Genomic DNA, 122,842 nt, shown 5'->3' on the forward strand with positions numbered 1-122,842 from the left:
CAAAGTGGTGGGGGATGATTGATGTTAACCAATGGGAAGGTCGCGATTCATAGTTTACGAGCATCTAAGCACTCAATATTCTGTTACCGAATCTCCTTTGCCTGCTCAGAGCATTGCTAGGATTGAGTGGTTATGCGTGTGGCTGTGTGTGTCCGAGCGGTGGTGCAACGGTTAGCGCTACGCTGCGCTACAATCCCAGCAAGCCGAGTTCGATGTCCGCTCACGGCCAACGCCGGTGACGATTATCTGAATTGGTCCTGGGCCTCCCCTAGATCGACTCAGCCTCAAATGAGTACCTGGTGCGGTGTGTAAACATCGCTTACTGGGGAGACAGAGGCGGTCGGGCGTGGTTCTGGCCACCCACACCCTCGTGTGCTGTGCCGTCCTTCATAAGTGCCCGCTAACAGCACTTGCCCCAACAGTCTGTTACGGGCTATACGGGCGATCTTTGTCTTTGTGTCCCGTGCCAGCCTTCATAACATAGGTGCTGCTCGCTAACGGAGCGGGGTGGATCTTTGTCTTTGCTGAGCTCACAACAAGTCAAGCGAACCACAGCCGATCCAAGGCACCGATCATCAATCTGTGTGCAAGGTAAGGTAACGATTGCGACTGCCGCTGAGCTGAGTTGGATTCCCCCGTTGGGGGCAGCTAACGTGTTTTGTTCACACCTTCGATTAACACGGTGGGCTACGTACGGCGCGATAGAAGTTCAACGTGCGGACATGTCACCATTGGCGAGAGGATGCCATCATTGACCAGTGCTGAGCCTCCTCTTCCTGCTCGTCCCTTCTTGACCAACGCGGTGAAGTATGGTCAACCATCTCCAAGCGTGGTTTCGTGTTGTCGGGTTGTAGCGGGTCGAATGCTGTTTCGCGTATTGCAGCAGCAGCAGCGATGTTAATACTGGTAGAAACCTCCTGGTTACACTAGCCCGTGGGGATTATTGTGTCCGTCGTGCAGGGAAGGGGCTGGGTGGGGAGGGTGGGGAGGGACTGGGTGGGGAGGGTGGGGCTGGGTGGGGAGGGGAGGGTGGGAGGGGCTGGTTGGGGAGGGGCTGGGTGGGGAGGGGAGGGTGGGAGGGGCTGGGTGGGGAGGGGCTGGGTGGGGAGGGTGGGGCTGGGTGGGGGGTGGGAGGGGTGGGGCTGGGTGGGGAGGGGCTGGGTGGGGAGGGGAGAGTGGGGAGGGGCTGGGTGGGGAGGGTGGAGCTGGGTGGGGGGTGGGAGGGGTGGGGCTGGGTGGGGAGGTGCTGGTCACCCCGTGGTGCCCTTATAAAACTCAACGTTTAACCTACTCACGCCGGCTTGTCCTCGCCCTCACAGTCGGGCATATTTGCGGAATACACTACGCCGCCGTTGACCCTGGCCATTGACCGAGCAACCCAACGTTCCTACCAGCTCCCTCTGCAGGAATGTGTTAATTCAAGGAGCTCAATGCCAACAACGTGGAGGTCTCAAGCTTGCTGCTGGCCACAACGGGAGGGCTTCAGCAGAGAGAGAGAAAGTCCGTGTCGTGTCGCTCTTCATCCGTTGGAGGAGCGAACAGACCCACTGTGGGTTGACCACGTGGCCCATTTGTGTGGTATTCACGTGCACAGTCGCACTCCTTCCGTGGCTTGCGTCTTCAATGTCACCATCTCTCGGTCTCCGTGTCTCTACGGATCTCTACGCTAAATTTCGATTTAAATTTCGATTTAAAGCTTTCGTGACTGCAGGGATTCATCTTCTTGGTTCTTTCGGTAAAGTCAAGTAGAAGGGAAATAATACAACTAATAAAACATAATAAAATAATATAATAATGTTTTATTTTTTTATTTCCCTTCTACGTGACTTTACCGAAAGAACCAAAAAGATGAATCTCTACGCATCGTAGAGTTTTGCGACTCCTCCTCCTCGTCGTCCTCCTCCGCTGAAGGAGCGCAGACCCACAGTGGGTTGCACGTACGTGTGTGTGTGTTGAACTTCTTTCACACCGTGCACAGCCGACCGTGTTAAACGGAGATGCGGGCCATGTGTAGTGTAATAGCGCCGGCTGGTGGCTATCGGCGGCAACAGCTGTGTTGGACAGACAGCAGAGGTCGCAACCGGGTACCCAATACCCGTACCCTACCCGATGCCCGGCTACCCTGGTGCGGCCGGGTACGGGTAGGCCGTGAGTCACTGGTGAATCACCGTTTGTCACTCATTTCCCAACGTCTTGTCTCTTCTCACAATTCAAGTTCCTAGAATCAACCCACCCGTGCCTGCAACATGGCTTCATCCCAGAGGTCGCAACCGGGTACCTGATACCCGTACCCTACCCGATACCCGGCCGGGTACGGGTAGCCGGGTATCGGATAGGGTACGGGTACCCGTTTTCGACCCTGGTGTGGCCGGGTACGGGTAAGGAATCAAAACCCGTTTGCGACCTCTGACAGACAGCACGCACGCCGGTGGGGGCGTGTTGGCAGGGCGGAGGAACTGGGGCAAGGGTCACTGAGGGCCCCGTCTGGAGGCCCCTGGAACCTTCTGGCGGGTTCGAGAGGTCAATGTGTCCCCCCCCCCAATATAATATTATGATTACGGCCTTGTATAGAGTCGAGTTTCGATGTTCGGATGCTGTTGATGCTGCCGCGGTTTGGCGATATTACGACGAGACGAGCAAAATATCCTCAAGTCCACGATGACCGTCGGTCAGCAGCGAGAGGCTCCTTGCTGCTGCTGCTGCTGTTACTGCTGCTGCTGCTGTTACTGCTGCTGCTGCTTCTGCAGCTACTGCTGCTGCTGCTGGTGCTTCTGCAGCTACTGCTGCTGCTGCTTCTGCTGCTGCTGCTGCTGCTACTGCTGCTGCTGCTTCTGCTGCTACTGCTGCTGCTGCTTCTGCTGCTGCTGCTGCTGTTTCTGCTGCTGCTTCTGCTGCTACTGCTACTACTGCTGCTGCTGCTGCTGCTACTGCTGCTGCTGGCTGCTGCTGCTGGTGCTTCTGCTGCTGCTTCTGCTGCTACTGCTGCTGCTGCTGGTGCTGCTGCTGCTGCTGCTACTGCTGCTGCTGGTGCTGCTGCTTCTGCTGCTACTGCTGCTGCTGCTGGTGCTGCTGCTGCTGCTACTGCTGCTGCTGGTGCTGCTGCTTCTGCTGCTGCTGCTGCTGCTGGCTGCTGCTACTGCTGCTGCTACTGCTGGTGCTGCTGCTTCTGCTGCTGCTGCTGTTGGCTGCTGCTGCTGCTGGTGCTTCTGCTGCTGCTGCTGCTGATGGTGCTGCTGCTGCTGCTGCTACTGCTGCTGATGGTGCTGCTGGTGCTACTGCTACTGCTGCTGCTGCTTCTGCTGCTGCTGCTACTGCTGCTTCTACTGCTGCTGCTGCTACTGCTGCTGCTACTGCTGCTACTACTGCTGCTGCTGCTGCTACTGCTGCTACTGCTGCTACTGCTGCTACTACTGCTGCTGCTGCTACTGCTGCTGCTACTGCTGCTACTGCTGCTGCTACTGCTGCTACTGCTGCTACTACTGCTGCTGTTGCTACTGCTGCTACTGCTGCTACTGCTTTCGTTGTCGTTCCGCCGTGCTGGGTCATTTTCCGTGCGTTGTGCAGGAGGGGGGTGGAGCTGCCACGGCGTGGCGGAGAGGGAGGGGCGGAAGGGGGATCGGACGCATAGGGGATGATGGAGGAGGGGAGGGAGCTTTATGTGTGAGGTCATAATCGACTTCGAATATCGACCGCCCATTGGAATTGGCGGCGTGACTCGACAGAGGCGTGCACGTGACGGACGTTCGCAGTCGTTACGATTGGGAGCGACACCTTAATGGCTGCGTTTGCGTATCACGTCCATCACCTCCTCCCCCATTCATTCTTTTCGTCTCCCATCCACCCCCTCGTACCCACCCACCCCTCGTACCCCCCCCCCTCGTACCCACCCCTCGTACCCACCCACCCACCCCCTCATCTTCCATCCCATCCATTCATTCCCCAGACGTCTTCTCATCTCACTCCCTCCTCGCCGCCCCCCCCCCTCATTTCCCCCCCCCAATCGCCCTGCCCCTCCCCCCCACCAGAGCCCCCCACGGCTATGACGATGGGCAGCCCCCGCGCGCGCCTCTGCGTGCTGGAGAAGAGCCCAGAGGGGTTCGGCTTTCACGTGGACGTGGACGAGGCGCGCGAGGCCCACGTGGTGTGGCACGTGGAGCGGGGCTCCCCGGCGCACAGCGGGGGGCTGCGCGCGGGGGACGCCATCCTCGCCGTGGACGGCCGCGACGCACGAACCCTGTCGCACGCGAAAGTGGTGGACGCGATACAGGTCACGGGTCCACCACGCCTCCACCACCGCGTCACCCACTGACCCCCCTCTCCCCCAACCACCCGCCTCCCCCCCCACTGATCCCCCTCCCCCCACCGCCACCCCCCACCCACTGATCCCCCCTCCCCCCACCGCCCCCCCCACTGACCCCCTCCCCCCACCGCCTCCCCCCACTGAACCCCCTCCCCCCACCGCCTCCCCCCCCACTGACCCCACTCCCCCCACCGCCCCCCCCACTGACCCCCTCCCCCCACCGCCTTCCTCCCCCCCACTCACTGACCCCCCTCCCCCCACCACCTTCCCCTCTTCTTCACAGACATCCGGTTTGCGGGTCAGAGAGTTACAGCAGCAAACAAAAACAAAAAAGAGTGAAACACACTCCATTGGGTACGCATTTAAGGCTGAGTAGACCTAGGGGAGGCCCCGGGACCTGCTTCAGACATTCGTCACATGGTGCGTTGGCCCTGAGTGGGAATCGAACCGCTGTAGTCGCGCGAGTGCCCTAACCACTGCGCCACCGCTCGGCTCATAAATGAACACAGTGTGGTGCCTTTGATCACCATAACGATGACGACGATGACGACGATGACGATGATGATTTGTACGATTTTTGGGGGGTGGGTTCTTCTTCTTGCAGGAGAGTGGATGGAGGATGAAGCTTCTGGTCTGCGAGTTCCAGACCGAATCCACGCTGAACCTGGCTGGTCTCGGGTTATCTGGCGACGTGTTGGAACTGGTCAGTCAACGTGTTCGAGGAGGGGGACGCGTGTCAAACGTGTGGCACCCAAAACGCTGTGGCTTATACCGTCATAGGATGCACATGGCAAGATGTTAACTACCTCGTCCGGTGTACAGGCGGTCGTGGGTTCGATCCCGACCCTGACGCCTGCTGTATAATTGGAGTTTGCATGTGGTGAGATGTTAACTACCTAGCCTGGTATACAGGAGGTCGTGGGTTCGATCCAGACCCTGACGCCTGCTGTATAATTGGAGTTTGCATGTGGTGAGATGTTAACTACCTAGCCTGGTATACAGGAGGTCGTGGGGTTGATCCCGACCCTGATGCCTGCTGTATATTTGGAGTTTGCATGTGGCGAGATGTTAACTACCTCGCCTGGTATAAATGAGGTCGTGGGTTCGACCCTGACGCCTGCTGTACACTGGTAGGAACCTCCTGGTTACACCAGCCCACAGGGGATTATTGTGTCCGTCGTGCAGGGAGGGGCTGGGCTGGGTGGGGAGGGTGGGGAGGGGAGGGTGGGGCTGGGTGGGGAGGGTGGGGAGGAGCTGGGTGGGGAGAGTGGGGAGTGGCTGGGTAGGGAGGGTGGAGCTGGGTGGGGGGTGGGAGGGGTGGGGCTGGGTGGGGAGGGGCTGGTCACCCCGTGGTGCCCTTATAAAACTCAACGTTTAACCTACTCACGCCGGCTTGTGCCCGCCCTCACAGTCGGCCATATTTGCGGAATACACCACGCTGCCGTTGACCCTGGCTATTGACCGAGCAACCCAACGTTCCTACCAGCTCCCTCCGCAGGAATGTGTTGTATCCTCACGTTCCGTGTTCGCTCCGCTCGCGCGTCGCTCCATCTCCCCGGAAGACGGATTGAGCTGAGCGCGTGGAGTTGTGCCGCAGGCTTTGTCCCTGGAGTCCGATCCTCTGCAGACGAAGCGTCGCCTCTCCATGGACCTCATCGCCTCCCCGCTCTGCTCCCACAGTCCACACTTCAATCAGGTCACATGCACTCTCGCGCTCTCTGTCTCTCTCTCTTACTTCGTCTTATATTTAGACTTTTAAACAACTTTTTATTTCCGCCAGCAGCAACAGCACTGGAGGCGATTCCGATATGAAACGCACAAAGTCACCAGCAAACAAATGAAAATTAACGCTACGAATCCACGCGCTGTGGCGCTAAAAGCACCGCGCACAACACGAAAGAAAAGCCACGTGGTGGTGGTGGTGGTCATCGCGCACGCCACGGTGACGAGCGAACGCTTCAGAAGGTGAACACCACGAGGGTGCCGTGCACGCTGGTACAGAGAGGGGCTTGTCCGGCTCCCCAGCGTTCGAAGAAGACGTGCACATCACCGACACGTGTGTGGTACATGGCGTGCTCCAGCCGGAGCCGCGCCTTGAGCAGGCCCTGGAACACTGGAAGCACAGAGCAGCCGTCTTTTATTTAGAGAGCGCCTTTGCTTAACGTTGTTTTTAAACAAGGCGGTGCTGTAGAATACAATCGTTATTTAGGTGGCAAGGGGTGCGCGCGTGGGGCTGAGGAATTCAGTGACCGTGATAGGGAGGATACGGAAGGGTTTTGAGTCTATGGGCAGTGTTAACTCTATGGGCAGTGTTGAGTCTATAGTGCAGTGTTTAGTCTATGGTGCAGTGTTGAGTCTATGGTGCAGTGTTAAGTCTATGGGCAGTGTTGAGTCTATGGGTAGTGCTGAGTCTATGGGTAGTGTTGAGTCTATGGGCAGTTTTGAGTCTATGGGTAGTGTTGAGTCTATGGTGCAGTGTTAAGTCTATGGGCAGTGTTGAGTCTATGGGCAGTGTTGAGTCTATGGGTAGTGTTGAGTCTATGGGCAGTGTTGAGTCTCTGGGTAGTATTGAGTCTATGGGCAGTGTTGAGTCTATGGGTAGTGTTGAGTCTATGGGCAGTGTTGAGTCTATGGGCAGTGTTGAGTCTATGGGCAGTGTTGAGTCTACGGGTAGTATTGAGTCTATGGGCAGTGTTGAGTCTATGGTGCAGTGTTGAGTCTACGGTGCAGTGTTGAGTCTATGGGCAGTGTTGAGTCTATGGTGCAGTGTTGAGTCCATGGGCAGTGTTGAGTCTATGGGCAGTGTTGAGTCTATGGTGCAGTGTTGAGTCTATGGTGCAGTGTTGAGTCTATGGTGCAGTGTTGAGTCTATGGGCAGTGTTGAGTCTATGGGCAGTGTTGAGTCTATGGTGCAGTGTTGAGTCTATGGTGCAGTGTTGAGTCTATGGTGCAGTGTTGAGTCTATGGTGCAGTGTTGAGTCTACGGTGCAGTGTTGAGTCTATCGGCAGTGTTGAGTCTATGGGCAGTGTTGAGTCTATGGTGCAGTGTTGAGTCTATGGTGCAGTGTTGAGTCTATGGTGCAGTGTTGAGTCTATGGTGCAGTGTTGAGTCTACGGTGCAGTGTTGAGTCCATGGGCAGTGTCGAGTCTATGGGCAGTGTTGAGTCTATGGTGCAGTGTTGAGTCTATGGTGCAGTGTTGAGTCTATGGTGCAGTGTTGAGTCTATGGTGCAGTGTTGAGTCTACGGTGCAGTGTTTAGTCCATGGGCAGAGTCTAAAAAAAGAACAATAGGTCACGGAGTGGACAGCACAGTTACGTTAACAACTCTGCCACCGCTCCCCACTGAACACGTGTTATACCGTGTCAACACACGCGTGTTATACTACAGGCCCTACACCTATGCCCACCACTCCCCTACCTACACGTGTTGCATGTTATTCATTCTGGCGAATTGCCCAATGATGCTGGATGTAATAACCAGCGAAACGTCGTACTCAAAAACTGTGAATGTTGTGGATTCACTCTTCAACACACCGGTGGGCTAAAGCAGTGAACTATTTGTCTTTTGTCAACGTGACACTTGTTTTGCTGATTGGCCGTGTCGGGTGGTGGAGGGTTACGACACATTTATAAATAATGCGATCTAACCCAAAAACGTTTATTATGAATAATATTGGTCGCGAAAGCCTACGTGTTAAACACACGCGTGTTATACTACAGGCCCTACACCTGTGCCCTCCACTCCCTTACCTACACGTGTTATACCGTGTCAACACACACGCGTTATACTACAGGCCCTACACCTGTGCCCACCACTCCCTTACCTACACGTGTTATACCGTGTCAACACACACGCGTGTTATACTACAGGCCCTACACCTGTGCCCACCAATCCCCTCCCCACACGTGTTATACCGTATTAACAAGCGCGTGTTATACTACAGGGCCTGGAGCCAGAGACGTTACTTGGCAGGCGCAGATGCTCCCTGGACGTTCTCACGTCTCCGCTGGCTGCGAACAACCCGATGGCGATGCCTGCCGCTCGACGCTTCAGCCAGGAGCGTGGATTAATAGTAATTTACGTAATCTCCATTTCTATAAAAGGCAAAGTTGTGATTATGTGTGTCTATTCAAAATGTTTAGCGTACTTGCCGACATGCAACAAACTTGAAATTTGCCATGTGGGTACTTTCCAGACTGTACACCATGCACAAATTATAAAAATACACTTTTGGTTTTTTTTGGAGGGGGGGTGGAGCTCAATAATGCATTTTTTTTTCACGGCAAGTCAGCTGTGACGTCACATCAGTGTTTTCAACCCACCACCGCCACACTCCGTCTTTCCGCATCTACCACTTTTCTCCTCCCATTCAAATGAACTCGTTCCACGCTGCATGCGCCCAATGATCGTTAAACACGTCCCGGGTGACGCTGTAAGCAGTTGACGTTGTCTGCATCACGTGGAACACGCGCAACCACATAGGCACGCAAGCACGCGTGGACTACATGTACACAGATGGAACACGCGTACACACATACAGAACATGCGTACACACACAGAACACGCGTACACACACACGGAACACGCGTATACACACACGGACCACGTGTACACACACACGGACCACGTGTACAGGAACACGTGTACAAGCGCACTGATATCTCAATCTTCACATGAATCGGCTCTGTTCGTGCAAACAGCAGTCATTGCTGACGTCAGAATGAGGAAGGTCACCTGACCGTGTGGGCGGTGCTAGCGATTGAGCGGGCGTGTCTATGTAAAAGTAGGTGGGGGCTACCAGCTGACCCGTGTAACTCAACCTCCTCCTCGTCCGATTCCTCTGTTCACCTCCTCCCACTCCGATCTTCTTCATCGAAGTCTCCAGCAGCAAGATCGCTGTCGTCGCCTTCTTCGCTGTCGCGCTCCGCACGCGTGTCACCCATCTGCGGCGTCCCCCCCCCGCCCCCCCTTTGCGTCCTTCTCTAAGCAGCACTCCGTCCCTCCGCTGCTGAGCCTGATGCTGCCAATGGCGCCGTTGAAGGAGAGCAAGTCTTCGTGTGCCCTCGGCGCGCAGGGCGCATCCCAGGGGCACGGCGAGCGCGACGCGTCTCTTCACCGGCCTGGGGAAGGCAGAGTGGGACGCATGAAGAAGTCGTCGAGTGTCGGCAGCTGCCTGCAGCTTCTCTCCCACCAGCCTTGCGGTGGCAGAAAAGGTGTGCACGTGGCAAGCCAAGGGGGGTGACGAATTTGCATTCAGAGGGACACTTTCATTGACTCGGATCGCTTAGGTCTGAGAGGGTGTGGATCTACTCTGCACTCCCAGGCGAAGAAGACTCTGTGGCTGGGTAGGGCCCCCTCCTTGGGGTCGTCCATAAATGACGTCACGCACCTAGGGAGGGGGGGGTCAGACATTTGTGACCATGTGTGACGAAGGGGGGGGGGGGTGAGAAATGTGACGTCACATCAAAATGAATATAGACAACACGTTCTACTTATCTTCTTGGTTCTTTCGGTAAAGTCACGTAGAAGGGAAATAATAAAATAATAATAATAAAACTACGTGGCTTTACCGAAAGAACCAAGAAGATGAATCGCTGCAGTCACGAAAGCTTTAAATCGAAACGTTCAACTTAATTAAATATACTTTTTAATAATTGTTTTCTCCTACAACATCAGAGTGCAGCGCCACATTAAATACGCACTACAATAGTTTACAGCGATTTGAAGCATGTTTTATTTTGTTTTGGGGGGGGGGGCAGCTTTGTGACATCATATTTGAGGGGGGGTCCTGACTTTTTGTGACGCCGTGTGACGAGGGGTGGGTGGGGGTAAAAAATTGTCCAAAATCGCGTGACGTCATTTATGGACGGCCCCTTTCGGCTTTGGGACGCTTCGCCAAACAGACATCGTGGGATTCGGCTTTAATTGAGATGTTTAAGTCTCGACTTAAAACACTCTCATTTAGGAACTCTTCACCTGATTTTATGTTCAGGCTCTTGCCCTCCTTTCATTATTATTATAAATGTCAATTGATACGTTATTATGCTTATTGTGTTTTTTTATGCCTATTGCGTACAGCACTCAATATCATCTCCGGACGAACATCGCCAATTTAATATTATTTATTATGAAGTGCCTGAAGTCACGTCTCAATTTAACAATATTCAAATGCTCTGACGTAGCCTCGCCTAGGGCACCCCCGTCGGTAGCTGCCAGTGTGCGGCTCCAGCTGAGAAAATCAACGGCCTGAAAATGAGAAATAGTTTGCCAGTAGATGGAAATGTTGCCACATTTTGTTTTGCCCCTCGGTTAAGTCATTGGCGACTAATTTAGCACTAACCCAGCGGCAGCCATGGAGGTGTGTAGTAATTAGAACAATGGGGTGTAGTAATTAGAGCATTGGGGGTGTAGTAATTAGAACAATGGAGGTGTAGTAACTAGAACAATGGGGGTGTAGTAATTAGAACAATGGGGGTGTAGTAATTAGAACAATGTAGGTGTAGTAACTAGAACAATGGGGGTGTAGTAATTAGAACAATGGGGGTGTAGTAATTAGAACAATAGAGGTGTAGTAACTAGAACAATGGGGGTGTAGTAATTAGAACAATGGGGGTGTAGTAACTAGAACAATGGGGGTGTAGTAATTAGAACAATGGGGGTGTAGTAATTAGAGCATTGGGGGTGTAGTAATTAGAACAATGGGGGTGTAGTAATTAGAACAATGGAGGTGTAGTAACTAGAACAATGGGGGTGTAGTAATTAGAACAATGGGGGTGTAGTAATTAGAACAATGGGGGTGTAGTAATTAGAACAATGGGGGTGTAGTAATTAGAACAATGGAGGTGTAGTAACTAGAACAATGGGGGTGTAGTAATTAGAGCATTGGGGGTGTAGTAATTAGAACAATGGGGGTGTAGTAATTAGAACAATGGGGGTGTAGTAATTAGAACAATGGAGGTGTAGTAACTAGAACAATGGGGGTGTAGTAATTAGAACAATGGGGGTGTAGTAATTAGAACAATGGGGGTGTAGTAATTAGAGCATTGGGGGTGTAGTAATTAGAACAATGGGGGTGTAGTAATTAGAACAATGGAGGTGTAGTAACTAGAACAATGGGGGTGTAGTAATTAGAACAATGGGGGTGTAGTAATTAGAGCATTGGGGGTGTAGTAATTAGAACAATGGGGGTGTAGTAATTAGAACAATGGAGGTGTAGTAATTAGAACAATGGAGGTGTAGTAACAATAACAATGGGGGTGTAGTCCTAGAACAATGGGGGTGTAGTAACTACAACAATGGGGGTGTAGTAATTAGAACAATGGGGGTGTAATAATTAGAACAATGGGGTGTAGTAATTAGAACAATGGAGATGTAGTAATTAAAACAATGGAAGTGTAGTAACTAGAACAATGGGGGTGTAGTAACTATAACAATGGTGGTGTAGTAACTACAACAATGGGGGTGTAGTAACTATAACAATGTAGTCGGCCTCGGCAAGGTAAGGTAAAAGGTAAAAACAACGAGCCTACCTTTACCCTACCTTTTACCTTACCACAATACAATCAATCTACTCTTACCTTTTACCTTTAGCAAGGTAAGGTAAAAGGTCAAAAGCAACGAGCCTACCTTTTGCCCTACCTTTTACCCTTACCCCATACAAATTACCCGATTACAGGGAAATTACTGGGATACTACACATGAAAAGTTGTATAACGGTAAATACTAAGTAGAGCGCTTTTCCATATAGAATACTCTCGATGATTCCAATTTTAAATGGAGGCCACGGACTGCGCTACGGAGCTTTTAGCGAGTGGTAAACATGGTATTTACCGGGTAATATTTTGCGCTACCTTTACCCTACCGGGTAATTTTCTGTGCTACCTTTACCCTACCCTTTACCTTACCCCTTGGCATGTCGACACCTTTACCCTTTACCCTTTTACCTGGTAAAAAGGGTAAATTACCTTACCTTGCCGAGGCCTAGCGTGTAGTAACTATAACGTCTGCACCAGTCTGGGGTCTTTCCCTTGATCAAAACTGCGGAGATCGCCATGAAGTGCAGTTACACAACCCGCTTTGACCGACACAGCGCAGAGAGGGCTTCATCCAAACCAGCAGCGCTTCGCCAAAGAGTTGTAAGATATTAGTGTTCCGTAGAGTGTCCGTCTTTTATCGATTTTTTTTCTTTCCCCGTACAGGATTATGCCAAAACGAGGAGACGTCTATTGCAGAGGTAAGCGATATGAAACGTACACAAGTGACATTTAACAACGGCGTCGTAGAAAATACAGCTGCTTACAAATGGTGGCGTTGGACTCGTGTCGTTAACATTGCCGAATACTAAAATACTGTACAGGCTGCCGGTAAAATAAACAGCTATCATCTAAAATTTAAGCAGTGGGGTGTCCGAATGGCTCAGGGGTCAGAGCGCTGAGCTGGCAACACTGACATCCTGAGTTTGAATCCAGGTCCCAGCCTTCTGTGATTCAGAATCTTTATAGAGTTTGGAAGAATCCGAAGAGCTATGAAGCTCTTTTTTCTCAAGTGCAAGCGAGTTGATGGGCTCAGCAAGGATCACTGGTGACATGGCACGATAGACGGCAACACAATACGGATGAGGGAGTGAGAAAAATACCGATAGAAAATGAGAAACAAAAAACGTAATTATAATGAAATTGCAGTCTCATCTGTGCGGTTGCAATGTTTAACACATTCCTGCGGAGGGAGCTGGTAGGAACGTTGGATTGCTCGGTCAATGGCCAGGGTCAACGGCGGCGTGGTGTATTCCGCAAATTTGCCCGACTGTGAGGGCGGGCACAAGCCGGCGTGAGTAGGTTAAACGTTGAGTTTTATAAGGGCACCACGGGGTGACCAGCCCCTCCCCACCCAGCCGCACCCCTCCCACCCTCCACCCAGCCCCATCCTCCCCACCCAGCCCCTCTTCATCCTCCCCACCCAGCCCCTCCCCACCCTCCCCACCCAGCCCCTCCCAACCCTCCCCTCCCCACCCAGCCCCACCCTCCCCACCCAGCCCCTCCCTGCACGACGGACACAATAATCCCCTGTGGGTTGGTGTAACCAGGAGGTTCCTACCAGTAAAACATCTACTAAGCATGTGCCTTATATCAGTGTGTTTGTCATTGCAAGGCCCGCGGGCCACTTCGTCCCCTAGTGGCCTTTAGTGCGGCCCCTGACGTGCGGTCCCCGACAATACACAAAGAGTAAAAACACCCCCCATCATCATCATCATCGTGCTGTCACAAACTCAACAGTGGTTCCCAATGTGTGGCGGCCCTCGCACTGATGATGTCTTATTGGCGAAATAAGACATCATGAAGAACACTGATTTAGTGATGCATCAATGATTGATTTCCATCGCTCTGATACTTCAGTGTGGACATGGATTGATACTTGCTACTCACAAACTGGGAATTTACTCAGCCTGCACTGGATATCCGCTCACGGCCAACACCAGTTACGATTACTTGAACCGGTCCTGGACCTCCTCTCCTAGGTCGGCTCAGCCTCAAATGAGTACCTAGTTCGGTGTGTCAACATCGCCACGGAGGAGAAAAAGGCGGCCGGGCGTGGTGCTGGCCACCCACCCCCTCGTGTGCCATGCCGGCCTTCATAGGCGCTCGCTAAACAGCACTTGCCCCAACAGTATGTTAAGGCTATACGGGGAATCTTTGTCTTTTGAGATTTAATCAACATAGCCCTAACTGATAATGTATGTGCGAACTTGAATTGACAGTCCGGAGGATCCGAACAGATGCTTCCCGTGCCTAAAGATGCCTCAGCCAAAGCTGACACGTCCGCCTCCAAGCGACCTGGTGTTGCTCGATCCGGCACAAACGGCGCACCAGACTGGGAGCAGCATACCGAAGACGAGGCTCCATCATCATCATCATTGGCGTCATCTCAGAGCTGTGAGAATGGCGTCACTAAAAGCAACAGCATCATCAGCGGCGGTGTCAGCGGTGGCAGCGTTGGCGGTGGCAGTGTTGGCGGCGGTGGTGGCAGCGGTGGCGGTGGCAGTGTTGGCAGCGGTGGTGGCAGCGGTGGCAGCGTTGGCGGTGGCGGTGGCGGTGGCAGTGTTGGCGGCGGTGGTGGCAGCGGTGGCAGCATTGGCGGCGGTGGTGGTGGTGGTGGCAGCATTGGCAGCGGTGGTGGCAGTGGTGGCAGTGTTGGCGGCGGTGGTGGCAGCGGTAGTGGCAGTGGTGGCAGCATTGGCGGTGGCGGTGGCAGCATTGGCAGCGGTGGCGGTGGCAGTGGTAGCAGTGTTGGCAGCGGTGGTGGCAGCGGTGGCATCATTGGCAGCGGTGGTGGCAGTGGTGGCAGCGGTGGCGGTGGCAGTGGTGGCAGTGTTGGCAGCGGTGGTGGCAGTGGTGGCAGCGTTGGCGGTGGCAGTGGTGGCAGCATTGGCAGCGGCGGTGGCAGCGGCAGCAGTGACGGTAGTGGTAGCAGCGGTGGCAGTGGCAGAAGCGGTGGCAGTGGTGGCAGCGAAGGCGACGCCCCCGCGTGTGATGTGGGCGCAGGAAGAAAGTCAGAGGGAAGCGTGGACCAGCAGCCAACTCCGCGTCCCATTGGTGACCTTCGAGCGGCCATGAAGGCCGATCGGCGGGCTTCGGGTGAACGGGAAACACCACCGGCAGGTGGGGTCAGCCAGACGACGAACCGAGAGCCAAAGGAAAAGAGTGGCTCGAAGCAGCCGACGTTGTGCAGCACCCTGTGTAGTTTTTGTTAAATGCGAGCACCGTGACGGAGTTGATACTGGAATGGTTTTGTGCTGATGCTTTGACGTCGAATGACAAATGGCCGTATCGGCGGTACACGGGTGCGGCATAACGCCCCGGGTCGTCATAACGCAGTGTGGTGAAATAAAAAAGATAATGTAATCAGCAAATCTGTTTGTCGGTGCTTAATTGACCCTGTCGCCAAGTTTGACGCGTTTCGAAGGTTTATTCAGTCTGCGCTTCCTTGCAGCAGCGCATCTGATGGGCTGATATCTGTCTGCTTATATGTCTGTCTATAGTTTTCTGGTTAGATTTTTGATGCTATTTCATTTGTACCTGATGATGATTGCTTGTGTTGCAATCGAAACGTCGTATGCTATTATTTAATTTATTATTTTATCTTTATACGTGACTTTACCGAAAGAACCAAAGAGTAATTCCTGCAGTCACGAAAGCTCCAAATTAAGATTCTTTAGAGCAGCGCATCTGATGCCCTTCTTCCCTGCATCGTATCTACCAAAATCCTTCGCCTTGAAGAAGGTTCATCGGCCGAAGCGTCGTCCATTCATTTATGTTTCCTTTTAACAGAGGTGGGACAAAGTCATTGTTATGCAAGTCCAAGTCGAGTCGCAAGTCATCAAATTCATGACTCGAGTCTGACTCGAGTCCAAGTCACATGACTCGAGTCCACATCTCATAGGTGGGACAAAGTCATTGTTATGCAAGTCCAAGTCGAGTCGCAAGTCATCAAATTCATGACTCGAGTCTGACTCGAGTCCAAGTCACATGACTCGAGTCCACATCTCATAGGTGGGACAAAGTCATTGTTATGCAAGTCCAAGTCGAGTCGCAAGTCATCAAATTCATGACTCGAGTCTGACTCGAGTCCAAGTCACATGACTCGAGTCCACATCTCATAGGTGGGACAAAGTCATTGTTATGCAAGTCCAAGTCGAGTCGCAAGTCATCAAATTCATGACTCGAGTCTGACTCGAGTCCAAGTCACATGACTCGAGTCCACATCTCATAGGTGGGACAAAGTCATTGTTATGCAAGTCCAAGTCGAGTCGCAAGTCATCAAATTCATGACTCGAGTCTGACTCGAGTCCAAGTCACATGACTCGAGTCCACACCTCTGCCTTTTAATGTCACAGTGTTGTTGATGAACGTGTTGTGTTGTTGTTATTTGTGATTGTGCAACCAGCACTGCCTTGCTAACTAACGTATTAGCTGTCAACCACAACTGGACTGTATCCATGGTAAGCCACTTCGTTGAGCTATCAGTCGTGGCCAGGTCGCTTCTAAAGAAGCTAATAAGTTCAGTGGGCCTTACCTAGTAAAATTAAAAATATATTTTCGTGATTTTATAACCTTTCCTATACTTTGTACTCTGTTTTTGTTGTTGTTTTGTTTGTTGTTGTTACGTTGTGACCCGCCCCTTACTGGACATGTGTGCATAAAGAGCTTCATAGCTCATCGGATTTCTCCATCATAAATAAAGATTGTGACAAAATAAATACATTCTGGTGGCCCCCTGAGTAAGATGGCGACTAAAGAAACGCGCCTGGACACCGGCAACCCCCTGAGTAAGATGGCGGTTGCTTCCTTACGGAAGTTGCGTCACAGTGGAGGGTGGGGTGGTCGGGGGGTTGGGTGGGGATCGGGGGGGCGGTGCTTCCAGAACGTTCGCGGCCCGTTCTCCCTCGTCACGTGACGCCTAAGCGCCCGCCTCCGTCCCATATGCCCCGCCCCTTTACCCCTGACCACGCCCCTCCCCAGTTGCCCCTCTCCCCCTATGTTCCCGCCGCTTCACCCATGGACCCTACCCCTCCCAGTTTAGCCACGCCCCCCTCCCATCTTGCCCCGCCCCTCCCAGTTTAGCCACGCCCCCTCCCCTCTTGCCCCGCCCACTTTATCTCTGACCACGCCCCTCCCCAGTTGCCCCCCCTTCCCCTACGTTCCCGCCGCTTCACCCATGGACCCTACCCCTCCCAGCTTAGCCACGCCCACCTCCCCTCTTGCCCCGCCCCCTGTACCCGCTGACCACGCCCCTCCCAGCCTCTCGTCTCCTCGTGCCGCGCGTCTCCTGCCGCCATGGTGAGTTTGTGCCTCGGCTCCCCCACCTCTCCCGGCATGGCCTCCAAGCGCCCGCGAGGCATTCGCGAATCGCGCGGGGCCCTAACACGGCCCCCGCCACACAGGGAGGCGGCGTTGACGCGCGTGGGTTCTAGACGAGGGAGGCCTCGCGGCGTTGGAGGTGCGGTGAAGCCCGAGGCCTGTGCTCGGATAGAGCCCGGTTGGTTGTGTGGATTATAACGGGCGCGCTTTGCTCGTTGTGTGTTTGTGAGGGTTCGCGTTGTGTGTTCGCTACGTCGCTCACGCCGTCCTCGGGCTCTCGCATTACGTCGAGAGGGGAGAGAGACGCGGCGAGTTTTTTGTATTTAATTCGAGACATTCTGAGGCGAACTGCGCAATGAATGGGAGGTTTGACGGTTGACGCGGATCGATTCTTCCCCCGTAAATCGATTCGCCCCTCGTCGCGATTCCAGCTTGGGCGTATTTTTATTCTAGTTTTTTTCGCAGCTGGTTTTTAATTATTCTCGTCAGGTTCCGTCTTTTACCCCCCCCTCCCTTTTCAAAGTTTTGTTCACGCCGCGAGCATGAGAGCGATTGCGGCGTTTTAAAATACGCGAGAGTTGTGTTAGTAATCGATTTGTGATCGCGCACGTTCCGATCCAGTTAATCGATTCATCAATGTCTCGCTCGTGCCGTTTCATCTGCGTTACCATCTTTGGCACAATTATCTTTTATCTTACATTTACGTAGCGCTTTTACCCAAATTCGCCTCATAAGGTAACGTTGGCGAATAGTCATTAACTTATTTATACAGTAATAGGCGCGGCTCTGCAATTGCTCTCTCACGCCACTGCTGGAGGAAGCTTCTAGAAGGTAGAATAGCTCGCTATTACATTGTGAATACAATCAAAGAGATAAATTGTGAATACAATCAATGGATATAAATAGTGAATACAATATAGATATAAATCATTAATATAATCGAGATATATAAATCATGATTACAATCTATGGATATAAATCGTGAATGCAATCATTAGATATTAATCGTGAATACAATAAATGGATATAAAGCGTGAATGCAATCAATGTCCGATCGCAGTCCAGTACAGCCTCGTTCGGTAGAATTCGTTCTGTACATTAATTCGCCCAAAGCGATATATATAATTGATTGTGACATGATTACTTTAGCATATTGGGAATTTAAATCATTTGATTACCATACCTGTCAACCCCCTATTAGTGCCTAACTTATTAGACCAATTCAGACCTTATTGGTCACCCCGTGCCCTTATAAAACTCAACGTTCATTCTACAATATCACATCACAAGGGAGAAACACAATACAAATAGACCACATGTTTTTTTGGCCGTATTGAAACGGCTATACGCCGTATGGACCTGAAAACTAAATTTCCCTCTACAAGAATACGGGTAAACCATATGGATTGACACCTATGAAGGCCGTCACGACACACGAAGGGGTGGGTGGCCAGCACCACACCCGATCGCCTTTGTCTCCCCAGTAGCAATGGTTTTACACTGTACCAGGTACTAATTTGAGGCTGAATCGACCTAGGGGAGGCCCAGGACCGGTTCAGATAATCGTCACTGGTGTTGGCCGTGAGCGGGAATCGAACTCGGGTCGCCGGGTTCATAGCGCAGTGCGCTAACCACTGCACTACCGCTCCCCCAAAACCTACCCAGCGTTACACACACAGCGTACAGAGTGCCAGTCGGTAGGCACAGATAACCAAAACTAGATGGATAATACTGGAGGAGGAATCCGATGAGCTATATCAAGCTCTTTTTTCCACAGATGTCTTTATCATGCATTCATAATGAATGCGTCCATGGCCTTAGTGGTTCGCAAGCAATCGGGACCCCCTCGACCTCATGTCGCGAGGAGTGGGTGCTTTCTCGAAGCGCATTCATTCTAGCGCAGTGAAAGGGTTAAATGTTTTGTTGGCGCTTACGAAAAGGTGTGGTTATCGTCACGGTGAGCAATCCAGAGGTCGCCGATTCAATCTCCCGGCGCGGAAATTGTAACAGTGGGAACGTTTCTTGCATGCCGCCAAGCCTCTATCCACTCGGCAGTAGACATGGGTGCACCGCATATTGTCAATCGGCAGGTCGCGTGTGGTGGGGTGAAGTGTGGGTACTCCCACCTTTTCCAAGACGTTTGATCAGAGTGAAAGAGTAGGCCAAATACTCCCTTTACGGCCTCTCTAGAGCTTCGTCTCGTGGATGGCTTGCGTGTAAAGGCCTACCCAGGGCTGATAATCGACTAACAACCTTATTTGCCACCCATCAGACTCCATGATGACCGTGTGTGTGTGTGAACGATGCCAGAACACGCCAATCATTCTGCTGAAGGAGGGCACGGATACGTCCCAGGGGATTCCGCAGCTGCTGAGTAACATCACGGCGTGCCTGGTGGTCGCCGATGCGGTTCGCACCACGCTCGGCCCGCGGGGCATGGACAAGCTGATCATTGATGATCGCGGTACGCAGGGGCACGTGCGGGGGACGTTGGTGTGGCTCCAGCAGGGGACGTGGAGGCAATGCATTGCAACTCTATCCTTCGTCCACCCCCCACCCCCCAAAATCTCCCTCATCTTCCCAAATCCCTCATCTCCGAACTCTGTAGACGATTCAGAATGCTTCCAGACTTCTTCCTTGCACTTGTACACGAGCAGGCACCACGGTGGCGAGATGTTAACTACCTTACCTGGTATAGAGGGAGGTTGTCAGTTCAACTCCAACCCTGACACCTGTATATTTGGAGTTTGCGTGTCTCTCTCCCCGTGGTCGCGTGGATTTTTCTCCGTGTCCGGGTTTTTCCCTCATTTAGAATAGATGTGCCTTTAGAGCATTTGCCTGCTTTAAATTTCCACAAGTCGATAAGCCGCTTCGTTGAGCTATAATTTGTCGCCAGGTCGCTTCTGAAAAAGGATTTGCTGAATCAATGCCAGGGGAGTGGTAAAACTTATTGTAATGCTTATAACATCAGCGTCTCTTGTGTGTTGTGCAGGAAAATCCACCATCTCCAATGATGGAGCCACAATCCTGAAGCTTCTGGAGGTTGTCCACCCCGCTGGCAAGACTCTGGTGGACATTGCTCGCTCTCAGGATGCAGAGGTGATGCGTGTGGTGTTGTGTGTGTGTGTGCGCTGCGGCGTGCACACAACTACTTGGCCAATCTGGCTGACTGGAGGCTTAGTAAATTCATAGTTTATGAGTACCATGCATTAATCTGTGTTCACACTGAATCATCGGAGCGATGGGAATCAATTATTGTTGCATCACTAACTCAGTGTTCATTAATTTTCAAGAGGGGGGTGGCCACTTTCGCCGATAAGACATCATCAGTGTGAGGGCCGCCACACATTTGAAACCATTGTTGGGTTTGTGACAGCACGACGATGATGGGGGGTATTTTCACTTTTTGTGTATTGTCGGGGGGCCGCACTAAAGGCCACCAGGGGCCCGCCAGTGGCCCGCGGCCCTCGCACTGAAGACCACTGCTCTAACCTGTACCACGTGGTCACCGACTTGACCATACACATTTAGAGCATTGCTCCAAGTGTGTTGCAATCTCCGGTGTCTCAAGCTGATGGACGTGTGCGTGGCTTTCCCGCTCAGGTGGGCGACGGCACCACGTCGGTGACTCTGCTCGCCGCCGAGCTGCTGAAGCAAGTGCGGCAGTACGTGGAGGAGGGGATGCACCCGCAGATCATCACGCGCGCCTTCCGCAAGGCCACCGGCCTGGTGCGTTTTGGAGCGTCGAACAACGTTACATTGCCAACCTATGAGCACAGCTCTTCGGAGTAGTCTGTTCCCCTATAACGCAGTGGTGGTTGCGTTCCTAAAGAACACCACGTTGTGGAAAAATGGCGTTAAAATAAATTACGTAGGTTAAAGCGCAGTCCGCGATAACACGTGAGATGTCGATTAGAGGGGAAGATGTTGTTGCTCGCTTTCTCTAAAAGTCGTTTAGTAATTAGTCATTGAAATCTAAACGCGTCTGTGAACTTACCATGCATCTAATTTCCCCCCGGAAAACACCACTCTCACTCACGTGAGTGATCGTCATGAATGTCCTGCCTACGTTGCGTGTGTGTGTGTGGTTCTTAACTCGTCATTTGCACCTTTCAGGCCATCGAAAAGATCAAAGAAATATCTGTGCCCGTCAAGAAGGAAGATAAGGGGTTCGTAGTTTGATTTTTATTTACACTTTAAGAAAATTTAATTATTTTATCACCGGACCATATAAAGCAGGGTTGCCACAATATAGTTTTGCACGGTACGATACAGAATTAAATGTCAATATAATGATTTTCGCGATGTCAGTTTGTATGCATGTATATTCAACTTCTTTCGGACTCTACATAGCCATCCGTGCCAATCAGATATGCGATTAACACCTCTAATTTAGTGCGATTAGCACCTCCTTACGTTTTCAATGATGGTCCGCTTTCGGATGCGCGTCTGCGGCCGTCTGGAACGCGCTTCCGATATTACGAAGCCACTGGAGCTGTGCACTTTTAGATTGAAAACTAATTTCTTTAAAACTTGCAATTTGTGTTTAGTTTGCCCACCCGCACCTCCTACGATTAGCACGGTTGGCTACGTACGGTGCGAAAGAAGTTCAACGCACATATTCATGCATGACGATAACGATGATGACGACGAGGATCTCCTGTGTGTCTTGCGTCGCAGAGAGCTCGGTGCTCTGCTCGTGAAGTACGCCATCACGACGCTCAAGAATTAGCACCTTCACACATTTGCGACGATGGTCCGCTTTTGGATGCGCTTCTGCAGCCATTTGGAACGCCCTTGCCTCCAAAATTAAGAAACTACTTTCTTTAAAACTTGTTTTTTGTGTTTAGTTTGTGCTCCCAGCACCTCCGATGGGCACAGTTGGCTACGTACGGTGCGAAAGAAGCTCAACACACACATTCATACATAGATGACGACGATGATGATAAAGATGATGACGATCTCGTGTGTGTCTTTCGTCGCAGAGAGCTCCGTGCTCTGCTCGTGAAGTGCGCCGCCACTGCGCTCAGCTCCAAGCTGGTCTCGCAGCAGAAGGACTTCTTCGCAGCGATGGTCGTGGACGCCGTGTCGATGCTGGATGAGCTCATGCCCCTCAACATGATCGGCATGAAGAAGGTGCAGGGAGGCGGTCTCGAGGTACTGCTGCTACCGCACGCATGCGTGCAAACGTACACACACGTTCGCACACGTACACACGCACACGTACGCACACGCGCGCTTTGCGGTGTTCGCTTTTAAACGCTTTCCCGACGAAGGTTCCCCCAAGCCTTGATGCATTAAGAGACACAAGCAGTGATGATGATGACGACAATCATCAATCCCCCGCCGCTTTGACCGCGCGTTCTGCAACATTTGTTTCACCCAAATAACCGACGCACAAAAAATGGTACTCGTGCTCATTCCGAATGCGATTAAAATCTGAACTACAACGGATATTTTCAGCGATTTTCTTTTTGCTTCCCCCGCTCCCCCCCCCCCCTTCGGATGGTCAAAGTTGTTGCTGCAGCGATCGTAGTCGTAGTAGTGCTCGTCGTGAACATCGACCGTTTCGTCGCGCCTTTCAGGACTCCCACCTGGTGGCCGGCGTCGCGTTCAAGAAGACGTTCTCCTACGCCGGCTTCGAGATGCAGCCCAAGACGTACGCACAGCCCAAGATCGCGCTGCTCAACGTCGAGCTCGAGCTCAAGGCCGAGCGCGAGAATGCCGAAGTGCGCGTCACCAACGTCCAGGTACAGGCGGTCCCCCCCCCCCCCCCCCCCGGCTTACGGAAGGGTTAGGGTTCCGTAGATCTGTTACCCGTACGTCGGAAACTGAACAATTTCCCCCCAAAATCAAGATAACATCAAGAGAAAATCTCATACCCGGAAATAGTTGTGCCTCCCCTAGCCAATTACCAGTTTGTTTTCTCTCCGTACTATATCGCGCTGTCGTCTTACACAGATGCATAGACTCACACAGAAGACCCATAGTTTGTTGTCCTTCCCCCCCCCCCCGCACCTCCGATTAGCACAGTTGGCGACGTACGGTGCGAAATAAGTTTAACATACGTACATACTCGGATGATTCTAGGGCGGCATATACTCTAGTTTGTTATTTTTTATGCTTGTTTACATCAGGAAAGCCTCACTGAGTGTCGGTTGACCACATACCGCATGAAATAAGTTCAACACACGTTCACACGTACACGCATTGCCGTGCGTGCGCGCGTCTGTCCGTCCGCCCGCCAGGACTACCAGGCGATCGTGGACGCCGAGTGGGGCATCCTGTACGACAAGCTGGCGAAGATCGAGGCGTCGGGGGCTCGCGTCGTCCTCTCCAAGCTGCCCATCGGCGACGTCGCCACGCAGTACTTCGCCGACAGGGACATGTTCTGCGCCGGCCGCGTGGTCGAGGAGGACCTGAAGCGCACCATGATGGTATGGGCGCCCCCGTCGACGCGCGAGCGCTCGCCTTGACAAGCCACACGAACCACAGCGTTGTCGCTGGCGGGGGGGTTGGCGGTGACACAAGCGATTCGGTGCAAGTGATTTGGCGCGCGCCGCGCCACGAACCCCAGGTTTTCGATTCACCGCTCGCGGACGGCCACAGTGTGCGTTTGTCTGAACCGGTTCTGGGCCTAGACAGAATCGGAATATTGTTACCGGAGGAGGAATCCGATTAGCGATATATAAAGCACTTTTTCACAGATGTTCAGTCAGAGCAACGGGGTAAGAACGTTGTCAACAACAAACAGTACAAAAACACGACAGGAGTGGAAAGTACAAGTAAGGTAAACAAATCACCCAGTCGCATACAAATAAGACTAAACCATCCCCATCCTACTAGACACAGACCTAGGTCGACTCAGCCTCAAATGAGTACCTGGTGCGATGTGTAAACAGCATCGTCACTGGGGAGACAAAGGCGGACGGGTGTGATGCTGATCAATCCCATCCCGATTGCGAGCTGTGCTGGCCTTCATAGGTGCTGCTCACTAACAGCACTTGCCCCAGTAGTCTGTTAAGGCTGATCGGGGGATCTGATAATTCATGATGATGCACCAGAGGTCGCAATCGGGTACCCGATACCTGTACCCTACCCGTTACCCGGCTACCCGTACCCGGCCTGGTACGGGTACCCGTTTGCTACCCTGGTGCGGTCGGGTACGGGTAAGCCGTGAGCCACTGGTGAGTAACCGTTTGTCACTCATTTCTCAACGTCTTGTCTCTTCTCAAAATTCAAGTTCCTAGAATCAACCCACCCGCGCCTGCAACATGGCTTCATCCCAGAGGTCGCAATCAGGTACCCGATACCCGTACCCTACCCGATACCCGGCTACTCGTACCCGGCCGGGTATCGGGTAGGGTACGGGTTACGTACCCTGCCGGGTACGGGTATCCGTTTGCGACCCTGGTGCGGCCGGGTACGGTTACGGGATTGTAAACAATGCGTTTTACCTAATGTGTATATCAATGACCTCTCAATTTGCACAAAGATTAATGTTATCATTTTATTAACATTGTTTTGTTTTTTATAAACCAAGCTTTTTAAAACTTTTTTTTAGTGTTTTATTGCACCGTGGACACTGGAAACTTAAAAAGTTTTGATGTCCATAACATGATTTGGTACCGGGAACTTGTTTACATATGAATGTGTTGTGAATGAGTACCTCAATCATTTTTCTGTAATACCTTGTTATTGTAGATGTAATTATTATAATCCATTCTTTTGAAATATGTGGTCTTAATGTAGCTTCGATGTGGATAGTTTTCACCAATTGTCATTTTGCATCTCTGAATGAAAATCTGGTAAAATTTGGTCACATTGTGTTTGAGAATGTGAACATGTTTGTAATATTAATGGCACAAAGTTAAACTAAAGCCATCGCATTTTTTTTTTTAAATACTCAGCTCTGGCGCATCCTGCGAGTCACCACCATGTGCTTTTTAAATCCTTTATATTAAGTTCGCTTGCTTGCTTAGGACCGTGCAAATCTTTCGGTCGTTTTTTAACCCACTTCCCGTGATCCAATCGAGCTGACATTTTCCACACAGACTCGTTGTGCGTGACAATTAATGGTCGTGACAATTTTTTTCCAAAATTTTACACTTTTTAGGACAAAAATATAATATTTAATTACCAATTGCTTAATGGTGCAATGCAATCATCTGACCCATAGGTGGCAGCCATCTCAAGCCAGAGGACGAGAGGTCTCTAGCCGCCACGCATATAAAGGATTTATAGTGAAAAACTTTGTTTTTACGGGTTATACTTGTTTGGTTCCTTTGCTTAGGCTTGTGGCGGCTCAATCCAGACCAGCGTCAGTTCCATGACCGATGATGTTCTGGGACGATGTGAGCTCTTCGAAGAGATGCAGATCGGCGGGGACAGGTGAGGAAGCGTGGAACGGGCGGCACAGTGGCGCGGTGTTCGACCGCGTACGGACACGGCGGAACGTGCTGTGTAACTCGCGTCATTTCGTCGCGTTCCGGGGGAAGCGCATCGTGGTGATGTCGTACAGCGGCGGGCTGCATCGTGTCGCGCGCGGCAAGCGAGTACGGGAACGGCCCTCTTGGTCAGTCCGCCGCTGGGGAAAGGCACCCATGCGCGACGTGTGGGTTATCAGGATATAAAAATAGGGTAAAACCTATTATATTTTGATACTGACCACCAATTAGCAAAGGGCCCGCAGCCACTCTTTGACAACTCTGGCAATCTTGTGGTGGTTATTCATCCTGGCACGAATCCAGACTCCACCGTGCTTAGTCGCGAAGGTTTGGTGAGATATGGGATGCTTCCTGGGTTATTTGGAAGAGCTGGGAGTACGAACACTTACCCCCACCACGTTTATACCGCTGGGTTTGCAGAGGGTGCGGGGATGGGTTTTTACGAAACTGGCCTATTTTTTTTCAACTTTAATCCGCTAATTTATGTGCAATGAAGAAGGGCCATTGCTTGAAACGTTGCCTTTGATATTTTTTTGTTTGGACTAGAAGAGCAATCCGATGACCTATGAAGCTCTTTCACACGTAGGCTTTCGCGACCAATATCATCCATAATATAGTTTTGTTATGGGTTAAATCGCGTAAATATGGATGTGTCGTTAAACAGAACATGCCAATTTGTTAACAATACAGCGAAACCGGTGTGTTGGAGAGCAAATCCACAGTGTTGTGGATTTGCACACCGGTGTACTGTATTAGTAACTATGGCCACGTTCTGTTTACCTGTCGGGTGGTGGCGGGTTTAACGACACATTCATATTTACGCGATTTAACCCAAAAAAACCTGTATCGTCTTCGAAGCTCTTTTTCACAGATGTCCAGTATAGGGCAGGTCAGAAAAGTTACAACAACAGACAATGCACAAAAACACGGAGTGCAAAATAGCGAAAATGGTAAGCACGTCACTAAATATAAATAAATTCTATAAGTCCGGTTTATTGAGATTGGCACGGGCAGCAAAAATGTAAACAGAACGGTCCCAGACCACACCAGGATAACAACACACGGTAGTAGTAGTAGTAATCCCTCAATAAAGTTGGACATTAACACTGAACTATCGACACACTGCAGCAACCCTTCACCACGAGTACGTGGGCATGCTTATTTCCATGTGCAGTCCGTTCTCCTGTAAAGCCGCGTGTTGTTTTCCTGACGTGAATTTGCTAAAACACAATGATGAATGTGTTGGGGAACACGTTTTTTTTTATAACGCTGATGCGTAATGGATACAACGCGATCGAGTGAATGTAACTACGTCGCGCGAGTAAGAATAAGCGGTCGTAACGGCCGCATCGACGTAGCGTCGCACAAGGCATTGGGATGCTGCTGGATACTTCTCGACACTACCCATGCCCACGTACGCATCTCCACGTATGTTGTCACCGACTAATTTACCCCTCTTATAAATTATAACGTGATCTTTCCGTAACGCGGTGTTCTTCAGGAATGCAACTACTGCGTTACTGGAGAATAGACTATATATGTCTTCTTGGTTCTTTCGGTAAAGTCACGTAGAAGGGAAATAATAAAAATAAAACATAATAAAATAATTTTCACGACGTTTCGGCCACAACGCAAGCAGCCGTCCTCAGGTGAAGAACAGGTCTGTCGGAAAGACAGTTTCAGACACTGTCTTCCCGACAGACCTGTTCTTCACCTGAGGACGGCTGCTTGCATTGCGGCCGAAACGTCGTGAGAATTATTTTATTATGTTTTAGGTGAAGAACAGGTCTGTCGAGAAGACAGAGTCTGAATCTGTTATCCTAGTGTAGACTCTGTCTTCCCGACAGACCTGTTCTTCACCTGAGGACGGCTGCTTGCATTGTGGCCGAAACGTCGCGAGAATTATTTTATTATGTTTTATTTTTATTATTTAATTATTTCCCTTCTACGTGACTTTACCGAAAGAACCAAGAAGATGAATCCCTGCAGTCGCAAGAGCTTTAAATCGAAAAAGACTATATATGTGCGCGTGTTTTCACTCGTGCGTGCAGGTACAACTTCTTCAAGGGCTGCCCGCAGGCTAAAACCTGCACTATAATCCTGCGCGGAGGAGCTGAGCAGTTCATGGACGAGACGGAGCGGTCTCTGCATGATGCCATCATGATCGTGCGGAGAGCCATCAAGGTACGTTCCTCGCCTCGCATAGCCAGACAATCGTCGTCGTCGTCGTCATTTTAATATTCATACCACGCCTCGGTATCATGCAGTGCATCTCAAGGTGCCGGAGCAAAGGGTTGTATGAGATACAGAGATTCCTCTTAATTACAAATGAGTTCGGTTCCAGGGGTCTGTTCGTAAGTCCCAACTGTACTCCCGTCGATTCCAAACGCGCTGTACGGCGTGTACACTGAAAATGGGGAACGGCTTTGAAAGTTGTATAATCTCCAGTAGATGTAGATGCCACCACCATCTATTGCGCGGCGGTTGAACTTAAGACTCCGAGTCTGAACAGGCAAGTGGACATACGCACCAGGTTTTGTCCGTATCTCTGAAAGTGCAGTCCCTGCACTAAATCTATATTTGAGTACCAGTGCTAAAAATTATGAAAAATGAGAATTGGTTTGACCCTTTCTGGCAATCAAAACAGGAGGTGTTTTAAGATGTTCACACACGAGATTGAAAACTCATTTCTTTAGATCAGCTTTTTTTGTGTTTAGTTTTTTTGACCTTCCCCGCGCACCTCCGATTAGCGCGGGTGACTACGTACGCTGTGAAAGAAGTTCCAACGTACGTACGTGGAAGCGATTGCAGTACCTCGCGCCCCAACGTGTATCCCCTTTCGCAAACCAAACAACTGTCGGTGGGCAACGTTTTGCTTTCTGAAGGGGCCGAGCCGCCCTTTCAAATTTCTTTGGCACGTTAGTACTGGCTCGGCGCAGGCCTCGGCATAGCCCGGTTGTCCTGGGGGGGGGGAGGGGGGGGGTGTCGGGAAATATGTTCATCGAATTACTGCTATAACAACAACAACAACAAAAAACCTTATCGTGCCTGCCTGCCTACGCGTAGAACGACTCCGTGGTGGGCGGCGGTGGCGCGGTGGAGATGGAGGTCTCGCGCTACCTGCGGGACGTGTCCCGCACCATACCCGGCAAGGAGCAGCTGCTGCTCGGCGCGTACGCCCGCGCCCTCGAAGTGATTCCGCGCCAGCTGTGCGACAACGCCGGCTTCGACGCTACTAACGTTCTCAACAAACTGCGGGCCAAGCACGCACAGGTACGTGCGTGTGTGCGCCCCACCCCCCTCCCCCCCCCCCCCTCTTTTGGTGTTACTCGCAGTCCTCACCGTTTGGTTTGCTCGGCCGTGTCTTGAGTGTGTGTGTCGTCTGCGTCTCCCAACTCTGTTACTCTTATCTCAGTGTCTCTCCGGCTGTTGTCCCTGTGTCTGTGTGCGTGTCTATGGGGAGCGGTTAGCGCGCCGCGCTATGAACCAGAGGTCGCAAACGGGTTTTGATTCCTTACGCGTACCCGGCCGCACCAGGGTCGCAAACGGGTACCCGTACCCTACCCGATACCCGGCCGGGTACGGGTAGCCGGGTATCGGGTAGGGTACGGGTATCGGGTACCTGATTGCGACCTCTGGGATGAAGCCATGTTGCAGGCGCGGGTGGGTTGATTCTAGGAACTTGAATTGTGAGAAGAGACAAGACGTTGGGAAATGAGTGACAAACGGTGACTCACCAGTGACTCACGGTCTACCCGTACCCGGCCGCACCAGGGTCGCAAACGGCTACCCGTACCCGGCCGGGTACGGGTTGCCGGGTATCGGGTAGGGTACGGGTATCGGGTACCCGGTTGCGACCTCTGGTGTACACGCCGTACAGCGTGTTTGGAATCGACGGTAGTAAAGTTGGACAAATCGATTTCCAAACAAACCTCTGGAACCTAGCTCATTCGTAAGTACAGCTCAGCAGGCCTCACCTGTTCAATAAAAATAGAATAATAAATAACCACGCGTCTCTCCGCGCGACCCCCAGGGCGGGCTGTGGTTCGGAGTGGACGTGACGACGGAGGACGTCGCCGACAACATGGTGGCGTGCGTGTGGGAGCCGGCCGTCGTCAAGATCAACGCCCTGACGGCCGCGTCGGAGGCTGCGTGCCTCGTGCTGTCGGTGGACGAGACGATCCGGAACCCGCGCTCCTCGCAAGAGGGCGGCGGAGGCGGAGGCGCCGGCCGTGGCCGCCCGCACGCGCACTGAGTTCACCGTGGCGGTGGTGGTCGATCGCCGGGCCCAGGTCGATGTGCTGAAGTAAGGGGTGGGCAGCTCGACGTTTTGGGCGCACAGCAAAGGCACGCGCATGCCCAGTATACCCACGTAGAAGTTCTAGCACACACACACACACACACCCGCGTCGTCCAATGGCTGTCCCACGCTTTCTCCGCGTAACCTGCTTAACGAGCGTCAAGAACTGTCAAGTCCTCGTGAAATCAATAAAGAAGTACTGTTTGTTTGAATCGTTGTCGAGCGTTGTTTCGTTCTTTGTGTATGCTTCTTTACGTGGTCTTGCCCGAAGTTAAAAGTCAGCCAGAATGCACCAAATATTGTTTGTTAGTCCGCTTGTCCTGGTGAGGGTTGCGGCGGCAGCGTGTTGAGTAGTGGTGGTCCACACCTCCCTGGCGACAGACTCTAGCACTACTACACTATATACTACTACACTATACACTACTACACTATATACCAGAGGTGTGGACTCGAGTCATGTGACTTGGACTCGAGTCAGACTCGAGTCATGAATTTGATGACTTGCGACTCGACTTGGACTTGCATAATAATGACTTTGTCCCACCTCTGCTATATACTACTATACATTACTATTCACGACTACACTATACACTACTATACATTACTATACACTACACTATACACTACTACCCTATACACTACTATACATTACTATTCACGACTACACTATACATTACTATATACTACTACACACATACACTATACACTACTATACATTAATATACACTACTATACATTAATATACAACACTATACACTACTACACTATACACCACTATACATTAATATACACTATACACTACTATACATTAATATACACTACTATACATTAATATACACTTCACTATACACTACTACCCTATACATTACTATTCACAACTACACTATACATGACTGTATACTACTACACACATACACTACAAGACTCTAGATCTTGGGGAATTCCCAGGCCAGCCGAGCGACGTGGTCCCAACCAACGCGTCCTGGGCCGGCCCCAGGGGTCTTCGCCCTGTGTGGGATGTTCAACAGGGCAGGGAACAGCTCCTGCTCGCATCGGTGACCACAGGCTGTGTGTGGGACAGGACAACGGAATCCAATCCACTTCTACGCTCTGCCCATTCGCCAAACCCATTTTATGTCGGGGGATGCGTTCCTGAAAGGTTGCGACGTATATCGAAACGGTGTTAAATCGAAGCGATGTTTGGGGGGGTGAGGGGGGGGTAGCAGTCGTGGTTGAGTGGTGGTGGTGAAGGCTGAGAGATGGGGGAGGGGAGGCGGTTCAAATCGGGTGGCGATATCGGTAATAAGTATAACCCATAAAAACAAAGTTTTTCACTAAATCCTTTATATGCGTGGCGGCTAGAGTCCTCTCGTCCTCTGGCTTGAGATGGCTGCCACTTATGGGTCAGATGATTGCATTGCACCATTAAGCAATTGGTAATTAAATATATTTTTGTCCTAAAAAGTGTAACATTTTGGAAAAAAATTTAGACGAACATTAATTGTCACGCACAACGAGTCTGTGTGGAAAATGTCAGCTCGATTGGATCACGGGAAGTGGGTTAAAAAACGACCGAAAGATTTGCACGTCCTAAGCAAGCAAGCAAGCGAACTTAATATGAAGGATTTAATAAAAGCGGCGGCGTGTTTGCGAAACGACGAGCAATAGGGAGGGGGGAAGGCGGGAATCTGGGTGTAGAGTAAAGGGCCGTACCTAAATGACGTCACGCGATTTTGGACGATTTGTGACCCCCCCCCCCACCTTCGTAACACGACGTCACAAAAAGTCAGACCCCCCCCCTCAAATATGACGTCACAAAGCTCTGCCCCTAACCACCCCCAAATAAAAGATGCTTCAAATTGCTTTAAACTATTGTCATTGTAGTGCGTATTTAATGTGGCGCTGCACTCTGATGTTGTAGGAGAAAACATTTATTAAAAAGTATATTTAATTAAGTAGAACGTGTTGTCTATATTTATTTAAAGTTGCGCATTTTGATGTGACGTCACATTCCTCACCCCCCCCCCTCGTCACACATCGTCACAAATGTCTGACCCCCCCCTCCCCCTAGGTGCGTGACGTCATTTATGGACGGCCCCTTTGTCTCTGTGTGGCTTTGAGGCCTTGGCCAGTGGTCTCAGTGGCACCACTCCTACTGCCTGGAAGGAGAATTCTCCACTCCGCCCACTCGTGGCTCCTCCCCCTCGCTCATTGTGGCTCCTCCTACTTGAGGCTCCTCCTCCACGTGGCTCCTCCTACTTGAGGCTCCTCCTCCACGTGGCTCCTCCTACTTGTGGCTCCTCCTCCACGTGGCTCCTCCTACTTGTGGCTCCTCCTCCTCCACGTGGCTCCTCCTCCTCGCTCTTCGTGGCTCCTCCTCTTCGCTCCTGCTCGTGGCTCCTCCCTCCTTGTGGCTCTTCGTTCCTCATCGGTGGATCCTCTTCTCTGCTCGTGGCTCCTCCTCTTCGTAGCTCATCCTTGTGGCTCCTCCCCCTCGCTCCTCCTCCTGCTCGTGGCTCCTCCTCCTGCTCGTGGCTCCTCCTCCTCGTGGCTCCTCCCTCCTCCACGTGGCTCCTCCTCTACGTAGCTCCTCCTCCCTCCCTCCTCGTGGTTCCGACTCGTTCGATCGCGTGGGGACCCGGCCTCTCCACATCCCAGGGTCTCTCCCCTCGACATCCCTGGGCAACCCAGCCCCCCAGCCCCCCACCACCGCCCCCCAGCCCCCCACCACCACCTACCCCCCATGCTGCGTCAGCTGGGGTCTCTGGTCCCGCGGCTGCTGCGGGGCCGCGGGTTCCTCGTGGCGAACACTGCGAGCTGCGGGGCTCTGATGGCCACGGGAGACGCGGTGCAGCAGTGGAGGGAGAAGCGAGCAGGGAGCCGCGAGCGCAGGGACTGGGTGCGAACCGGTGAGACGCGCGGGGCGTTTGGGGGGTGTTTGTGGGGGGTACGCGGTGGGGACACGGTGAGACATAGGGGGGACACGTGGGGGGCCACGGTGAGACACAGTGGGACACGTGGGGGGACACGTGGGGGGACACGTGGAGACACAGTGGGACATAGGGGGGGACACATGGAGAAACGTGGGGACACGGTGAGACATGGGGACACGTGGGGGGACACGGTGAGACACAGTGGGACATAGGGGGGGACACGGTGGGACACAGTGGGACACAGTGGGACATAGGGGGGGATACGTGGGGACACGGTGAGACACAGTGGGACATAGGGGGGGACACGTGGGAGCACGGTGGGGACACACAGAGAGGACACGGGGGGACACGGTGGGGATACATGGGAACACGGTGAGACATAGGGGGACACGTGGAGACACGTGGGGACATAGGGGGACACGTGGGACACAGAGACAGGGGGTGACGCAGAGGTTCACTGGGGACACGTGCACTTAGAATCTACCAGTAAGACACGGGGCGGGGGGACACGGGGACATTGTGTGACACAGCGTGACACATTGTTGAGACACATTGTTGAGACACATTGTGAGACACACAGGGGCATTGTGAGACAGTGAGACGCACAGTGTGACACATGGTGAGACACATTGTGTGAGACGGACATTGTGTGACACACAGGGTGACACAAGGGGACATTGTGTGACACAGTGAGACACAGTGTGAGACACAGTGTGACACATTGTTCAGACACATCGTGTGACACATTGTGAGACACAGTGAGACACACACTATGTGACACATTGTGAGACAGTGAGACACACACTGTGTGACACATTGTGAGACACACACTGTGTGACACATTGTGAGACACACACAGTGAAACACATTGTGAGACACATTGTGAGACACACACTGTGTGACACATTGTGTGACACATTGTGAGACACAGTGAGACACACACTGTGTGACACATTGTGAGACACACACTGTGTGACACATTGTGTGACACATTGTGAAACACAGTGAGACACACGGGGACATTGTGAGACACGTGGGGACACGGACAGCCACCACGTGGTTGTTAGCGACCTCTGACTAAAGGGTTACATCACAACTCCGGGGTTTAATGTTTGGAGGGCGGAGCTGATGCACATTCGCAAGTTTAACACGCAGCAGCAGCAGTAGGCTCTCGACACCAATATCATCCATAAGAGAGGTTTTTTGGGGTTAGATCGTGTAAGTATATAAATGTGTCGTCAAAACCCGCCACCACCCGACACAGCTAACTAGTAAGGGTTGTCACGTAAACAGAACGTGGCCAATTCGTCACTAGTACAGCACTAGTGTGTAGTGTAGTGTATAGTGTAGTGTATAGCAGAGGTGTGGACTCGAGTCATGTGACTTGGACTCGAGTCAGACTCGAGTCATGAATTTGATGACTTGCGACTCGACTTGGACTTGCATAACAATGACTTTGTCCCACCTCTGGTGTATAGTGTAGTGCAGTGTATAGTGTAGTTTATAGTGTAGTGTGTAGTTTATAGTGTAGTTTATAGTGTAGTGTGTAGTGTAGTGTATAGTGTAGTGTATAGTAGTGTAGTGTATAGTAGTGTAGTGTATAGTGCAGTGTATAGTATAGTGTATAATGTAGTGCAGTGTATAGTGTAGTTTATAGTGTAGTGTGTAGTTTATTATGTAGTTTATAGTGTAGTGTGTAGTTTATAGTGTAGTTTATAGTGCAGTGTATAGTATAGTGTAGTGCAGTGTATAGTGTAGTTTATAGTGTACTTTATAGTGTAGTGTGTAGTTTATAGTGTAGTTTATAGTGTAGTGTGTAGTTTATAGTGCAGTGTATAGTGTAGTGTATAGTGTAGTGTATAGTGCAGTATACTAGTACAGCACTAACCGGTGTACTCCGATGATAAATGTTATTTTGCTGTGCCTTTTTACACCTGATGAAGGAAGCTTGTGTTGCCTCCGAAACGTGATTTAATTGATTTATTTTCATTTATTTTTTTATTTTTACCTACGTGACTTTACCTGAAAAAACCTAAGAGTATAGCTTTATTGACGCTTTTCGTGTGTGGTCAAGTTTAGCGCCAGCGTGGCTGTGACAATTTTACCCGCTGTCGCTCCGAGACAACTTGACGCAGCGTCCATCACACGTACGTCCCCCCACAACCTCGTCCGGGACGGTGGCGCCTGTTCCCCCGCGTCACAACGCGTTTGCCTCGGTAAAGAAAAACAAAAAAGTGGCTTGGCTCCGGAAATATATGGAGTCCACTCCGCAATCTGCACAATGACCTAGCACCCCCCCGCTCCCGCCCCGCGCCCACCAGAACGTCGCTCCGTTTGTCGCTGTCGGCATCGAGCAAAAGTTTGTCGTCGTCGGTGGTGATGGTGGTGGGCCGATCGGGAAGCCCGGAGGTAGCCGCTTAAAATCCATCCGCAAAAAAATCTCCTCCGCGGCTGCCCGACGCCGCAGACGCCCCCTTCTTCTCTCTCACGCCACTTCGTCCGCCCCTGCCCTGTGCGCGTGTCCGTGCGTGTGCGCCTTGTGCCCCTCCTCCGCCCCCCCCACCGGCGCAGCGCGCATGTTCTCCGTGGGCATCGTGATGGGACCCATCCTCCACCTGTGGTACGTCTACCTCGACAAGTTCCTGCCGGAGAGGACGAGGAAAGTGGTCGCCAAGAAGATCCTCGCCGACCAGCTCATCGCCTCGCCGCCCTTAGCGGCTCTCTTCTTCTTCGGTGGGTTTGACGCGCCGCGGGAATGCCGACGGGCGCTGGCCGGCGATCGTTGATCTGTAAACAAAACGCCTCTGAGGCCGGTTGCTGGTCGCGAGGGCGGTCTTGCCAGTGGCCCAGCCTGTGCAAAAAGACCCCCCCTGGATCTGATCTTCCACGGAGGTCATGGTCCCACCCGAATGCGCATCCGCTGAACAAACCGTGGGAGTAGAGCCAGATACCTGATGCACAAATATGGGGGAAAAAGTCCGATCGTGGTGCGACTGTGGTAAACCCACAACATTTACAATTCGAGTACCATGATCTTTCGCCAGTAATTGCAACAAGCCTCGTCAGGCGACAGCCAGAGCTGCAGAGATATTCTCCTCTTCTTGGTTCTTTCGGTAAAGTCACGTAGAAGGGAAATAATAAAATAATAAAAATAAAACATAATAAAATTATTCTCACGACTTTTCGACCAGGTCTGTCGGGGAGACAGCGTCTGACGCTGTCTCCCCGACAGACCTGGTCTTTACCTGAGGACGGCTGCTTGCGTTGTGGCCGAAACGTCGTGAGAATAATTTTATTATGTTTTATTTTTATTATTTCCCTTCTACGTGATGACTTTACCGAAAGAGCCAAGAAGATGAATCCCTGCAGTCACGAAAGCTTTAAATCGAAAAATAAAAGATATTCTCCTGTTTTGGCAAGATGTTAACTACCTCGCCCAGTGTGCAGGAGGTCGTGGGTTTGATCCCGACCCTGTGACGCCTGCTGTGCATTTGGAGTTTGCGGTGTCTCCTTCTCTCCCCATGGTCGCGTGGATTTTTCTCCGGGTCCTCCGGTATTTCCCTCCACATTTCGAACCAACAGCAAACGCTTCGGAGCATTTGGCTGCTATAACTTTCCACGCGATGCCAAGCCACTTTGGTTGAGCCGTCATTTGCGATGACCAGGTCGCTTCTGAATAAGTAGTATTTAAAAAAAAAATAAACACGCTTTAATAAAATGTACCGTACTAGTAATGGAAGAACTCCACGACTCCAGGGAGTGGCCCCGAAGCTTGCCATAACGTAAGGGGCCGTGGTGATTTACAGCAAACGTCAGTTGAGCGTGGACACTTAGACCCAAGCCGAAACATAACGTATAAAAAATAATGTTTAAAAATATATATATATATTTTTTAATGATAGAATGTAGTATTGTCATCAGTATGACGTAAGTATACCAAGTTTGCAGTCGATATCACATTGGGAAGTGGGTTAAAATTGAATTACAAGATTTTAGGATACGACAACAACGACAACAACAACATACAGAGTGAGTTAAATAAAAGTGTGTAAAAAGAGCTTTTACAGCTCCGTGTGGCTCCTCACCTGATAAAATAAAAAGGAGAGTCATTTTTATCGTTCTCGCGTTTGCCCCCAAAGCACCGTCATCGCCACCAAATCACGAGTTTGATTTCTACCTACGTGACTTTACCCAAAGAACCAAAGAGTATGGATTCAGACTCTGTCTTCTCGACAGACCTGTTCTCCACCTGAGGACGGCTGCTTGCGTTGAGGCCGAAACGTCGTGAGAATTATTTTATTATGTTTTATTTTTATTATTTTATTATTTCCATTCTACGTGACTTTACCGAAAAAACCAAGAAGATGAATCCCTGCAGTCACGAAAGCTTTAAATCGAAATTGAGCCTTCTCGTTGTACAAATTCTATCCCTCCGCCGTCCCCGCGTGCAGGAATGGGAGCTCTGGAGGGCCAGAGCGTTAAACATTCCGCCCACGAGTTCGCAGACAAGTTTTGGGAGATGTATATGGTGAGTTTTGGGTTCGTAAATCAGAGCCCCACCGCCCCCACACGCCGCGCTTTCTACGTGAATGTGTTCCACTAAAGGCAACGGCAATAGGCGGTGAGATGTTAACTACCTCGCCTGGTGTACAGGAGGTCGTGGGTTCGATCCTGTCCCTGACGCCTGCTGTGTATGTGGAGTTTGCGGTGTCTCTCTCTCATCATCATCAAGGTGGCTAGGAGATGTTAACTACCTCGCCTGGTATACAGGAGGTCGTGGGTTCGATCCTGACCCTGGAGTTTGCGGTGTCTCTCTCTCCCCGTGGTCGCGTGGATTTTTTCTCCGAATCCTCCCATAGACTCACACAGAGACCCATATAACTCACGCAGAGACCCCCATAGACTCGTACAGAGAGACCCATAGACTCACACAAAGACCCATAGACTCACACAGAGACCCATAGACTCACACAGAGACCCATAGAACTCATGCAAAGACCCATAGACTCACACAGAGACCCATAGACTCACACAGAGACCCATAAACTCACACAGAGACACATAGGCTCGCACAGAGACCCATAGACTCACACAGAGACCCATAGAACTCATGCAAAGACCAATAGACTCACACAGAGACCCATAGACTCACACAGAGACCCATAGAACTCATGCAAAGACCCATAGACTCACACAGAGACCCATAGACTCACACAGAGACCCATAAACTCACACAGAGACACATAGGCTCGCACAGAGACCCATAGACTCACACAGAGACCCATAGACTCACACAGAGACCAATAGACTCACAGAGATCCATAGACTCACACAGAGACCAATAGACTCACACAGAGACCCATAGACTCACACAGAGACCCATAGAACTCATCGTGAGTCCATGGGTCTCCGTGTCAGTCTGTGTATGTACGATGTTGAACTTCTTTCGCACCGTACGTAGCCAACCGCGCTAATCGGAGTTTGCCGGGGGAGAAGGACAAACAAACGAACTAAACACACAAACAGCAGCAGCTCTAAATAAATTAGCTGCATCCGGAATCCAACGCAGCTCAGCGAGCACTCGACGGACACGGTCGGATCTCGCAGGGCCCCGTCCAGACGCGTGCCGGTAGAGACTTTTGCGCCCGCGGTTTGGGGGGGGTGAAGGGGGGGATGAAAGGGGGAAAGGGGGGGAATGAGAGGGGGAGAGGGATGAAAAGGGGGGGGGGGGTGAGAAGGGGGGATGAGAGAGGGGGGGATGAAAGGGGGGGGATGCGAGGGGGGGACGAGAGGGGGAGAGGGATGAAAAGGGGGGGGGTGAGAAGGGGGGGGGTGAGAAGGGGGGGGGTGAGAAGGGGGGATGAGAGAGGGGGGGATGAAAGGGGGGGATGAGAGGGGGGGACGAGAGGGAGAGAGGGATGAAAAGGGGGGGGGGTGAGAAGGGGGGATGAGAGAGGGGGGGATGAGAGGGGGGGGTGATCTCGCCGGGTTGGTAAAGGTGCAGCCCTGCAAGTGCCGTGCTCACTCCACTGCTGGTGGAGGGAGTCCGAGAGCCAGGGCCGTATTATACAATAGGCACTCGCAAACTAGAGGCCCGATCAATAAACAAAAATGTGACCTTTTCTGTTTGTTTGAATAACAAGAAGAAACAACCAAGATATCTTCTTAAATAAATATATTTATACTGGTAGGAACGAAGTGAACCAGCCTACAATAGATTATATCGTCCGTCCGTCCGATGTCCAATTAGGTGTAGCAACATCGCTCCCTACTGCAAACACTTGGTAGGACCCAACAAAAACCTTTAGACTCAGTGAGGCTTTCCTGGCTAAACAAGTGTAACATTCCCTTATAATTCCCTGAGATAGTTTTTAATTAAAACATTTCAATTAAAAATTAACTCACAGCGGCCTAAAGCCTACAGCTAGGCCTAAAGCCTAGAACTAGGCCTCAAACTCTCCCTTCGTATCGTACCCCCCCGTGTGTGAAAGGGAGTTAATCTTTAACAATGTTACATTCCCTGATGCTTTTAAATAGAAACATTTAAATTTAAAGCTTTTACATAAATAATAAAAACATTTAATTTTAAAATTAACTCACAGCGGCCTAAAGCCTACAGCTAGGCCTAAAGCCTAGAACTAGGCCTGAAACTCTCCCTTCGTATCGTACCCCCGCCATTTCATTTTATTATAGCCATTCATTTGTTCGTTCCTACCAGCCCACCCCGCAGGGACCTGTTTCTATTTTTGTTGTTTTTTTTTTTGCCAGATGGATTGGACCATCTGGCCCGCAGCGCAAGCGGTCAACTTCTTTTACGTCCCGTCGTCCTATCGGGTCATCTACGTGAACGTGATCACCCTGGGATGGGACACATTCCTTTCCTATCTCAAGCACCGGGTGAGGGTTGCTGCTGCTGATGGTGGTGGCGGTGTCACAGTTGGCACAGCTGGGTGCATCTGCCAGTCATCTCAGTCGTTCAACCCCCATGGCACCAGCTGGGGGTCTGTCCCGTAGACCTTCAATCGGCGCTGAACCTTCAACACTGTCACGTGATAGCATGCCTGTCAAACCCTTATCAGTGCCCTACCTTCTTACAGACCAATTCACATGCCTGTCAACCTCTTATCAGTGCCCTCTATTTTATTAAAGACCTATTCACATACCTGTCAACCCCTTATCAGTGCCCTACCTTTCGATTTAAAGCGTTCGTGACTGCAGGGATTCATCTTCTTGGTTCTTTCGGTAAAGTCACGTAGAAGGGAAATAATAAAGTAATAAAATAAGAAAAATTAGATTTTATTTATATTATTGCTATATTATTATTTTTATGATTATTTTATTATGTTTTATTTTTATTATTTTATTATTGTATTACTTCCCTTCTACGTGACTTTACCGAAAGAACCAAGAAGATGAATCCCTGCAGTCACGAAAGCTTTAAATCGAAAGGTAGGGCACTGATAAGGGATTGACAGGTATGTGAATAGGTATTTAATTCAGACCTTATTGGTCACCCCGTGCACCCTTATAAATCTCAACGTTCATCCGACAAAGTTCCATCACAAGGGAGAAACACAAACAAATAGACACAAATAAATCCCGTGTTGAAACGGCGATGTACGCCGTATGGACCTGAAAACTAAATTTCCCTGAAAAAGCATACGGGTAAGCCGTGTGGGTTGACAGGTACGTGATGGCCTCAAAAGTGCACCTGGCCTGGCACGGGCGCCGTGGTGACGTCACCGTCACCTAGTGGAGCCAGTGGGGGGGGTGGGGTGGCACTTGCCCCCCCCAATGATCCGATCGAAATCCGTAATTTCGATCAGATCATTGGGGTTTATTAGTAATAAATCGGCATTTTGCGACCCCCACTGGCATTGTGTAGCATATTATTACGTGGCAATAAGTAATGGCAAAGCAGTTATAAGTGACTCACATAATTGTGCGCAGTTGCGTACACAGCACACGTCTTCCCTGAAGGCATCAACAGCTTCAGCGAGCGCGATGCCGATCACAACGCGGTTCGAATTTGACCCTCGATCGATGGCTGCGCCATCGCTGCACACGCGTCGAATAAAAAGCAAGGGACAAGTCCTTCCTTACTAACAACTCCTCTATCATTTTTCATTGCTGGAGCGGTTGCCCCCCTCTACCTGAAATCCTGGCTCCGCCATGGGGTATTGGCAACAGTCAGAGGCGTAGAACTCTGTTTATCTTGGGCTTGTCAGGCTAAATGGTACCATATATATAGATCCGAAAAACATAACAAGACATGGATTTTAATTTTAGAACTTTCGTGACTGCAGGAATTATTATTTGGTTCTTTCGGTTAAGTCACGTCTAAAGATAAAATAATAAATTAAATAATAGAATACGACGTTTCGATTGTGTTGCAATCGAAACGTCGTATTCTATTATTTAATTTATTATTTTATCTTTAGACGTGACTTAACCGAAAGAACCAAATAATAAGACATGGATTCTTGAGTGTTTCAACATTTCTTGTGCTAATGTCAGTTTTTTGTTATATTTTAATACTGTACAGTATAGAATTGCAATTTAAATATACATTGTCTGTTTAAATACACATGAATGGTAAGTTACGAATGCTGGGAACGCATCCTGGCGGCACCAACGTTACAAGCCACTCGATGTGCGACGTTTCGATCTGTACCTCCGTATCGAGGTATCTTCTTTCGTACAGCAATATAACCCGTAAAAACAAAGTTTTTCACTATAAATCCTTTATATGCGTGGCGGCTAGAGTCCTCTCGTCCTCTGGCTTGAGATGGCTGCCACCTATGGGTCAGATGATTGCATTGCACCATTAAGCAATTGGTAATTAAATATAATATTTTTGTCCTAAAAAGTGTAACATTTTGGAAAACATTTTTCACGAAAATTAATTGTCACGCACAACGAGTCTGTGTGGAAAATGTCAGCTCGATTGGATCACGGGAAGTGGGTTAAAAAACGACGGAAAGATTTGCACGGTCGTAAGCAAGCAGGCGAACTTAATATAAAGGATTTAAAAAAGAAAAACCGAGAGGAGAGCGCGAAAGCGACGTCCACACTACGACGTCCACAGGAGACCGAGCAAGGCGGGGGTGGGGCGGGCGGGGGAGGGGGACCACGTTGGCAAGGCGCCACCGAGGAGAGCGTGGGGCTCGCGCTGACCCCTTTGACCTGTTGACCTCTGCAGGACGACAAGACGGACGCGGTCGGAGCAACGGCCGAGCGAGACGTCGGCGAGCGGAGGGAGGCCGCCTCTGCCGCGTGCGCAGCGACCGAGCTGTGCGTGGAGAGGCCGCCCCTTGCCGAGGCGGCCGTGCCGAGCTTGAAGCGGGAGGTTTAGTAGTCGCCGGTTGGGCGGCGGGGGTGCAAAATCGCCCATCGGCCCGTATATGGAAGGGAAGTGGGCGTGCAGTTGCCCGTAGGGGCGTTTCTCTGCCCGTTTCGTGGCCTTGCGGATCGTGAATCGGGGCGTCCGTTGTATCGATTCCGCTCGCGGTCAATCCGACAGCCGCCCCCCCTCCCTGTTGGCGTTTCGATCCGTTGGAGGGTCAATCGCCGCGTCGAATAATTCTCAAGCGAGCCACGGATGCAGTGATCCCATTGGTTGGTGCAGCGTCGTGCGGAGTGCTCCACTCTTTTTGTCGATTGGCCAAATATCTCTCTGCATTCCGTTTTTTTTATCGCACACGACGGCGTGCTTCGGAAGAGAGGCGCTCCAACGAAAACCAGCATCTTCCCCGGATCGTTCGCCATAATGTCGCATTCGTGCCAAAATAACGATTATTTGACGTGGCTTTTAATTTTTTTTATCTTTTCTTCATTCGAGAGCGAAACTTGAGATGAGAAAAATATATTTGGGGATTTGATTTTTTTTGTATTTGCACGCCACTCTTCAGGAATGTAAATATATATTAATTTATGTGTACCGAACGGAGACGGCAAAGGATAACAATACGATTTATTATATTTTAAAGACACGAAAAGAGAACTATCAACGAGAGGTTTCAAAATAAACTACCACTGGAACCATCCGTCACGCCCGAGTCAATTCTAGAACGTACAGTGCCAACGCTACAGTGTTTACCGTACAGAACATTTCTACAGTGCACCATGTTGCGGGCGGGATGTGAACTCCCTCGCCTGGTATGCACGAGATCGTGAGTTCGAGCCCCGACCCTCACGATGCCTGCGTATTTGGAGTTTGAAACGTTCTTACCGTGTTCTTGGTTTTTTCGGTAAAGTCACGTAGAAGGGAAGTAATAAAATAATAAAAATAAAACATAAGAGAATTGTTTAATTTTATTATGTTTTATTTTTATTATTTTATTACTTCCCTTCTACGCGACTTTACCGAAAAAACCAAGAAGATGAATCCCTGCAGTCACGAAAGCTTTAAATCGAAAGTTCTTACCGTGATCGTGTGGATTTTTCTCGGGAGCCCCCTCCGTTTTTTTTTTAATTATATACCCTCCGCATTCAGAATCGGACGCGCATTTCGAGTATTTTGCCTGCTGCTGTGAGTTCCCGCGCGATAAGCCCACTTCGTTGAGCTATCATTTGTGGCCAGGTCGCATCTGAAACACGAGCTACAAAGCTCACGTGGGAAAATCGTAAGTCGCCGTGCGGGGGGTGGTGGCTATGCCCACGAGGCTGCCCCTCTGATCTTTTCGAGGCAGCAGCCAGGATTGGTGGATCGCACGCAGAGAATGTTGCGAAACTCCCTGACTGCGCAGACGTCGGGGGAGACTGCGGGGGCAAGGTCAATCGTTGACTTCACCGTGTGACGGTGTTTTCTCGTCTTAGCGTCGTTCCTGGGGGGGCTCTCTTCCCAGGTGCTCCGGTTTCTTGTCAACGCACGAACACTCAAAGTAAATACTTAATTTGGAGCTTTCGTGACTGCAGGAATTACTCTTTGGTTCTTTTGGTAAAGTCACGTAGAAAGAGAAAATAATCAATTAAATACTAGCGTACGACGTTTCGATTGCAACACAAGCAATCATCATCAGGTATAAATGAAATAGAAACACAAATCTAGTATACTTATTCTAGATTTGAAGCTTTCGTGACTGCAAGGATTCATATTCTTAGGTTTTTTCGGTAAAGTCACGTAGGTAAAAAATTTAAATTAATAAAAGTAAAATAAAAATCACAACGTTTCGGATGCAACACAAGCTTCCATCTTTTGTTATGTAGAAGTGATGTGGCTAGTATACTTAGAAATGGAATGTAACACAACAGAGAGTCGGATAACATAGCAGTCAACACACTACCTGGTTGATTACGTTCTTCCTGAGAATGCTAAATTTGAGAGAGAGATTAAACACAGAACCAGAGACATATAGACAGACATATAAGCAGAGACAGACATCACAGAGATACATCGGCACACAGAGAAACCAAGCCTCTGTGTCGAGCCCTTAAATAGAGAGAGGGGGCGGGGGCGGAGAGAGAGGGAGGGGTTAGAGAAATTAGCATGTCAATGAGTGGCACGCTCAAAGTAAAGGTGAAGGGGGGGGGGTTGTGTGTTGGGGTGAGATCGTGTGAATATAAACGTGCCGTTAACCCACCACCGCCCCAGACACAGCCAATTGGTGAGTTTCGTCACCGCAAACGACACTTTTACATCATGTGACCTCCGTTGCCAGTATCGAATATAAGAATAGGCTTTTACCCTATCTGGAAATAAAACAGTTGTGTTAAGATGTTAAAATACAAAACGGTGCATGATTCCTTGCAAAATGTTTCTGCCTGGTGTTTTAACTTTTTAACACAACTGTTTTATTTCCATAAAGGGTAAAACCTTTTCTTAGACACTTTTTTTTAATTTCCCTTTCGGACCGAGAGTTGTAATTTCAATCGCCGCACAATAGATGGCGGTGGTGACATCTATATCTGCAGAACGTGAAGAACGTGTTACATCTGCAGAACGTGAAGAACCGATGACATCTACATCTGCAGAACGTGAAGAACCGGTTACATCTGCAGAACGCGAAGAACCGATGACATCTAAATCAGAACGTGAAGAACCAGTGGCGTTTACATCTGCAGAACGTGAAGAACCAGTGGCATCTATATCTGCAGAACGTGAAGAACCGGTGGCATCTATATCTACAGAACGTGAAGAACCGGTGACATCTAAATCAGCAGAACGTGAAGAACCAGTGGCGTTTACATCTGCAGAACGTGAAGAACCAGTGGCATCTATATCTGCAGAACGTGAAGAACCGGTGGCATCTATATCTGCAGAACGTGAAGAACCGGTGGCATCTATATCTACAGAACGTGAAGAACCGGTGACATCTAAATCAGCAGAACGTGAAGAACCAGTGACATCTCCAGGAGATTATACAACATTTAAAGCCATTCCCTGTGTTTAGTTCACACGCCGTACAAAGTTTGTAATCGACAGGAGTAAAGTTGAACTTGCGAACAATTCGACTTACGAACAGTACCTCTGAAGTCTAACTCGTTCGTAAGTAGAATGTTTATCTGTTTCAAAACGGCTTCTCGATGTCGTTGAACGCACAGTGGTGGTGGCCACAGTTGTAATGCCGCTGTTACCACAGAGGGAACGTATCTATCATTGTTAGAATTCATTCATGAGAATTCATTCATGAGAATTCATTTGGTCGAGTGTCATCTGTGACACGAGGCAACGCCACGCCGTAGCCCCTCAATAAACTTCGCTCCAAAGACAAAGATCCCCCCTATAGCCTTGAATAGATTTGGGGCAAGTGCTGCCAGCACCACCCCCGGCCGCCTTTGTCTCCCCAGTGGCGATGTTTGTACGCATTCGTTTGAGGCTGAGTCGACCCAGGGGAGGGCCAGGAACGGTTCAGATAATCGTCACCGCTGTTGGTGGTGGCCGTGAGCGGGAATCGAACTCAGGTGGCCGGGTTCGTAGCGCGTTAACCACTACGCTAACACAAAGACACACACAGACACACACACAGACACACACACATATGCGCAATGACAATCAGCTAACGCCACCTCTGTCACCAAGTGGCATCAATGGGTAACAAAGACAAAGATCCCCCGTGTAGCCTTAACAGACTGTAGGGGCAAGTGCTGTTAGCGAGCACCTATGAAGGTCGGAACGGTACACGAGGGGGTGGGTGGGCCAGCACCACGCCCGACCGCCTTTGTCTCTCCAGTGGCGATGTTTACTACACACCGCACCAGGTACTCATTTGAGGTCGAGTCGACCTAGGGGAGGCCCAGGACCGCTTCAGATAATCGTCACTGGTGTTGGCCGTGAGCGGGAATCGAACCCGTGTCGCCGGGTTCACAGCGCAGCGCGCTAACCGCTGCACCACCGCTCCCCGCAATGGGTAACGTCACCACCACCGCAGGTACTCATCAAGTCGCTTGTGGTGGGGTGAAGTGTGGGTAACTCCGAGTTGTGTGGGTAACTCCTAGTTGTGTGGCCCACGTGGAAGAGTAGGCCAAGGACATCGTGGTGACGGCAGCGTGCCACGCGCCGGGACACTATACACTACACTACTATACACTACACTATACACTACACTACTATACACTACACTACTATATACTACACTACTATACACTACACGACTATACACTACACTACTATACACTACACTACTATATACTACACTACTATACACTACACTATACACTACACTATACACTACACTACTATATACTACACTACTATACACTACACTACTATACACTACACTACTATACACTACACTATACACTACTATACACTACACTACTATACACTACACTACTATACACTACTATACACTACACTACTATACACTACACTACTATACACTACACGACTATACACTACACTACTATACACTACACTATACACTACTATACACTACACTACTATACACTACACTACTATACACTACACTATACACTACACCAATGGTCGTTAACCCGGGTTGCGAGATACGGCAAGATTGTTTATTTAGGGGGCAAATAATCGAAAACACAAATTAAGCACGTGACCAATATCATCCATCATAGATTTTCTTGGGGGGGGGGGGGGTTAGAGTCGCGTAAACACAAATGTTGTGTCGTTAAACCCGCCACCACCCGACGCAGCCAACAACGGTAGTGTGACATTTCGATTTAAAGCTTTCGTTACTGCAGGGATTCAAATTCTTGGTTCTTTCGGTAAAGTCACGTAGTAATGGAAGTAATACAATAATAAAAATAAAACAATAAAATAATAAAAATAAAACATAATAAAATAATAAAAAGAAAACGTAATAAAATAATAGAAATAAAACATAATAAAATTTGGATGTAAAGCTTTCGTGACTGCAGGGATTCATCTTCTTGGTTCTTTCGGTAAAGTCACGTAGAATGGAAATAATAAAATAATAAAAATAAAACATAATAAAATAATGCTCACGACGTTCCGGCCACAACGCAAGCAGCCGTCTTCAGGTGGAGAACAGGTCTGTCCAGACTCTGCCTTCTCGACAGACCTGTTCTTCACCTGAGGACGGCTGCTTGCGTTGTGGCCGAAACGTCGTGAGAATTATTTTATTATGTTTTATTTTATTATTTCCATTCTACGTGACTTTACCGAAAAAACCAAGAAAACCGTAGTGTGGTCAGTGTCGCGTGTACATAACGTGGCCCCGAATCGCACGACGTTTCGCCGGCCGTCATTTACAACCGGCATCATCAGGCGGGACGCAAGTCGGTTTTGTTCGTGACGCGGTGAGTGGCACCCACGTGGCCCCCCTCCCTCCCACGTGCCCCCCCCCCCTCCCACGTGCCCCCCCCCTCCCACGTGCCCCCCCCTCCCTCCCACGTGGCCCCCCCCTCCCTCCCACGTGCCCCCCCCCTCCCTCCCACGTGGCCCCCCCCCTCCCTCCCACGTGGCCCCCCCCCTCCCTCCCACGTGCCCCCCCCTCCCTCCCACGTGGCCCCCCCCTCCCTCCCACGTGCCCCCCCCCTCCCACGTGCCCCCCCCCTCCCTCCCACGTGGCCCCCCCCTCCCTCCCACGTGGCCCCCCCCCTCCCTCCCACGTGGCCCCCCCCTCCCACGTGCCCCCCCTCCCTCCCACGTGGCCCCCCCTCCCTCCCACGTGGCCCCCCCCCTCCCTCCCACGTGGCCCCCCCCCTCCCTCCCACGTGGCCCCCCCCTCCCTCCCACGTGCCCCCCCCCCCCTCCCACGTGCCCCCCCTCCCTCCCACGTGGCCCCCCCTCCCTCCCACGTGGCCCCCCCCCTCCCTCCCACGTGGCCCCCCCCCTCCCTCCCACGTGGCCCCTGCGAGCTGAGCGCCGCTTTGCCGCGGTCCCTAAGTGCGGAATCGGCCGCTGCGAACTCCACGACGCGCGAGCCCTGAGAGGTGAGAGCCACGTGTTTGTCTCACTGCGTGTACTGTCTACACAGTGTGTGTACTGTCTACACTGTGTGTGTACTGTCTATACTACTGTGTGTGTACTGTCTACACAGTGTGTATACTGTCTGTACAGTGTGTGTACTGTCTATAATACTGTGTGTGTACTGTCTATAATACTGTGTGTACTGTCTGTACAGTGTGTGTACCGTATACACAGTGTGTACCGTCTATGCAGTGTGTACCGTCTATACAGTGTGTGTACTGTCTATAATACTGTGTGTGTACTGTCTATAATACTGTGTGTGTACTGGCTGTATTGTGTGTGTACTGTCTATGCAGTGTGTGTACTGCCTATACAGTGTGTACCGTCTATACAGTGTATACTGTCTATAATACTGTGTGTGTACTGTCTACACTGTGTACTGTCTGTACAGTGGGTGTACTGTATGTACACTGTGCACCGTCTATACAGTGTGTACTGTCTATAATACTGTCAGCGTGTACTGTCTGCACTGTCTGTACACGCTGAGTCCTGGGTCTCCCCTAGGTCGACTCGGCCTCAAATGAGTGCCTGGTGCGGTGTAAAAAACATCGCCACTGGGGAGACAAAGGCGGCCGGGCGTGGTGCTGGCCACCCACCCCCTCGTGTGTCACAGTGCCCGTAGCCTTCATAGGTGCTGCTGCTACTCGCTAACAGCACTTGCCCCAACAGTCTGTTGAGGCTACACGGGATTGATCATTGTGTTTGGTGTGTGTGGTGTGTTGTGTGTGTGTGGTGTGTTGTGTGTGTGTGGTGTGTTGTTTGGTGTGTGTGGTGTGTTGTGTGTGTGTGGTGTGTTGTTTGGTGTGTGTGGTGTGTTGTGGTGTGTTGTGTGTGTGTGTGGTGTGTTGTGTGGTGTGTTTGTGTGTGTGTGGTGTGTTGTTTGGTGTGTGTGGTGTGTTGTTTGGTGTGTGTGGTGTGTTGTGTGGTGTGTTGTGTGTGTGTGGTGTGTTGTTTGGTGTGTGTGGTGTGTTGTGGTGTGTTGTGTGTGTGGGGTGTTGTTTGGTGTGTGTGGTGTGTTGTGTGTGTCTGGTGTGTTGTTTGGTGTGTGTGGTGTGTTGTGTGGTGTGTTGTGTGTGTGTGGTGTGTTGTTTGGTGTGTGTGGTGTGTTGTGTGTGTGTGTGGTGTGTTGTTTGGTGTGTGTGTTTTGTGTGTGTGATGTGTTTGGTGTGTGTGTTTTGTGTGTGTTTTGTGCGTGTGTTTGGTGGGTGTGTTGTGTTTGGTGTGTGTGGTGTGTTTTGTTTGGTGTGTGTGTGTTTGTTGTGTGTGGTGTTTTTGGTGTGTGTGTTGTGTTTGGTGTGTGTGTTGATTTTGGTGTGTTTGTTGTGTGTGTTGTGTTTGGTGTGTGTGTGTTGTGTGTGTTTTGTGTTGTGTGTGCGTTTGGTGTGTGTGTGTTTGTGTGTGTTGTGTTTGGTGTGTGTTGTGTTTGGTGTGTGTGTGGTGTGTGTGGTTTGGTGTGTGTGTTGTGTTTGGTGTGTTGTGTGTGTGTGTACTCTGTGATGTTGTACTGTCTGTGCTGTGTACTGAATGTGTCTTGTATCCCTGCGTACTGCCTCTGTGTCTGTCTATGTGCACTCTGTGTGGTCTACTGTGATAATTAGCTGTGCGTACGGTGCATTTCATGCGTAGGGTGTGTACGGTGTTAATGTACTGTGTGTACTGTGTGTGTACGGTGTAATTCATTGGTAGGGTGTGTACGGTGTTAATGTACTGTGTGTGATGTGTGTGTACGGTGTATTTCATTGGTAATGTGAGTACTGTACTGTTATAATGTACTGTGTGTGCTGTGTGTGTACGATGCAATTCATTGGTAGGGGGCCGTCCATAAATGACGTCACGCACCTAGGGGGGGGGGTCAGACATTTGTGACGATGTGTGACGAGGGGGGGGTGAGAAATGTGACGTCACATGAAAATGCGCAATTTTTAATAAATATATAATTGCTATAACAACACTGATTGTTATAACAACACAGGCTATACCGGGGAGGCGGGGAATCTTTGTCTTTATGCACTGTGGGGCTAGTGGAGGTCGCCACGGTGGCTAAGAGATGTTAACTCCCTCGCCTGGTATACAGGAGGTCGTGGGTTCGACCCCGACCCTGACGCCTGCTGCTGTATATTTGGAGTTTGCGTGTCTCTCTCTCTCATCATCATCACGGTGGCTAGGAGATGTTAACTCCCTCACCTGGTGTACAGGAGGTCGTGCGTTCCATCCCGACCCGTGACGCCTGCTGCTGTATATTTAGAGTTTGCGTCTCTCTCTCTCCCCGTGTTCGAACGTATTTTGTTCTGGGTTCCCCCACTCCCCCGTTCTCTTAGTTGTCCGCGGCCAGCACCACCCACTGGAGATGTCCCTGAGCGCCGTGCAGGCGGTGGAGGTGTCCCACGACGCCATCTACAAGTACGTCCTGGTGCGTGTCCACGCGCAGGACGGGGCGGCGCACAAGGACGTGGTGCGAGGCTTCCCCTCGGCAGAGTTCCACGGTGAGGAAGGCCGTCGCGTTCCGACCCCGTTGCCGCCACCCCTTGCTGACCGAGCTTGCGTTACGGTGGAGGAAACGGAAGAGCCGGGAGGGAGCACGTGCAGAGCAGGGGGGAAGGGTGCAGGCTCCGTGCAGAAAGGTTGCCCGCGCGCCGCCCCTACCGTCCGTCAATCGGAAACGTTCACCTGCAACGTTAGCCAGATGCAGGTGGCCGGTTTGCAAAGTCCAGCCTCCGAAGTGAGAGGTCTCACTTGGCTCATACCAGAGGTCGCAATCGGGTACCCGATACCCGTACCCTACCCGATACCCGGCTACCCGTACCCGGCCGGGTACGGGTAGCCGTTTGCAACCCTGGTGCGGCCGGGTACGGGTACGGGTAGGCCGTGAGTCACTGGTGAGTAACCGTTTGTCACTCATTTCGGGTAGGGAACGGGTAGGGAACGGGTACCCGTACCCGGCCGGGTACGGGTACCCATTTGCGACCCTGGTGCGGCCGGGTACGGGTACGGGTCAGGAATCAAAACCCGTTTGCGACCTCTGGCTCACACCGATTTTTTTACGTGACGAAATAAAGCAAGGCATTGATTTGAATATTTGATGCACCTGACCCCAGGGGGATTTTTAAGCTTCAATTCGCATGCCTCTAACTCACTGGAGCTGGGAGATTTCTGCTCGTAAACGTGGTGGCACTCCCCAAAGTGATTGCGATGGTACGCGGTGGCTGGGGGGGGGGCGGTTATTTTAAGCAAGACTAAAGATATACTGACACTCGCGACCTTGCTAACTTTAGTTGAAGCAGGTCTTCCGAAAGTGTGGGTGTGTCTGTTTAATGCACAGAGGAAGCTTCAGTTATTCGGTCTTCGTGATTTAAATTAAACGACAGAGTGACCACGTATAACAATACTAATGATTTTGATTTAAAGCTTTCGTGACTGCAGGGATTCATCTTCTTGGTTCTTTCGGTAAAGTCACGTAGAAGGAAAATAATAAAATAATAAAAATAAAACATGAGTAAATAATTCTCACGACGTTTCGGCCACAACGCAAGCAGCCGTCTTCAGGTGGAGAACAGGTCTGTCGAGGAGGCAGACTCTGAATGCGACAGACCTGTTCTCCACCTGAATACGGCTGCTTGCGTTGTGGCCGAAACGTCGTGAGAATTATTTTATTATGTTTTATTTTTATTTTATTATTTTCCTTCGACGTGACTTTACCGAAAGAACCAAGAAGATGAATAACCTCACTCAATTATGAGACTTTTTCACAAGTGTCCTCCTATATTGGAAGTGTTTGGCCTATCTCCTTTTTTGTTTGATAGTTTTACACTAATTTACAATCTATTTTACAAAATACTCCATTAATTCTAGATTTGATATTTTCGTGACCCATACTCTTTGGATCTTTCGGTAAGGTCACGTAGGTGAAAATAAAAATAAATTAAATGAAAATAACTAAATTAAATCATCTCTTTGGCATACCTCAGCGAGTGTTTTCGCTGTTGGTTGTCACCACCTGATGACGGACGCTTGTGTTGCGCCCCAAACGTCGTGATTTAATTTAGTTGTTTTTATTTTAATATGCATGTCTCAGATCCTGGGTGCGTATCTTGCCAGGCGGTTGCAGGTTCTGTCCGTCCACTGCGCGGGAATTAATGCACTTATACAATTTGTACTTGCACAGTAAGGTGTCAGAGTACGCGGACCCGCTGATACGTGACCGATCCCGATTCACACTTACAGTTTGCGACTCGTACTTTCGCTACACGCACGGGGCGAGAAGCCAGGAGTCAAATCACCGCCCCAGCCATCACGCGCGCGATGGGCTTGACGGCGTGTAACTATATCACCAGGCGCAAGAAACGAGTCCAAAGCAATATCTAGTGCTCTAAATAGTGTTATTTATAAATAGTGTTAATAATCTCGTGTTATTTATAAAGTGTTAATAAAATATCTAGTGTTCTATCTGACCCGGATGCTACCGATGATTAGTGAATTATTTACTGTGCACTACCGTACTTTATTACACGTGTGTACATTTATATACATTTTATATCAACCCATACGGTTTACCCCGTATTTTTGTACGGGGAGATTTATTTTTGCAGGTCCATACGGCGTACGGCCGTTTCAATACAGCCAAAAACATATTTTTGTCTGTGTGTTTGTGTTTTTCCCTTGTGATGGGATTTTTTAGGATGAACGCTGAGTATTATAAGGGGCACGGGGTGACCACTAAGGTCTGAATTGGTCTGTAATAAGATAGGCACTGATAAGGGGTTGACAGGTATGTTGTATCCACTCTTACATTGCACATACTACACTCCTATAGTATACGGTAGTATTATATAACACATCGGGTACGGATACCTATGTAAAAAAAAAACATTTGCACTGCGGAGACAAAGGCGGTCGGGCGTGGTGCTGGCCACCCACCCCCTCGTGCACCATTCTGGCCTTCAAAGGTGCTCGCTAACAGCACTTGCCCCAACAGTCTGTCGAGGCTCTTTTTTCTTCGTAGGCGGGTTTTAATTGGCAGCGGTTGTGCAGCGGTTCGTCTTGACGATTCTGATTTCCGTGCCGGCCGGGTGCCGCCCCCTTTCCGCCCCGCCGTGCAGCGGACATCTACGACAAACTGAGCGCCGAGGTGGAGAGGCTGGGCCTGGACTGCGAGTGCCTGGGTGGTGGTCGTATCCAGCACGACTCCGTCACCAAGACCATCAAGGTGTACGGCCACTCTATAGTACGTACCGGCCAGACCAACCGCGTCTCCCCGTGCGGCCACGCTAAGGGAGAGGGGGGGGGGGGTCCGCGCGCAGTTCGGATACCGCTTGCCACTAATGTTAGCCGTGGCAGGGAGTCGAACCCAGGTCGTGGGTTTCACGGCAAAGCGTGCCGACCTCTGTGACAATTCGGCTTTGAACGCAGGCGAACAGGGTCTTGACCTAATAGGGTTTTTTCCCCTTTTTTCTGGCAACAAAACTGACACCTTCTGCAAGGAATCGTGTTAACATTAACCACAATACTTGCAGTCAAATGCAAAAAAAAACAATATTCTGATAATTTATGCATTGTCCTTGAAACTGATTGGTCCACACCAGAGACAGCTTTTCTTAGAGCCTAGTCTCATACGGTGTTCGACCAGATGACGTCGAAAGGCACACAGTTCAAAGACAACGCACCATCAGAGTATTGAGATGATGGGTACAAACTGAGTAATCATTGGAAAGATGTTAATAACCATGTAAAAAAGATTTAACTACACATTTGTACCATCTTATTTGACAGGTACTTTTCTACTTTACCGAGTGTTGACATCCCCAGCGTTTAACAGTACTGCTTTTTAAATCCTTTATATTAAGTTCACTTGCGCGCTTGCTTGCTTGCTTACGACCGTGCAATCTTTCGGTCGTTTTTTAACCCACTTCCCGTGATCCAATCGAGCTGACATTTTCCACACAGACTCGTTGTGCGTGACAATTAATGTTCGTGAAAATTTTTTTCCAAAATTTTACACTTTTTAGGACAAAAATATTACGTTTAATTACCAATTGCTTAATGGTGCAATGCAATAATCTGACCTATAGGTGGCAGCCATCTCAAGCCAGAGGACGAGAGGACTCTAGCCGCCACGCATATAAAGGATTTATAGTGAAAAACTTTGTTTTTACGGGTTATACTTGTTTGTATTTGTATTCTCAGCCAACACCGGTTTAGGTTGAGGTACACCGATTGTTTTCTATTGCCCAGGTCGACGTTCGCCAATTTCTCTTGTAGCCCCGCCCACCACCCCAACACATTCCATTCCCTGGTTACCACATTCAGATAAGCCCCTGCCCCCTTAACTTGTATTTAAGGACTTGTCTCTTGGAATTTTGCCTCACTTGATGCAGTACATTTAGCTGTGACGGTCCCACCTGATGACGGAGACTTGTGTTGCCTCTGAAACGTCGTGATTAAGAACCGAAGAGTATGAATCCTTGCAGTCACGAAAGCTTCCAATCTAGAAAGAAAGAGTAATATGAGCTCGGGGTAAGCATCTACATCATGAGCCCTCCTTTGATGTAGGGTCTTGGACCGTTCGCGCGCAACTCCCGTAATTGTGTGTCTCCCCTGTGCGCACAGGGATTTGGGAAAGCTGACCATTCGGTGACCACGGAGAAGCTGAAGACCAAGTATCCGGATTACACCATCACTCATTCCGATGAGGGCTATTAACGTGGAACCCCCCCGCGGAGATAGCGGTAAACTCGAAAAGGCTTAAGCATCCGCTGCCCCGTACTCAACCACTCCTGAAACGGACGCGCTTTCTCGTTACACTTTGACGTTTTGCATTTTCAATGCACTTCTCCCCGTTTGCTGTCGCGCAGAGCTCGCAACCGGGTACCCGATACCCGTACCCTACCCGATACCCGGCCGGGTACGGGTAGGGTACGGGTACAGCCGGGTATTGGGTACCCGTTTGCGACCCTGGTGTGGCCGGGTACGGGTAAGGAATCAAAACCCGTTTGCGACCTCTGCTGTCGCGTCGGCATGTGCGTGCGTTTATGAAGCGCTGGTTAGTCGCGTTGAACAGGCGTATCTCGGTGGCTAAAGACCACGACAGGGAATTGTCCACTTTTCCTCTACCGACCCGCACCACTACATACCTGTCAACCCCTTATCAGTGCCCCCTGCCGTATTACAGACCAACTCAGACCTTAGTGGTCACCCCGTGCCCGCATAAATCTCAACGTTCATCCTGCAAAGTCCCATCACAAGGAAGAAACACGAACGTATTGAAACGGCTGTACGCCATATGGACCTGAAAACTCAATTTCCCTGTACAAGAATACGGGTGAACCGTTAACAGGAGTGTTGATGTCCACCTTTTTGCAATTGGAAATAAAGGCAGTCTATGACAACATAATGCGCGTATCCTCGAGTTGGTTTTCCGATGAAAAATAAATGAAAAACAAAACGAAACTTCTCCGATGCGTTTTGCATTCGTGCTGCGCGTCTTTCGGCGTGACGTCCCCGACGTTTCGCTCCACGCGCTCGAAGCTTCTCAAGGAACTGGTCGGCTTCGGCTGTGAGTTCCACGTCACCCCTCTCTCGTGCGGTGCAAAGGGCCCACACGGACACATGAGCGCGCACGGTTGGCTACGTGCGGTGCGAAAGAAGTCAAATAACAAATAGACACAGCGAGCGGCAACTCGTTTATGGCCGGGTTGACCTAGGAGAGGGACACGAACCGGCTCAGATGATTATCACTTGACGTTGGCAGGTTCATAGCGCAGAGCGCAAACCCAAGCCAACGCCACTCCTTACACAGAATTACAGACGCAGACACACAACAGCACACAGACGCGCACACACATATGTAACACGTACAATGCACACATCGAGATGCATACACAACCACATACAAAGACAAAGATCCCCCGTATAGCCTTAACAGACTGTTGGGGCAAGTGCTGTTTGCGAGTAGAACCTATGAAGGCCGGCACGGCACACGAGGGGGTGGGTGGCCAGCATTCACGCCCGGCCGCCTTTGTCTCCCCAGTGACGATGTTTACACACACAGCACCAGGTACTCATTTGAGGCTGAGTCTACCTAGGGGAGGCACGGAACCGGTTAAGGTAATCGTCGCCGGGTTCATAGCTCGGCGTGCTAACCGCTACACTCCAGCTCGCGTACAACATTCGTCACTAAGTGGCGGTGACGTCACCACGGCGCTTGTGCCAGGCTATGTGCACGTTGAGGCTTGCATGCATACACACGCAAGCACATGCACGTGTGTTCGGCTGAACCTGCAGCCAATCCCATTCGTCTGCTCCCATGCTCGGTTGGAGGATTTAGGGTCAGAGACTGCAGGGTTACGGTGTAGAATGTTGTCCTGCTTGCCCCCCCCCCCCCGTACTCTACTCACAGTCTATACACCTCCTGCTGCACCTATTCTGCCCGGTTGAGCTTCACCGACTGATCTCACCGTGCCGGTGTCGGCGTTCGCGGGGAAATCTCCCGAGATCTGTCGTTGAAGTACGGCAGGCTAAATGTTGCCGGAGACAAAGGGACGAGTTGAGATTTGGATTCTAGATTTGAAGCTTTCGTGACTGCAAGGATTCATACTTTTAGTTTTTTCGGTGAAGTCATGCAGGTAAAAAATGCAATTAAAATTAATAAAAATAAAATAATAAAAATCGCGACGTTTCGGAGGCAACACAAGTCTCCGTCATCAGGTGGGACCGTCACAGCTAGATTTGCTGTATCAAGTGAGGCAGGGATTCCAAGATGCAAGTTCTTAAATACAACTTAGGAGGGGGGAGGAGCTTATCAGAATGTGGTAGCCAATGAATGGAACGTATTGGGAGGGGGGGGGCTAAAAGAGCACGATGTGTACGTAGACGTGGACGTATTTGTGCGCAAGCCCCTGTTAGTGCACATGATAGAAAAGAACGAAAATGTTATTTTATTTTTATTAATTTTAATTTCAATTTTTACCTACGTGACTTTACCGAAAAAACTAAGGGTATAAGATTTGGATGTCGGAGTGAGATTGTGACTTTCATTCTGTCTGCCTTAAAAAGCTGTTGGACGAAATGTTCAGCTGACGCGTGAATTGTGTTTCTGCTGGGAATCTGTTGGGGGGGGGGGGAAAGATGATTTTTTTTTTACACAAATATATTCAAGTTCTCAAATGTTTCGATTTAAAGCTTTCGTGACTGCAGGGATTCATCTTCTTGGTTCTTTCGGTAAAGTCACGTGGAAGGGAAATAATAAAATAATAAACATAAAACAATAAAATACAATTCTCACGACGTTTCGGCCACAACGCAAGCAGCCGTCCTCAGGTGAAGAACAGGTCTGTCGGAAAGACACCGTCTGAATGTGTTCACTTTCCATTTCCAATTTTTTTCATGTTTCCCTTAATTTCTAGAGTTAATTAACCGTTTACGTTTGTTTTAAGAGAAACAAAGCTGGCATACAGACGACGCTTTGAAAAATGGAGCTTGTGCTCACATTCGTTCGTTTCTCAGTCCGCTTGTCCTGGTGAGGGTCGCGGTGGCAGCGTGTTGAGTAGTGGCGGTCCACATCTCCCATTCCCTGGCGACAGACTCTAGCACTACTACACTATACACTACTACACTATACACTACTACACTATACACTACTACACTATACACTACTATACACTACACTATACACTACTATACACTACACTATACACTACACTACTACACTATACACTACTACACTATACACTACTATACACTACTACACTACTATACACTACACTATACACTACTACACTATACACTACTACACTATATACTACTATACATTACTATACACGACTACACTATACATTACTACACTATACACTACACTATACACTACTACACTACTATACACGACTATACACTACACTATACACTACACTATATACTACTATACACTACACTATACATTACTATACACTACTATATGATACACTACTAGACACTACTACACTATACACTACTATACACGACTAGATTATACACTACTACACTGTACACTACACTATACACTACACTATACACTACTAGACTGTACACTACTATACACTACTACACTATACACTACTACACTATACACTACTATACACGACTACACTATACACTACTACCCTATACACTACAATATTATACTATACATTATCTGGATTTGAAGCTTTCGTGACTGCAGGAATCCATATTCTTTGGTTCTTTCGGTAAAGTCGCGTAGGTAGAAAAATAAAATAAATCACGACGTTTCGATCGCAACACAAGCAGTCGTCCTCAGGCGGAAAAAATATAGTCCAGCAGTGGAACTGCAGTGGATCTTTGTGTGAATCTATGGATCTCTGTTGCGAGTCTATGGGTCTCTGCAAGTCTATGGGTCTCTGTGTGAGTCTGTGGGTCTGTGTGAGTCTATGGGTCTCTGTGTGAGTCTATGGGTCTCTGCAAGTATATGGGTCTCTGTGTGAGTCTGTGGGTCTGTGTGAGTCTATGGGTCTCTGTGTGAATCTATGGGTCTGTGTGAGTCTATGGGTCTCTGTGTGAGTCTATGGGTCTCTGCGAGTCTATGGGTCTCTGTGTGAGTCTATGGGTCTCTGCGAGTCTATGGGTCTCTGTGTGAGTCTATGGGTCTCTGTGTGAGTCTATGGCTCTGTGTGCGAGTCTATGGGTCTCTGTGCAAGTCTATGGGTCTCCGTGCGAGTCTATGAGTCTCAGAGTCAATGTATGTTGAACTTTCGCACCTTACGTAACCAACCGTGCTAAACGGCGGTGCTGGTGGCGGGGGGGGACTTGCATGCAAATGACAAGCCCTTCGGAATAAGAATATAAGGTCTACGCTCACACGACCCGTGACTTCTTGGCTCACGTTCTTTGGAGGTTGTAGCGTTTTATGGTCAATTTTTACGAAGCACCTCCGCGTCACAAACACATATATAGCTCAGCAACCTCGCCTTATGCAAATGTTTCAATGTCGTGGAGCCATTCTTACACGGGAAAATGTCAAAACTGGGTGGTTTTTAACTTTTGCCGACAAAACTGGATCCCAAATGTCAAAACTGGGTGCACCCTGGGTGGCCAAAAACTTGAGTTTTGGACACTCAGGGTGCACCCAGTTTTGACATTTGTCAAATACACTTGATAATTGTATACTAGCACAGTGTGCCAGCACCCCATTCATCCAAACACTTGGTATTTGTATACTGGCACACTGTGCCAGCACCCCATTCATCTAAACACGTGGTATTAGTATGCTGGCACAGTGTGCCAGCACCATATAACTACACACACTTGATATTTGTACGCTGGCACAGTGTGCCAGCACCCCAACGACCAACATTTCAAGCTACGGCTCGGACTCGGAAGTGAGCTCGGGGCGGGCTTGCGACCAGGCGGGCGCACTGCCACCTTGCTCACATTCGAATGGCAACCCTCCACCCCAAGAAGACTTTTACCACGCGCCGCGAGGCCATCCACGGCATCCAAGACTTTGCTTTGCAACAAGGCAAGCGCGCGGTCCTTGACCTCAAGCGAAGCGGCGGACGGCACGTTGCCATCGTCTGCTCTAGTTCAACACCTTGTTCCTTCAAGGTGAAGCTGACGAAGCTCACGGGGGAACGACGCGGCTTCCGCGTCTCGGCGCTGTGCACGGATCACCACGGCTGCACGGGCACTACCAAGATCACGCAGCGCCAAGTGGAGGCGAACACGACAGCCCGTTCGGCCTTTCGCGCCAACCCCCGTACCTCCGCACCGACTGTCATTGCCCAGGTCGCCGACGTTGCTCGCGTCATTGTCCCGACCCGGATGATGTACCGCGCCAAGGACACGTGCATCGCGGCGAACGAGAGTGCGGCCCATGCAGGCTTCGAGTTCATCAACTCGCTGGTGGAGACGTTCGGCAAGCTCAACGCGACGACCTGCAGTGTGCGAGAAGACGCGGGCATCTTCTGGGGTGCGTTCATCTGCAACCCGATCGCACGCTCGTTGCAGCCAAGTCTTCAACGCGTCGTCGGCATCGACGGGTCGCACATGAAGGCGCGCGCCTACAATGGAACCATGCTCGTCCTCGTTGGGCGCGACGGCAACAACCGCAACGTCCTTCTCGCCGTGGCGCTGGTGCCGTCCGAGACGGCAGCGGCCTACGACTGGTTTCTCAACTGCTGCACGACCAACGACATCGAGCTCGACGGCACGCCGGTCTTCTGCGATCGTGGCACGGGCATCCTAGCCTCCGACTGGAAGGACCTCATGCTCATCCACTGCACGCGGCATTTGATCTGCAACGGCGTGGACAACATCGGCTCCGCGTTCACGCCCGACCTCCAAGGCATCATCTACGATGCCCAAGGGTGCGCCTCCGAGGCCGCGTTCCGCAGCTCCTTGGGCTGCTTGGGCGTAGCTCTGCCTGCGGCGGCCACGTACTACAACAAGATCGACCCCCACACGTGGGCGCTCTACCCGCACCTGCACACGACGCCATTGTACGGCTGGCGCACGACGAACTTTGTGGAGTCCACGAACAGCGAGGCCCTGCCGGCTCGCGAGATGGACCCCTTCCACTTCCTCATGCACCACATGGAAGACATGATGACGACGGCCTTTGCCCACCGCAGCGACGCCGAGAAGTGGGCCGCTCAAGGGCGTGTCATTACGCCGTACGCTCAAGGACTCATCGACGCTCAGCAGGCGTTGGCCCCGAGGTACAAGGTCTACGAGAGTACCTCAACGCGTGTATACGTCAAGGATCCAGACGCCTACGCCTCTGCCAAGCGCCGAGTCGATCTCAGCTCTCGGTCGTGCACGTGCGGGTACATGAAGCAGATGGGCTTGCCGTGTCGGCACTACATTCGTGCCCTTATGGCGTTTGGGCGGATGCCCGAGCTCTACGACGCATGTGCGGTGTGTTACCAAGTCTCTGCCATCAACACGACATGGACCTCGGTTGCCGGTATCGAGCTGCCCATTGCCGAGGAGCTGCAACGCGACAACACCATGATGCCACCTCCTCGCCAGAAGAAGGCTGGCCGCCCGAAGAAGCGTCGGATTCGCAACCGTGGCGAAGGTGGCCCATTGGGCCTCACGCGGTGCTCCTTCTGTCGCGCCAAGGGCCACAACAAGCGCTCTTGCCCGTCGAAGTAGTTATATATATGTAACAAACATGTTTTGTTCTAAGTGTGCAGCACCATACTTCTCGACGCAAACACTATCTACCGTTGTTCTACTGTAGTAGGTGTAGCATGCAAGCTGGCACACTGTACCAGTATACAAATGGCAAGTTCGTGTATGTTCGCGAGCTGAAAGTGTTACTGTAGTTGCAAGCTGGCACACTGTGCCAGTATACATATGGCAAGTAAGTGTTACTGTAGTAGCGGGCTGGCACACTGTGCCAGTATACAAACGGGAAGTTTGTGGTGCAAGGTATGGAACATGAGCCACGAGAAACATCATTTGGAACGCTCTAAATCTGTGGCGACATATGGATGAATAACGCAAGGACCTAAACGTGTACAAAATGATACATTAAATCGTACACCTTCTTCACCCAGTTTTGACATTTGTCCACATTGAACATCACCCAGTTTTGTCATATCAAAAAGCACCACCCTGTTTTGCCTGTCGTTTTCCAAGACCACCCAGTTTTGACATTTTCCCATTCTTACACCCCTCCCCCCACCTCCTCCCCCACCGTCTGTCGATCCCACGTCAAAGTGCTCCGAAAAAATCCCATTGCAGCCAGGGCCGGATCAAGGCATGGGGGCTTTAGGGGCTGCAAGCCCGGGGGCATCCGTCAGCTGGATGGCCTCCAGAGATGAAGTGAAAAGTTATTTCATTTGTGAATGCTTGAATTTTATTTGTTGTTAGCCTTGGAAAAATATATATTTTTTAAACTTTATTTTCCTTTTGAAAATATTACTGGAGGGCCTCAACAGTAGCTGTAGCCCAGGGGCCTTCAAAATATTAATCCGGCCCTGATTGCAACATCCAGACCCAACGTACGCCAGAGGTCGCAAACGGGTTTTGATTCCTTACCCGTACCCGTACCCGGCCGCACCAGGGTCGCAAATGGGTACCCGTACCCGTACCCGGCCGGGTACGGGTACCCGTTCCCTACCCAAAATGAGTGACAAACGGTTACTCATCAGTGACTCACGGCCTACCCGTACCCGTCCCCGGCCGTACCCTACCCGTACCCGGCCGGGTACCTGATTGCGACCTCTGGGATGAAGCTATGTTACAGGCACGGGTGGGTTAATTCTAGGAACTTGAATTGTGAGAAGAGACAAGACGTTGAGAAATGAGTGACAAACGGTTACTCACCAGTGACTCACGGTCTACCCGTACCCGGAAGCACCAGGGTCGCAAACGGCTACCCGTACCCGGCCGGGTACCCGTACCCGGCCGGGTACGGGTAGCCGGGTATCGGGTAGGGTACGGGTATCGGGTACCCGGTTGCGACCTCTGACGTACGCCACTAATTGCTTAACCCCGTATTCTTGTGCAGGGAAATTGAGTTTTCAGGTCCACACGGCACACGGCCTGTTTCAATACGGGCAACAAGAAAAACACTATTATTAGTGACATGTTTTTGTCTATTTGTTTGTGTTTCTCCCTTGTGATGGAACTTTGTTGGATGAACGTTGAGATTGATAAGGGGGCACGGGGTGAACAATAAGGTCTGAATTGGTCTGTGAGAAGGTAGGGCACTGATAAGGGGTTGACAGCTACATCATTGTTGATGCAGGAGGTTCAAGGTTCTGGTCGCGTTGGCCACCCACAATTAATACCGTGAGTTTCTATTTCTAACCATTCCGGATCGCTTGTACGCACAATGATGTGCGTACTATATACCAAGGCCGTAGCCATGGTGTCAACATTGGGGGGGACCAAATCTTCCAGAAAAAAAAAATCTTAATTTGAAAACGAATTTCCTGCATACAATATTAAAAATGCACTAACACATGGGATGGTACTTTTTTTTTTACAATAATGTCTAATAGTGTATTGTATTGCATTGCTCTGTTTAAATTGTTTTTACCTTTTCTTGTTTCATTGTGTAATAAACGACTGGACCACGATGTCTGGCTCAGTGTCCTTTATTATTCGGTTCGTGCTGTACACCCACACGGCTGTCTTTACTCTGTAGCTTCTCCACGGTGCTGACTCCAATGTCGGCCCGATCCACAACAGCAGCTCCGCTGCTGTTTCTCCCACACAGCCCCCCTTGGCTGTACTCTCTGCTGCTCTTCTCCCTCCGCAGCTCTCACAGCTTCTTGCTCTCTCTCTCTCTCTCCGCAGCTCCTCCTGGCAGCCACACCGCTGCCTCTAACAAGCAGCCCCCTCTCTCTCTCTCTCCGCAGCTCCTCCTGGCAGCCACACCGCTGCCTCTAACACGCAGCCCTCCTGGCTGTCTCCTCCCTAGCTGCACACCACTCCGCAGCTTCCTCTTATCTTCGGGGTTGGCTCCCGATGGCCGTCGGCGCCCCCCCTCTCCACACTTGCCCGCGTGGCCTCACTCTTTTCCGCTCACACCCCGACTACCTTCCCCTTCCGGTTTACCCGCTTAAAGCCCCGAACCTTACCCCCACGTCACATGACTCCACCCCCCGTGACGTCACCTCCGGAAGGTCGCTTACGCCCGCATTACACCACCCTCCCCCGTAGAAAAATCCCAGCCGACCTCGGCTGACCAATAGCAAATCGTAATGCGGCGAACCGAGCTTCCCCCCCTAAAGGACACTAAGCATATAATGTAACAACAAGAACAACAACAACGCAATGAACATCAACGATCGTACAAAAGCATGCAATAAATACAACTGTAAGAAAAAAATAACAAGACAGCAACAATCAACGAAACGTAAGCGATTTGGAACGTGTGCGGGTCGCCGGCCCGTCCCGGACGGTCGGCGGCCCACTCGCAGAACGGGAACGCGATGAAAGTCGAGGAATGACAGGGGGTAATCCCCCTGTCGCAGCTGGAAGTCCACCGACGTCCCGTGTCCCTAAAGAGTTAGTCTTGGGCTTGTCCTGTGACCGTGCCCGCAGCTGGGTCGGAAGGGCTGCAGGGCTCGAAGGTCCCGCAGACCTGGCAGGCGTCCTCCGAGCAGGGCCCCTCGTCCCCCGCAATGTCACGGCCGGCCTGTCTGGAACAGGTACGACAGGCGCTCCAGCGAGATCAATGGACGCAGGCAGGGGAGAGTCAGCAGCAACAGACCCCGGCAAGGCAACATTGGGGGATGACGCATCATGTAAGGGAGCAACATATGGTTTCAAGCGCGACGTATGCACAACCCAGCGACGAGACCCAATCTGGACGCGTGCTGTCTGTGGGTTGGGAACCGCAATGAGGCGTACGGGACCATGCCAGGGTTTGTGCAATTTCGGCGAGGTCCCCGGACGTACCTGTGGACAATGAAGCCAGGCTAGGTCCCCAACCTTCCAAGGGCACTCCCCCTCAGACCGTCGCGCATATCGCTCGTTCCGGGCCTGGGCTTTGGCCGTAGCCACGCGGGCATTCTCCCGCGCCTCCGTGACTCGGCGAACCGTGTCCTGAATGTATTCAGGAAGTGGTTTACGAGGTCCCTTCACCCCAGTTCCCAATTGCACATCCACCGGCGGCACGTTTTCCCGACCATACATAAGGTAAAACGGCGAATATCCTGTAGCCGCATGAGGCGTCATCCTGTACGCCGAAAGCACCCCGGGGATGTGCAGATCCCAATCTGATTGTTGTTCACTCACGGTATGGCAAAGCATGGCAGACAACGTCCTGTTCAGCCGTTCAACCATACCATCCGTCTGCGGATGGTATGGGGATGTCCGTACTTTCTTAGTCCCAAGGCCCGCGCACACTTCCGCCAATAATTTAGAAGAGAAATTCCTGCCCTGGTCCGTGAGGAGTCTCTCAGGCGCCCCCTTATCCATAATATACCCAAACAAAAAGGCGTCGGTAATGGCCGCGGCCGACTGATCGGGCAACGGCCAGGCCATCGGCCAACGGGAGAGGTACTCAACCCCTACCAGCAAATATTTATTACCCCTCGCCGATGGTGGAAAAGGTCCCAATATGTCCAGCGCCACCAATTCATTGACTCGAGACACCTGAATCGACTGGAGAGGCGGCACGTAAGGATGTTTCGGCGGCTTACGTTGTGCACACGCAGGGCACGCGCGCACGTGCCCTACGACATCTGTCGCCATGCCGTGCCAAAAATAATGACGTTGCAACGTCAACAAGGTCTTCTGCACCCCTAAATGTAAGAGAGTGTCACAATGGAGGGTTCTAATCAACTCGAACCGCAAGGACGTTGGTACCACCAGGCGCCAACGTTCCTGGAACCCCTCCCGCCACATAAGCAGACCATCTCGGAGAGCGGTTTGCGGCCCCACAGCCGTACTCGGACTCCCATTGTCCTTAGCAGACCGCTTCCGCAAGGACACCAATGACTCATCCATCATCTGTTCCCGGATCCAGACAGACCGCGGCAGATTCAAAACCCCGTCAGCCGGTCCCGGTTCCATCGGAGTGTCCGACTTCTCGACGGCCAACGTGAGCGGCTGAGGGGGGTTTGGAATCGGCGAACACCTATGCGTCCCCGACTCACATTTACAAGGGGCGCGCCGCGGTAATCTGGAAAGTGCGTCAGCGTTCGCATGGCGCACTCCCTTCCGATGTTGAATTTGGAAGGAAAATTCCTGTAGCGTGTCCAACCAACGTGCCAACTGTCCGGATGGCTGGTCAATTTTAAGGGCATATTGCAAGGCCGCATGATCCGTACGCACAATAAAAGAACGACCGTAGAGGTATGGTCGAAATTGCCGTAGGAAAAAAACAACCGCCAATAGTTCTCTGCGAGTGACACAGTAGCGGGTTTCCGCAGGAGACAAGACTCGGCTACCATACGCCACGACACGCTCTACACCCCCTTTAGACTGTGATAACACCGCCCCAATACCTGTGTCACTCGCGTCCGTATCAAGAATGAATGGGTGATCGAAATCGGGATAATCCAATGTTGGGGCCGTGGCCAATAGATCACGCAGACTCCGAAAGGCCGCCTCCTCCGGCTGTCCCCAAACAAACTTCCGTCCTTTACCCGTAAGGAGATGCAAAGGCCTCGCAATCGTCGCAAAACCCGGCACGAATCTTCGGTAATACGAGGCAAATCCCAAAAACCGCCGAACATCCCCCACGGTGGCCGGAGTCGGCCAATCCCGGACGCACGCCGTCTTTTCCGGATCCGTGGACACTCCCTCAGCGCTCACGATGTGCCCCAAATAGCGGACGGACCGTTGCAGTAGGTGACATTTCTTTGGTTTGAATTTCAATTTGGCAGAACGCATCCTCGTGAACACTGTCTCCAGCCGCGTCAAATGTTCATCGAATGTGCGGCTGAAGACAATGATATCGTCCAAATATATAAGACATGTCTCCCACTGCAACCCCGTCAAAACGAGCTCCATCAATCTTTGAAATGTAGCAGGGGCCGCATTCAATCCCATCGGGAGACAGTTGAATTGAAATAACCCCTGCGGCGTACGGAATGCGGTTTTCTCCCGTGAGGACTCGTCAAGGGGAAGCTGCCAAAATCCCGAAGAGAGGTCCAGTGTGGAAAAGAACTTAGCCCCCGACAATGCGTCGAGGGAGTCATCCATACGCGGCAGGGGGTACGCATCTGCCACCGATATCTTATTCAATTTGCGGAAATCAACACAAAATCGCAATTTGCCATCCTTCTTCTTAACCAAGACGACTGGAGCGCCCCATGGGCTGTTAGATGGCGATATAATGTCCGCAGCCAACATGTCTTCCACTGCCCCCCGTACGTGTTCTCGCTCCGCAGGACTCATCCGATGCGAATTTAATCGAATAGGGGCAGCATCGCCCGTCTCAATGTGATGGTAAAGCAAGGAAGTGCGGCCCAAATCCAAATCATCGGAGCTGAACACGTCGGAATATGTCAACAACAATTTACGCAGCGCACCACGTTGCTCCATGGACAGGGAAGAATTTTCGTCACATAATTGAGCAACCCAACGATCATCCGAACTCCTTGGCTCGGAAACCCCAGCAACAACTCCCCGGCTATGTGGACAATCATGGGTCGCAAACGCCGTAGTGGCATGTGCCACAACCGTACCGGCCGGGACACGGACGTTTTCTCCCCCCGCATTAAGCACCTGTAAAAACGGTAATTGATCCGGCCGGACGATGGTCTGTGCCCCCACTAACGCCAACCCGGTTGTTATCGTGGCGGACGGTGACAACAAGACCCCTACTGCTCCTAGCCGATCAGGCAGGGGCTTCCGATACCGCAAGGGTATAAGCATCTGTGTACCAGGTGGGATGTCCACAGATGCGACGGACAGCGCCTGCACTTGTACGGCCGAAGCAGGTTGCCCCCAGGGCGACGGCAGAAACGAGATTTGACGGCCCCCCGGCAGTTCAATACAATTCTCATTGATTTTGATCAAAATGGGCATCTTAGCCAAAAAATCGGTGCCTAACAAACAAGGAACCGCCAAAGATCTCGATATCAACACAACACCCGAGGCCGACACATCCCCAATAGATATCTTAGCATCCACCTGACCCACGATACCCATGCTACCCCCGTTCGCAGCGACGCACGACCCATAAACCGGACGCACAGCCCGCGACGGAATGCCCAACAGATGGAAAATGACATCCGATATAATAGTCGCAGACGCGCCCGAGTCGACCAAAATGCGCACGTCCACACCTTGTATGGACCCCGGTACAGTGGACGAACCCGTAGCGGCCGCGACAACTCTCCGTGCCAATTTGCGCCACTGCGTAACTGAATGACAAGGCCCCGTCGATGGCCTTTCTTTAACAACAACAATAGGATCGCGCAACACAGGTGGTGGGTGAGGTGGAAAGCCTTGCCGAGTGTCTGGTGCGTGCCGACATGCCTGTTTCGGAGGATCTTTAGCCGACTTGACCGGTGCCGAGGCCTCCTGCTGCGGCGGAGCCGGGAAGCGGGCCCAGCAGTCTCTGGCGTAGTGGCCCCTACGCCCGCAGCGGAAACATTCGGCCTCGTTGCGCCGAAGCGCAGGCCTCGCCTCCTGACGGCCCCGTTCTGGTAGCACCGCGCGCGGTCTCGGCCCGCCGCGTCCCGTCCATGGAGCGGAGGCGGCCGTCAGTTGTTGAGGGCCCCGGTCATCCGGAACATAGACGGCCTGCGCAGGGTTCCACCCCAGCGCCTCCTCTTCTTTGACGGGCTCCCCCGTCCACGCCGTCACTTGTTTCCAGCGACGGAGGTTGAATTGCGCATCGAGACACTTAGCAGCCATCCGGGAAGTTAGCTTCTCATGCCCACACACAGGCATGGGGATCCCTAGATCCCGAGACAGCTCCAACATTTTCCCTAATATGAGAGGCTCCAGCAGGTCCTGTGGCGTCTCAGGATAAGCTGCCATGGCCAGCTCCAGCACCGCACCCCTGAACGCCACGGGCGACTCCTCTGGTGCTCGTTGTCGTTGAGCGAATCGCCGATGCGCATCATCTGGTGGCTCATAAGCATCGGCCATTTCTTGAAAAACACCACATAAAGTTGCCTTCTTATCGGTCGCTATGGAACGGAAGAATCGGACAGATTCGTCGTCCAGGAGAGTCGGCAACACCTCCAAAGCCTCCGCATCGGTCCATCTTGCTGTGCGTACCGCCGCCAAGAAGCGGCAGGCGAACGCGCTCCAGTCCCCACCGACGGAAAATTCTTTAACTGTTGTAAGGTGGCGACTCCGACTCCTCTTCCCGCCGTCTTCCAATGGTGGTGGTTGTGATGGCAAATTCAAAATGGCGTCGGCCCGCGGCGTGGCCAAGATGGCGGTTTGGCGCCACGGAGCGCGCAAAATGGCGGCCTCTTGCCGCGTGGGCAATGGCGGCGGCAGGACAGGCAACGTGGCGGCCCGCGGAGCACCACTTGCATCATCCATCGTCCCTGGCGCGACGAGATGGCATAGATGCGCCAGGACGTCCTTAAGTGCCTCCAGTTGTACCGCCATCGCTTGCCATCGTTGATCCGCGTCTGATGATGTCGACGGACCCGCCACCGCGCCAACATCCTCCACTCCCGTTCCCGTGGTCTCCTCAGCCGGGCTCTCCTCCACCACCCCAACAGGATCCGCGGTTGGAGGGAGTTCGTCGTCGTCGGACGAAGAAGCCGATGCAGGCGCCGGATTAACTTTCTTCCTCACTTGTTTCGACATGCCGTTGCACTTCCGACACCAGTGTAATAAACGACTGGACCACGATGTCTGGCTCAGTGTCCTTTATTATTCGGTTCGTGCTGTACACCCACACGGCTGTCTTTACTCTGTAGCTTCTCCACGGTGCTGACTCCAATGTCGGCCCGATCCACAACAGCAGCTCCGCTGCTGTTTCTCCCACACAGCCCCCCTTGGCTGTACTCTCTGCTGCTCTTCTCCCTCCGCAGCTCTCACAGCTTCTTGCTCTCTCTCTCTCTCTCCGCAGCTCCTCCTGGCAGCCACACCGCTGCCTCTAACAAGCAGCCCCCTCTCTCTCTCTCTCCGCAGCTCCTCCTGGCAGCCACACCGCTGCCTCTAACACGCAGCCCTCCTGGCTGTCTCCTCCCCAGCTGCACACCACTCCGCAGCTTCCTCTTATCTTCGGGGTTGGCTCCCGATCGCCGTCGGCGCCCCCCCTCTCCACACTTGCCCGCGTGGCCTCACTCTTTTCCGCTCACACCCCGACTACCTTCCCCTTCCGGTTTACCCGCTTAAAGCCCCGAACCTTACCCCCACGTCACATGACTCCACCCCCCGTGACGTCACCTCCGGAAGGTCGCTTACGCCCGCATTACAATTGTATGTAATGGCAGAGATTAGGGATTAATAAAGTACAACCATAACCACAATCATATGAACAGAAATCTATGCATTGTTATATGAAGACAAGTCCAGATATTGTGGCCGAGGTTTAGCAAATTGTTGTTTTAAAATCCTTTATATTAAGTTCACTTGCTTGCTTGCTTGCGCGCTTACGACCGTGCAAATCTTTCGGTCGTTTTTTAACCCACTTCCCGTGATCCAATCGAGCTGACATTTTGCACACAGACTCGTTGTGCGTGACAATTTATTTTCGTGAAATTGTTTTCCCTAAATTTTACACTTTTTAGGAAAAAATAAATTATATTTAATTACCAATTGCTTAATGGTGGCAGGCAATCATCTGACCCATAGGTGGCAGCCATCTCAAGCCAGAGGACGAGAGGACTCTAGCCGCCACGCATATAAAGGATTTATAGTGAAAAACTTTGTTTTTACGGGTTAATTTTGTATTTACATAGCATAGCAATGATTATTTTTAAATATTTTTGATAGCAATATATTGGGGGGATATTTTGAGCATATTTGAATATTGGTGGGGGGATGTGTGTCCCCCCCAATATATATTATAATGACGGCCTTGCTATATATGCAGAAGATTAGTACTTAATATAGCCACCTCTACAAATGTGATTTGTAACTTTGATCCTTGCCACCCATGTATCGATTGTTAAATTTTAAGGGATGTATGTTGAACTTCTTTCACACCATACCCATCCAACCGTGCCGATCACAGTCGACGTTAAATATCCTGTGAAGTCATTCACAAGGGTCAGTCGTGATAATAAGAACATATATCCAGAATAACACCGCTTGTGTTGTGGCCGAAACGTCGTGAGAATTTTTATATTTTTTTTATTTTATTACGTCTTATTTTTATTATTTTATTACTTCCCTTCTACGTGACTTTACCGAAAGAACCAAGAAGACAGCATAACACCGCTTCCCACGTATTTCGTTTGTCGAGTGCTTTGTTTTACAGTCGTTTTAGATGTTAACTACCTCGCCTGGTACACAGGAGGTCGTGGGTTCGATCCCTACCCCGACGCCTGCTGCTGTATATTTGGAGTTTTCGTGTCTCTCTCTCTCAACGTGGTTGCGTGGATTTTTCTCCGGGCTTGTCCGGTTTTTCCCTTCCACATTTAGGATCACAAACCTGTCAACCCCTTATCGGTGCCCTACCCGTATTACAGACCAATTTAGGCCTTATTGGTCACCCGGTGACCCTTATACATCTCAACGTTCATCCTACAAAGTTCCATCACAAGGGAGAAACATAAGGGGCCGTCCATAAATGACGTCACGCACCTGGGGGGGGGGGGGTCAGATATTTGTGACAATGTGTGACGAGGGGGGGAGGGGGTGTTTGAGAAATGTGACGTCACATCCAAATGCGCAACTTTAACTAAATATAGACAACACGTTCTACTTAACTAAATATACTTTGTAATAAATGTTTTCTCCTACAACATCAGAGTGCAGCGGCACACTAAATACGCACTACAATGACAATAGTTTAAAGCGATTTTGGGGGGGGGGGGCAGAGCTTTGTGACATCATATTTGAGGGGGGGGGGGGTCTGACTTTTTTTGACGCCGTGTGACGAGAGGGGGGGGGGGTCAAAAATCGTCCAAAATCGCGTGACGTCATTTATGGACGGCCCTTCAAACAAATAGACCAAAAAATGTGCCGGTATTGAAACGCATGTACGCCGTATGGACCTGAAAACTCAATGTTCCTGCACAAGAACACGGGCTGATAAACCGTATGGGGTTGACAGCTATGGAATCAACATCACCACGCGTTTGAGAGTACCGTAATTTGGCTGCTATAGTATAAATTTCCACAAGATGATGATGATAAGTTTCTGAAAAAAAGAGATACGTAGATCTGCGGCCGCCTTACCTAGCACAGTGAAATAAAATAAAAGTTTAGTCTTTTTATTTTTGTGAAATAAAATCTTGAGATTTGGGTTTCGGCCCCTATAAGGGCCATCCCCTATAGACTGCCCTCCCCCCCATAGGGACATGCCAATCATTATCACATGGTCCGGAAACTCCTATAAACCCCTTACCTGGAACAGTAAACTAAAAAGTCTACAGTCTTTTATTTTGTGAAATAAAATCTTGAGATTTGGGTTACGGCCCCTATAAGGGTCATCCCCTATAGACTGCCCTCCCCCCCCATAGGGACATGCCAATCATTATCACATGGTCCGGAAACTCCTATAAACCCCTTACCTGGAACAGTAAACTAAAAAGTCTACAGTCTTTTTTATTTTGTGAAATAAAATCTTGAGATTTGGGTTATGGCCCCTATAAGAGCCATCCCCTATAGACTGCCCTCCCCCCCATAGGGCCATGCCAATCATTATCACGTGGCCCGGAAACTCCTATAAACTCCAGTAAACTAAAAAGTCTACAGTCTTTTTGTAAGGGCAGCCCACCCCCCCTATGGGATGTGCCTACCACAGAGCCCCGCCTATAATCATCACGTGGTACGGAAACTCCTATAAATAAACACACAAACTGCACGTAGTACACACACGGCAAGTACTACACTGCACGTACTGCACACACGGTAAGTAGTACACTGCACGTACCACACACACACTGCACGTACTACACACTGCACGTACTACACACACACTGCACGTACTACACACACACTGCACGTACTACACACACACTACACGTACTACACTACACGTACCACACTGCACGTACCACACACACACTGCACGTACTACACACACACTGCACGTACTACACACACTGCACGTACTACACACACTACACGTACTACACTACACGTACTACACTGCACGTACTACACACACACACTGCACGTACTACACACACACTGCACGTACTACACACACTGCACGTACTACACTACACGTACTACACTGCACGTACTACACACACACACTGCACGTAGTACACACTGCACGTACTACACACACACTGCACGTACTACACACACACTGCACGTACCACACACACACTGCACGTACTACACACACACTGCATGTACTACACACACTGCACGTACTACACACACACTGCACGTACTACACACACACTGCACGTACTACACACACTGCACGTACTACACACACTGCACGTACTATACACTGCACGTACTACACACACACTGCACGTACTACACACACTCTGCACGTACTACACACACTGCACGTACTACACACACTGCACGTACTACACACACACTGCACGTACTATACATTGCACGTACTACACACACTCTGCACGTACTACACACTGCACGTACTACACACACTGCACGTACTACACACACACTGCACGTACTATACACTGCACGTACTACACACACACTGCACGTACTATACACTGCACGTACTACACACACACTGCACGTACTACACACACTGCACGTACTACACACTGCACGTACTACACACTGCACGTACTACACACACACTGCACGTACTACACACTGCACGTACTACACACACACTGCACGTACCACACTGCACGTACTACACACTGCACGTACTACACACACACTGCACGTACTACACACACACTGCACGTACTACACACACACTGCACGTACTACACACACACACTGCACGTACTACACACACACACTGCACGTACTACACACACACTGCACGTACTACACACACACACTGCACGTACTACACACACACTGCACGTACTACACACACACACTGCACGTACTACACACACACTGCACGTACTACACACACACACTGCACGTACTACACACACTGCACGTACTACACACACACTGCACGTACTACACACACACTGCACGTACTACACACACACTGCACATACTACACACACACTGCACGTACTACACACACACTGCACGTACTACACACTGCACGTACTACACACACTGCACGTACTACACACACACTGCACGTACTACACACACACTGCACGTACTACACACACACTGCACATACTACACACACACTGCACGTACTACACACACACTGCACGTACTACACACACACACTGCACGTACTACACACACACTGCACGTACTACACACACACTGCACGTACTACACACACACACTGCACGTACTACACACACACACTGCACGTACTACACACACACACTGCACGTACTACACACACACTGCACGTACTACACACACACACTGCACGTACTACACACACACTGCACGTACTACACACACACACTGCACGTACTACACACACTCTGCACGTACTACACACACTGCACGTACTACACACACACACTGCACATACTACACACACTGCACGTACTACACACACACTGCACGTACTACACACACACACTGCACGTACTACACACACACACTGCACATACTACACACACTGCACATACTACACACACTGCACATACTACACACACTGCACGTACTACACACACACACTGCACGTACTACACACACACTGCACGTACTACACACACACACACTGCACGTACTACACACACACTGCACGTACTACACACACTGCACGTACTACACACACACTGCACGTACTACACACACACTGCACGTACTACACACACACTGCACGTACTACACACACACACTGCACGTACTGCACGTACTACACACACACTGCACGTACTACACACACACACTGCACGTACTGCACGTACTACACACACACTGCACGTACTACACACTGCACGTACTACACACACACACTGCACGTACTACACACACTGCGCGTCGGTAAAAATAAATAAATGAAAAAAACAACACAAAATTTCCATTTATTTATATCACGTAGGTACAAATAAATAAATGAAAAAAGAAAAAAATGTCATACTCTTGGCTCTTTTCGGTAAAGTCACCTGGTAAAAATAAGAAATGAAAAATAAACCAAAATTCATTTATTTACATCACGTAGGTAAAAATAAATGTGAGAAAAATAGTTTTTTCATTTATTTATTTTTTACCTAAATAAATGAAAAAGCTACATTTATTTATTTATTTTTACCTACGTGATTTTACCGAAAAAAACCAAAGTATGAATCATTGCAGTCACGAAAACTTCAAATCTAGAATGATGTGTACAGACTGAGGGGGGTAGTGGCGTTGTTGTATTTGGTGGCACGGTTGTGTTTTTCCACTGCCTCACTACGAAACCCGAGTTGGATTCGAGACCACGGCGAGCGATATCACAACCGACCAGAGTGGTGAAGTATGGTCAAACCAATCGACACGACCATTCAGCAGCGGATCGATAGAGGAAGCGATCACATTCGTGTGCGAGGTAATCGTTCAGCTCTGCAGGCGTGTGTTTGTGTATTCGAGCGATTATTCGAACCGGTCCCTGGGCCTCCCCTAGGTAGACTCGGCCTCAAACGAGTGTGCCCGCAGTGGCGGCCTGCATAGGTGCACTTGCCCCTACAGCCTGTTGAAGGCTACACGGGTGAGGGGGGGATCTTTGTCTTTGTACTGTATATACTGTGGTACTGTGTATACTGTAGTACTGTATAAACGGGAGTACTGTATATACGGCGGTACTGTACATACGAGCGCTGTGTATACTGTATCACTATGTACTGTAGCACTGTATGTACTGTATATACTGTGGTACTGTGTACACTGTTATACTGTATATACTGCAGTACTGTATATACTGTGGTACTGTATACATTGTAGAACTGTACATACTGTAGTACTGTATATACCGTAGTACTGTATATACTGCAGTACTGTATATACCGTAGTACTGTATATACTGCAGTACTGTACATACTGCAGTACTGTACATACTGCAGTACTGTACATACTGCAGTACTGTACATACTGGTGTACTGTGTGTACTGTATATGCTGTAGCACTGTATACACGGTGGTACTGTATACACTGGTACTGTATGTACTGTATGCACTATACGTGTGGAGGCGTACGGGCACATCTGCGTATGTTTGCGTCATACACCCACGAGCATACTGAGCCGGTGTTTGGGCCTCCCCTAGGTCGACTCGACCTCAAATGTGTTGTAGTACGGTGCGGTGTGTAGACATCGCCACTGGGGAGACAAAGGCGGCCGGGCGTGGTGCTGGCCACCCACCCCCTCGTGTGCCGTGCCGGCCTTAACAGGTGCTCGCTAACAGCACTTGCCCCTACAGTCTGTCAAGGCTATACGGGGGATCTTTGTATACATGTGTGTGTATGAGTACACGGGTTTGTGTGTGGCATGTGTCCTTACGCGTGTATGTACAACTATAACATTGCTATATGCGCGTGTGTATGTAAAGACATGAGTTTTTTTAATACGCGTGTTTATATGATTACATTTGCACAGTATTGTATGTGCGTATGTCAACCCAGAGCGCGAGTGGACTAGTGGCCACGATAATGTTCAAGGATAGGGACGTGGCCAGGTGATGTAATAGGACCGTGTAACCAGCTAATCTGGCTGTGACGGTCCCACCTGATGACGGAGACTTGTGTTGCCTCCGAAACGTCGTGATTTTTGTTTTTATTTTATTTTCATTAATTTTGATGTTTTACCTACGTGACTTTACCGAAAAAACCTGAGAATATGATTCCTTGCAGTCACGAAAGCTTCAAATCTAGAATTAGGACCGTGTAGTCAACCTGTAGGGCCGAGTGGTCGAGGGCCAGCGAGAAGGATCGGGAATGGGGGCGAGGACACGCACCGTGTAGTATGAAGGAAATGCGCAGAGAAACTCGGCGCTGCTGCAGTGGCGTCTTCGCCATTTTTGATGTTAGCACGTGGCTCCCTTGATAAAGAATTCCGTAACCGTACAAGTGCGTCGAAGTCGTCTTTACACGAGTAACGAATTGGCATGGTTATGTGACAAACCTTACTAATTGGTGGTGGCGGGTTTAACGACACATTTACTCGATCTAACCCAACAAAACCTGTATTCATCTTCTTGGTTCTTTCGGTAAAGTCACGTAGAAGGGAAGTAATAAAATAATAAAAATTAAACATAATAAAATAAAACCTGTATTACGGATTATATTGGTCGTGAAAGCCTACGTGTTTAAACTGGGAGTGAATTTGGTGAGTATGCATATTCTTAGGTTTTTTCGGTAAAGTCACGTAGGTAAAAAAATTAAATTCAATTCTCGAAACGCTGGCCTTCCTCAAGAGATGCCGAGATAACAAGGTAATATACAAGGACTGTTTTCTTTGAATTTCTCTTACTTGATACAGCTATCGTGCTGTGACGGTTCCACCTGAAGACGGAGGCTTGTGTTGCCTCCGAAACGTCGTGATTTTTATTTTAATTTTACTTTTATTAATTTTCATTTTTTACTTACGTGACTTTTACCGAAAAAAACCTAAGAATATGAATCCTTGCAGTCACGAAAGCTTCAAATCTAGAACTTGGTGAGTGCTGGGGTCGTTATTCAACCCTGACGGCTTTGACATTGTTAATTCTGTAAAGTACCGAGCGGAGATATATAGGAACTGGATGTTCGCTCCGTCCCGACTTTTGGGCCGAATTTTGTGCTTGGCTTCGTAGTAATGCCCAAGGGCTTTGCAGAAGGCTTTGGCGCAGAAAATTAACCCACATTTTATTGGTGCCTCCCTTGTTCTATTTGCATCTGATGACATCAGGTCGCATTGCAGGTCACATGGCCTGTGACCAAATCACTTGGAATGCATCCGGTCTCTCACAGATGCAATAATTTCTGAAGCCTTGTCGGCCAAAACAGCCAGATATTCACTTTTTGGCAGTCACAGCAAATACTTAAATGAGTGTTTTTAAACTAACTTTTATTTAGCAAGTAAATCCCATCGAGCTATATAGCTATTTTTTCAGAGGCGATCTGGCCACACGTAATAACTCGTGGAAGTGGCTTATCATGTGGGAATTTTAAGTTGTAAGCAAATAATCTAAACGCATGTTGAATCTAAATCCACGCGACCACGGGGAGAGAGACACGCAAACTCCAAATAGACACGGGTCAGGATCGAACCCACGCACTCCTGTACAAGATTTGTGCAGTACCCCCACATAAAACAAATTTTGGGGATATTCTGTCTATATTAAAACAAATATGACAACATTAATGATAATATTTTAGACGTGAACAAAAATCAATCAAACGGATTATTTATTTCATTATTTTTTTGCTGGGGGGGTGGGGGATTTGCATAAATCTTCAAAAAGAGTTGAACTATGAGAGCCCCCGTGTTTGCATGGGGACAGGCGTATGGCAGCAACGCCCTCCCTTGGCTTCTTACGGCCGCTGTTGCAGGGCCTACTTAAGTACAGATTTGCATTTTCGGCACATGATGACGTGAAGGGGGGGGGGGCAATTTTTAAAGAAAATAAACGGGAACGTCAAACACCGATGTGGTCCTAAAACCATATTCAGGGTTTAGCTTGGGACTTAATACAAATTTACGATCACCGTAACCTCGGCCCCTTGGCCCATGAGTCTTGAGCACTCAGAACATTGTAAATGCACAACAGGAATTGCTACTCTCCGTGGAACTAACTGACCTGAAGAGCCATACGTTTTCTCATTATTTAAGACCTCGGCGTCCGCGTCAAGCTGCATTTCTTGCGCGGGGAAGTTCGTAAACTGGCAACCATATTCTGCTTTGGATATACAACAGCCCTGTGTCAATTCACAGTTTTTTATAACTTTGCTCAATTGAAGAAACGTAGAAACTATTATCTATTGCACCATCAATCGTGCTGTGTTTTGCTCGGCTTTTGGGGCTTTTTAGGCCTGTGCTTTGCACTGGTGATGTCATTTTTTATGACAAACTGTGGTTTATCATCACAGATTGACAAACAGCGCTGGACACGACTACACACTCCTCCAGCTGAACAGTGCCTGTGCACTGGGTTAGTGCTGCATTTTGAGGCTTGCTAAACTTATCAACTCGCCTTACCCAACTCTCTGTCGGTCCGTTTTATTGGCATCCGTGAATCCGCCTAAAGTCACTGAGACCGTGGCTGAACTCATCCCAGTTGATAAGCACAGCCTGCAGGTACAGCCCGTTTGTCAGCCCCAATGTTGGATAAAGGGGCCCTCCTTGTGCCGTGCGGGCAGTGAGTGTCAGCTGACCATTCTTCACAAAGATGGGAAAGTAGAGAGCAGTAATGGGCGTTGATGCAAATTGCCTCGACAGTGCCTGCGATTCACGCACTGTGGTTACTCACTTCTTCGCTCGCGATGTCTGACAGGATCGGGTACATTCCAAGTGGGGTTGTCCCCCCTTCGACACGTGTAGGTGATACCAACGCATTTCACCTTCAAATTTATTTCGGGCTTATTGAGTGGTAGTTGCTATAGCAATCAATAGGGACATTTCAAATGTGCCTCCAGGTGTCATGACCCATCGTGCCTAGCCAAGCGTCCTGGATAGCCGTATGTGAACTAGTGGACATCTGTGAAAAAGAGCTACCTCGCTCATCGGATTCCTACAGGATAAATAAACATTCTGATGTATGTATGTGGAACTTCTTTCGCACCGTACGTAGCCAATCGCCATAATATGAGGGGCGTGGGGGGGGGAACGACAACAAACTGAACACAAAAATCAGTTCTAAAGAAATTCGTTTTAAATCTGGAGTACCAGGTGTAACTTATTGCCATTATTTTAAAAAAAATCCTAACACCTGAACCTTCTCTCTTATGTGACGTCACCGCACAAGAGTGACCATGCAGATCGGTGTACAACAAAGTCAAGACGGGCATTGCGCCTGATTCGTGTGTGTATTCTCTCTTAGTGTGCAACTAGGAGGCTGATATTGCACTGATCGGGACGTCTTGGCTGACGGGATGGAAGGTGGCCTCGTCTATCACCATGCGTCCTCGCGGAAAGGTGAGCCGTGTGAGCAGCTTGCGATCTCATCGAAACAGCCGTCACGCACTTTAGCAAATGGGGCGTAATTCCCCCACTTGTGCTTTTGAGTAGTAAGATGCTATCTCTCCATATACGTACTTTGCGTTGGCAACTGCAAGTTGTCTCGGGTACGTTGGCGACGGTGATAATTGTGAGTGAGCAACGCGGCGGCGTACCCACCGCGATTTGTCCCGCTGTCTTAACTGCGTGTGCGTAGTTGTACATTCTGTGTCGCCAAACCTCATCGTTGCATTATTGATGGGGGAGATTTGTTTTCGCTTGAACGATTGACGCGGCACTTTACGGGAACGCGTCTGCTGGAGCGCTTAACGGGGTCTTGCCGTATTTCCCGCACCTCCCGATGGGCACGGTTGGCTACGTGCAGTGCAAAAGTAGTTCGATGAACGCACATTACATACCTGATGGAAAAAAATAACGATCGCTTTTACCCTTTCTGGCATTAAACAGGAGGTTTTAAGATTTCGATTTAAAGCTTTCGTGACTGCAGGGATTCATCTTCTTGGTTTTTTCGGTTAAAGTCACGTAGAAGGGAAATAATAAAATAATAAAAATAAAACATAATAAAATAATTCTCACGACGTTTCGGCCGCAATGCAAGCAGCCGTCCTCAGGTGGAGAACAGGTCTTGCCGCGACTCTAAGACCTGTTCTCCACCTGAGGACGGCTGCTTGCGTTGTGGCCGAAACGTCGTGAGAATTATTTTATTATGTTTAATTTTTATTATTTTATTATTTCCCTTCTACGTGACTTTACCGAAAGAACCAAGAAGAGGTTTTAAGATGTTCAAACACCAAATAGATGCTATTTAAACATACTTGTGGTAAAACATACAAACAAACACGCTTTGATAATATACGCACTGTCTTTGAAACTGATTGGCCTAAACCAGAGACATTCTTTTTTATGGCCTAGTCTCACAGTGTCAGCACAGAGAACGCCAAAAGGGGTAAAACCTCTTCTTATTTTTTCATCGTTTTTTGATGCAGGGACTCCTCTGCTTATCAACGAGTTAGGTTCCAGAGGTCCCGTTCGTAAGTTGATTTGTTCGTAAGTCTAACTTTACTCCTGTTAATTCTAAACATGCTGTACGGCACGTGCGCTAAACACGGGGAATGGCTTTAAAAGTTTTATAATCGCCAGTAGATGTAGATGCCACCGCTTCATCACGTTCTGCAGATGTAGATGTCACCACCGTCATCTATTGCGCGGCGGTTGAACTTACGACTCTTCGTCTGAACGGGCACCTGGACATACGGACCAGGGGTTTGTTGATATTGCTGAAAGTTCGTAAGTACTAGCAAAAAAAGGTCACCATAGATTACGTACGTACTTGTTGCCGACCGTGACGGTTCTGCTGGCGATGAGTCCGCCGAGGTTTTGGGTGTTTTTGTTTTTTTTACTTTAACTTTTTTACTACCCCACACGGTCTCCTGCCCCAGTGGTGCCGCTGAAAAGCATCGCAGTGAAGGTGTTGGTGCGGGGCTTCGTTGCCGACGTGAAGGCCTCCATGGTCTACCGCAACGATGAAGCCTTCCCCATCGAGCCCTCCTTCTTCTTCCCTCTTGACGACGACTCGGCCGTGCACGCGTTCCGTGCACGCATCGCCGACAGAGAGATGAGCGCGGCGCTGAAGGAAAAAATTGAGGTGCGTTCGCGCAAGCGTGTGTGTGTAGGGAGCGGTGGTGTCAGTCGACCTGTGGCATCAGGGTCTGCCCCGTGACCTCCTGCCAGCGGGCGTTCGACACTTCACGTGGCCTCAAGGTGCACATAGCCTGGCACAAGCGTTGTGGTGACGTCACCACCACCTTAGTGGCGAATGGCGTTTGTTGTTGGTGTAGCGGTTAGCGCGCTGCGCTACGAACCCAGCAATCCCGAGTTCGATTCGCGCCCACGGCCAACACCAGTGACGGTTATTTGAACCGGTCCTGGGCCTCCCCTAGGTGGACTCCGCCTCAAATGCTTACCTGGTGCGGTGTGTAAAAACATCGTGACTGGGGAGACAAAGGTGGCCGGGCGTGGCGCTGGCCACCCACCCCCTCGTGAACTATTTGTCTTTTTGTCAACGTGACACTTTTTTACTGATTGGCCGTGTCGTGTGGTGGAGGGTTACGACACATTTATAAATGACGCGATCTAAACCCAAAAACGTTGATTATGACTGGACCACCCTACTCGACATACTGCCGCCACAACCCTCACCAGAACGCGGTGGTGGTGCTGGTGCTGGTGATGAGGGATAGATTCAGGAGGGGGGGGGGGGGTGCAGTCGTGGGCTGAGCTGGAGAACAGCGAGGTGAGTTGTTAAGGCGAGGAGCGGGAACGCCCCGAACGAGCGAATGTGCGAGTGACCGCTTTATTTCAGGCCGAAGATGAATACGACGACGCCATCGCCATGGGGCGCCGGGCGTTCAGGCTGTCGAAGGAGTGCGGGGAAGTCTTCCACTGCATGCTGGGTAACCTCGGCGCCGGCGAAGAGGCGGAGCTGTCGCTGGAGTTTGTCTCGGAGCTCGGAGTGGAGCCCGACGGCGCCGTTCGCTTCTGTCTGCCCACCGTGCTCAACCCTCGCTACTCGCTGCAGGGTACACGCACGTTTTGTTCGTCACCCGACGGAGCATCGTCGCCTGCCCTAAGTCGCATCCACCGCACGCGGACCATGGCGGCAAGATAGCGGGCACGTGACGACGCGTGAATGGACGATTTAAAAAACACTATCCGGCAGTTGTCAGGCTGTGGGTTATACAGCACGGACCGTACAACGCGTAACGACGCAACGCCCCCAGATGCTCCGCGCCAGGATGATATGCTCGACTGCTCCTGGAGCGGTTATCTAGCGTGAACTACGTGAATGTGAAATTTTAGTTTGTGTGTCGCTCTGCGTCCACGTCAGCGGCCGCACGGAAGTAGGAGAGCGCGCGCACAGCTAGTCGCCATTCGCAGAGAGGGCTGGAGCTGGCTTCTGATCTTTACGGCACTCCGACACCGTGATGTCGTACAACTGTAATAAAGGTCGTTGAGGCGACTTCTGGAATCCGGTCTTTTATTAACTTTTCATTACAGCTCTCCTACACACTGCTGACAGGCAGCGTGAGAGGGACAGATAGAGAGAGAGACACACTGCCACGTGGCAACTTGGAGCCCCGCTCCCACGTGGCCCCTTCCTCCGTTCGTTCCCGTTCTGACCACGTGTTGTTCGGCTCCACCCCTATTTAATACCCGGGTCACGTGGTACGTTTCCGCCAATCCTCGTTAGCCTCCGTGGAATATTCCAGGCTCCCTCGTAAGCTCCCAGGACCACGCCCCTGACTCGTCTCCCCATTGGCTGTGGCCAAAGCCAGCAGAACCAATCCTCTACTTACAGCTGTCACCTTGCCATTACGTCAGGGCCACGCCCCTAGGCTTCCCCCCATTGGCTATGGACCAGGACCGGCAGAGCCAATCGTCGTGACGAGTTGTAATCCGTCAACGACCCGGATATAACCTCACATTACACAACAATGAAGCGGGAGATGGCGCTGCAGCATTGCAACAGAACGTCTTTAGTCCGTATTTTTTTTTCCCCCAATTTACTAAAACTTCAAACTTGTGTCACACAGCCCGAGACGACACGGCCTAGGCACGTGTCTACAAAGTTTTAACGGAGTGCCCTTTAATTTATACTCTCCGGTTCTTTCGGTAAAGTCGCGTAGATGGAGAACACGACGGTTTCGGTCGCAACACAAGCGGCCGTCTTCAGGTGAGAAACAAAAAAAAAGACTGCCGCTTGTGTTGCCACCGAAACGTCGTGTTTTATTTTATTTAATTTTTTCTACCCACGTGACTTTAACGAAAGAACCAGAGAGTATTGATTCCTGCAGTCACGAAAGCTTCAAATCAAGCTTGCCCTTTAATTTGTCACTTTGCAGCCAGAGGTTGATGGATCACGATAAAATTGTGAAGCTCCCAAAAGCCATTGCGCTTTAAAGTGACCGGGAAATGACAAATGCATGAAACAAATTGTAAACGCATCTGCGCAAACTTTTTTACGCGTTTTCCCCTCTTGTTCGTCGATTTTCTCTCGACGCGCTCCCTTCTTTGTCCTCCCACGTGCAAAACAAACCGTTCGGGGGGAAAAAAGACCTGAAACCTTAAAGGATTCTCGCGGGATAAAAATTAACCCGTAAAAACAAAGTTTTTCACTATAAATCCTTTATATGCGTGGCGGCTAGAGTCCTCTCGTCCTCTGGCTTGAGATGGCTGCCACCTATGGGTCAGATGATTGCCTGCCACCATTAAGCAATTGGTAATTAAATATAAAAACATTTTCCTAAAAAGTGTAAAGTTATGGAAAATTTTTTTCACGAAAATAAATTGTCACGCACAACGAGTCTGTGTGCAAAATGTCAGCTCGATTGGATCACGGGAAGTGATTTGCACGGTCGTAAGCGCGCAAGCAAATGAACTTAATATAAAGGATTTGAAAAATGCAGGCTGGGCTTGCAATCTGGAGGCCCGCTGGGTCGAGCCGCTCCCTCTGGCACGGCACTCGAAGCAACGTCGCAAGCTTCTTGAATTGCCAGGCCTGTTATCCTCCAAGCAATGCAGAGTGGGGTACACCGCAGTCGATGGGCGGGACGCGTGGTGGGGTTACCCCCCACCCCGCCACCTCTTCTATCGTGTCTGGCTGTCGTGGGAGAGTGGAGGGCCTCCAGGGCTCCCTCTAGTGGGACGGCCCTTCTGCCAGCAGTGCCGTAAGCAAGCAGTTGCAGGGGCTGCACCTTTATATTATGAGGGCGATACGTTTCGTGTTTTTCGTCGGGTCGCTCTTGGGAGTGAGTCTGTCGTTGGTATGTTGACCTCTCGCCTGGTTTGAAGTGAAACAAAACTCGAAGGCTTCCTTGAACCGTTTAATAAAAAGTACGTAACGGCCGCAACTCAGAGGCGCGGAGCCAAGCTCAGAGTCGCTCGAAAGTGCCGTGATTGTAGAGGTGAGTTTTTAAGTGTCTCTTGAAGGAGGCGATTGAGGTGATGCTGCGAATGTGCAGAGGGGTGATGGCGTTCCAGACTGTTGGGGCTGCCACCGAGAAGCGGCGCATAGACATGACCATCCTGGATCTTGGCATCAAGAGGAGGTCGTGAGTCGCGCTGCGCAGGCACATACTAGGCTTTCACGGACCAATATTATCCATTTATTTAAGACCGAAACAGGAGGATTTTTCCACAGCTCTGGTTGTCTCGCCTGATGATGACGCTGCTGGTTGTTGTAATTACCGGCGAAGTGTCACAGTAGTGGGTTTACTCTCCCAACACTCAACCGGTGTGCGAATCGGCACGTTTTCGTTTACGTGGCGGCGGGTTTAACGACAGGCACCGACATTTACGCGTTCTAACCCAAACCCACGTCGGTCGTGGAGACTTGTTGAAACGGTCACTCGATGTCGCACCCTCTGCTTTGTTGCCCCTAGGCATGGCGGACCGAGTGTCGTACCTGGCGCCGTCCCAGGACGTGCCCTACACCCTGTCGTTCACGCTCACGGCCGAGAACCCCGGGGGGATCCGTGACGTCTCCTCTCCCAGCGGCCTTCTGGGGCCTGCGGCGTTCGCCGAGTCTGACAGAGCCTCGGCCCAGGTGCTTCCCACCGCTTTCAACGGTTACCACCCCCCCCCCCCCCACCGTTGGGTTATCTTTAGGTTTTGGCTTGCTGGTAAAACGCAATATTGCAGCCTCGCAAATACGGTACATTCTTCTATAGCGCTGTGGTAGTTGCGTTCCCGAAGAACGCCGCGTTATTGAAAATTCGCGTGACAATAAGTAATATGGGTTAAACCACAGTCCGCGAAAACACCGCGAGATGCCAACGCAGACCGAACAAAGACAAGACTGTGCGGGGCATGGGTAGCGTCTGGAAGCATCCATCAGCATCCCGAATCCCGCCTCGTGCGATGATGATGATATGCCGAGGCAGCCGCTCCCACCGTTTTCAATCCAACTCTTGCGACGTATAACAATCGGGTTTCTCCCCTTTTTTCTGGCCTGTTACTCCCAACAGGTGTCCCTCGAAGGAGACTTCAAGTTTGATCAGGACATCGAGGTGCTGATTTACTATGAGCAGAAACATCAACCGTTTGCGCTCATCGAGCCTGGACTCCCAGCGACGGGTGAGCGTGCGTGTGAGTCGGGGGAATGCGTTGAGGGTGCCGGTGGCAGTACAGGAAAAGCTCCGATGTCCGGCACTTTTTGCCATCCGGAATGCTTTTATTAACCGGCATCTGTCGTGGGCGGCAAGACTGTAGAGATCTTATTCTCGATTTGAAGCTTTCGTGACTGCAAGGATCCATACTCTTAGGTTTTTTTTCGGTAAAGTCACGTAGGTGAAAAAATTAAAATAACAATAAAATAAAAATAAAAACGTCGTGAGTTTGTAGAGATCTTCCTTCGCGTATCCGGGAAATTAATCCGATAGCCGTCCGGCGTCTTGCCGTGCGCTTCTCGTTTATCCGTCGTTGTTTCTTGGTTCTTTCGGTAAAGTCACGTAGAAGGGAAATAATAACATAATAAAAATAAAACATAGAAAAAATAATTCTCACGACGTTTCGGCCACAACGCAAGTAGCCGTCCTCAGGTGAAGAACAGGTCTGTCGGAAAGACAGACCTGTTCTTCACCTGAGGACGGCAGCTTGCGTTGTGGCTGAAACGTCGTGAGAATTATTTTATAATGTTTTATGTTTATTATTTTATTATTTCCCTTCTACGTGACTTTACCGAAAGAACCAAGAAGATGAATCCCTGCAGTCACGAAAGCTTTAAATCGAAATCTATCCGTTGCTGTTTACGGGAGCTTTGGGACGCTGCCTGAATGGTGGCACTAACGGCAGTCAACGTCCGCCATCCGCGATCGCGCTGTGCTTTGTTGTGCTGTAGCGCGACCTTGTGTGACGTTGATGCCGCTCCTGATGCCGCTGCTTCATGATTTCGCCACGCTGTCTCTTTTTCAGAGGTCTCATTCCTGGCGGACACCGTGGCTATGCTGAACTTCTACCCGGGTGAAATGGAGGAGATGGAAGTGTCAACCGCCGAACATGGGGAGTTCATTTTCATCATAGACTGCTCCGGCAGTATGAACAACAACCCAATCATGAATGCCAAGGTACCACGAACACTCCTCATCAACATGGTCAGGTCCACGTGTGTATACTACCTCGCCTGGTATGCAGGAGGTCGTGGGTGATGATTGCTTGTGTTCCGATATCATTTTCCCTTCTACGTGACTTTACCGAAAGAACCAATAATATAACTCCAGATTTGAAGCTTTCGTGACTGCAAGGATTCATACTCTTAGGTTTTTCGATAAAGTCACGTGAGTACGTTTGGCGATGCGCGGTGCGACAGGAGTTGGGCGTACGTGTAACACTCGGAGAACGGCGCGAGACTCCAAATGTGCGAGGTGATGTGAACGCGAGTGGCTGAGTTTGTGTTTTGCCGTTGTGTTTGCAGGAAACGCTCATTCTGCTCTTAAAGAGTTTGTCTCTCGGCTGCCTGTTCAACATCTACAGCTTCGGCAGCCGATTTAGATCCCTTTACACGTAAGTTCCGTGACCCCCCCCCACCCACCCCCTTTCAAGGAGATAATTTAGGACAGGGGTTAGGTAAGCTTTTTTTCGCCAAGGGCCATTTGGATATTTATAACATCATTCGTGGGCCATACAAAATTATCAACTTAAAAATTTGCCTGTTTTATTTGGTCAAACATTGAATTAACTCGCCCCTAATGCGATGGCTGGAACTGCTTCTCTTTGATGAGGCGTGTGATGTTAGCTGGTATTGATGATGCTGCTACTCGCAGCTGCTTTTCCAGGTTTTTGCTCCGAGATTTATTGAATTTCGAGTCCCGCCTGCGGTTGCGTTTGCAGGGCCACATCAAATGATTTAGTGGGCCTCATAAGGCCCGCGGGCCGGACGTTCGCCACCCCTGATTGAGGACAAGGTGATTGTCAGTGTGCTGGACTAGGAATCTGGAGGTCGCCGGTTTGATTTGATCTCCTGGCACGGAAGTTTGAAGCAAGAGGGGCACGTCTTTTAAAAATCATTCCCCCACACCGCCTCTGTCCACCCGGCTGTATAGGGTTAGCACATAGTAGGCTTTTGCGATCAATATCATCCATAATACAGGTTTTTTGGGTTAGATCGCGTAAATATATATATGTGAATGTGTCATTAAATCTGCCACCACCCGGCACAGCCAATTAGTAAGGTTTGTCACGAAAACAGAACGTGCCAATTCGTTGCTCTGCAACAAACCGGTTGTGTTGGAGAGCAAAGCCGCTGTCGGCTGGTATAAATCAGTGATGAACAATAAGAATAAGTTTTACCCTTTCTAACAATCAAACAGGAGGTGTTAACATGTTCAAAGGAATCAAATTTGCATTAACCACAAGTATTTGTGGTGAACATGAAGGCATGCTCTGATAATAATATGTGCGTTGTCCTTGATACTGATATGCCTACACCAGAGGAAGCCTTTTTACACGTGTTTATTTAACTCGCTCTGTTGTTGTTGTCGTTGTCGTATCCTCAAATCTTGCAACTCAATTTTAACCCACTTTCCAATGTGGTATCGACTGCAAACTCGGTATACTTATGTCATACTGATGACAATACTATATTCTATCAAAAATATGTCTTTTTAAACATACATTTTTATATGTTATATTTCGGCTTGGGTCTAATTGTCCACGCTCAACTTACGTTGGCTGTAAATCACCACGCTCCCTTGCAAACAAAAATATATGCATTGTCCTTGAAACTGATTGGTCCACACCAGAGACAGCTTTCTATTGAGCCTCGTCTCAATTGGTGCTAGACCAGAGGACGCCAAAAGGCGTACACAGCTCAAAGACGACACACTATCAGAAAGTGAACGGAACGGCGCAGAGGGCGCGCAACCTAAACTTCCGCACCAAACGTTTCCCAGCGAGAGCATGCCCTACGACCAGCAGACAATGGACACCGCTCTAAAGCACGTGTGCGGCATGGACGCCGATATGGGCGGCACGAACATCATGGGCCCTCTAGTGGACATCTGCAAGCAGCCCTGCAAGCCACAGCACCCCCGCAAGGTACGCGTGAGAGCTTGGGGGGGGGGGGAGGGGTTTGCTACCTGTCCTGGTTTTCCCGGGCGGGATGTTAATTATCTCGTGGGTTTCGATCCCGACCCTGACACCTGCTTTATACTTGGAGTTTGCATGTCTCTCTCCCCGTGGTCGCGTGGATTTTTCTCCGGGTCCTTCTGTTTTTTACCCGTCGATATTTAGAATCGCCGTGCGTTTAGAATGTTTGGCTGCGATACATTTCCACATGATAAGCCATTACGTTGAGCTATTATTTGTGGCCAGGTAGCTTCTGAAAAACAACTATGTAGCTGAGTGGAACTTACCTGGTATAATTAAAGATATTTTACTGGTAGGAACCCACTGGTTCCACCAGCCCACAGGGGATTATTGTGTCCGTCGTGCAGGGAGGGGCTGGGTGGGGAGGGGTGGGGAGGGGCTGGGTGGGGAGGGGTGGGGAGGGGTGGGGCTGGGTGGGGAGGAGTGGGGCAGGGTGGGGAGGGGTGGGGCTGGGTGGGGAGGGGCTGGTCACCCCGTGGTGCCCTTATAAAACTCAACGTTTAACCTACTCACGCCGGCTTGTGCCCGCCCTCACAGTCAGGCATATTTTCGGAATACACCACGCCGCCGTTGACCCTGGCCATTGACCGAGCAACCAAACGTTCTTAACAGCTCCCTCCGCAGGAATGTGTTTGTTTAGTTTAAGTGAGAACTTCCAAATCCCTCAGGACCCAGTAGCCTCCACCGGATTAGTGATATCTCCTGGCCCTGCAGCCTTTGTCAACGTCACGATCATCATCATCATCGTCAGCCATGGTCAATTCATTCAGTGACGTCTTCCATTCTTGCGCGTGCCATTCCGTAATTATTTTTAACCATAGGCCTGTCATCCCTTCTTCCGATGTGTCCTGCCCCAAGGCTGCCTACTTTTATTTTAAAAGCTTGAATAGTGGCATTACCCTGCGTCTGTTCTGTAATCCACGTGCTCTTCATTCCCTCTCTCTCCGTGCTTTGTTCCCTTTTCAGGTTTTGTTCAATCAAGTTTTCGTGTTTCGTGCACTCACGCACGCCGCTCCTGCATATGGGCAGTCGATGGAGATGATAATTTTTGTCTAGTTTGTGGTGGTGGTGCTGCAGGTGTTAGTATAATATTTATAATCACTTAATGTTTACAGGACAGGCATAACACTCACAAACTTATTTGGATGGCGTTAAAAAAACAGACTTGTTAGTTTGACACGTAGGCTTTCGCGGCTGATATTCTAAATAATAAAGGCTTTTTGGGTTAGATCGCGTAAGTATAAGGTGTCGTTGACCCGCCACCACCCCACACAGCCGATTCTGGAAAAATCTCCCGATGATGCTAGATGTAATTACCAGCGAAACTTCGTACTCAAATTGTAAAGTTGTGAGTTTATTCTCTTAACACACCGGTTTGCCGAACTAGTAACTTAATTGGCACATTTTGTTTCCGTGACAAACCCTCGCAGGTTGGCTGTGTCCGCTGGTGGCGGGTTTATACTTACGTGATCCAAGCCCAAAAAACCTTCATTATGAATTGTCCAGGGGTTACACTCGTTCTACCTTTACTGGCAAACAAACCCCCCCCCACCACCTTTGATTCATGAACGAGATTTTTCCATCCGGCGGTGAACTCTACGTCGCAGTTCGTCCACCGCCGCCGTGAACGCGAGTCGTGAGCTTCCCTTGCCTTGTGCAATTGCAGCTGTTCTTGCTGACGGACGGCATGGTCGACAACACGCAGGGCGTTATCCAGACGGTGAAACATCACTCCATGGACCACAGGTGATCGACCGCGCGTCATCCAATGATGTGATGTTCCCGAAATGAATTTCAGGCGGTCTCTACGGTTTTACGACGATTACGTGTAATGGCCACCACCATGGATCGATTTACGACACAGAAATTGTATTTTGGATGGGTCTTCCCGACACGTGTGTGTGTGTGTTTGTATGCATGTATGTACGTACGTACATAGAACTTCTTTCGCACCGTACGTAGGCAACCGTGCTAATCGGTGGTGCGAAGGAAGGACAACAAAATTAAACACGACTCCGGAACGCATCTGAGCAGAGTCGGTCTCGTTTCCCGACGCGATTGACGTGTGCACTGTTGTTATTATTTAAAAAAAAAATTGTGTGGATTTGTACCTCTTGAACCCCGCTAAATACGGCCGATAAAAGGGAGAAAAAAAAACGCAATAGCAACTGATGTTTCTCCCGTTTACACTGTCGATGGGAGAATAGGGGGTCCCATTCTACGACGAAACGGTTTATGACGACGGGGTTTACCAGGAACGCGTCTGGGCCTAAGAATAATAGTATAATAATAGTGTTGTGTCCGAAATTAAGGCTCTTGGTAACCGGAGAAAACACGGGTCGACACCGGTGACGATTGTCTGAACGGGTCTTGGGCCTCCCCTAGGTCGACTCGGCCTCAAATGAGTACCTGGTGAGGTGTGTAATCGTCGCCACTAAGGAGGCAAATGCGGCCGGGCGTGGTGTTGGCCACCCACCCCCTCGTGTGCCGTGCCGGCCTTCATAGGTGCTACTCGCTAACGGCACTTGGCCAAACAGTCTGTTAAGGTTTTTCGGGAGATCTTTGTGCTTGTTCTTGATGGTTTCAGTGTTGTGGATGTCACCGATCGTGACGTTGATGTAGTTGACACTGCCGCTGTTGTATATGATGACGAACGCGAACATGGGCATGTTTTTTTAATAGTGACTTTCATGTAATTGATGTTTCGATTCAAAGCTTTCGTGACTGCAGGGATTCATCTTCTTGGTTCTTTCGATAAAGTCACGTAGAAGGGAAATAATAACATAAAAATAATAATAATTAAAATGAAACATAAAATAATTCTCACGACGTTTCGGCCACAACGCAAGCAGCCGTCCTCAGGTGAAGAACAGGTCTGTCGGAAAGACAGTTTCAGACGCTGTCTTTCCGACAGACCTGTTCTTCACCTGAGGACGGGTGCTTGCTTGAGAATTATTTTATTATGTTTTTATTTTTATTATTTTATTATTTCCCTTCTACGTGACTTTACCGAAAGAACCAAGAAGAAGGCTAATTGATGTTGTTGCTACTGATGACGACGACGACGCTGTATTTTTGTGCGCAGGTGTTTTGCGTTTGGGATTGGCCAGAGTGTCTCCACTGAGCTCATCAAGCAGGTGGCACACGTTGGAAAGGGCCTCTCGGAGTTTGTCACAAGCTCTGACCGTCTTCAGGCCAAGGTGAGGCACAGCAATCGTGCGCGTGCGTATGTTAAACTTCTTTCGCACCGTACGTAGCCATCCCTGCTAATCGGAGGTGCGGGGAAGGACAATAAACTATGGGTCTCTGTGTGAGTCTATGGGTCTCTGTGGGTCTCTGTGGGTCTCTGTGTGAGTCTATGGGTCTCTGTGGGTCTCTGTGGGTCTCTGTGTGAGTCTGTGGGTCTCTGTGTGAGTCTGTGGGTCTCTGTGTGAGTCTGTGGGTCTCTGTGTGAGTCTGTGGGTCTCTGTGTGAGTCTGTGGGTCTCTGTGTGAGTCTGTGGGTCTCTGTGTGAGTGTATGTACGTTGAGCTTCAACATACAGTAGAACCCGTCTTAACGACCACCCGTTAACAACTAATTGCTTAATGACGGGCCTCAATAGAACCCAATGTGTAGTATATAGTGTATAGTAGTGTAGCGCCTCTATAGAGCCCAATGTGTTCGCTTACCGACCATTCCCCTATTCTTGGTTCTTTCGGTAAAGCCACGTAGAAGGGAAATAATAAAATAATAAAAATATATAACAATAAAATTCTCACGACGTTTCGACTGCAACACAAGCAATCATCATCAGGTGTGAAATCCACAGCAAGAAAATTTGAAATTTTCTTATGATTGCTTGTGTCGCAGTCGAAACGTCGTGAGAATTTTATTGTTATTTATTTATTTTATTATTTCCCTTCTACGTGGCTTTACCGAAAGAACCAAGAATATGAATCCCTGCAGTCACAAAAGCTTTAAATCAAGACCATTCCCCTGTTAATGACCGGCTATTGTAGGTAAAATAAGTAGTAATTAAGGCATTGATTAACCATGTTTATTTTAATACCATGTGTTTTAATGTTGTTAGTATCTTTTATGTATTAATATCCAATGTTTAAATATTATAAAGTATGTTTTTAGGTTAAAAAGGGTAACTTTCGATGCTATCGGAACTAATTAAACATCTAACATGTGTAAAAAAAGGTCGTGGAAGTGACTTATATAATCCGGGTCTTTATTTGTTTTTCGTTCACAACACTGCTCATATAAATTCCACTCCTGTCTTACTCCTTCACGCTGCTAACAGACAGCGTGAACGGGAGCGAGAGACTCTTGCTGCCACGTGGCAGGCCTGGACCCCCACTCCAGCGTGGCCTCGTTCTCCGTTCGTTCCAGATCTGACCGTCTCCACCCCTTTTAATGCCCGGGTCACGTGGTACCTTTTCACCAGTCCTGGTTAACCTCCATGGAATCTTCCAGACTCCATCGTACGTTCCCAGGACCGCGCCCCTGACTCGTCCCCCCATTGGCTGTGGCTAAAGCCAGCAGAACCAATCCTCTACTTACAGATGTCACCTTCCCATTACGTCAGGGCCACGCCCCTAGACTTCTCCCCATTGGCTATGGGCCAGGACCGGTAGAGCCAATCATCGTAACGAGGTGTGATCAGTCAACCACCCGGATATACCCTCACATCACAAATGTATTTCCTATGCTCGCTTAACGACCAAATCACTTGACGACCGGTTTCGTGGAACCAATCACCGTCGTCAAGAGTGGTTCTGCTGTACGTGCAAGCAAGCAATTCTCGGCAATTAATTATAACGTAAGTAACTCTAAGCCATTACGCCACGTCATCATGAGACCTCCAGTGCGCCTTTTGGCGTCATCTGGTCGAACGCCATATGAGACTAGGCTCCAAAGAAAGCTGTCTCTGGTGTGGACCAATCAGTTTCAAAGACAATGCATAAATTATCAGAGTATTGTTTTTGTTTGCATTTGACTGCAAGTATTGTGGTTAATGTAAGCATGATTCCTTGCAAAAGGTGTCAGTTTTGTTGCCAGAAAAAAGGGGAAAAACCCTATTAGTACATTACGCCCCGGTTACAAATGGTTTCTTCCTCGGTCCGCCGCAGGTGCTGAGGATGCTCAAGTGCGCAATGCAGCCATCGCTGAACAACCCCCAGCTGGAATGGACTCTTCCGCCCGGCATCGTCGCCACCGTGGTGCCCCAGCTTCCCGAAAGCATCTTCATAGGAGAGAAGACGATTGTCTACGCGCAGTTCACAGGGACGGTGAGACTCGTGCGTGCGTGCGTGCGTGCGTCCAGAGCGGTTCTAATAAAAATAATTCAAATTTATAAAGCGACCTTGAACAATCGTTCTCAGGGCGTTTTGCGAACGTCTGTCATGATTTTTTTTCTTCTTGGTTCTTTCGGTAAAGTCGCGTAGAATGGAAATAATAAAATAATAAAAATAAAACATAATAAAATAATTCTCACGACGTTTCGGCCACAACAAAAGCAGCCGTCCTCAGGTGGAGAACAGGTCTGTCGAGAAGACAGAGTCGGCAGACCTGTTCTCAGACCTGTTCTCCACCTGAGGACGGCTGCTTGCGTTGTGGCCGAAACGTCGTGAGAATGATTTTATTATGTTTTATTTGTATTATTTTATTATTTCCATTCTACGTGACTTTACCGAAAGAACCAAGAAGATGAGTCCCTGCAGTCACGAAAGCTTTAAATCGAAAAATTCTTTTTTTTGTTTGTCTCGAAATTAATCACAGCGTCGAAGGGATGGGGAGACTGAAACAAAACCATTAAACTATGTTTTTATTTCACCAGGTAAGGCCTGCTAAGCTACGTAACAATGTTTTTCACAAGCGACCTGTTCTTTAGCCAGTAGTTACCACAGAGGGAGAGATAATGACTAATTTCTGCTCTTCCGTTTTATTGCGCCTGCCCAGGCTTTGCAACTAAACTATTAAACTAATTTAATTTATTTTAGCAGGTCAGACCCACTGAACTACGTAACCTTTTTCAGAAGCGACCTGGCTAGCACAAATGATAGCTCAACGAAGTGGCTTTTCACGTGGAAATCTATAGCAGCCAAATACTCTAAACTCGTGTCGACTCTAAATGTGGAGGGGAAAAACCGGAGGACCCGGAGAAAAATTAACGCGACCACGGGCAGGGAGATTATACGCACACTCCAAATATAGAGGAGTCTGGGTCGGTATTGAACCCACGACCTCCTGCATACGAGATGAGGTAGTTACCATCTCACCACCGTGGCACCCCCCTAGGAAGACGCGGAAGTGTTGTTAGAGAGTACAATGTTCCTTAGCCAGCAGTTACCACAGAGGGAAAGGTAATGTCTGATCTCTGCTATTCATACTCTTAGGTTCTTTCGGTAAAGTCACGTAGGTAAAAAAATAAAATTAAAATTAATACAAATAAAATAATAAAATCACGACGTTTCGGAGGCAACACAAGTCTCCGTCATCAGGTGGGACCGTCACAGCCAGATTTGCTGCATCAAATGAGGCAGGGATTCAAGATGCAATTTAAGATGTATTTAAGAGCTTGCATCTAGAATCCCTGCCTCATTTGATGCAGCAAATCTGGCTGTGACGGTCCCACCTGATGACGGAGACTTGTGCTGCCTCCGAAACGTCGTGATTTTATTATTTTATTTTTATTAATTTCATTTTTTACCTACATGGTGACTTTACCGAAAGAACTGAGAGTATGAATCCTTGCAGTCACGAAAGCTTCAAATCTAGAACTCTGCTATTCAGTTTTATTGCACCTGCCCATGGCTTTCTCACATCTCACATCCCCTCCACGAATTCCGGTCATCCTCGCAGCGGCTTTTGGCCGGCCATCGAACAAAGACGGTGACCCCGTCGCACGCGTTAAGGTGCGCTTCTGCGTCCGTCTGGAACGCTCTTTCTTCTGGTGTTAGGAAGCCACTGGAGCTATGCACCTTGAAATCCGGATTGAAAACTCATTTCTTTAGAACTGCTTTTTGTATTTAGTTTGTTGTCCTTTCCAGTTTAGCACGGTTGGCTACGCACGGTGCGAAAGAAGGTCAACATTCATTCATACAACGAATATTCCAGCGCAGTTAATATCCATGTTTTAGGTGTATTTGTATATGTGTGTGTGTGTGTGTGTTTCTCAAAGGCGGTAGGGCGTTGTGCTGGCCACCCACCTCCATGCGTACCTTGCCGGCCTTCATAGCTGCTCGCTTAACAGCACTTGCCCCAACAGTCTGTTAAGGCTACACTGGGGGCGATCTTTGTCTTTCTTTTGTCTCTCTTCACCAATGCTGTTATTTATACGCCACGTTGTACGATGGCGCACCCGCCACGTGACGGTGTAACAGCAAGCTGCGGCGGAATAAGACAACACCACTGCCTGGGTCACGTGACGATCGCCTTACCCCGTGGACACATCTGTCTTGTCGTGCAGCTCCCAGCGGATCCGTGGCAGGGCACAGCTGTGCTCAAGTACTCGCTGTGCGGCAAGCCGGTTGAGAATCGCATCGTGTTCACCAGCAAGCCTGCTGACCACAATGCTCGGTACGACGGACGCACAACAACAATCACAATAAAGTTCCCTGCCCCCCCCCCTCTCCGTGTAGCCCAGACTGTTGAGGCAAGGGCCCATAGATTCAGCACTGCCCGTAGACCCAACACTGCCAGTAGACCAAACACTGTCCGTAGACCCAACACTGCACCATAGACTCAACACTGCCCATCGACCCAAAAATGCTCGTAGACCCAACACTGCCCATAGACCCAACACTGCCCATAGACTAACACTGCCCATAGACCCAACACTGCCCATAGACTAACACTGCCCATAGACTCAACACTGCCCATAGACACAACACTGCACCATAGATTCAACACTGCCCATAGACACAACACTGCACCATAGATTCAACACTGCCCATAGACCCAACACTGCACCATAGACTCAGCACTGCCCATAGACCCAACACTGCCCGTAGACCCAACACTGCACCATAGACTCAACACTGCCCATAGACCCAACAATGCTCGTAGACCCAACACTGCCTGTAAACCCAACACTACCCATAGACTAACACTGCCCATAGACCCAACAATGCACCATATACTCAACACTGCCCATAGACCCAACACTGCCCGTAGACCCAACACTGCACCATAGACTCAACACTGCCCATAGACCCAACATTGCCCATAGACCCAACACTGCACCATAGACCCAACACTGTTGTTTGCGAGCAGCACCTACGAAGGCCACCTTTGCCTCCCCAGTGGCGACGTTTCCACACCACCACGCCAGGTGCTCATCTGAGGTCCAGTCGACCTAGGGGAGGCTTCAGGACCGATTGAGTTAATCGTCACTGCTGTTGGTGGACGTGAGCGGGAATCGAACTCTGGTCGCCGGGTTTGTCGCGCAGCGCGCTGACCGCTACACCGCCGCTCCCCTCCTCGCACGCACACATTCACGTGTTCCGCAAGCTCCGGCCACTTCCTTGTCTCTGTTGACAAACTCGGTCATTCTCAACATTCTCAAACCAACCAAGGTTGAAAGTGTTTATCCACTCGCTCTGTCCGAATGGTCTGTCTGTAAGCGGGGGTCACGTTAGCGCTCGTAACGATGACCCGATGCGAACAAAAACTTTAGTTGTGTTGCTATTAGGGACCCGCACCGGACGTAGCCAACCTCGCCACTAATCTGAGGTGGGGCCGTCGGCGGTGTGTGTGGCGCCTTCTCATCGGCAGGCTCGTGCTGCACCGGCTGCTGGCCAAGGCGCTCATCCGCCACCTCGTCGGGGACTTGGGTGACGATCCCAGCGCCGCCGGTCCCAGCGACGACGCGAGGCAGAGGTCCGTGGCAGTGAGCCTGCAGGCGGGCGTCGTGTCGCGCTACACCGTGTTCGTGGCCGTCGACACCTCGCCCCGGTCGCCCATCGCCGAGGCCATGCAGGCCCGTCCCGTGCCACGGCCCCATCCTCATGGTGAGCTGGGATTAGACCCGCGTTGGGTGGGGGGTGGGCGCGTGGTATGAATGGCAGAGGTCGCAATCGGGTACCCGATACCCGTACCCTACCCGATACCCGGCTACCCGTGGCCGGGTACGGGTACCCGTTTGCGACCCTGGTGCGGCCAGGTACGGGTATGCCGTGAGTCACTGGTGAGTGCACCGTTTGTCACTCATTTCGGGTAGGGTACGGGTACGGGTAGCGTACGGGTACCCGTACCCGGCCGGGTACGGGTACGGGTATCCGTTTGCGACCCTGGTGCGGCCGGGTACGGGTATGCCGTGAGTCACTGGTGAGTGCACCGTTTGTCACTCGTTTCCCAACGTCTTGTCTCTTCTCACAATTCAAGTTTCTAGAATCAACCCACCCGCGCCTGCAACATGGCTTCATCCCAGAGGTCGCAATCGGGTACCCGATACCCGATACCCGGCCGGGTACGGGTATCGGGTACCCGTTTGCGACCCTGGTGCGGCCGGGTACGGGTAAGGAATCAAAACCCGTTTGCGACCTCTGATGAATGGTAAATGATGAGTCGCCATGGGTCGCATAGCTGGCTAGGAGATGTTAACTGCCTCGCCTGGTATGCAGGAGGCCGTGCGTTCGATCTTCCGCCCCTGTCGCCTGCTGTGCAATTGGGGTTTTCACGTCTCTCTCCCCGTGGTCGCGTGGATTTTTTTCCGTCATGGCCCAAATTTTTCAAAGGCGATCAATTCACATCACGTACATTTTTTAATCCAGCAACGAGCAACTTTGCCGCCGTCTTTCCCGACATGCAAGTCAGTGCTGCGTTCCACCTTGTGCCACACAGGGATAGCTGCCGTCGGCGGGGGTTGGTGGTGGGGGGCGTGGCGTGGTTGGGTTGTGGCTCCACTGCAGCATAGCATGGTGTAAATGCTTACCCCGAGCTCTCATACTCTGATGGTGCATTGTCTTTGAGTTGTGCGCCTTTTGGCGTCATCTGGTCCAACCCATGTGAGACTAGGCTTTAAGGAAAGCTGTCTCGGGTGTGGACCAATCAACTTCAAGGACAGTGCATATATTATCAGAGTTGTGTTTTTTGTTTGCATTATGGCTGCAGGTATTGCGGTCTATGCAAACATGACTCCTTGTAAAAAAAGGTGTCAGTTTTGTTGCCAGATTGAAGGGTAAAAAAACCAATTATCATGGCATAGTTGTGACGTATGGCTTTTTTGAGTTGCCGAGCCGATGGAAGCAAGTGCCCTGTACATCCAAATCCTTATCCTTTACGTGACACAGATTACACTGGTCAACACACTTTTTCTGGCATAAGGTATTCCAATGGTTTTAATGTAATTTTGGGGTGCTGATTCCAAATCTGGCATCAGTTTTTGTCTATCACATCAGGTTTTTGAGATATCAAATATTGCATTTTCAATAAAATTGCAGAAGAAAAATATTAAATAAATGTGGATATCTACATAAAATTATATTATAAACACACTATCCTAAAAATACAGCACCATATTTTAACACTAAAGCAGTCACTGACTCGCAACAACTTGCAATCATAAGTGACAGAGTTAATTTCGGGTAAAATCAATGAAAATGGGGTATGCCGATAGCATAAAAATGAGATTTGATAGAGCAAATCTGAGATCAGATTTGGAATCGGCACCCTGAAATTAGTCTAAAACAGCTGCAAAAGTCCAGGCCAGAATTTTTTTTTTGATGACCAGTGTTAACAGGACCCTGCGGGGTGGGCTGGTAGGAATAATACTAATACCGGTACAGGGATATCGACCGGGTATAGAGGAGTTAAAAAGAAAATGATTTGTGCATGGGGGGTGAGCGATGACGTCCACACCCCCCTCCTCACTGACTCGCGCGCCCACAGAGATTGCAGCAGGCGATGTCATTGGCTGCGCCGGATGCGACGGCCATCTTGTTTAGTTCATTTAGTTCACGGATCGCAGGGGGAGCGGGCGGCCATCTTGACGGACAGTCGGACGGACGGACGGACACATTAATCTATTGGTGGTCTGGTCCACTTCGTTCCTACCAGTATTAATTACCCTCTCTCCCACCTTTCTCCCCCATCTGTGCATATTTGTTATCTTTTCAAGCCCCCATGGTCTACCACGTTGCCAGGGATGCCCTGCCGGTTGACTTCTCTCACCATCGGCATGGGCCTTGGATGGATTTTGGAGCTCGGTCCAAGAAAACGTCTCAGCGTAAGTGTTGGAATTTGTAACGTCAGTCCGAGCCCTCATTGTTTATCGATGATGATGATGTTGTTCGTACGCCAAATTGACACCGATTGCAAGTCGTCAAGTCTGTACTCTTAGTTTTTTCGGTAAAGTCACGTAGGTAAAAAATGAAATTAAAATTTATAAAAATAAAATAATAAAAATCGCGACGTTTCGGAGGCAACACAAGTCTCCGTCATCAGGTGGGACCGTCACAGCCAGATTTGCTGTATCAAGTGAATCCTTGCAGTCACGAAAGCTTCAAATCTAGAATCATCAAGTCTGCATCAAACACACATCATGCTTATGGTAAAACGTGCAAACGAACATGCTTTCCATCATACAGGTTTTCTGGGTTAGATCGCGTAAATATAAACGTGTCGTTAAACCCGCCGACACAGCCAATTAGTAAGGTTTGTCATGTAAACAAAACATTCCAATTAATTACTAGCGTAGAGAAGCTCCCACGGACGCACTCGGAGACGAAGGTAAGTTATGGGCTTCCGCCAAGAGTTTATTTAAGACTTCACAAATACACATAATAAAAATAAAACATAATAAAATAATTCTCACGACGTTTCGGCCACAACGCAAGCAGCCGTCCTCAGGTGAAGACCAGCGTCAACTTCAGACGCTGTCTCCCCGACAGACCTGGTCTTCACCTGAGGACGACTGCTTGCGTTGTGGCCGAAACGTCGTGAGAATTATTTTATTATGTTTTTTTTTAATTATTTTATTACTTCCCTTCTACGTGACTTTACCGAAAGAACCAAGAAGATGAATCCCTGCAGTCACGAAAGCTTTAAATCGAAATTTCACAAATACACACAAGGGTACACAACTCCCAGGGGCTAGGGGTCCTACTCTGAGTCCTGGTTCCTGCCCGGCTAGCTCCGGTCTCTCTCTCTTTCGTGTCGGATCGTGGACTCTGCCGACTCCACCGACCGGAGGGAGAGCACCTCTATCGCAGAGGTCGCAAACGGGTTTTGATTCCTTACCCGTACCCGGCCGCACCAGGGTTGCAAATGGGTACCCGTACCCGGCCTGGTACGGGTAGCCGTTCCCTACCTGTACCCGTACCCTACCAGAAATGAGTGACAAACGGCTACTCACCAGTGACTCACGGCCTACCCGTACCCGTACCCGGCCGCACCAGGGTCGCAAACGGCTACCCGTACCCGGCCCGAGACGGGTAGCCGGATATCGGGTAGGGTACGGGTATCGGGTACCCGTTTGCGACCTTTGCTCTATCGGCTACCACCGGCTTCTCCCCAGACTCCCTACTCGATCCGTCTCTACCCCTGGATCCCTCTTCACCCTGCTCACTCTACCCGTTCCCACAGTGACCCCGCTATCATCACGCGGTCTCCCTTAAGTACTCCACGAGACATGACGTCATCGAGCCGCCCAGCGCGCGCATGACGTCACGTTCCGTGACGTCACGTTCCGTGACGTCATCGCACTGGACGGCACACGTGACGTCACGTCCCCATTTTACTCCTCTACACTAGTACAGCACACCGGTGTGTTGGAGAATTGGCATGATTTTTTACGTGACAAACCTTACTCATTAATTCTAGATTTGAAGCTTTCGTGACTGCAAGGAATCATATTCTTAGGTTTTTTCGGTAAAGTCACGTAGGTAAAACATCAAAATTAATGAACCTTACTCATTGGCTGTGTCGGGTGGTGGCGGCGGTTATAACGACACGTTTATATTTACGCGATCTAACCCAACAACAAAAAAACTTTGATAATGCGTACTCATACTCATGGGTCTTTAGGTCAAGTCGAGACATCTTCACCTGAAGACGGATTGCTTGTGTTGCGATCGAAACATCGCGATCTATTATTTTTTTTATCTACGTGACTTTACCGAAAGACCCAAGGGTGAATTCCTGCAGTCACGAAAGCTTCAAATCAAGATTTCTCCCGGATAATATTGGTCGCAAAAAAACTACTTGTTAAACAAACGTGTTTTTTTTATAACAACGCGCGCATTGCCTTTTGAAACTGATTGGCCTACACCAGAGACGCAGCCTCCGTTATGGCCTCATCTCTCGACCACCGGTGTTGGACCGGAGAACAACGCAGACAGTCGAACAGCGCCAAGGCAATGCAGATATCATAGTATGAATACCTCGAGTTGAGCAGTTGATATCCCTGGGAGCCTTGTTTGCCAGTATCCTTTTTCATCACCTCTGATTAGCACAGGTTTGCTATATACGGTGCAAAAGAAGTTCAACATACATGTATCTATGTACGTTGAAATTTTTCTAAAATCTCACTGGGTCCTCCCTCCATCAAGTCATGAACAAATAACATTCTTGACGATTTAAAATTTTGATTTAAAGCTTTCGTGACTGCAGGGATTCATATTCTTGGTTCTTTCGGTATAGTCCCGTAGAAGGGAAATAATAAAATAATAAAATAATATTAAATAATAAAATAATATTGTTGGTCGCGTAGAAGGGAAATAATAAAATAACATTTTTATTTCCCTTCTACGTGACTTTACCGAAAGAACCAAGAAGATGAATCCCTGCAGTCACGAAAGCTTTAAATCGAAATTTTAAATAATATTCTTGGTTTCGATTTAAAGCTTTCGTGACTGCAGGGATTCATCTTCTTGGTTCTTTCGGTAAAGTCACGTAGAAGGGAAATAATAAAATATTATTGTATTATTTATATAAAATATTATTGTATTATTTCCCTTCTACGTGACTTTACCGAAAGAACCAAGAATATGAATCCTGACGATGATGCGCCCTGACAAATCGTCGGTATGTTCCACTTTTGACGATGCGGCAAAATCAGAAGGCAAACCTGTCAACCCCTTATCAGTGCCCTACTTTATCACAGACCAATTCAGACCTTATTGGTCACCCCGTGCCTTTATAAATCTCAACGTTGATCCTACAAAGTCCCATCACAAGGGAAAAACACAAACACGTAGACCAAAAATATGCGTTTGTCCCCGTATTGAAACGGCTGTAACGCCGTATGGACCTGAAAACTCAGTTTCCCTGCACAAGAATACTACGGGGTAAGCCGTGTGGGCTGGCGGGTGTGAGAACGCGTCTCTCGACGATGATGCATACATTGTCAGAGTTATGTTTTTTGTTTGCATTATGACTGCAAGTATTGTGGTCTATGCAAACATGACTCCTTGTAAAAAAAGGTGTCAGTTTTGTTGCCAGATAGAAGGGTTAAAAAACAATTATCATATTTTTTACTGGCAAATGAGGTTCCAATGGTGTAAATGCTTACCCCGAGCTCTCATACTCTGATGGTGCATTGTCTTTGAGTTGTGCGCCTTTTGGCGTCATCTGGTCCAACCCATGTGAGACTAGGCTCTAAGGAAAGCTGTCTCGGGTGTGGACCAATCAACTTCAAGGACAGTGCATACATTATCAGAGTTATGTTTTTTGTTTGCATTCCGACTGCAGGTATTGTGGTCTATGCAAACATGACTCCTCGTAAAAAAGGTGTCAGTTTTGTTGCCGGATAGAAGGGTAAAAAAACAATTATCATATTTTTTACTGGCAAATGAGGTTCCAATGACGATGATGAGACACTCTTGCCTTGCAGAGCACCAGCTCCAGGCTGCCGAGTCGGGATATGGCTCCGGTGCATCAACCCGCTCTTCGTCGCCAACGCAAGAAATGTCGAGTAAGCACAAAACCTCCAACGTACGGGGGGGGGGGGGGGGGCCTGCGATACCGCTGCAGTGTCCGTTGTCGCGTGAGATGGTCTCTCATCGTGGGTTGCCCTTGGCTTCGTGGTGAAGCGAAATACAAGACTTGTGATAGTCCCAATGTCGGCAATGGCTGGGTGGGGATACACAGAGGGCATGGCTAGGTGGGTCATACAGAGGGCATGTCTGGGTGGCATATACAGAGGGCATGGCTGGGTGGGGGATATATCGAGGGCATAGCTGGATGGTTTATGCAGAGGGGATGGTTGTGTGGAATATCCAGAGGGAATGGCTGGGTGGGACATACAGAGGGCATGGCTGGGTGGGATATACAGAGGGCATGTCTGGGTGGGATATACAGAGGGCATGTCTGGGTGGGATATACAGAGGGCATGGCTGGGTGGGATATACAGAGGGCATGGCTGGGTGGGATATACAGAGGGCATGGCTCGGTGGGATATACAGAGGGCATGGCTGGGTGGGTCATACAGAGGGCATGTCTGGGTGGCATATACAGAGGGCATGGCTGGGTGGGTCATACAGAGGGCATGGCTGGATGGGTCATACAGAGGGCATGGCTGGGCAGGATATACAGAGGGTTTGGCTGGGTGGGATATACGGGGGGCATGGCTGGGTTTGTCACGATTCGCTGAAATTGGCCACACAGCGGAGCTCATGAGCAGACTATTGGCATTTCTCTGTATATTACGATGAGGGCTTGTGAATTTCCTGACCATGTATATTTGCCGTCTTGTGTTTTCTCAGCTTCCAGTGAGAGGCAATCTCAGCGAAGAAGCCATAGGGTCTTTCAGGCGCAAATCTCCAATATGGCCGTGGAAAGTAAGTGACATCAGAAGCTCGTTTTCGCATTCAAAGTCTCTTTGCGCGGTGCTACACACTGTAATCATTATAATAATAATCAGCCACGATCAATTAAAGTTCTATCCTGATAAGTAAATTGATACTAGATGGGACCTTTTTTTTTCCAGTTTCAAAGTATGATGGTGCATTGTCTTTGCACTGCTCTCATTTGTGGCCAGGTCGCTTCTGAAAAACGAGCTATTCAGTAAAACCGAGTGAGGCCTTACCTGGTAAAATAAAAAGTCTTGTTTTTACTTTATGTCAGTGGGCAAAGCATTTACAATGAGATTCTCACTGCAGAGGCAACGGACAGGTTTGGGTGGTTACACGGTGATGGGCATGCGGAGGTAAAGATGCAATTTTTATTTCATCGAACTTGTATTTCCGTTTAAGAAACGCTTGGAGAACTGTGACACACTGACCACGTGGGTTGGAAAACGTGAGAGCTGTACCTGCATCAAACTTCAACGCCACAACCGTATCACCAGTCGATTCTGTCACTGTACTGGGAATTGATCTCAAGAATGTGCGAGGTAGCAGTGGTCGTAATAGTGACAATAATAGTGAAATGTTGATTCTGCAAACCTATAAATGTTGTGGCTTTGCTCTGCAACACATCGGTGTGCTGTCCTCGTAACGAATTGGCATGTTCAGATTACGTGGCAAACCTTACTAATTGGCTGTGTCGGGTGGCGGCGGGTTTACGGACACATTTATTTATTTACGCGATCTAACCCAAAAAACACCTGTATTTATGGCTGCCAATTCTTCCCTGCAGAGAAATACCGGCAAGGATCGCAGCAAATGTGGCAGACTCCTTCGCGCTCGAACAGCACCACCAGCCCCTACTGCGTCGAGATGAGTGAGTCGCGCAGAGTCGGTGTGTGTCCCGCACTTCTGGTTAGAGTGGTTGGCTACGTACGGTGCGAAAGAAGTTCAACATACGCACGGAGGCGCGCGGGTCGCGCAGGGCAAACGCACGCCACTCGCACGTGGCGCGTGTGTCTGCTTTGGTCACAGTTTGCGAAAAAGTGTTAGGTCATTCATTCTAGATTTGAAGCTTTCGTGACTGCAGGGATTCATGCTCTTAGGTTTTTTCGGTAAAGTCACGTAGGTAAAAAAATAATAATAAAATACAATAATAATAAATCACGACTTGTGTTGCCTCCGAAACGTCGTGATTTATTATTTTATTTTATTATTTGAACATACTCTTAGGTTTTTTCGGTAAAGTCACGTAGATAAAAAATAAAAAATAAATTAATGAAAGTAAAATGAAGAGCTTTACTTGATACAGCGATCGTGCTGTGACGGTTCCACCTGAAGACGGAAGCTTGTGTTGCTTCTGAAACGTCGTGATTTTTATTTTACTTTTATTAATTTTATTTTTTACCTACGTGACTTTACCGAAAAAACTAAGAGTATGTTAAGTCATTCGGTGAACGTTACTAAGTGGTGCTGCACAAAAAGCGAAGATGGGAGGGGGGAGGGAATCAATTTGGCGAGTGATCTTGACGTACATTTTTTAGTTGAAACTAGCTTTACTACTCGGTTTGTTGCATGTTGGGAAGTATGCTAAATATTTCGAACAGACACATATTCACAAATTTCCCTTTTTTATATATATATAGATATAAAATATATACATTTTCAAAAGGTTACAATTGCAGCGAACATTGTGGTTTAACGATTGGTTTAAATCGGCTAAGTGAAGTGATTTATGAAGATCACGAAAGTATCGTGTTTAGCCATGTTGGCCACCGCCTGCCATCGTTTACACCACCAGCTAGCATTGACACTACTCGCTAAACGTTTACAATATTACACCTCCCGCTCGTCTGCCGACCAACTATCTCAACAAAGTTCTGCACCGAGGCTACTTGGTTGTAATAATGAACGACGTGGCTGGCAGGGATGACGTCAAACCCAAGCTGGAATTTTCTCCTTCGTTTTTGTTCTCCCCTTTTTAAAACTCAATTATTTTCCCGCACTTAACCCCGACTCCCCCTCCATGTCCCCCATCACGAACGCCCGTCCCTCTTCCCAACTTCCTCTCACCCATTCATCACCAACCACTTACTGTCACCGTCTGTACCTGTCAACCCCTTATCAGTGCCCTCCCTTATCACAGACCAATTCAGACCTTGTTGGTCACCCCGTGCCCCCTTATGAATCTCAACGTTCATCCTACAAAGTCCCATCACGAGGGAGAAACACAAACAAATAGACAAAAATTTATTTATTTGCCCGTATTGAAATGTCTGTACGCCGTACGGACCTGAAAACTCAATGTCCCGGCACAAGAATACGGGAAAACCGTATCGGTTGACGGGTATGGAATCAAAGTCGCCACGCATTTATTTCACGTCGTAATCATCATATCCATCGCACGCCATCGCCGTTCTTCTCGTCGACGCATCACATCGCACCGTTTCACCGTGCAGTTGCTAAGTTCTCTGTTCAGCGCCTTGGTCAAGGCGCGATATCGATTGAGGGAAGGTTCGCACTCGTTCCACACGAAGCGCCCACCACAAATTAACCACAACACCTCGCTGCTGACCTCGTCAAGGAACATCAACCACTACCATCAGCACGCAAACTCCTCCGGTCAACCTCAAAGCGGCGGCGGCTTTTGACTCTGCCATCGAACAAAGCCGGTGGGTCACCGCATCGCGCGGCGCTTTCAGGCGCGCTTCTGCGGCCGTCTGGAACGCTCTTCCGATATTCGGAAGCCACTGGGAGCCTGCGCAACTTTTGAATCGTCCAGATTGACAAACTCATTTCTTGAGAGCTGCTTGCTGTTGTGTTTAGTTTGTTGTCCTTCCCCCCCCCCCCCGCACCTCCGCTTATCACAGTGCGAAAAGAAATTCAACATGCATAAGACCAGCCGCCAAGACCACGTTCTCAATCTGCCGCGCGTGGTAACGCGACTTCCCCGGCCTTGCCACCCTTTAACCGTGGGCCGTGGTCTTCTGGGACGGCCAAATCCCCCTTCCCTTCCCCCTCCTCTCTGTGTGTTGTACCCAAAACCAGGTCACCTGGTCCATTTGCAGCAGGCGAACGGATCGTGGGAGAGTTTGGAGCAACTGGCTGTCGCGCTCCAGATCCCGATCAAAACCCTTCGGAGTGAGGCTCCGCAGGTGAGAGCCTCGGGCGGTTTCGCTTGTCCCACCGCCCGCCGGGAGAACGGGCAGCGCCGCGAGCAAAGTGTCCGCACGCCCAAAGAGCTGGAGAAGCCTAAAGCTTGAGAAGTGACTGATTGTTGCAGCCGCGGCGATTGGCTGAAACAAAAATAGCGGTGGGGGGGGGGGGGGGGAGGAGGTTGGGGTGACCTGCGTTCCCGCGTCCGCCGCTGGATGGGGGGTGATGGACGGGGCTTTGTGGCGTCATCGGTGATGTGAGCTGCGTCACACTAGGCATGGCTCGCCGGCACCAACGCAACAGGGGGTAGCGGTCGGCCCCAACGCAGCAGGTGTAGGGGCGGTCCCTACGCAGCAGGGGGTAGGGGCGGCCCCTACACAGAAGGGGGTAGTGTCTTCTTGGTTCTTTCGGTAAAGTCACGTAGAAGGGAAGTAATAAAATAATGCACATAAAACACAATAAAATAATTCTCACGACGTTTCGGCCACAACGCAAGCAGCCGTCCTCAGGTGAAGAACAGGTCTGTCGGAAAGACTTTAAATCGAAATTTAAGGGGGTAGTGGTCAGCCCCAACGCAACAGGGGGTGGGAGCCAGCCCCAACGCAGCAGGGTTTAGGGTCTGCCATAACGCAACAGGGGGTGGGAGCCGGCCCCAACGCAACAGGGGTAGGGTCGTCCCTAACACAGCAGGGGGTGGTAGGAGCTCGCCCCAACACGGCGTTATAGCTCATCGTATTTCTCCAGTATAATTAAATGTTCTGATTCGGCCCACGCCTGGGTGGTGTTGTGCGTGAGCAGGGCATGGCGAGCGAAGTGTGGGCCACGGTACTGGCGCTGGTGTGGCTGCAGTACCGCGCTGCCGAGCAAAAGCTCGAGTGGGATCTGCTCTCCAGGAAGGCTTCGCTGTGGCTCGGCCTGCAAGGTAATAGATTCTAGATTTGAAGTTTTCGTGACTGAAAAGATCCACGTATCACAAGATGCTTATCTATCGGCTTAATTCAGCCAATCCCCCCCCCTGCCCAACCCCCCCCCCCCTTCCTCCACGATGCCACGTGCTCTCTCTCCCTTCTCGGCCACTTGGCTGCTCCCCCCTCTAGTATCCCATATAAACATGCGTCTCAGAAATAGCTCTCTTCATACGCTGCAGTGATTTTTCTGGAGCGGCTACCTGATGGCGGAGGCTCGTGTTTCCTTCGAAACGTCGTGATGTTTTAATTTAATTTTCATTGAAATGTATTTAGCTTTTTACCTACGTGACTTTACCGAAAAAAACAGAGCAAGGTAATCGTGAATCGGTGGTAAGGGGCGGCGTCCGTGTGGTGTGCGCGCACGCAAACCGCTGAGGCTCGCTTTGGAATGATCACCCTCGCTCAGAGGTCGCAAACGGGTTTTGATTCCTTACCCGTACCCGGCCGCACCATGGTCGCAAACGGGTACCTGTACCCTACCCGTACCCGGCTGGGTACGGGTATCGGTTACCTGATTGCGACCTCTGGGATGAAGCCATGTTGCAGGCGCGAGTGGGTTTATTCTAGGAACTTGAATTGTGAGAAGAGACAAGACGTTGGGAAATGAGTGACAAACGGTGACTCACCAGTGACTCACGGCCTACCCGTACCCGTACCCGGCCGCACCAGGGGCGCAAACGGGTACGGGTAGCCGGGTATCGGGTAGGGTACGGGTATCGGGTACCCGGTTGCGACCTCTGCCCTCGCTCCACGTTGGCCACATTTAAGTCCCCTCCTCGACTAAACTACAGCAATCTCTCGATTATCCGCGTGCGGTTCATCCGATTTTGCGCATTGATCGCGTACCTGAGATTTTGACGTAAATTAACAACTCGTGGATTATCCCTTAAGCCCAAATTAAGAATCTGTAAGCAGTTATACGACATTGTTATTGTTGGAAATGTGTATTACAAGGCACGTGTTTTAAACCAAACAAAAATATGTTAGCTCCGGTTAATCCGAAATCCACGTGATCGCCTCTACAGTACAGTGGTTGCCAGATCTTTACAACAGTGGGCGGAGTTTGATTGACGTTGATTGGCGTGGCTCTGCTATCATCCACTTAGTGGGCCCAGTCTTCTGCGCGGGAGCAGGAAAGTGTTATCACGGAGCAACTCAATTTTCTTAACTTAAACAACACATTGTCCTGCGGAGGGAGCTGGTAGGAACGTTGGGTTGCTCGGTCAATGGCCAGGGTCAACGGCGGCGTGGTGTATTCCGTAAATGTGCCCGATTTTTGGCATCGGCTCCAGTTGAGAAACAACGCCGGGGCAACTGCTGACGATGGCCACCGATTTGATTTTGTTTTTGTCGTTTCAGGAATTGACATCACCGCCGCGGTCGAGGCTGCCAACAAGGCGCTTGGCTCGTCCGTCAAGCCCTCCGACATTTGCGTGGCGAGAAGCTCATCGATGCAGTGAGAAGATACTCTGAGGCTTTTTCGGTAAAGTCACGTAGGTAAAAAAAAAAATAGAAGTAATAATAGAAATCAAATAATAAATCACGACGTTTCGGAGGCCAACACAAGCTTCCGTCTTCAGGTGGAACCGTGGAACCTGAAGACGGAAGCTTGTGTTGCCTCTGAAACGTCGTGATTTAATATTATTTTATTTCTATTATTACTTAAAAAAAACATTTGTTCCTTTCCTTTCCTACGTGACTTTACCGAAAAAACCTAAGAGTATGAATCCTTGCAGTCACGAAAGCTTCACATCTAGAATCAGTGAGGAGATCTCGGCTCGCAAATGACTTGGCAAAATTCGCGTGGGCACAACGCCGGTGTACTGTAAGATCTGGTCGTCGAGGCTCTGCGGTGTTTTTTGCCATGGTACCAAATGTTTTGTTTATTTTTAAGCAACGCATACGATGTGTGTTGTGGGATGGTTGGTGGCAGAGGTGTGGACTCGAGTCATGTGACTTGGACTCGAGTCAGACTCGAGTCATGAATTTGATGACTTGCGACTCGACTTGGACTTGCATAACAATGACTTTGTCCCACCTATGAGATGTGGACTCGAGTCATGTGACTTGGACTCGAGTCAGACTCGAGTCATGAATTTGATGACTTGCGACTCGACTTGGACTTGCATAACAATGACTTTGTCCCACCTATGAGATGTGGACTCGAGTCATGTGACTTGGACTCGAGTCAGACTCGAGTCATGAATTTGATGACTTGCGACTCGACTTGGACTTGCATAACAATGACTTTGTCTCACCTCTGGTTGGTGGGGGGTGGCAGGGGCGGGGATGTTGGGCAGGTGTGGTGGGGGGAGGTGTTGAGACTCCTGTAAACTGGAAATGGCACTCCCGGCGCTGAGAAATGTCATGGCGAGAAGACTCGAGACAACGTTTATGGGACGTCCCTACGCTGACAATGAGGCGCTGCGTTGAGCTCTCGTTTGTGGTCGGGGTCGCCCGTCATCCCCCTCCGTCCGGGATTCGATTAAACTGAGAAGCACTTTTTCTATCCCACCCCCACACCACCCCTCCCTCGCTCGCCATGAGAATATGGAATTTCCCCAATTGGCTGAGCAGCGAGGTTTGTAAAGTTTTTAAAGGGGAGCACGACCTCGATTGGAAAACGAATTTCTTCAGAACTGCTTCTTGTGTTTAGGTTGTTGACGTCTCCCCCGCACCTCCGATTTTAGCACGGTTGGCTCCGTACGACGTGAAATTATTTAGACATCGTACATAGTCCCAGTTGAGTCGAATGCTGTGCAAGTCACTCCTGTAGCATTCCATTGTGCATATTCCCCCCCTGAATCGGGTTGTGATTTTAGGGTGTGTATTTTTTTTTTTTTAACATTGCTTCTTGTACCAAATACAATATAAAAAACACAAAAAAATTACATTATGAGCTGTAAGTGATCTCAAGTTAATGTCACGGAAGGCCAAATTTAAGCCATCGGAGGGAGGGGAGGGGAGGGAGGAGATGGAGGGGATTTCGTGGGGCGCCCTACCCCTGAATTAGCCCATAAATCTTTGGGCACACCGTTCGTAAAATTTGTACCTCTTCAGTAAGTGGTTATAAAAAACAAAAACTTTTCTTGTTACATTTCAAAGTGATATCCTGCATAGTGGTGAATTGCACTACAGGTTCACTGCTGCTGTGGTTTCTCGATGTTGCTAGTTTTAACTCCTGTACATCGGATGGGGCCCGTATTTGCATCTCGACAAGTGTTGCTCGACATCCGATGTTCATCTTCTTGGTTCTTTCGGTAAAGTCACGTAGAAGGGAAATAATAAAATGATAAAAATAAAACATAATAAAATAATTCTCGGAACGTTTTGGCCACAACGCAAGCAGCCGTCGTGAGAATTATTTTATGATGTTTTATTTTTATTATTTTATTATTTCCCTTCTACGTGACTTTACCGAAAGAACCAAGAAGATGAATCCGATGTTCAGTTGAAATTTGCCGATGGCTACGTACGGCGCGAAATAAGTTCTATGTACGTACTTTTGAAATACAGAAGTTACCATTTAGAATAATTGCGTTTTTAGTTTGCTGCGTCAGGGATGTGAATCTGGTCCTGCGAGTTTATGGCTCCGTTTGTTTCTTCTGTAATTGCATTTCATTAAACTCATCTGCAGCAAATGGGTTCTTTTTCCCCGTCTTCATTCAGTTGCGCGTTTCCTCGCCTACTCTGTGTTAGATCACGGGACCTTTTTGCCACCAGCAAAGTATGAAAAATAACAACTGGTTTGACCTTTTATGCCAATAAAACAGGAGTGTTAAGATGAAACATAATAAAACAATTCTCACGACGTTTCAGCCACAACGCAAGCAGCCGTCCTCGGGTGAAGAACAGGTCTGTCGGGAAGACAGCGGATTGAGTCTTGGGCTCGCTCCACCTTAAACCTTTTTGCAAGGAATCAAGTCTGCATTAAGCACTCCTGATAAAACGTGCAATTGCATTTGCACTGTTCACTTAAAGGCGTTCCCTGGTCTCACACTGGTGAGACGAGGCCATCAAGAAGGCTGCTGTCTCAGGTGAAGGCCAATCCGTTTCAAAGGCAATGCATATAAAGAGGAGTCTGAGAATCGTTCAATCACTTCTTTATTTCTCCAACGCACAGCAACGCTCGTTCCAAAACCAACCCCACCACGCATCCCACAGCCCCTTTTAAACCTCTCCATCTCCGCCCTCGCTCCCAATACGTGTTCACGTCTGGCACGCCTCTGGACCGGGTGACGTTCACTGCACTTTAACCCCTGACCCCCGTCCAGCGTATTCCCGCGCGTGTGATTTGGTGCGTGTTGTCGTGAGAGCGAAGATGTCGCAGATCCCTTACACGTGCATTATCAGAGCATGTTTGTTTACATGTTCAACACAAGTGCTGTGAGTGGTTAATGCAGACTTGATTCCTTGCGCAAAGGTATTTAATTGGTGTTTGAACATCTTAACACCTCTTGTTATATCTTGACTTAAAGCTTTCGTGACTGCAGGAATTCATATTATTGGGTCTTTCGGTAAAGAATATGAATCCCTGCAGTCACGAAAGCTTTGAGTGAAGATTTAACCGCCTCGACGGGGAGGCTTTCCACGCAACTATTAGATCTTTTAACAAATCTTCGAGACAATAATGCTCACCCGATCGAGTCGCTCACATTTCGGAAGAGATGTCGCGACACCAAGGTAATGCCCGATCGCCTTTACGCTCACATCTGCTGCTGTCACTTCTCCCAATGCTAAACTGATCTTGTTCAAGGGCTGGCCAAGCCCTGATCTCGGAGAGAATAAGATTGCTCTTTGATCCTATCTACGTGACTTTACCGAAAGATCCAAGAATATGACCTCCGGTTATATTGCCAGATTCTTGTATTGTTAGATTCTTGGAATTTGTACATATCGGTAAAAAATTGGGAACATGTTTAAGTTCGTACATTTGGGTCATTTTTCACCATGGACAAGTCACCATAGCCATCAACCGACACGGTTTACCCCGTATACTTGTACAGGGAAATTCAGTGTTTAGGTCCATACGGCGTACAGCCGTTTCAATATGGGCAAAAACAAAATTAACCCGTAAAAACAAAGTTTTTCACTCTAAATCCTTTATATGCGTGGCGGCTCGAGTCCTCTCGTCCTCTGGCTTGAGATGGCTGCCACCTATGGGTCAGATGATTGTCTGCCAGCATTAAGCAATTGGTAATTAAATATTATGGGCAGGTTCGCAGTGCAGTGTCGGCCAGAGGTCGCAACCGGGTACCCGATACCCGTACCCTACCCGATACCCGGCTACCCGTACCCGGCCGGGTACGGGTAGCCGTTTGCGACCCTGGTGCGGCCGGGTACGGGTAGACCGTGAGTCACTGGTGAGTCACCGTTTGTCATTCATTTCCCAACGTCTTGTCTCTTTTCACAATTCAAGTTCCTAGAATCAACCCACCCGCGCCTGCAACATGGCTTCATCCCAGAGGTCGCAATCGGGTACCCGATACCCGTACCCGGCCGGGTTCGGGTAGGGTACGGGTACGGCCGTGTACGGGTACCCGTTTGCGACCCTGGTGCGGCCGGGTACGGGGAAGGAATCAAAACCCGTTTGCGACCTCTGGTGTCGGCTACCACTGTGCTATCGCCGCACGCGCACACATCGCAGAACGGTTTCGCAGTTCCTTTATTTCTTTGACCTCGCGTTGTACAGAAGCCAACGTCCACCGCTCGATTGTTACCGGTATGTGTGTGTTTTCGGCCCGGGATCTAACCGAGGCGAGGTGGATCGGCAATTGCTGCATAACTGTAGTCGCTCATAAAACTTCACATTTACGCGGCTACGTGCACGCACGCACGCACGTGGGACATCGTCGAACTCGCTCGTCGCGACCCCCGCGGAACGCCGATTCGTCACCGCGCTCCCCTCTTTCTTTTTTTTAATCTCTCGCTCTCCCTGGAGAAAATTTTGACTCTTAAAAAAAGAAAAACCTTGAAAAATCCAAAAAACCACAAAGCTCTTTCGAGCGAAAGGCCCCCAACGCCGCCTCCCATTCATTCGCACAGCCATTGAGAGCGTCGAACGCTCTCGGCCAATCAAAGCTCCCCCCACCCGCCGCTGCCGCCCCTCCCTTGCGATTCGATCATCACGACTCGTGGTCAAGCACTCGTGGGTACGGTACACAACGTTTACTGTTATAAATAATGATGTTTATTTACTAACAATAATGTTTACCATCCGTTGTTATTATACGCACTATTACCGACACCCCAATGAAGCCATCGCGTGTTGCTCGTGCGCAGGAGCGCTCTTGGGAACGCATCCCTATGGAAGCAATGGTATAACGACCCCCGCTTAGCGCCGTTTCGATTAGCGCTGCTCGCTTCCCCGGCAACGCATCTTGAGAGCGCTGCAGCGAGGTCTTCCTGTGATGATTTCAACTCGTAGCGTGCAATAGTCACTCGCTCTCATAGAAGACGACTCGAGAGCGAGAGAGGACGACTCTGAGAGAAAGACAGGACGGCTAGGGGAGAGAGAGGACGACTCGAGAGAGAGAGAGAGGATAACTCAGAGAGAGGATGAATAAGAGGATGACTCAGAGGATGACTCAGAGAGGACGACAGAGAGAAAGACAGGACGACTAGGGGAGATAGAGGACGACTCGAGAGAGAGAGAGGATAACTCAGAGAGAGGATGACTCAGAGGATGACTCAGAGAGGACGACAGAGAGAAAGAGAGAGCATGACTCGGGGGGGGGGGGAGAGAATGGATGACTCGGAGGCACCAGGAGGAGGAACCACAGGTGATTGGGAAGGCAGCAGCAGCAGCACGGGGTGACAAGGAGCCGTGCCCGCGTCCACCACCACCACCACCGAGTCACCCCACGCCCCTAACGGCCGCGTCTGCGGCGTCTGCGGCCTGGCGGCCCGGCGGGTGGGAGGTTGACTCGGCCCATCATCATCCCAGCATGGTCGATAAAGTAGACACCGCAGAGTTGGGAAAGTCAGTAGCAGTTTGTCCTATGGTTAGACTCATCCGCCGCACCTCCGATTGGCAAGGTTGGCTACGTACGGTGCGAAATAAGTTCAACGTACAACTGGACATCCCCGCCACAGCAATGTGGAACTTCCCTCGCTTATGCTAGCTCCGCAGGGCCGTGACAAGATGGGCACCGATGCTTCGGTGCCGCTCGTTCGAGCAGGAAATCGCTCCGCGTCTTGTTTCTGTATCCACATTCGCCCCAGGCGATTGCGCCGGTCCACCTTCACCCCCACCACCGCCGCCGCCGCCGGCACTCAGGAGCAGGAGCAGCGCCCGCGCTGGCGCTTCCCCGCACCGTCCAGGCGAACCGTGCCGCACGGATCGCGATGCCGCGGCGCGAGCATCTCGAAGACGCCCTCGAACGCCTCGTCCACGCCGCGGCCGCTCTTGGCGCTCGCCACGAAGCAGGCCCGCTCGGCCGCCGGCATCGCCGCCTGCCGCGTCCCGGCGGCACCGGCGGCGCTCCCCGCCACGGTGTCGCGGTAGCGGAGGATGCGGCCGTAAAACTCGCGAGCGTCCTCCTCCGTCACTTCCCGTGGGCGCCGTTCCGTCTCCTCCCCGTGCGCCGCCGGCGCCCCGAGGCGGCTCTCGTCGCTCCGGGGCGATGGCGACGGCGGCGGCGACAGGAGGTCAGCCTTGTTGCCGACGAGAGTGAAGATGCAGTCGGCGTCGGCCGAGTCGGCCAGGCCCAGGAAGCGCTCCTCGAGCGCGGCGAAGGTGGCGCGGCTCGTCACGTCGTACACCAGCAGCACCGCGCGCGCCCCGCGGCAGAACATGGAGCCCAGCCCGTGGAACCGCTCCTTGCCTGCGGTGTCGGGGTGTCACGGTGGGGTCGGGGTGAGGTCGCAGTGGGGTAAGGGTGGGGTCGCAGTGGGGTCAGGGTGAGGTTACAGTGGGGTTATGGGAGGTCAGGGTGAGGTCGCAGTGGTGTCAGGGTAGGGTTACAGTGGGATTATGGGGGGTCAGGGTAGGGTTACAGTGGGGTTATGGGAGGTCAGGGTGGGGTAACAGTGGGGTTATGGGAGGTCAGGGTGGGGTTACAGTGGGGTTATGGGAGGTCAGGGTGGGGTTACAGTGGGGTTATGGGAGGTCAGGGTGGGGTTACAGTGGGGTTATGGGAGGTTAGGGTGTGGTTACAGTGGGGTTATAGGAGGTCAGGGTGGGGTTACAGTGGGGTTATGGGAGGTCAGGGTGGGGTCACCATGGGGTCAAGTTAAGGTCACATTGGGGTCAGGTTGGGGGCAGAACGGGGTTAGGGAGGGGTCACGGCGGGGTTCAATGCAAGGAGGAGGAAGAGGAGGTGCGGGTTCACCGAGGTTGTGGAGATAACGCTGCACAGGCCCCGGGCGTGTCCGAGCAAAACAGCGGGGAGACCAAAGTGCAGACAGGGAGGGATTCGGGAACAAACTCCAAGCGACCGTTGCGCAACGGGCAGTTGTTGTTTTTTCTTATCCCGTCTCTCCGACACCCGGCCAAACAAGCGCTGCACTGCACACCAAGTCGACTCACCACGTGCTCGCTGGTTCCCCCGGGTCACAGAGCCTGGTGCTGGTGATGGTGGTGGTGATGGTGGTGATGGTGGTGGTGATGGTGGTGGTGATGGTGGTGATGGTGGAGGTGATGGTGGTGATGGTGGTGGTGATGGTGGTGGTGATGGTGGTGATGGTGGAGGTGATGGTGGTGATGGTGGTGGTGATGGTGGTGATGGTGGAGGTGATGGTGGTGATGGTGGTGGTGATGGTGGAGGTGATGGTGGTGGTGATGGTGGTGATGGTGGAGGTGATGGTGGAGGTGATGGTGGTGATGGTGGAGGTGATGGTGGTGATGGTGGTGGTGATGGTGGTGGTGATGGTGGTGATGGTGGAGGTGATGGTGGTGATGGTGGTGGTGATGGTGGAGGTGATGGTGGTGGTGATGGTGGTGATGGTGGAGGTGATGGTGGAGGTGATGGTGGAGGTGATGGTGGTGCTGGTGGTGGTGATGGTGGAGGTGATGGTGGTGATGGTGGTGGTGATGGTGGAGGTGATGGTGGTGGTGATGGTGGTGATGGTGGTGGTGATGGTGGAGGTGATGGTAGTGATGGTGGTGGTGATGGTGGTGGTGATGGTGGTGATGGTGGAGGTGATGGTGCAGGTGATGGTGGGGATGGTGGAGGTGATGGTGGTGCTGGTGGTGGTGATGGTGGTGATGGTGGAGGTGATGGTGGTGCTGGTGGTGGTGATGGTGGTGATGGTGGAGGTGATGGTGGTGATGGTGGTGATGGTGGAGGTGATGGTGGTGATGGTGGAGGGGCGGTGTAGCGGTTAGCGCTACGCCGCGCTACGAACCCGGCGACCAGAGTTCGATTCCCGCCCACGGCCAACGACACCGGTGACGATTATCTGAAACGGTCCTGGGCCCCTCCCCTAGGTCGACTCAGCCTCAATAATGAGTAGCCGGTGGCGATGTGTGTAAACATCGGCACCGGGGAGACAAAGGCGACCCACCCCCCTCGTGTGCCGTGCCGGCCTTCAACAGGTGCCACTCACGAACAGCACTTGCCCCGTCAGTTCGTTACAGGCTACACGGGGGATCTTTGTCTTTTGGTGGTGGAAGTGGGAGGAGTCTGTCCACCTTCGCCCGTGACCCCGTCATAAAAAAAAAACACACGAGCAAACGAAATAAATGTGTTTTAGTTGTCACTGCTTGTGTTTGGCTGACCATTCTAGATTTGAAGCTTTCGTGACTGCAAGGATTCATATTCTTAGGTTTTTTCGGTAAAGTCACGTAGGTAAAAAATGTAAATTAAAAATAATAATAGTAAAATAAAACAAATCAAGCAATCTTGCGTGACGGTTCCACCTGAAGACGGAGGCTTGTGTTGCCTCCGAAACGTCGTGATTTTTATTTTTTTATTTTATTTAACTTTTATTATTTTTTATTTTAATTTTTTACCTACGTGACTTTACTGAAAAAACCTAAGAATATGAATCCTTGCAGTCACGAATTATTTTCAATTTTATTTTTTTTACCTACGTGACTTTACCGAAAAAAAACCTAAGAATTTTGCTGACCAATTTACCTTTTTCTTGTGCTTCGTACTACTATTGTACGATTGTTATCGTTTGTTGTCGTAGCGTTCCAACCCGCCACCTGAACGGACATCTGTGCAAAGGAGCTGGATAGTTCATCGGATTCTTGCGGTAGAATAAAATGTTCTGATTATGGTGAAAAAAAAATCTCATTCTGTGGCCAGAGAGTGGAGATTCCACATTCTCACGGTGGTGGACAGTCTCTCCGCAGGCTAGCCACTGTTGACTTGCCACAGGGGTCTGGACCCTGTAACCCTGGCAAGGAGGACGGATCGTCAAACCGTTGCGCGGAATTGAAGGTTGCGCTGATCACGGAACTGTCAGTCGATTTAAATTAAACTAAACAACTTTTTAAAAAATGTCATCAGGTGAAGGCCCACTGAGCTATACAGCTCTTTTTCAGAAGCGACTTGGACACCACGAATGATAGCTCAACGAAGTGGCTTGTCAGCACGTGGAAATGTACAGCAGCCAAACACTCAGAATCAACGCGTGACGTTGATTCTGGAATGTGGAGGGAAAACAACCGTAAGGAGCCCAGAGAAAAATCCACGCGGCCACGGGGAGAGAGGGAGAGACACGCAAAAAACACAGCAGGCAGCGTTAGGGTCGGGATCGAACTCACGACCTCCTGTACACCAGGCGAGGTAGTTAACATCTCATAGCCACCGTGATGATGATGAGAGAGAGACACACACAAACACTCCATATATACAGCAGCAGGCGTCAGGGTCGGGATCGAACTCACGACCTCCTGTATACCAGGCGAGGTAGTTAACATCTCCTAGCCACCGTGATGATGAGAGAGAGAGACACAAAAACTCCAAATATACAGCAGCAGGCGTCAGGGTCGGGATCGAACTCACAACCTCCTGTACACCAGGCGAGGTAGTTAACATCTCACCGTCCCCCCACCCAAGGGTGCCCCCCCCTTGCCCCCCCACCCAGGATGCCCCCCCCGCCCCCACAAGGTGACACGCACCTGCCGTGTCCCACAGGGCCACCGTGTGCCCGGCCCACTCCCGCATGACGAAGGCTCCCCCCACGGTGCTGATGGTGTCCTCGAAGCGGCGCTCCGTGTAGCGCCGCAGCAGCGACGTCTTGCCCACGCTGACCTCTCCCAGGAGGACCACCTTGAAGTCGGGCCGGGTGGACATCGCCCAAGGGACCCCGCGGCGCCTGCGGGGGCGAGCGGCGGAGGATGACGACGAAGGAGTCGCGGCCTCGAACGGCCTGACCCAGCCCCGGCCTCGACCCCCTGACCCAGCCTCGACCCCTGACCCAGCCTCGGCCTCGACCCCTGACCCAGCCTCGACCCCTGACCCAGTCTCGACCCCTGACCCAGCTTCGGCCTCGACCCCTGACCCAGCCTCGACCCCTGACCCAGCCTCGACCCCTGACCCAGCCTCAGCCTCGACCCCTGACCCAGCCTCGACCCCTGACCCAGCCTCGGCCTCGACCAGACTCGCGGCGAGGAGAGGACGAACTCACTACCCCGAGTCGTCACCCCCATACCCTCACCCAGCGCCACTCACCGTATCCTCCTCCTGACCAGCAAGCCGAGTCACGTGGGACAGCCACGCGCCTCTCGCGATCGCCGCTCCCAGCCCGGGCAGCAGCAGCAGCAGCTCCAATCCCTTCAGCAGCGAGAGCTGCCCCTGCTGCCCTTCAGAAGCGAGAGCTTCTCTACAGCCACCACCACCACTGCTGCTGCTGCTGCCTCCTCTTCCTCCTCCTCCTCCTCTCCTCTTCATCCACCACCGCTGTCACCTCCTCTTCCTCCTCTTCCTCGGGGTCTCCTCTTCATCCACCACGACCACCACCACCACCGCTGTCGCCTCCTATTCCTATCCCTGGGGCCCCTGCCCGGGTCGTGCTGCGGTCCCCGTGGCCCCAAGGAGTTTGGTGGCAGCGGCGAGGGGAGCGGTCCCGGAGAGACGGCGGCGACTGCGTCGTCCGCGTGACGGGGCCGAGTGGGCGCGGAGAGGGGGGGGGGCGGAGAGGGGGCAGCGACATTCAGCGGTAGCCCTTCCTCCACCTCTTCCGCGTGCCTCACCCCCGCCCCCCCACCCGCCTAGCCACCCCCACGCACTCAGCCTCACCACACGCAGACCTCACCCATGTCGCACCCAGCCTCACCCCTGTTCACCACACACGCCCTCACCTCACCCCACCCCTATTCAACTCCCACCCAGCCTCACCTCACCTCACCCCTATTCACCCCCACCCAGCCTCACCCTCACCTCACCCCTATTCACCACACCCAGCCTTCACTCTCACCCCACCCCTATGCACTCCCACCCAGCCTCACCCTCACCTCACCTCACCCCTATTCACCACACCCGGCCTCACCCTCACCCCACCCCTATTCACCCCCCCCCCAGCCTCACCAAACCCAGCCTCACCCCTATTCACCACACCCGGCCTCACCCTCACCCCACCCTATTCACCCCCCCCCCCCAGCCTCACCAAACCCAGCCTCACCCCTATTCACCACACCCAGCCCTGACCCTCACCCTCACCCCTATTCACCACACCCAGCCTTCACCCTAACCTCACCTCACCCCAGCCTCACCACACCAGACCTCACCCCTATTCACCACACCCAGCCTTCACCCTAACCTCACCTCACCCCAGCCTCACCACACCAGACCTCACCCCTATTCACCACACCCAGCCTTCACCCTAACCTCACCTCACCCCAGCCTCACCACACCAGACCTCACCCCTATTCACCACACCCAGCCCTGACCCTCAGCCCTATTCACCCCCCACCCCAGCCTCACCACCCTCACCTCACCCCAGCCTCACCACACCAGCCCTCACCCCAGCCTCACTCGTATTCGGCATCATCCCTCACCATCGTCACGCCTGCCCTGTGTCGGAGTCAATTGAATTTCGTGGTGAGCGCATCATGGATTTGCTGGCGAGGTGCATGGGTGAGTTTACTGGTGAGTGCAGAGCAGAGGTGTGGACTCGAGTCATGTGACTTGGACTCGAGTCAGACTCGAGTCATGAATTTGATGACTTGCGACTCGACTTGGACTTGCATAACAATGACTTTGTCCCACCTCTGGTGCAGAGCACTCTACAGGTGACCGGTGAGTGGTGAGCTTAATGGTGAGAGGTCTGTGGAGCGCAACGCGCCCCAGAGGGACGTGAATCGAGGAGATGGAGCATTGAAATCCGTGCACTTTGCTGCTGCTCAGGTGGATTGTTGCACACAGCAGGGACCTTGAGAGAGAGAGAGATGGTGCAGGTCGTGGGGGGGGGGATGAGGGGTATTCATCTAGCGGTGGAGTGACCACGGCTGATGATGATCCGAACCCCGTAATCATAATGTAATGCGGGCGAAAGCGACCTTCCGGATGTGACGTCACGAGGAGGCGGAGCCAGGTGACGTGGGTGAAAAGGTAGGGGGTCCTTAAGCGGGTAAACCGGAAAGAGAGGTCAGTCGGGGTGTGAATGGAAAGGTGTGGGGCCACGCGGGCGTACGAGCCGAGGGGGCACCGTCAGAAGCGGGAGCCAACCCTGGGAACAGTAGGGAGCTACTGGGAGGTGTAAAGCTGCAGATAGAGATAGGCAGTAAGGCTGTGTGTGAGGGGCAGCGGAGTGGCTGCCAAGAGTCGCAGGAGCGACGAGAAGGCGAGACAGCACGAGGCTGTCAGAGCTGCAGCAGGAACAGCCAAGGGAGCTGTGT

The 122,842-nt window shown here is 50.4% G+C and overlaps 5 protein-coding genes across 6 annotated transcripts; 4 read left to right on the forward strand and 1 right to left on the reverse strand.

The window, feature by feature from the left end:
• Positions 1-17,048: 17,048 nt before the first annotated feature.
• On the forward strand, positions 17,049-30,120 carry CCT7 (chaperonin containing TCP1 subunit 7). The gene is made up of 12 exons (XM_078878600.1): positions 17,049-17,135; positions 19,467-19,620; positions 20,149-20,255; positions 20,760-20,885; positions 21,273-21,325; positions 22,142-22,313; positions 22,742-22,906; positions 23,405-23,593; positions 25,450-25,547; positions 27,655-27,787; positions 28,670-28,876; positions 29,637-30,120. The coding sequence occupies exons 1-12, from the start codon at positions 17,133-17,135 to the stop codon at positions 29,856-29,858; spliced, it is 1,629 nt and encodes a 542-aa protein (XP_078734726.1). The 5' UTR covers positions 17,049-17,132; the 3' UTR covers positions 29,859-30,120.
• Positions 30,121-32,519: 2,399 nt separating this feature from the next.
• LOC144948792 (mpv17-like protein 2) lies at positions 32,520-43,065 on the forward strand. The gene is made up of 5 exons (XM_078878443.1): positions 32,520-32,812; positions 35,408-35,569; positions 37,288-37,364; positions 39,605-39,733; positions 42,039-43,065. Exons 1-5 carry the CDS (start codon positions 32,647-32,649, stop codon positions 42,189-42,191), a joined length of 687 nt encoding a protein of 228 aa, XP_078734569.1. The 5' UTR covers positions 32,520-32,646; the 3' UTR covers positions 42,192-43,065.
• Positions 43,066-48,139: 5,074 nt separating this feature from the next.
• Positions 48,140-55,492, forward strand: PHPT1 (phosphohistidine phosphatase 1). Its single transcript, XM_078878627.1, has 4 exons — positions 48,140-48,202; positions 50,558-50,722; positions 53,336-53,460; positions 54,843-55,492. Exons 2-4 carry the CDS (start codon positions 50,587-50,589, stop codon positions 54,933-54,935), a joined length of 354 nt encoding a protein of 117 aa, XP_078734753.1. The 5' UTR covers positions 48,140-48,202; positions 50,558-50,586; the 3' UTR covers positions 54,936-55,492.
• A 17,121-nt stretch (positions 55,493-72,613) lies between these two features.
• Positions 72,614-110,636, forward strand: LOC144948897 (von Willebrand factor A domain-containing protein 5A-like). 2 transcript variants are annotated; one of them, XM_078878607.1, is made up of 21 exons: positions 72,614-72,692; positions 79,871-79,965; positions 81,447-81,652; positions 82,370-82,586; positions 85,449-85,612; positions 86,034-86,142; positions 86,980-87,131; positions 87,479-87,567; positions 88,956-89,100; positions 90,818-90,897; positions 92,237-92,351; positions 94,271-94,429; positions 96,610-96,719; positions 97,917-98,152; positions 100,261-100,368; positions 103,975-104,055; positions 104,846-104,920; positions 105,720-105,803; positions 107,975-108,081; positions 108,881-109,004; positions 110,410-110,636. In XM_078878607.1, the coding sequence occupies exons 2-21, from the start codon at positions 79,923-79,925 to the stop codon at positions 110,508-110,510; spliced, it is 2,505 nt and encodes an 834-aa protein (XP_078734733.1). In that variant the 5' UTR covers positions 72,614-72,692; positions 79,871-79,922; the 3' UTR covers positions 110,511-110,636. The 2 variants fall into 2 exon arrangements, with proteins under 2 accessions (XP_078734733.1, XP_078734734.1); XM_078878608.1 differs by lacking the exon at positions 72,614-72,692 and adding an exon at positions 75,180-75,408.
• Positions 110,637-113,189: 2,553 nt separating this feature from the next.
• LOC144948892 (ras-related protein Rab-20-like) lies at positions 113,190-121,219 on the reverse strand. The gene is made up of 3 exons (XM_078878601.1): positions 120,678-121,219; positions 120,125-120,321; positions 113,190-116,876 (listed from the first exon to the last, which is right to left on the reverse strand). Exons 2-3 carry the CDS (start codon positions 120,297-120,299, stop codon positions 116,326-116,328), a joined length of 726 nt encoding a protein of 241 aa, XP_078734727.1. The 5' UTR covers positions 120,300-120,321; positions 120,678-121,219; the 3' UTR covers positions 113,190-116,325.
• Positions 121,220-122,842: the final 1,623 nt, after the last annotated feature.

Source organism: Lampetra fluviatilis, chromosome 51 (assembly GCF_964198595.1).
Source record: "Lampetra fluviatilis chromosome 51, kcLamFluv1.1, whole genome shotgun sequence".
NCBI classification, from domain to species: Eukaryota; Metazoa; Chordata; class Hyperoartia; order Petromyzontiformes; family Petromyzontidae; genus Lampetra; species Lampetra fluviatilis.

What these genes read in the sequence shown, in the direction of transcription:
- CCT7 (XM_078878600.1), top strand. An exon ending in TCCGCAAGGCCACCGGCCTG is followed by an intron (nt 20,886 to 21,272) that starts GTGCGTTTTGGA and finishes TGCACCTTTCAG; the next exon opens with GCCATCGAAAAGATCAAAGA. An exon ending in GTCAAGAAGGAAGATAAGGG is followed by an intron (nt 21,326 to 22,141) that starts GTTCGTAGTTTG and finishes CTTTCGTCGCAG; the next exon opens with AGAGCTCCGTGCTCTGCTCG.
- LOC144948792 (XM_078878443.1), top strand. Translation starts at nt 32,647, where the DNA reads ATGCTGCGTCAGCTGGGGTCTCTGGTCCCGCGGCTGCTGCGGGGCCGC. An exon ending in AGCGGCTCTCTTCTTCTTCG is followed by an intron (nt 35,570 to 37,287) that starts GTGGGTTTGACG and finishes CCCCGCGTGCAG; the next exon opens with GAATGGGAGCTCTGGAGGGC. An exon ending in AGTTTTGGGAGATGTATATG is followed by an intron (nt 37,365 to 39,604) that starts GTGAGTTTTGGG and finishes TTTTTTTGCCAG; the next exon opens with ATGGATTGGACCATCTGGCC.
- PHPT1 (XM_078878627.1), top strand. Translation starts at nt 50,587, where the DNA reads ATGTCCCTGAGCGCCGTGCAGGCGGTGGAGGTGTCCCACGACGCCATC. An exon ending in CCCCTCGGCAGAGTTCCACG is followed by an intron (nt 50,723 to 53,335) that starts GTGAGGAAGGCC and finishes CCCGCCGTGCAG; the next exon opens with CGGACATCTACGACAAACTG. An exon ending in AGGTGTACGGCCACTCTATA is followed by an intron (nt 53,461 to 54,842) that starts GTACGTACCGGC and finishes CTGTGCGCACAG; the next exon opens with GGATTTGGGAAAGCTGACCA.
- LOC144948897 (XM_078878607.1), top strand. Translation starts at nt 79,923, where the DNA reads ATGGAAGGTGGCCTCGTCTATCACCATGCGTCCTCGCGGAAAG. An exon ending in GTCCAAGAAAACGTCTCAGC is followed by an intron (nt 100,369 to 103,974) that starts GTAAGTGTTGGA and finishes CTTGCCTTGCAG; the next exon opens with AGCACCAGCTCCAGGCTGCC. An exon ending in CTCCAATATGGCCGTGGAAA is followed by an intron (nt 104,921 to 105,719) that starts GTAAGTGACATC and finishes TCTTCCCTGCAG; the next exon opens with AGAAATACCGGCAAGGATCG.
- LOC144948892 (XM_078878601.1), bottom strand. Translation starts at nt 120,299, where the DNA reads ATGTCCACCCGGCCCGACTTCAAGGTGGTCCTCCTGGGAGAGGTCAGC. An exon ending in GGCCCTGTGGGACACGGCAG is followed by an intron (nt 116,877 to 120,124) that starts GTGCGTGTCACC and finishes CCGACACCGCAG; the next exon opens with GCAAGGAGCGGTTCCACGGG.